This window comes from Xenia sp. Carnegie-2017, unplaced genomic scaffold, assembly GCF_021976095.1.
Source record: "Xenia sp. Carnegie-2017 unplaced genomic scaffold, XeniaSp_v1 HiC_scaffold_13, whole genome shotgun sequence".
Classification (NCBI taxonomy): domain Eukaryota; kingdom Metazoa; phylum Cnidaria; class Anthozoa; order Malacalcyonacea; family Xeniidae; genus Xenia; species Xenia sp. Carnegie-2017.
The window spans coordinates 2,536,424-2,680,602 of NW_025813436.1; the positions used below are offsets into that span (position 1 = coordinate 2,536,424).

The 144,179-nt window shown below is 34.7% G+C and overlaps 6 protein-coding genes, 6 long non-coding RNA genes and 1 pseudogene across 14 annotated transcripts; 5 read left to right on the top strand and 8 right to left on the bottom strand.

The window, feature by feature from the left end:
* Window positions 1-3,863: 3,863 nt before the first annotated feature.
* On the bottom strand, window positions 3,864-4,444 carry LOC124456531. The gene is made up of 2 exons (XR_006952329.1): window positions 4,228-4,444; window positions 3,864-4,115 (listed from the first exon to the last, which is right to left on the bottom strand). It is a non-coding gene; the product is annotated as an uncharacterized LOC124456531 (long non-coding RNA).
* A 1,355-nt stretch (window positions 4,445-5,799) lies between these two features.
* Window positions 5,800-7,881, bottom strand: LOC124456032 (protein ANTAGONIST OF LIKE HETEROCHROMATIN PROTEIN 1-like). Its single transcript, XM_047006580.1, is given in 4 exon segments — window positions 5,800-6,026; window positions 6,029-6,273; window positions 6,374-6,478; window positions 6,719-7,881. Coding segments are annotated over 4 exon segments (1,368 nt in total). The 5' UTR covers window positions 7,561-7,881; the 3' UTR covers window positions 5,800-5,850.
* Window positions 7,882-13,128: 5,247 nt separating this feature from the next.
* Window positions 13,129-27,300, bottom strand: LOC124456524. The gene is made up of 4 exons (XR_006952328.1): window positions 27,172-27,300; window positions 26,438-26,518; window positions 24,476-24,583; window positions 13,129-13,316 (listed from the first exon to the last, which is right to left on the bottom strand). It is a non-coding gene; the product is annotated as an uncharacterized LOC124456524 (long non-coding RNA).
* Window positions 18,227-20,488, bottom strand: LOC124456540. The gene is made up of 3 exons (XR_006952331.1): window positions 19,055-20,488; window positions 18,632-18,696; window positions 18,227-18,385 (listed from the first exon to the last, which is right to left on the bottom strand). It is a non-coding gene; the product is annotated as an uncharacterized LOC124456540 (long non-coding RNA).
* Window positions 27,301-27,902: 602 nt separating the features above from the next.
* On the bottom strand, window positions 27,903-30,472 carry LOC124456042. Its single transcript, XM_047006588.1, has 4 exons — window positions 29,435-30,472; window positions 28,806-29,389; window positions 28,443-28,735; window positions 27,903-28,360 (listed from the first exon to the last, which is right to left on the bottom strand). Exons 1-4 carry the CDS (start codon window positions 30,470-30,472, stop codon window positions 27,903-27,905), a joined length of 2,373 nt encoding a protein of 790 aa, XP_046862544.1.
* A 5,503-nt stretch (window positions 30,473-35,975) lies between these two features.
* LOC124456051 lies at window positions 35,976-38,016 on the bottom strand (annotated as a pseudogene).
* A 911-nt stretch (window positions 38,017-38,927) lies between these two features.
* On the top strand, window positions 38,928-40,547 carry LOC124456062 (zinc finger MYM-type protein 1-like). The gene has a single exon (XM_047006605.1). The coding sequence runs from the start codon at window positions 38,928-38,930 to the stop codon at window positions 40,545-40,547; it is 1,620 nt and encodes a 539-aa protein (XP_046862561.1).
* Window positions 40,548-48,132: 7,585 nt separating this feature from the next.
* Window positions 48,133-48,756, top strand: LOC124456077. The gene is made up of 3 exons (XM_047006616.1): window positions 48,133-48,353; window positions 48,446-48,701; window positions 48,751-48,756. The coding sequence occupies exons 1-3, from the start codon at window positions 48,133-48,135 to the stop codon at window positions 48,754-48,756; spliced, it is 483 nt and encodes a 160-aa protein (XP_046862572.1).
* Window positions 48,757-50,443: 1,687 nt separating this feature from the next.
* Window positions 50,444-51,354, top strand: LOC124459455. The gene is made up of 2 exons (XR_006953670.1): window positions 50,444-50,511; window positions 50,662-51,354. It is a non-coding gene; the product is annotated as an uncharacterized LOC124459455 (long non-coding RNA).
* An 8,161-nt stretch (window positions 51,355-59,515) lies between these two features.
* Window positions 59,516-60,557, top strand: LOC124456087. The gene is made up of 2 exons (XM_047006625.1): window positions 59,516-59,822; window positions 59,890-60,557. Exons 1-2 carry the CDS (start codon window positions 59,516-59,518, stop codon window positions 60,555-60,557), a joined length of 975 nt encoding a protein of 324 aa, XP_046862581.1.
* A 1,653-nt stretch (window positions 60,558-62,210) lies between these two features.
* Window positions 62,211-82,560, top strand: LOC124457897 (methyltransferase-like protein 7A). 2 transcript variants are annotated; one of them, XM_047008064.1, is made up of 4 exons: window positions 62,211-62,318; window positions 73,150-73,689; window positions 78,990-79,023; window positions 82,174-82,560. In XM_047008064.1, the coding sequence occupies exons 2-4, from the start codon at window positions 73,180-73,182 to the stop codon at window positions 82,368-82,370; spliced, it is 741 nt and encodes a 246-aa protein (XP_046864020.1). In that variant the 5' UTR covers window positions 62,211-62,318; window positions 73,150-73,179; the 3' UTR covers window positions 82,371-82,560. The 2 variants fall into 2 exon arrangements, with proteins under 2 accessions (XP_046864020.1, XP_046864022.1); XM_047008066.1 differs by lacking the exon at window positions 82,174-82,560 and adding an exon at window positions 79,672-79,974.
* A 21,133-nt stretch (window positions 82,561-103,693) lies between these two features.
* LOC124453918 lies at window positions 103,694-104,169 on the bottom strand. Its single transcript, XR_006951259.1, has 2 exons — window positions 104,132-104,169; window positions 103,694-104,045 (listed from the first exon to the last, which is right to left on the bottom strand). It is a non-coding gene; the product is annotated as an uncharacterized LOC124453918 (long non-coding RNA).
* Window positions 104,170-104,490: 321 nt separating this feature from the next.
* LOC124452787 lies at window positions 104,491-121,268 on the bottom strand. Of its 2 annotated transcripts, XR_006950875.1 has the most exons (5): window positions 121,067-121,268; window positions 120,387-120,465; window positions 118,894-118,959; window positions 117,157-117,257; window positions 104,491-104,554 (listed from the first exon to the last, which is right to left on the bottom strand). It is a non-coding gene; the product is annotated as an uncharacterized LOC124452787 (long non-coding RNA). The 2 variants fall into 2 exon arrangements; XR_006950876.1 differs by lacking the exon at window positions 118,894-118,959.
* Window positions 121,269-144,179: the final 22,911 nt, after the last annotated feature.

Below are 144,179 nucleotides of genomic sequence, written 5' to 3' on the forward strand. Positions count from 1 at the left end.
ACTAGTCCAATACCTGTTCGAATTTTTGAAGGTCTCTAAGAAATGCTCTTAGCATAGGTTCTACACCATATATCTTGAGATGCTTACCAGAAACTAGTCCAAGTAGTTGAATGGAATTGATGTGAGACCAGTGTTCCGGGCGTATATTGCCCAATGTATAATAAAAAGCGGCTATATGAAATGCAAAAGGCAACCGGAAAATTTAATGAATTAGACATTTTTAAACCTACAGTATGGGAATTACTAGCACATTAAATTAAATTATGGCACTAAAATAAATTTATGTTTGTTAGCTCTTGATCCTAATGGGTTACAAACATCTACTTCATCAAAATAAGTAAGAAGTTGCAATGCCAATGGATCTTTACTGAATAGTGGGTGCTCTTTAAAGCCTTCACCATCACAATAATCAGACAAAAAATCACTGTTGCAAAAATGAGGATTTTCCACCTACACAAAATTGGATCGGATACTGTCATGTGCAGAACAAAGCTAAGGCAATGGTAATATTAAAATTTTCTATATTCAGCATTGTGTTCAATGGACAATTATATACATACATCACATGCACATGTAATCAACACAAACCTCGTTAAGAATTGACTCATCATTAAGAAGCTGTTGCAGACTTTCCAACAAGGGAATATAGTATGCATCATCTGTTTTTTTCGACATCTCTCAATCTATTTCCTCTTCTTTTCTTAGTGTGGTATTTTCCAAGAACAATCTTTAGTGGTTCCTAAAAAGTGAAAGAATTGATTATAAAATTTTGATTACTTTTTTTATAAATTTCTAAACCAATTTTACAACTTACCACAAGATTAAACTCCTTCTTGTAGTATTCATATTGGAGATACTCTTGGTCAATACCAGCAAAAGGATTTGAGATTGAGTTGTCTTCATCAAATAACTCATTCACCTCTGGTAGGCTGTTTAAGTCAATCCCAGCGTTTTTAAGGCAGCTAGTTATACCAGACTTTAAAAGGTTAATGCTTGTTTGAGTAACATTCGTAGCATTCTCAACGAAGGAATCAAAAACAGTTTGAGGTATACGTCCTCTTTCTTCGAAATTTAACAAACATAAAGCATTCGCTCTAGATAAATTGTCCTGGTCAGCCATAATGTCAAACTCTTCTTCCTGTTCAGGGTCTGTATTATCAATCTCATGATTTTGATTAGCATCGTCGTTTCCCCTATCAGCATTCAACTCTGCGCTGTTCCTCGTATTGCGCAAGATGTTATGTTGTCGAATAAGGTGATTTCTCAATGATAAAAATTTCTTAAACGTCCTGGCACAGCCATCGATGCCACAAACAACATGAAAATTTGGTTCATCACGATGAACACGGCCAATATGTGCTATTAGTAATTAAAGAGAATCTGAAACGAATTCTAGGCAAATATTACATCGATATAGACGCTCCATGACATAATTCACTTCAAGAATACAATAGACCTTCTCAAGGTTATCGCAGCCGTATTAGAGACCTTAAGATTTCACGACGCGCGTTACAACGACGCGAGCTTGGCGCGCATGGCCTGGTGCGAATGCGTCCGCGTGTCATTGTAAAGGCGGTTTTCCATTACGGTCGCTTTTCCCGCGCGGGCGGTTTTTTAAGTAAGCGCATGCGTATTAAAGTTCTCTCTCCATATTTGCATCGTTCGCCCAGCGTTAGCCTGAACGCTGACGGACAAGCTGACGAGTCGAAGTCACATCGACTTTCATCGCGAACCATGCGGCGAACAGCAAAAACAACATGGCGGCTATGGAGGAAGGGATTATGCAGCAAGTGAATCAAGACGAAAACTTGAGTCACTTTCATGTTGTATTACCAGAAAACGTTGAAGATGACGATAGTATAGATGAAATTTTGATTGAAGAGGTCAGAAACAACGGAATTCGCTGGAATACATCGTTACGTGATTACAAAGATATTGCGAAAAATCGCAGGCTTGGGGTGAAATTGCTTGTCGTTTGAACCGAAATAGTAAGTTTTGTTGGTTAAGTTAAGTCATTAAGATTGGATTTCCTTAACGACGCGAACTTGTGAGTTCACTACCTATACTTTCAAAAAATGGCCTCCTTCAAAGAAACAAGAAATGCTCTAGCTGTTGCGTATGACGCCGATTTGATAAACGAAGAAGAATTTGCGCTTTTGTATGATATTTCGCGTTCAAAGAACTCAGAATTAAAACATGGCGACTATTCATCTTTTGATTTGGAGGAAATTGATGAAGTTACATGTGCTGTAGACTTTCGTCACAGCACATGTAACTTTCGAAACACGAAATTCCTTTGCTGGCTAAAGCGTTAGATTTTCCTCATCGTTTCAAATGTAAACAAGGAACAGTTTGTGATGGGCTGGAAGCTCTCTGCCTTGTCCTTCGTCGGTTTGCTTATCCATGTCGATACAGTGATCTTGTACCGCAGTTTGGCAGGTCTGTTCCAGAACCCAGCATGATCATGAATACCGTTGTTGACTACATTTTTGAGAGGTATGGGGACAAAATAACCAGTTGGAATCACCAGTTGCTCAGCCCAGAAAATCTGATGGTTTATGCTGAAACCATCCATCAAAAAGGAGCAGCTCTTGATAATTGCTTTGGTTTCATTGATGGGACAGTAAGGCAGATTTGTAGACCAGGTGAAATGCAACGAGTAGTGTACAAAGGTCACAAGAGGGTCCATGCTCTTAAGTTCCAATCAGTTACACTTCCCAATGGAATAATTGCAAACATGTTAGGACCAATAGGTAAATGCTACATTTGTCAAGGGTAAATTCTGTTGAAAAACAAACTGAGTTATTTTTCTTTTAGAGGAAGAAGGCATGATTCTGCCATGCTGGCTGAGTCAGGACTTCTGAATGACCTTGAAGAGTTTGCTCATTGGAATGGAAAACCCATGTGCCTATATGGAGATCCCGCTTATCCTTTGCGCATTCATTTTCAAGCACCATACCGAAACTTACCACTAACCATGCCAATGGAAGAATTCAATAAGTCAAAGAGTGCTGTGAGAATATCAGTGGAGTGGATTTTTGGTGACATTATAAACTACTTTAAATTCCTTGATTTTAAGAAGAATCTAAAAATTAGCTTAAGTTCTGTGGGAAAAATATATATATTTGCATCACTGCTTAGAAATGCTCTAACTTGTCTTCAATAAAATATGACAAGTGATTTTTTTCAGTTGGAGCCACCCTCTCTTCAAACATATTTCTCATAATTTTTTTTTTAATATTTCTTGTTTCTCATACATTGTAATTACAAATTATTTTCTTTGTCTGCAATTTTTGTTAAAAAAAAAACATGATTAGTTTATTTGTCAGCAATTTTTGATAAAAGAGCTACTAGGGCTTGTGATAGTTGTTGCTGTTGTTGAACCAGTAACATTTGATTTGCTTGAATTTGCTGGTTTTGTTGCCTTTGCAATTCAATCATGTTTTGCAGCAACTGATTTTGTTTCTCCATGAATTGCTGTTGACTTTCTTTCTCATTCTGTATTTGCAGCCTTTGCATTTCTATTTTCTCTCTTTCCAATTTTAAGCTTTCCTCTCTTAATTTTCTTTCTTTCTACCCCTTTTCTCTTAAAAACTCTACAGTAGAATCTCCTCCTTTCCTAACTTTTTTTCTAGCACCACCTTGCTCGCTTTCCTTTCGCTTCCTGGTTTCGGATAGGTTTTCCATAGCCCTTCTCCTTATCTCCTCTGCTGCTTTTTTATCTGCATTATTTTTTCTTCTTTCTGCAGCTGTAGCCTCAGCAGCAACAACATCACTAGCTTTTTCTCTAGCATGAATTTCTTAAAGTAAATCAACCTGCTCAGTTGCTTCTAGAGAAATGCCACTTGCATTTCTTTCTTCTCTTTCTTTCTTGCAATAGTTTGCAAGCAATTTTCGCACTCTGTCTCTTACTGCACGCTGGTCAACACGAAAGCAAATGTGGTCATGTTGCTCTAACTTCCTAGCAACGGCTTCCCACACCTTCCCTCTTTCAAGGGATTTTTTTCTTGTTTCAAAAAGTCTTGACACAACAACTTCTTTGCACAGTTCGACATCATGATTGATGAGCAATCACTTGATGCTGATGAAAACTGTTCTGCCATTTTCTTGCCTTGCTAAAAGGAAAAATGTAAACATATTTTACTCACAGATAAATATCAACACATCAATCACACACCAGACTCTACAGACAATTATAACAGGTGAATTAAAAGCTGAAATACTTACTTTAAAACTTTTTTTGTGAAAAATTCCACCTTCGATATAGGACGACGTGGGATTAAGCAAAGACGCCGCGTTGTAGAAGCACGACAAAACTCAACGACTCACGCACATGCGCATTGGTTTAAAATTCATTTCCGCTCGCGTTGTAGATGAACGCGTCGTTAAATCTTAAGGTCACTATTGCAGGGGGTGCAAAAACATTGGGCCGAGCGCGCGGTCACGCACGGCGTCCATATAAATTACTAATAAATGCGCAAAAATTACCTTATACATATTGGTGCACAAGGTACTTTAATTTGCTCAAATTATTTTCCCTTGGGAAGAACCCCAAAGATCGATCTCAGATCGATCTCAGTCAGCTCGCTTCGAAAGGTGGTCTGAGATCGATCTGAGATCGATTCGGTTTATATGTGAACGTAAGTGAGCTTATTTCGATGGAACAGTTTCGCTCCCATGCCGTTTCCGCAAAAACGCAGATATTTTTCTCAAAATTTAAAGTCAAAACAGAGAAAAAAGCTTGGAAAATGGCGCAAAAACGAGAGGTTTGGTCAGAAAAAGACTGTTTAGCCCTCCTCTCAGCGTACGGTACAGAAGAAATTCAACAAAAGTTGAAAGGTACCCAATAAAACGCTGATATTTATAAAAAAATCAGCATTATAATGAAAAAAAAAGGGATAGATCGTGATTGGACGCAATGTAGAACTAAATTTAAGCATATGAAATCTGAATACAAAAAGTTTAAAGACACATTATCACGATCATGAGCTGGGAGAGGTAAGGAACCTAAATTCTTTAACTTCTTTAACGTTATGGACAGTTTCTTTGGTGACAGACCAGAAGCAAGGGGTCTAAAAAACGTCATCGATACATCTGATGAATCAACGTGTTCATCAGCTGAAGCTGAAATAAAAAGCATTAACGTGCATGATGATGATGGTAAGTTATCGTGGATGAGTTGATATCGAGTGGGTTTTTTTCAAAAGAAAATACGGACATGGGAGAATCATTGAAAAAAATGTCCTCAGTGCAATGAGTTTGTGGAGCTTAGGACAGCAGGAGCCCATGTTGGAAACAGCACTGCAGTATACGCTGATGATGACAGATTTATTTGCCCATATTGCGATTACATTTAAGCCGGTGAACAGTAGAGCATTGCATGTGTGTACTATATTTTGTTTTATTACGTCGTAACATTTATGAGATATAATATGTAGAAGTCAGTAACGCAGATGAGAAGTTACCTATTGAAGAAAATGAGGAATCCCTACCATCTCAATATGAAAACAAATCAGTGCCAAGCAAAAGAATACCAAGGGGAAAGGCAAAGCCCTCCAGCATGCAAGTGGCATTCGAGAATGCAATGAAAGAGCACAACAAATATCTCACGGAGTCCAATGAAATGTTTTTGTAAGAAATGAAAAAAGAAGCAGAAAAAGAGCGAGAGTTGCGAAAGGAAGAGCTTAATGTTTATAAGGAGTCAATGTCACTTCTTGCAAATGCAATAGCAATGAGGTCTCAGCCTGTGCAACAACCATTCTACAATGTTCATCATGATGCTGAAAGTCAACAAACATATTACAAACTTTGATTTAATTTAAGAACATGAGTAATTTAGCTATCATCAGCTTATTGTGTTATCAAAAACTCAGTTAAAGAATTTCTAATTTGCTCTGCACTTGTGTCTGTATTCTGTAAAACAAATTCTGAAATTTCATCATCAGGAATAAGTTCAACATAATCTGCAAAAAGTTTGTCAGCTCTACTCTCACAAATATTGTGTACAACACAACATGCTGCAATTTTATACGCAAATGATCTAAATTTGTATAATTCTTGTTAAGTAGGCATCTGAATCTGTTTTTTAAACGGCCAAATGCACAATCCACGACTTGCCTTGCTCGACTTATGTAGTAATTAAATTTCTTTTGAGCAGGACTGAGATTGCCATCGTTAGGATGCCTCTTCATCAACCATGGAAACAGTGGATATGCTGGATCACCAACAAGCATGAATGGTACATTGCAACCACATATCTCTTTTCCTCCCAAAGTATATCAAGACCATGAATTTTCTAGTGGCTATTATCAAAATGCAGTAAAATTTGCCTCTGACCTAAGATAAGCTTTTATTATAAGAACAGAAAACTTACATTTGGGAAAAGTTTTCCTGCTTCAGCTTTGCAAACACTCCCGAGTTTGACAAAACTCTTGCATCATGGACTCGACCTGGCCACTTTATGCAAATGTCAGTGAATCTTCAAAATTTTTAAATATATATTTTTACTTTTAAGTGTGTGTAATTTAATTCACTTTGTGTAACTTACTTACTCAACTAGTTGAAACACATGTCTAAATTAATAAGAAACCTATTTTACATCAGTCACTGTTAAACTCCCCATGGGATCTAAAATTGTTAGAAGGTGAAAATGTCAGTTGCATAACAGGGAGGCAAAAATTATTAAGTCAACCTTGACAAAAGCCGTACGTTTTGGTACCTGTATTGATGATCAACAACAGCTTGGAGAACAATAGAGTAGAATCCTTTTCGATTGTAGTAATCTTGTGCAGAATTTGAAGGTGCTACAATTTGAATATGAGTGCCATCAATGGCTCCAGCGCATTGAGGGAAGCCCCATGTTGTTAGAAAGGCATCAACGATACTCTGCAGTCTATCGCCCGTTGGCCATTTGATAACAAGACGCAGTAACACGTCAACAATAGCTTGGCAAACCTCGTTCACGATTTCACAGGCTGTACTTTTTCCTATACCAAAACGCCAAGCTAAAGAACGCAAATCTTCATTGGTAGCCGAATGCCAAAGACAAATTCCTACTCTTTTTGGCACAGGGATAGCCTTTCTGAAATTTGTATCTTCTCGCAAAAGAGTGTCATTGATCTTGTCGCAAATGAAATCGAATGTTCCCTTAAACATACGACAATTTTCTAGCCACAACCCATCATCTTTCCACAAATCGATAGTTTTTTCCCAGAACAAACCGGTGCCTTTACTTGCATCCACCCAGAAACGTCTTTCACTCATTAATTTATTTCCTAGAGCGCCAATAAACCAAAAATAAAACTGGCCGTCCCTTCTTTTACTTCGCTGCTTTCTCAGTTTCAAAAAATATTTCTTTCTTCTTTCACGACGCATTCGCATTTTTTTGTGGTATTCAGATGTAATATTGAAAATGGTTGCGATCACTTCGTCCGCCATATTTGGATTGCAATAATATAAAGGCTGAAACACACTGGGCAGTCGCTTCAGTCGCGCGTCCAAAGCGAATTGATGCGCACGCGTCAGTCGCTTGAACGCTAGAAACACACATGCAGCGACCATCGCGACATTTATCGTGGCGTCTATTGAACATGGCGGTGATTTTAGTTTGTTACAGACACAGATATCACTTAAACTTTTTATTTTGGCCTTTATTATAGCTACTAATATATGAATATTTACTCAGTACAAACTACTATGTGGAGAAAAGAGAACAAGCCAGTTAAAACACGCCAATATGATCATAGCACATTACGCGTATATCGTGGATAATCCTATTCTGTGCATTTACGTTGTGCATTAGGGTTCCAGTTTGTAGCTCCTATTGTCCCTATTTGATAAGTCATATAAAAACTGAAAGATTCCAGTGGGAATTCACTATATATTGCCTTCGTTTTCCAAGGTATAATCTAAAAATTTCGTATGATGCTTATGACAGGAAATATGATATGCATTTAGGAAGTTAAAATGTATCTATTGGCCAATCAGTGTAAAGAGACTGAAGCGACCAAAGTCAAAAGTTCAACATGTTGAACTTTCAAAGCGACTAGCTGACGCGACTACGCTACTAGCTTAGTAACCACGCAAAGCGGTAGTTTTAGACGCGCGACTAAAGCGACTGCCTAGTGTGTTTCAGCCTTAAATATTGCACATTGTTGTCAAGGAAACTAGCTCGGCTTACGTTTTGGCGTGAACGCTCACAAAATTGAGCTTGGTCATTCACAAGATCGATCTCAGATCGATCTTCTCGGATCGATCTTAAAGCGAGCTAAGTGTGAACAGGCCCTATGAAGTAAAAATACCAAATCATTATTATTGCAGCATGCTAAGTTGATGTTCGAATAAATGACTTCATTTTTTTTACTCCGGTCCGCGGAATCCTGGCAATAAATTAAGCTGTTTTAGTAATTTAAAAAAATTCACTCGGAAATCGTGTTTTGCTATGCCGACGAGCTTGGAAATATCGTGGAAAATGTTAGCGAAAATATAGCAGAAAACGTAAACATGGATGAAAGGAACGAAAGTTTTACGCATGAAATTCAAGATTACATTATGGCACAACGGCCATAACCGCTTTACAAAAAATAAATACGTTATTTACCGTTTATATTTCGGTCCGAATAGAAGAATAGTTCCTCTCGACATCAAAAACGGCCTTTGGCCTCGGGCCGTTTGGGACCTCTGGAAAGTATTTTTACATTTATTTCACGCGCGTTCTGATTGGTCAAAGCCAATCCAAACATCAAATGGCTGTTCTTTTTTCGCTTGAATGGACCTCCCCAAAGTCTCGGTCCGCACAAGCGAAAAAACAACTCGACCAGTATCCTCCTGTACGAACCTCTCGCTCAGTCATTAACATATATATAAATCTTTTTAATTTAATTTTGATTTTTTGTACTTGAATAGTTTGATTCAGCTGGTATTTTAAACAATACATCTGATGAGCTGTTGAAGGCATGTGGCATAAAAGGATGGCAAGTTATACGAATCAAAAATGTATTGGCAACGATTAACAACTTGGACAAGTTTCTACCAGTAAGAAATGTTCCATCCACCATTGAACCATCCACCCAGAAGATCGCTTTATCCACTAGTCATTCCTTTGCCATAAATGACAATGTCAGCAATTCTTCAGCGTCAATTGAAGAAGCTCATTTGTCAACAGGCACACCCTCACCTACAACATCCAGTACACCTCGACATACCATAGCATCTGAAAAGAGTGATCAACCTTCACCATGTTTTGTACTTGTGGAAGAAAGGAAACCGAACAAGAACTGGATAAAAGATTTTAAACTTCCTATTTCTGTATGTTAAATAATATACCTCACATTCTAATGTTAAAATTTATCTTTTGTATTTTACAGTTTTCTCCAAGAGTGAATCATGGCCTACTCAAATTTACACGGCCTGATATCTTGCCATAGCAAGGCCACAAATGCAAGGTCATTGAATTTTCAATCAGTCATTCAACGCGCTCTCGAGAAAATCGAAAAATTAACGTGTTAAAAGCAAATTAACGTGTTAAAAGCAAATTAACTGCGTCAATTGATGTAAAATCAAACGACTAAGTAAGCCAGGATCATTTTGGTACCTTTTTCATTGGATTTGAGCGAGGAAAAGCGAAGATATCGGCAAAAATATAATTGCCACGTGGTAACGCGTCGTTTTGCTTAGACGAGAAAATCCGCTTCGGCGGTTATTTTCTTAACTTTTGGCAAGACCGGGATCGTTGCAAGCAATTTTGGAACTACCAGAAGAATCTACGGTAGGTGGACCAACGCTTGTTCGTATACAGCTTTTTGAAAGCTTAGTAAATTGCTGGATTAGCCGCGACGAAATTGAAGTGCTAGAATGGTTTGTTGTATTTTATAATCGAGGAACGCGACAGAAATATGTGAATAAAGACTTTGAGTTATATGGCAAGACCTACAAATTATTAAGCAATGACATTTATGGTCGACCTAAGAACACATATGTGAAGATTTTTGGTTATCCGATCGATACAAACATTAATATATTGAAACAATCACTTGAAGTTCACGGTCAACTGATCGCCATACGCGAGGACTTTGACCGGACAAGCGGCATCAAGACGGGAGTAAAAACTGCCATTTTTTCGAGGATAACACGGCCCATTCCGTCATTTATTTATGCTGGACGCTACCACGTACGTACCTCATACACAGGACAAGTCAAAACCTGTAGAAATTGTGGTCAAACGGGACACGAAGCGAAAGATTGTAAGGCAGGTCGCGTTTGCCGTATTTGCGGTAGCCCCGATCATACAAAGGGGCAATGTCCCGAGCGAAGATGCTTTATATGTCACGAGAAAGGACATGAGCAATCCGAATGCCCGCACTATGAGAAATCATTTCCTAGTTTAAACGACACGAACAACGAGATGGCCAACGAGAAACACGACAATCATGTTGAACCACAGGATCAAGACGAAACGATGAGTGAAACGGAGAATACCACAAGAGAAAACGTATGGAAACGCCTTTAATAAGGAATATGAGGAAGACGAAGCCTCCAACTGGGGAGAAACCAACCCAGATGAGGTACAACCAAACGAAACACAAGACAATAATAACAAAGAACAAGAGAACAAAGATCCTACGGAAAACGAACAAACCATGATGAACGAAACATCAACTGACAACGAGCAAAATACGGATGAAGAACAAACCAAGACCAAAGAAACGAAAGAACCAGACGATTGCCCACAAAAGAAACTGAAAACCGGTGAAACCCCTGATGGAGGTACAGCATACATGAAACCCAGAGTTGACCAATCGCCCTCCTCTAAAAGACGGAAGAAAAAGAAACCTAAACACTCCATAGTAACGGCGGGAGGACGTAATCGATTAGTTTACAACAAACTTCACAATAGCGGACATAAAGATAATGACCCTAAACGTTAATGGAATATCAGGAAAACACAAAAGAACAAAAAAATTTGACTTTTTGGAAAATAGAAGAGCAGACATTTACCTACTACAAGAAACGCATTTGAACAAGGAAGAAGAACGGGATATATGGACAAGACAATGGAAAGAGAAAACAGCTTTGAACCCAGGGACAAATTTTAGCAGAGGGGTGGGAATTCTACTTCACCCTCTTTTTCACGGGGAAATAGCAGAAACTAAACAGGACAATGAAGGACGGGTCATATGCACAAAAATACAGTGGGAGAATCTGGAGATAAACATTATGAATGTATATGCAACGAATCTAATTGGGGAAAGAAGAGATTTCATATAACGGTGTTTCGCCATATGTGCAGTTACTTTCTCGTGGCGGATTGAAGGAACCATCTGCTGCGTTGGGTAATTTTGTTGCTCATGGATTTGCTGTACTGAATGCAGCAGCAAATATTATTCAAGACTCTAGCTTGCCATCGCGATTTGTTGCGGAGGATCTTTTGAAAACCGTTTTGTGTAACGAAGGGTTCGTCTGCGAACAGCACGAAGATATCGGCAATAAGAGGAAAAGGCGAACAGAGACTATTGTCAAAGACCGAGTTGTTGCACTAAAGCAAAGCAACTAATGGCAATTGATGTAATTGATGTAAGCAAAGGCAATTGATGTAATTTTATTTATATTAACCGAGACTGCGTTTTTTAAAAGGCATCTACTTTCAACTCGAGTTTTTGTTTCAATTTCAGCATGCAAATGTCTTGTTTGTCTCTGAGACACTTGATCTCTAGTATATACTCCAATCCGATTTCGCATATAAGTGTTAGAAGTCGAAATCATTTAGAAATCGTGAATGCCTTAATGGCCTTGCATTTTTGGCCTTGCTATGGCAAGATATCAGGCCGTGTAAATTTGAGTAGGCCATGAGTGAATGAAGCACTGCAAGGAGGAAAACTTAATGGAAACCTTAGGGATGAGTTTACTAGGGACATTTGTTCTTCTATTAAAGCTCATACAATGTTTCCATCCAGAGAAGAAAAACAAAGAGTGGCGTCCATGATTGTAGAAAAATATACTTTTCTTGTCGATTCACTTGGAGCTGGTACAGTAAGTCATATTCATATTATTTAATGCATAAGATAATCTTTAGAAGAAATCCTATAGCTTTGCTCGCTATCTCTTATAATGTGTAGCATGAACTTTCTTCGTTACAGAGGTCATGGTTGAAAGCAATCACTAATCTATTCAAAAACATGCGTAGAAAGAAGACAAATTCAACAACAAGATCTGTTTGTGTGTCTCAAACTACACAAAAGCAGCCAGAAACAAAAATGACAAGACGTAAGATGTATGATGTTTATGATATGGATAATGGCGAGACTGCAGAAACGTGTGAAGAACATAAAAAAGCCATGGTAACCGAGATGACGAAAACAAACAAAAGATATAGACTAATTAAAGAGCTCATGGAGTTGATCTACCCATACCGGAGCCAAAAATTTATAAATGAACCAAAAGTGTTGAATGAACTACTGACTGAGTATCCAGCTCTTCAGCTTCTTTCAGAGGTAAGAATAAATATTTTTTGAACAGAACTATTGCATAGAACTATCCTCAAAATCATGGGGGCAGCTAATTTTACCAGCTGTAGTTGACATCTTTTGCAGTAAACTTGCTGTTTTTTGTAACTTGTATTTTTGCAACTGGAATAGGTAAAAGCAGAATTTGGTCGAATTTTGGCAGACCAAAATGCAGTCAGCAACATGGTTATCCATTACAATAATATGGTTCAAAATGTAATGAAATGGGCAGGCAATAGTGACAACAAACACATAAAAATATTGATGTCAGAGATGGAGGCCATGCTGTTGCAAAAACCTAATAAGGAAGTTGGTATGTGTATTCAATTAAGTCTGACCATTTACAGAGTTCCAGCGGTGGATTTATGGGAGGGGTGCACAGGGGTGCTCACTTCTCTAAGCTCTCGTCAACAGCGTGGTGCATAGAGGGATAAAAAAATGGCATTTTTCATGACTTATACATCATCTTGTACGGCTAACCAAAAGTTTTTCGAAAATTTATTCAGGTTGAAATAGACTTTGCAACATTGTATCCAGATGTCGCGAATAATCTTCTTCTGCGATGTACACCAGAAATAGTGGAGAAAATTTGTTACGCAGATACACAAACAGAAAAATGGACAAATACTTGAATATACAAGAAACCTGAATTCCGGTGAAAATTGCAAAAACAGTTACATGTGCATGAAACATATGTAATACATGAAATACTTTCTTCATCTAAAGTCCAAAAACACTGACTTTTATTTATAAACTATTTTATAGATGAAGAGAAAAGAAATGCTGCGATTGGTCTCCTTCCATGCGTTTCTCCTACTGGAAGAAAGAATAAAGATGTGTACAACTGATGTAATTAAAGGGGACCATATTCACATATTCTGCATGCCAGGCTGATTTGTTTTGAAAGGGAAATTGTTTTGAAAAGAAATTAGACTGGCATATGAGTATGATTGCCACCCCCACCCACCCCCCCCTCCCCCCCACAAGCTGTCCTAGAGAACAAGAAAGTAGCAAAATCACTAAAAATTTGGCTTAGTATTTGGATTTTATTTTTTCTGAGCATTTCTTCCAAAAGTAGCTATAAATTGTCACTTATACAAGTAGTCGCATAATCAAACTCGTGTATTTGATGTAAAGTCTCAGGTCAGCTGTTTAATTATTTTTAGGTCGGTACAAAAATACCTAAATATTTAGAAACAGCTTCAAGATGGCCGTTTGTTTAGCTATTAATAGTCGAACGCAATTAGGGATTTTACTACAGTGAGCAATATATGTGACATCATAATTTTCTTAAAATTTGAGGTAGAGAATTGAACTTTGACAAGGAGATAGAAAATCCGTTAATCTAGTCCCTGACGTTTTTATTCTTTTTATGAGTGATATTTATAATACATTTGCATACTAATTAGTGTGGAAGTTGTGGTAAAATTTAGATTTTCGTCAATACTTTTTTTAAGAGGATCTAACAAAAAGCGTCAGGCACTAGATTATGTTCTGAACTTTCCAAAAAGGTATCATTTATGATATTAAACATATTAAACGATATCATGTTAAACATGATATCGTTTCTGAGCTTGTACGAAGGATTGTCAGTTCACGTAACGCTATAGAGTAGAAAATATTGTTTATAGCCACGGCCAACTCCTACGCTCACACTGAAAACGAGATATAAAGGGTTCCAACAATCTTCGTGTGAAAAGAAAGATAGGTTGTGCGCTACTGTGGAGAAAAAGCTGTTATTTTATTCCCTTTATTTACTACTTTGTCTAAAGTCCAGTACATTGAACCAAATTGATTATGTCAACATGCATCATTTACTGGGCGATTGCCAAAAGCATGAAATATCAAATTCGCACAATGAAGCTAACATAACAGGTGGCACAGACGACTTATGTTACCATCAAATGTACTAGAACTTCATGTTTGTTCTCGCTATAGCCCAACCAGTTGTTTTTGTCAAGCTACTCCACTGCTAAAGTGGTACAGTAAAATTCAAAAGTTCAAACAATATGATATGCCTAGTAGTGTTAGTCATTTAAAATTTTATTTTGCAGTAAATTGGTCTATAATGATAACGAGTGATAGCAGACAATTCCAATCACGACCTAGTGTTGTATTTTGCGAACAGAAGAATATAGCAAAATTGCAATAGTTGAAAAAAAATGTGGAAGTTTTGAAGTGGTAAACTGTCACCGAATATTATATAGACTAGACATGGAAAGAGTGTAGACAATGCAAACGCAAACAAGTTGTCAATGGTTGCAATGAACATTTTTCAATATGTTTTGAAGTCTTTTTTCCCTTAACAAAATTTTAGTATGATTGTCTTATTTTTAGTTCAACCTTTAGTTCTACATTTGAAGAAACTGAATAAACACACCTTCCTAATGAATAGCAAGGTTGCCCAGTGTTTGTCTAATAAATGTCCCTTGATCTACTAAGACATGTATAAAACAAAGATAGACATAAACGTGTATTCAAAATTAGACACAAAACTAGACACAAAGTTAGACAAAAAGGTAGACAAAAAGATACACATGAAGGTAGATACAAAAGTAAACGCAAAGGTAGATACACACTTAGACACTAAGGTAGACAAAAAGATGGATAAAAAGGTACAAACAAAGAAATAATAATGTAAACATAAAGAAAGTATGGTTGCTTTAACCTAAAACAAGTCGATGGGCAGTGGAAATAAACATTTTCTTCCTAATGAAAGACTTCTCCTTATAAACGTCACGATCTTTTCATATTAGATACAATAACGAGATCGTTGGGTGGACTGCCAACAAAACTGCCTTGTTCGTGATAGCTTTGGCACCAAAAACACGAGGGTGTAATTGAAAGACAATTTTCCAAAAGGTTTTTCGCGATTGTGTCAGAGGCTTGAAGATATGTAATTCGAAGGTTGAGATAAAAAAAGTAGATCGAAAAGAGGTCCAATATTATAACCAGTATTTGAGGTCCAATATTATCAACCGTTGCTTATTGTGCAAATGGATAAAATGGTTGATTGGAAGCAAAAAGTAGGTCACCTTGTGCATACTTAATGGACGACGCATATTTAGTGTTTGTTAGGGAGCTTGCATTGTTCATTCGAGGAACCACTGCATTGTTCTTCTATCGATGAGTTTCTTGCTCGACAAGTAAATAAGTGGTACAATTCAAATTGTTGCCAAATGCATTTTCTAATGCTTTCTCATCATCTGTTCCAAACGCCATTACGTATGTACGCGTGGTTTTTGCCTCGCTTTGTTTGATTTTTTTTTCATTTCAGAAAAGATACCAAGTATCGTCTACTCTACGTTTTCCTGACGCATTCTTCCAGTGATACGTTATGCTTATTTCACTGTTTCCTTAACGCTATAGACCACACGCCTGTTGTCGATTTCGGGGTATTTGACCAATGGCAATACAAAAACGTATGCCCTCTAAATTTTCATTGAGGACGTCACAAACAGCGTAACAATAAAGTTCTTCATTGGAGGCAATCTTTAGAAACGTTCTTGGTGCTTTCTCATGTGTGGATGAGCTCGTCGGTCGGGCATTATCTTAGCATTCGAATGTGGATTTAAATCAATTGCGAGTTCGTTTCCCATTTGAAATAATGTTTCACATTGAAATAGCAATCATTAGAAACTAAAACACAACAGAAAAACAACATTAGAAAAAGGAATCATTAGGAACTAAATCACCACACAAAAATAACATATAAGTTAGTCGTGTTTGTGTTTCGTTCAACAATGTTTTGTATACGTCGTCTGCTGGTGGATAATTATCCACCATTGTTCAACAATGTTTTTTATAATTATCAATTACCTCTGAATTAACAAATTACTAACAGTTACCGTTTTTGGATGGCCCGATCCAAACACACGAGAATTAAGCGAGACTTGAGCAAAGCGCGCGATACACGAGCCTAAGGTGAGTGATCTGCACCGATTTTCTTAACGCGAGGAACATTCCCAAGTGTTTGGAATAGGTCATCTTAACACTTGAAACCGTTTGTAGATGTTTTATAAAATAACAACAAGAGGGTAGGGTCGTGAGCTTTATTTAAGATAGCAAGATCCTTTTCAGTCAAATTTTTTAACCAGCCAATCCTGGCAACTAAACTTAAATATTATTAATAAAATATATACAGCCAAATTTTTTCCTGGAATTCTGGTAATTGGGTGACAAAAATGGCCGACATATTGAAAAAATAGGGGTAGTCCTTAAACATAATTTCGCAGGGAGATTTACAGTTAAGGTTCTGAAATTTTTTGAGTTTGTACCTGGGATGTTTAGGTAAGGTTTGGTGGTAGAAATTTTAAAAATAATTGCTCAGACATTTTCTAGCCTGTTTTTTGTAATTTTTTAGTTCTTGGCTACATATGTTATAAAATCATTTTAGATGGTAATATTTCTAATTTAGACCTATAAGGCCCCTGTAACTAAAGGAAAAACTCGTTGCTAAGGAGGGTAAAAGCTGAACATAGTTTTTTTATGTGGAAAAAAACCTACTATAGACTTACAAAAAGTAAATTTTGCTTGTGATTTTAGATTTAGTAGGGTTTAAAGAATAGAAATACAGTTTTTTACAAATACGTCAAAATTAAAAAAATTCTGTATTATTTGGGATCTTGCTAGCTTAAGCAAAAAGAAATATGAGAGCTAAATTCTCCTAAACGAAAGAGTGTAAATTTAGTAATCAACGAAGTCAGAACCACGAATACGTAGACATACAACGAGGTTTTTGACTTTAAAGTTTAGAAAAATGAACAATCTTGATTAAAGTTCGCATTAACGTTGCCAGAAATGTACTCCAAAAAGCCAATTTGAGCAAAAAATCGTCTTTTCTCTTAGGCATGTTAAAAATTCTCACGACAGCATACTGACGACAGCAATATAAATTTTAAATTTAAATTAAAACAGAGGCATCGACCAATCAGAGCACGTACTTTGCTTATGTTATTTTATAATTATTTGTTCTCCACAAAGAAGGTTTTTATCAAACATTAAGCCCCTTAGTCACTGCTGAAATTTCGCAAAGCTACTAAAAAAGCAATCTTAACTTCACATATTCATGATTCATGCATAAGAGAGCATATGCATCATCAATACGACAAGCATAGGAAGATTGATGGTTGAAGAGACTCATATTCATATATTTGCATAATATGCATTTTTCACTTCGTTTAAAATCCATTGTTTTCAACGGAATGTAACATGCATTTATGAACATGAGCTGAAACAGGAATTCCCAATTCGAGAGAGAACCTAAATTTAAGTGGCCCTTTCAGCAAAAACTTTTATTTGCAATATTAAAACTATGCCTTATGTTTAACGTATAGGTGAAAATATTATTCAATTTGATGAAACAGACAAGAATTGAATGGCAGTTCATGTTACCTTTCAATGGACCCTGCACGTCGCGGTAATAAGTCTGTGTCTTGCCAAACTTTGACGTCATAAAAGGTGATTGGTATATATAATTTGTGTTGCGTAGTCCCTTGCATGACGTTACAAAAGTCATTTCAGATTTTCCATACGACCGACAACATCCATGAAAACGAGCATTTTTGACAACTTTAAACATCCATAAAATGGAACGATGTGGTCAACTTAAAATTTTTTTTCACTAATACATTAGAAATCACACCCAAAATTGACTCTCGCAAATAAAATTTTAGGCGAAAGGCGCACTTTAAAGCAATAACTTGGCACAAAGTTTATGATACTAGAAACAATTACTATTTCGTTATTCTGCGCTGCACACGATTTTGGGATGTTTAAAACACCAGATGGCCATTTTTCGGAATTCGAACGTATAGTGGTACAGCCTTTAACGTTGTTATCTGGAAAACTTTCATTTTAAGCAGTGGAAGCGTCTGGATTTGGATCTAAAAGGAGAAAAAAATTAGCATACTAAGGGCATACATCGCAAAAAATCTTGTGGGAGTGTACGTTTGAAAATGACTTTTGTGTGTTTGATAGAAAAACTCATAATTTTGCTGGCACGCATTTTTTTTGTCCTCTATCATTTTTTGAACTGACTATTTTCACATCCTTCACAAAAGCTGGGGGGAGAGGATTGGTATAAGTACATATTAATAAATTTATTTTATGAACTTTTCGGACATTAATACCTGCAAATGCCTCATGCATATTGGCTTCAAGTAAATCAGGCGAAGCTACAGCCTTTGGTGCTGATCTAAAAATGGCAAGAAATACGAAACATGGAAAAAATACTGCAATTGATATAAATAGGTCATTCATTTCTGCGCGTAAATGAAGAAAATTCAAAATTATAGTTGTACAATTCAATAGCCGACTTACAATAATACGATAAAAATTTATAGTGTGTTGGCATAGATGTTCAAAAAATCATGCATTTGTAACAAATCATATGAATTAGATCTAGAAAAAATAACTTGTAGCTAATAATTGCATGCGTTTAATTATTCAATCAATTTAAATGCCATCTAAAACCAGTTTCACCCAAACATACTAAATAAGGTTTGTGTGTTTTGCAATACATTACTCTATATACGTAATTCTATTTCACTTACATCATAATTACAATAGACTGACGGCTTCCATCTGAAAATCCACACCTTTTGAATCTTGAACACAACCAATTATATAAAAATGAACATTAACTTTTACGTGCACCAGAAAAAAAATGCAAAACCAGGTGAGGAAAGTCTGTGATAACTAGTTCTGCAGCCATGACAACTTCAGTTTAAGCACGCTCAGAATTATCAGCGTAAAAGAACACGATCCAGAATTACACAAGAAAAAGAACATGAATTGATGGCATTTTTCTACCATTCATTCCTCATATTCATTTTTTTTCCACAGGCATGTATTCCGGCAGCACTCTCGATGGCAGCGTTTTTGACTTACAGTCAAAGGTACAAACTGAAAACGTAATCCATGACATTCATGGCAGAAAACGATAATGGACAAAAAGAAATGCACACATACAAAATTATCAGCAACATGTTCCATTCTTGAGAACTGTGCAAATGATGTTATTTCACTGAATTATGGGGGCCTTTCACTGTTTTTGAAGTAGTTTGTCAGCAAATTTGAGTTCAACTGTACTCTTAGATCATACCCATTTTCTGCGCATCTTTCACATCGAAGTAGAAGGGAAACTCTTCGTCAAGATTAATTATTAAGCGTTGCGAATTATCTGTCCAGCTTCAGTCAAAATCTTGATTTCTCGTACCGAAAACGTTGGAGTACCCCGATCAATGTCTCGCATTCGTGTATTGGCAATCAGTTCTACTTTTATTTTATTGAGATCAGGGTGACGTATTCTTGACATAAGTGTTAGTTTTATTTGAAGTAACATTCTAGTTAATTACTGATAATAATATTCCATAAACCACATACGGCATACGGTAATGTGAACTAAAACATTTTGAGTACGTATATCATTTTTTCAGCAGTAAAGTTGTAATTTGTGTCTCGTATGTCTTCGTTAAAGCATTCAATATAATATTTTTCATTCACGCTGTACTGAATTTATCAATATATTCAACAATATGCAATTGTTGTAACTCACAGATAACATCTTTTGCAATCTTAAGCTGCAACTTTGATGAAAACTCGTCAACGGTGTATGTGGAATCCAAATGACTTCCTCGAGGGAATTAATTTCCGTTAGGAAAATGGTAAAAAATCAAAACAGACACATTCCAGCATTATTGCAGTTGTTTCGACACAAACCATTTTTCATTGACCAACGTTTTTAACGTAATTTCAATAGCACGAGTATTTGATATCATGTTCACACCAATTTGCTCTTGGCTTGAACCATAGCTCGCATTTAGAATTAGAATCAAAAGATGCTGGTCCATTTTCATCTTGTTCAGGTAGATCTTTTCATTTGAATTAAGGCAAACCCGCATTTAAAGTTTTAAACGATCATTTTAAACAAGGCACAGTTGGCAGGGATAATGACATTTTGTAATAGAAGAGTTCTAGCAACGAGTGATTACAACAAAATAGCACTTGTATACGTATGTAGACACTTGTGCAAGAGAAATATGATGTGAGATGACAATATTAAGTTCTGTAAGAAATTTATAAAAAACAGACATTCGTTTACCTAACAAAAGCATATGGACATCAAACAAAGGGACTCTCTTGGAAAATTCGACCTCAAAATCGGTTGAAAATTGCGTAAAATTGATCATTTGCATTGGGTGTGGAAATTTTTTAGCCATGTCTTGTCGATATAATATGTGATGACAATTGTAGCACAATCATTGCAATTTTTGTTATTGCCTTCTCTTTGCATGATCAAACATTGGTTCATAATTAAAATTTTCTATTATCACTTTGTATCATCATAGACCCGTAAAATAAAAAGAAAACTGCGTGCAAAAAGTATCGCGTATTATACGTACATCGTATAGTAAAATAATTTTCCCTTCGTTCCATAGAATAATTCGTCATTTGACGAATGATGATTGCGCATGCATACATAATCAGTATATATGTTACATGTATCATACGCGAATCAAATTATTATGGCATGATACGCGTAGCGTGTGTATGTTAAGAAATACGCAAGCGGTACTGTAGCAATAACAATTGATAGAACATGGGTGAAAAGAGGGCATAGTTCCCTTTATGTGGTATTGTCTCGGCTTTGTCATGGAAAACTGGAAAATTGCTTGATCACAGCATTATGTCAAAGTTTTGTCACGAATACAATTGCTGGGAAAATAAAGAAGACAGGTCTTTACAAGATTATTTTCAGTGGAAAGCCAATCATTTTTGCAATCAAATACACAAGAGTTCATCCATCAGCATGGAAGTTCAAGAAACATCAGAGATTTTCTCACGTTTGATTTCTATGTCACAATGATTGCTGATGGTGATTAAAAAAATCATGCAAGTGTGGTAGCAAGCAAACCTTGTGAAGAAGTTGCGATTGACAAAGAAAAATGTGTTAGACATGTTGAAAAAAAATGGGTAGACGGGTAAGAGATCTAAAGCACAGTTATCTAGGGAAAAAGCTGAGTGATAGAAAGAGTATTGGAGGTAGACAAAGACTTACAGTCCATCTTATTGACTTGTTCCAAAAGCACGTACTATGGCAAGAGAATAAGAACAACAAAGGAAACAAGGAGGGATAAAAAAAGACAGATTTGGTCAATTTTATATCAGACTGTTTCGTCTCCCGAAAATTCATAACATGAGTTTTGGCCTGAAGGAGAGGATTCTTGGTGTGGCTGGCAGAGAGACAAAGAAACAGGGAACAGACTTATGAACATAAAACACTTTTGCCTAAGTTTATTGTGTATCATTGACAAGAGACGAGTTGTAAAAGAGATGTCTCGCTAGAGCAACTCGGAACAAAAATGAATCTTTGAGCTCAGTGACTGCAGCCTTCTTCCAAAGAAAAATTTGCTGGTTTGGCATCTGTAGAAACAGCATGTGCCGTTGCTGTTGCTTGTTTTAATGATAGTGCACACGGTATAACAAGCATCGTGAGAAAGCGCGGTTTGAACCCAGGAAAATATTGTTTGCTATCGGTTCAAAGGGAAGATAAAAACAGGAGTTGGCACTTCAGAAAAAAATCAAGAGAAGGTGCATTGCTGGCAAGACAAGAGACAAGAAACAAAAGAAAAACCCAGAAAAAGATATTTATTGAGAATGAGGGGGAAACATATGGTTATGGACTGTGTTCATGATTATTGTTGGACAACAATCTTTATTTTCATTTTCATGAAACTGTGTTTTTAAGATACGTAAGTGCGTTTTGGCAGCCATAACAGCTTGACTTTTTAGAAAATCACCTGTAAACTATACATTTTTAATTTTCGGTGCAATTAATTTGACTGTAAAATGAACTTAGCCTGTTGAACATCATCTTTGGTATGTTGATTTTTGGAATGAAAGTTCATGGTAATATTATTTATGTTGTCATGAAATAGCAATGAAACGTTAAGATTTATTGCAATAACCTTTCTTCCTACTTATTGTGTGGTGAAACTTAAATGTCTCAGTGCAAAGGTTTTTTTCAACGTCACTACACATATTTAAACTCTGCTCTCGGGCGTCGAGCACTGTTTTATACGGAGAATCATAACATATAAACTTCCTATATCATATATATATATATATATATATATATATATATATATATATATATATATATATATATATATATATATATATATATATATATAAGTTTTTTTAATCCAGGCATTGAATATAAAGATAAAGTTTCTCCGGATTTTCAAAATCCGGAGAAACTTTTATCTTTTATATATATATATATATATTTGAAAATTGGTAACCCAGGCATATTATGATAATGATAAGGATTCTCTGGATTTCACGCACGAGAATTCAAAGAGGCATGGTACCGCACGAGAATTCAAAGAGGCATGGTACAGCAAAGACAACAACACAATTAACAGACATATTGACATCCCCATCATCTATTCACAACTAAAGACAAAACCAAAACAACAAACTAATAACACAACGACTAAAATAAAACACTCGAATGTCATTAACGTAATCGATACACCCGAAACCATGACAACGCATCTTAGACCATCCAATAATATCAACTCAACTACTAACCAACCAATCAGACGCTCCAAACGCCTACAAAATCTTTGTAAATAATATATTGTCACATTCTGACGAAGGCTCGAAGCACCGAGTTGAAAGCTTAATAAAAATTTAAAACAAATCCAGAGAATCCTTATCATTATCATATATATATATTCATGTTTCCAAACGTTTAATGTTTGTTGAGGGATGTTTTTCTAGCTCATGAGTACCTTCGTGTGAATAGATTACAACATGCGTACTTGTGAAACGTGTTGTTTTGCAGATTTGTATATTTTAACATGAGATTTTAATATGACAATGTTTCCTGAAGATTCTAAGCCAATTGCATTCAACTAGCTAATGTCTAACCTTTTTAAACACAGACGGACGCGCAACTTCTAAAATTGGCTGCGCATCTTTAAAACAGGGAACAGGGAAAAGGGGAAGGGAACGGGAATGAGCAGGGAATGGACGGGGGATGAGCGGAGAATGTACTGGAAATGAACGGAGACTACAAATGACAAAACTAGATTATTAGTTGTACTTATATAAGATATATGAATCCAAAATGACATAAGTGATTTGGTTATTATTATAAATACGGTCGAACTGACTCTTTTATTGGCTAGTAAACAGTATCTACGACTTTTCCAACACAAACTGTAGATGTTTCGCCTTATAACGATGTTTGTTGCGATTTTTAACGATTCTCTACAGCCTTATTTTCATGAATTTTAATAGGCAGAAGAAGATTGGTGAACATTATAAAATGGCTTTGTAAAGTTGCTAAGGATTGAGCATTTTATGCTCGAAAAAATGTTGACCTACTTCACTAAAAGAGAGCCTATTGTATGCTCTATAAGATTTACAGACACTGATCTAACACACTCAATCAACCATTCAAGCCTTTCTTTTCACACAACTTTCATTGTAAATATCAAACTTCACAACTTTCGTTGTTAAATATCACACTAGATTACTCTGTTTGCTTTAATTAGGTTAGCCTAATTCGAAAAACTTTTTTTAATCCGGATAGCTGAATGTACAATTCATTAAGTTGTGACTGACAGGTTTGAGAGGATTTGGTTATTTATGGTTTCAGCTTTGATATCAACAATAGTATTGCCTTGAAATATTTCATTAAAATGTTATACGACGAAAGTTCTCAAAAACTTTGAAATAATTTGATTTATTCCCCGCTCATTATCGTTCATTCCCCATCTATTTCCCGTTCCCTTCCTTTCCCTTCCCCATTCCCCTCCCCTATTCCCCCTTCCCTGATAGCCTTCGAAAAATTCGCTGTAGCTGCGTAGAATAGATTAAAATGGCGTAAATTCCCATTAAAAACACAGCTCGAATACTTTACACAAAATATCTATTAGTGAGAAAATTGTTTGACTTACGATTACATATACCCATGGCGTTGGAATGGAAGCTCTCAACAAAGGAACTCGACGAAGCAAGTACAATGAAATGGCCATTTACTATCAACTTCAATTTGCTGGTCATTCCTAAAAAAAACAGTGATAGCACGGTGTTACTGATTTATATAAACATGTAACGTTTTCCATTCTTTCATGTGTTTCACGAAAGAAAAATAATTAATGTTCGCTATAATCTGATGATGGCTTTTCTCTTGTATTTTTGAATTAGGTATTTGCAGATGACTTTGAAGATAAACTCATAGTACTTGCACTTCCGCGGCTAGGGAAATGCAAGTACCAGGAACTAAGTGCAAATTACTAAGAGAATAAGAGAATCGTTTAAGCTTAAAACATTACATTTTCTTAACATTTTTCTTTCACAAGTACGTACTTTCATACTTGCTAAGAAAAGTGCTATTCCAACATAGATTGCTCTTACAAATTTCTCAAAAGCCATATGGCTTAAACATTGGAAAGATGACTACATGGGACATTTCATGAATGTGAAACAAGGCATTACTTCAGTAGCTTCTAGCGATTTACTTCAACCCTAGAGAAAATTTAGGGGGGGGGGAAAGGGTGACAATATAAAACATTTCATGCGTGTCAAATTGCTCAGATTTCGGAATATATCAGTTGATTCTAACCATTTACACTACTCCTTTCCCCACATACAGTAGAAAAAAGTTCACCCACTAACAAAAAATCACTTAAATAATTCGGCCTTTCAAAATAATTGCTCTTTTATCTCTTTTTTTAAAAACGTACGCGTGCATGCTTATGAGTAAAAGTATACCATTAGCACTACCTGAGGTATAAATAAAGATACGATGATGTGATACACTGAGCCCAAACAAAACTATTTTACGTAAATAAACCGTGATGCACCAAATACCCAGGTTATGGTAAACATTTACATAATTGTAAATTGTTACATTGGTTGCACAGGATGTAGGGTGACAGCAAGTGTATTATTATTTTATTGCTTTGTAAATTACTTTAAGAGCTTAATTTGTATTGCTGTATAAAATTACTTCAAGTGCTCAATTTTAACTTTAAATTAGCTGCATGACTATCCGTAAATCTGCCACTGATCAAAATTACAGCACACTATCAAAAACTTTCATAATCTTAATAATAATTTCCAAAGCAAACAATTCCCAAACATTTGTTTAACACGAGGTAGAAAATGAATATGGTAAACTTCCCTTTCTCAATGTCAAAATTGTTCATTGTATTGATGCTTCCACATACTTCAACAATCTTCAGTGCAGAAAGAATAGAATATATTTATTCACATACAAGTGCATGATACTTAAGATGGTCATTCCCTTTCACAATGTGAATTTTGGTTGAAATACTTAAAAAAAAGTTTTTCAGTTTTTAGATAGACATAGAACTTATTTCTTAAAAGTATTGATGAACCTCAAATAATAGTTGCTTGGCTGTTGACTTCCATGTGAATATTCCATATTTCAGCAATGAAAATGATATAAGTAATGCCACAAAGTGTTCTCCCTCCCCAAACCCTGGAGCATATTTCTTCATCAGAATAAGGGAAACACTGTAGACAGAAATACATGGTACTTGAATGCTAATTACTTCAAATTACCAGTGAAACAATTCCAAAGAGTAATGTGCCAGTACAGAAGAGTCTAATTATCCCGGCATTTTGTAATATTGCCCATTGAGAACATGAAAGACTTTATTTTTAATTTTTATGATACTACAGCTTAAGAAACAGCCGGTAACATGTTGAGCATACACAAACCAATGTAAAAAATTATTACTTTAATATGATGATCACCTTTGAAGTTTTATAACAATGTGCAAAACTCCCCCCCTGGTTTCGACATCATCACCACCACCACCCACTTAAATACACAAAGATTTTTCATATGATACCACAATACATTGACAAAATTATTTCAACATCCTCACTTGCACAGAAGAACAAATGGCTGCTTTTTCTACTGGTTTACAGTATCAAACCAAACATCACAAACATTACGCTTGTTCTCTCTGGAAAAACAAGTACATTTAAATGTCAGTAGGGGAAAAAGAATACTAAAGAATCTTCAAGCAAATAGCACCATGACAAAAGTGGCATGGGCATCATGTAAATCAGATATGGTGAAGGGGATGTTTATATATTGATTCTGAACTAAAATTTTGGCAAACAAAACAAACTTTATTCAGCAATAAAAAATACAACCACATATGAAGTACAATTTACTACAAAACAGATAATTTCATCCAACATAAAACTCATTGAAGATCCCTACACTTAAACAAAGTTCTACTCATTAACAAGTCATGTGTTGGCAAGATGCTTAGTATGCCACAATCTAGCAAAAATTCAATGAGAAGTTAAATTGTTAGGAAGCAAATCAATATCCATCATCCAATTGTTTCAATTGAAAATTTTACCCACAAATAATCTTGTTTATTTAAAAAAATTAATCCCAATCCTCCTTAGAGTAGCGGCTGATTTGTTGAACCAATCAATATAATTGAATATATGTAGTGAAATATCAGCGAACACCTAAGAACAGTCGTAAAAACGAGAGAAAGACGAATTAAGCATACAAAATTACAAATGGCAAGAAGGTTCACCAAAAGTTTTAACAACACAAAGAGCCATCTAAATCTTGTCCAAACTCTAGTAAACAAACCTTGAAATTCGCCACCCGCCACCATTCGGTAATGAAGTCTTCTAACTTACTCCAAGTTTTAGTGTTTTACTTTCGAATCAGAAAGATAAATTTAGCGGTATTACACTTCCAAATTCTTGGTTACCACATTTTTTTCTTTTGAAAGTCATTGTTACCATGACGATTTCAATTTTATCCATGATTCATCAATGAACTCTAATATAACTGGAAGGCTAACTCAATATACAAATGCCTAGACTTGGCTGAAGCCACTTAGAAGCTGATTTGCCGCTTCGCGTGTATCTCGCGTGGACTGTTTTATTTTGCGTGACGGATTGTTTTGCAAAAACTTGGTCACCTTGGTCACCTTTCTCCGCTGTGTCCTGCTCGGGTAGCGGGTCTTTGCCGGAGACCCAGTTCTATCAGACTTCTCCAGGCTGCTCTGTCCTGGGTATCCTCTTCTTTGACACCACATAGCTTCAAGTCTCTCCTGATGGTATCCTTCCACCGATGCTTTGGGCGTCCTCGTTTCCGTCTCCCCTCCACTTGCATCTCATAAACTCTCCGAATGTCTACATCTTCTTCACGCCGGCACACATGTCCGAACCACTGCAGTCTTTTTCTTCTCATCAATTCCAGTATACTCATGACATTCGCTTCTTCTCTTAAGCTTTCATTTGTTCTGTGCTCCTCCAGGCTGACTCCAAGACAATAGCGTAGCATTCTCATCTCGCATACACTGATCTTCTCTGCTAGTTGTCTGTAACAGGCCATGTTTCATTTCCATACAGAAGCACTGGGCGTATCACCGTTTTGTAAATGAGGATCTTCAGTTTCTTCGGCATCTTCTTATCACAGAGCACTCCTGTTAACTCCCTCCATTTATTCCATGCCTGGCTAATCCGTAGTTCAACCTCAGTCTTGCAACCGCCATGGATGGTGGTCCCGAGATACTTAAATGTCTCGCACTTTGGTAGATCTGTATTTCCGGGTCCAGTATATTCTCTTAGCTTGATGTTTCCTATGCAGCCAATCGGTGGGAGGTACTCCGTCTTGGCTCTACTAACTTTCAAGCCAACATCTTCTAATATTCTTCTCCAATCTTCTAGTCTTCCTTCCAGATGCTCTCTCTTCTCATCACACAAGACCAAATCATCTGCAAACAGCATACTCCAAGGTGTGTCCTCTGTCGTGTCATCCGAGATTACATCTATAATGATAATAAACAATAGGGGGGCTTAGTGCCGAGCCTTGATTTAACCCGACCTCTACTTGAATTTTCTCAGTCTCACCAACGTTCGTTGCGACACTAGTGGTAGAGCGCTTATACATATCTTTGATGGTTTCAATATAGGCCTCCAGGACTTGACGCTTCCTTAGACAGTACCATATTAGCTCCCTCGGGATTGTATCATATGCCTTTTCAAGGTCCACGAAAACCATATGCAGCTCTTTGTTGAATTCTCTATACTTCTCTTGCAGCATCCGCAGACAGAACATTGGCTCAGTGGTTGATTTTCCGCGTTGGAATCCATATTGGTTGTTCTTTATCTTCACTATTTCTCTCAGTCTCGCCTCTATCACTCTCTCAAATAATTTCAGTGAGTGGCAGAGGAGTTTAATGCCTCGATAGTTTCCACAGATTAGGGGATCACCTTTCTGTTTGTAAAGGGGCACTATTCTGTTTTATTCTCCATTCTTCTGGTATTCCTGTCTTCATTATTTCTCTGCAGCATGATGTCATCCACTCTGTTCCTGTGTTTCCCAATTTCTTCACTAGTTCGATGAGGAGCTCATCCGGTCCTCTTGCTTTATTGTTCTTCATCTTCTTGAGTTGTCTTCTCACTTCATCTTCCGTAATCTCTGGTACTGGCCCATGGACTGGTTCAAGATGGTCCAGTTCTTTCCTGTTGTTCTTCGTGTTCAAAAGTCTATCAAAATATTCCATCCATCGCTCTTTGATTTTCTCATCTTCGCTCACGATCTTTCCCTGCTCTTTGACAAAGTGATCTTTTGCTCTTCTCTGTCGAGTTTTAGCTAACTTGTAGATTCTTTTCGGTCCGTTTTGCTCCAGATCTTTGTATAGTTGCTCCTGACCTTTCTCTCTAACAATCGCACACTTTTCTTTACTGATCTTGTTCATTTCTCTCAGAGTCTCCCTGTCTTCCTCCAAACCAGATCTCTTCCATCTCTTAAAAGCTTCTTTCTTCTTCTTCACAGCCTCTTGTACTTCTTCATTCTACCACCAGGATTCTTTTTCTATGTATTTCCCGCCTCTACTAACTCCCAGTGTCTCCTTTGCTGCTTTTAGTATATTGGGGTATGTTTCATTCCATTTCCAATCTCCCACCATGCTTTGTTCCATTAGCATTTCTGTGATCTTACTTTCCAGCTCATCTCCTTCCTCATTATGTAGTTTCCACCAGTTGATCTTCTTCGGTCTCTCTCTTCTTATTCTTCTCCTCTTCTTGATCTTACAATCCATCACAACGAGTATATGCTGCAGTGCAATTTCCTCACCAGGGATAACCTTACAATTTTTAACATCGCCTAGGTCATCTCTCCTTATCATGATGAAATCTATCACGGTCTGGCTAAGGCCACTTTTGTACGTGTAGGTGTTTCCATCCCTCTGTGTGAAGAATGTGTTTACCACTGCGAGGTCCTTGCTCCTTGCATAGTCCAAGATCTTATCTCCTTCTTCATTTCTTCTTCCGATTGACTTTCCTCCATGACATCTCTCAAATCCCTCTACTCTCTCTCTTCCGATGTGCCCATTGAGATCTCCTACCACAATCAGCTGTTCTGTTTCCTTCACATTGGTGGTTACTTCTTCAAGTTGGTTCCAAAATCTCTGCTTCTCGTCTTCTTCACAGAATTGCTGAGGTGCATAGGCAGTCACGATGTTGAACGTCTTTTCAGGTGTTACAAGTTTCATAGTTATGATTCTATCGGACTTTCTCTGGGTCTCTATCACTTTATCTTGCCATTCCTCACTCAGGCATATAGCCAGTCCATTCTTTGGCTTTCCTCCTCCGCTGTAGTACAGCTTGTAGCTCTCTCCGATGTTTCTTGCCTTCCCTCCTGATTTCCCACCAGTCCATCTTGTCTCTTGTATGCATAGTATGTCGATCCTCCTCCTCTTCATCATGTCTGCTATTTCTCTGCTCTTTCCAGTCAGCGTCCTGATGTTTAGGGTCACAACTCTCAAGTTCTTCTGTCTCGCTTGCATTCTTTTCACAGCGTCAAGACAGTAGTGCCGCTGCGCATCGCTTACGGGGTATGCCCTAGCATTGTCTTCTCTTCTGATTGTCTCCGGCATATTATCATGTGGCATATTCTTTTAAGGACCGGATGCTCTTCCTGACGTCCACCTTCTGTGTTTATCCGGGCTTGGGACCGGCTGTCTGCTGCACTGGCTTGTCCAGCATCCAGGCCACATTATTGTTTTGCAAAAACTGCTAACTTGGAAATAGAATACTAGCCTAAATGATTTATTTTTTCAAAACCGTTTGCAAAATTTGGTTATTAATGTGTTAAGATGCATTGTGGACGTTCCTAGACATGTTTGTATACGTAACGCTGTATTACATAAAACATAAAGTGAGAACTTGCGTCGAAATATGAATTTCTCATTTGTCGTCGAAAGACCAAAAATTTAAGATAAAACTGATAACAGGTAGTCTGTAGCTTTGAATGCTGTGCAAAATACACACAATCCGCTTAATATAACATGTTTCATAACAATTTTATTGCTTTTAAAGTTAGACCTGCTTTGTAAAAATTTCACATGCTCTTTTTGTAATGTGTAAAAGTGATGATTTGAAATTTTGAACTGTGGGTGATTGTTGGTTCTTGTCATTTACTTCTCCCACTTCTTAAAAACTGGTGGAATATTTGACATGCATCCATATTTGTGTATTGAGCATTTTATCAGCAAGCCCATGCTTATAAATAAATAGCCAAGTGTACAACATCACAAGTATTGCTAATATAACCAGCTCTACATAAATGCCAAAAAGCAACCCTTATCATCAGTGGTTTGAACCAGGGTTTTAAAATGACTATAAAGCAAGTAAAGCTATATCATTTATCAAAATTTTATAGTATATCATATTGATTGTAAAATCAGTTTTTTCTTGTAATACAGATTATGATGAATGTATATACAATGTATTATATTTTAGGATATGTGTTTAAAATGTTTGGTCATGTTTGTGAAAATATATGATGATCTATAATATTAGACTAATAATCTTTTTCATACTTCTATTACATTACAATTTTTGCTTAAGCGTTTCAAAAGTTATGAATATGGAGTGTAATTTGTGTTTTTGTCTTTTTTTAAGTGGGTATTGACCCTTTTTTAATATTGTCTCTTTAATGGTGCATCTAATAATAACACAATAGTATGGCATAACAGTCTTTTTTAAACGAACTCAAAATATTTTTTGCTAACTTTTTGAAATATTTTGCAAAGTGTTTTTTTTTGTTTACGCTCTGAACTATCACAAAGGACTGGGGCGAGCTAATTTTGCTTGGAAACACAAAAATTACCGAAAAACAGCGTTTTTTGCCCCAACAGCTTCATTTTCAAAGATTCAAACAATATTATAAGGATAGACAAGTGTATTCTACATCCATATAATGAAAAAGAAAGAGGGGTGTCAGTTTTGTATTCAATTTATAAGGCATGTTTTCACGTGCCAAAACAAAGTTCGCTTTTCATCCTTCTAAAAAGAAGCTTAAACATGTACAAATGTCGTTCAAACTTGTTTTATATTAAAGTTCAAACATTGTTTAAGGTTTTTAGACATTAAGCTGGCTTGAATTGCACTGTTTTGTGCAAAAAATCCGGCAATATCGAAGTGATGTATTTTGCCTCCGTACCCTCAATGGCGGCGATCATGCAGGCCTCAAAGATGGCGTCCAAGTTAGCTTTCCAGTTGTTGTAAAGTTCACTGTGATGCATTTAGATCTTTCCACCAGATATGCCATTGAACTAAAATACGTTTCCGTGCCTCAAGCATATAATTGAAGCCATGTCTTACGCCAAACACGCGAGGTTTTACCCCAGAAAACACAAAGAACAAAAATGGGGATTTAACCCCCCTGAAATAAATTTTATCAGATTTTCATTATTTTCCCCAAAAGACTATATGTCATGCATTTGAACACATTTTTCACAAGAAAAAAAACTTTTACAAAAAAATCGATTCCACCCTCCTGAAATAAATTTTATCAGATTTTCATTATTTTCCCCAAAAGACTATATGTCATGCATTTGAACACATTTTTCACAAGAAAAAAAACTTTTACAAAAAAATCGATTCCACCCCCCTGAAAATGAATTTTATCTTACTTTCATATTTTCATCAAAAGACTATAATTCATGCGTTTGAACACATTTTCCACAACAAAAAGAACTTTTACAAAAATAGGGATTCTATCCCCCCTGAAATAAATTTTTTCACATTTTTATGTTTTCACAAAAAGACCATAATTCATCAATTTAAACACATTTTCCACAAGAAGAAGAACTTTTACAAAAATAGGGATTTCCCACCCCACCCTGAAATAAATTTTATCATATTTTCATTATTTTCACCAAAAGACTATAATTCATGCATTTGAACACATTTTCCACAACAAAAAGAACTTTACAAAAATTGGGATTCTACCCCCCTGAAATAAATTTTATCATATTTTCATTATTTTCACCAAAGACTATAATTCATGCATTTAAACACATTTTCCACAACAAAAAGAACTTTACAAAAATTGGGATTCTACCCCCCTGAAATAAATTTTATCATATTTTCATTATTTTCACGAATAGAATATAATTCATTCATTTGAACACATTTTCCACAACAGAAAGAACTTTACAAAAATTGGGATTCGACCCCCCTGAAATAAATTTTATCATATTTTCATACTTTAACAAAAAGACCATAATTTCCAGAATTTGAACACATTTTCCACAACAACAAGAATTTTAACAAAAATTAGGATTCTACCCCCCTGAAATAAATTTTATCATGTTTTCATTATTTTCACCAAAAGACTATAATTCATGCATTTAAACACATTTTCCACAACAAAAAGAACTTTACAAAAATTGGGATTCTACCCCCCTGAAATAAATTTTATCATATTTTCATTATTTTCACGAATAGAATATAATTCATTCATTTGAACACATTTTCCACAATAAAAATAACTTTACAAATATTGGGATTCTACCCCCCTGAAATAAATTTTATCATATTTTCATTATTATCACCAAAAGACTATAATTCATGCATTTAAACACATTTTCCACAACAAAAAGAACTTTACAAAAATTGGGATTCTACCCCCCTGAAATAAATTTTATCATATTTTCATTATTTTCACCAAAAGACTATAATTCATGCATTTAAACACATTTTCCACAACAAAAGAACTTTACAAAAATTGGGATTCTACCCCTGAAATAAATTTTATCATATTTTCATTATTTTCACGAATAGAATATAATTCATTCATTTGAACACATTTTCCACAACAGAAAGAACTTTACAAAAATTGGGATTCAACCCCTGAAATAAATTTTATCATATTTTCATACTTTAACAAAAAGACCATAATTTCCAGAATTTGAACACATTTTCCACAACAACAAGAATTTTAACAAAAATTAGGATTCTACCCCCCTGAAATAAATTTTATCATGTTTTCATTATTTTCACCAAAAGACTATAATTCATGCATTTAAACACATTTTCCACAACAAAAAGAACTTTACAAAAATTGGGATTCTACCCCCCTGAAATAAATTTTATCATATTTTCATTATTTTCACGAATAGAATATAATCCATTCATTTGAACACATTTTCCACAACAAAAAGAACTTTACAAAAATTGGGATTCTGCCCCCCTGAAATAAATTTTATCATATTTTCATTATTTTCACCAAAAGACTATAATTCATGCATTTAAACACAATTTCCACAACAAAAAGAACTTTACAAAAATTGGGATTCTACCACCCTGAAATAAATTTTATCATATTTTAATTATTTTCACGAATAGAATATAATTCATTCATTTGAACACATTTTCCACAACAAAAAGAACTTTACAAAAATTGGGATTCAACCCCCCTGAAATAAATTTTATCACATTTTCATATTTTAACAAAAAGACCATAATTTCCAGAATTTGAACACATTTTCCACAACAACAAGAATTTTAACAAAAATTGGGATTCTACCCCCCTGAAATAAATTTTATCATGTTTTCATTATTTTCACCAAAAGACTATAATTCATGCATTTGAACACATTTTCCACAACAACAAGAACTTTTACAATAATAGGGATTCCCCACCACCCTGAAATAAATTTATCATGTTTTCATTATTTTCACCAAAAGACTATAATTCATGCATTTGAACACATTTTCCACAACAAAAAGAACTTTACAAAAATTGGGATTCAACCCCCCTGAAATAAATTTTATCATGTTTTCATTATTTTCACCAAAAGACTATAATTCATGCATTTGAACACATTTTCCACAACAACAAGAACTTTTACAATAATAGGGATTCCCCACCCCACCCTGAAATAAATTTATCATGTTTTCATTATTTTCACCAAAAGACTATAATTCATGCATTTGAACACATTTTCCACAACAAAAAGAACTTTACAAAAATTGGGATTCTACCACCCTGAAATAAATTTTATCATATTTTGGAAGGATGATTACTACCATCGAGGTAGTCTGGTAGATGTAGGGAGAGCGATAAGCTGGGGATAGGTCATATTTACATATATATGCTATAATGCGTAGCAAGAAATGGATTTCAGGGAGACTTTATACTATGTATCGTGCATATGCATATATATATAACGTGTATAACAATGTGCCCCCCCGGTTATCACCATAGTGCAATGGTGGCATGACCTTCCCCCTCCCAATTATTGATTTTGGTACACCCGAGGCTAGTAGTATGGTTGCAAACTAGATTCGTTCTATTAACGATTATTGATCTAACTGTAAATGACAGCAGAAAAATGTTTTTGCCACTGACATAGTAAATTCTCAATACTTAAGATTTTCATTTTTCAAGAGCGGGAAGGAGGGGTTTTATGTTTACATTGCCTATTTTTAAAGCGTATTTTAGCCAATCATCGTTCTGTATTAACGAATTTTACATAGTAACGACATGAGTGATGAGTACCGTTACATTTATTTAAAGGTAGATAGTCCTGGCTTTTGCAATCACAAAAAGGACTGTTTGTGTTTGTACTGACTGACGCCAGAATCACGTGACTTCGATAATGACTACGGTTCAGGATGTTGAATCGTCAATCAACATTAACAGTTCTTCTCATGTCAGAACTCCTCTAAACTTGAACGGCTGACTTCTACAAACATTTAACATGACTGACATGAATCAGCCAAATTTATACATTTAAAAAAGTATCTTGATTTCGTCGAAAAGTGCAACTAATCTCAACTTTTTTTACTCTCAATACATTCAGATTACTTGACTCGTCAACTGATAGCTAAACGTGAGAACGAAACGCATCTTGAAGAGAAGTTAGCCGAAGCGAATAGAGATCGTGAATTGGTGGAACAGAAGGTAAAAGATCTACAACTTCGTTTGAAAAGATTTGCGAAGGATGACAAGGCGAAAGACCACAAAATGCGACAAATAGAACGCGAGTATAAAGAGCTTGAGAATCAGATGCAGAGGATCGAAGAATCTCTTGATTCTAAAGGTAAGAACAACAATGAAGGCGAAAGTATAGAATCGGTTAACGGGCGTCAAAAGAAGAATTCAACAAAAGTATGTATTTTGCTTTAAGTTGTACATATTATGCGTACGATCGTTCTTCCGAGTTTTTCTTGTTAAAATTAGCGTTATAACAAAAAAGGCCAATGTGTTTGTGTACTTGTCTTACTTAGAAGATTTTTTATTAAAAAAACACGACTCGATGTCTATAAATACTAAATTTATGATGACAGCGATTGCTGTTGGTTTACTCCAAGAACTTTCGCTTCTTTGACGTGTTCATATAAGGCTTTAGCCTCCATTCCACGTCGGCCTCTGATTGGTCCACTGTTCCCAAGCGAATTTCGTAAACTGTAACATCAAAACATACACAATGCTTAAAACGTTCCAGCAATGCAACTTTGAACTGCGCGAAAAAGAATGCGACAATCACGAATTCTATTTAGTAGCCTTTCATTTCAAATCTTGGTCCAATCTCGGAGAGTTCGATGTTTCACCAACTCTTTTATAACTATGATGTCTGAAAAAAGAACTTACTTATTCGCATAAAGCTTGAAATTTTGTTTGCCGGCCTATTATGAAAGTTGCGTTTGCCAACCTGAAAGAAATGTAGTCGTCTTGATTGGCGAAGGTTACAACTCTCTTGCTTTCGTCCTTTGGAACAGGAAATAAATATTTCAAAATGTTTTTGACCTGAAAGTAGAATTCATAAAAAACTTAAAGTTTTTAATCATAACTTGGATCTGTAAATTGTATATCCACAGAAAACCTTAGATATCCCTTAAACAGTAAACACATAAAACCATATGGATAACTAAAGATGCCCTTAGATATAGCCATAACGACAGAAAATCAGAAATAACCACATTTATCCTAAGATAACTACAGTTATCCATGGATAACCACAGATAACCATATCCACAGTTATTTATGGGTAACCACAGATAACCATATCCATAGTTTCCATGGATAACCAGAATTAACCACGGATAACCAAAGATAAATAGCAATAGATAACAACAGATAAATTGATTACCCTTTCTCCAAATTTTGATGAGCACTTGTGAAAGATTAAGTGCGGATAAACCTCTGACATGATTCCAATATTTGGGATGTCATGTCCCATAACTGTGTTTGACAACGTAAGTAGGCAGTTGGTCCATAGGGAAGACGACACACAACAAGACCATCTTGAAAAGTAATTGTTTTAAGGTTTAATAGCTTATAGTTAGGGTATTGCACTTGGAAATGCTGATCTTCAATGCTAGGAGGTAGGCAATACGTGTGTAATATGAAGTTGGCAATAGGTGTGTGATATGAAGTTGGCAATAGGTGTGTATTATGAAGTCGGCAATAGGTGTTTGATATAGGGTTGGCAATAGGTGTGTAATATGAAGTTGACAATAGGTGTGTAATATGAAGTTGGCAATAGGTGTGTAATATAAAGTTGGCAATAGGTGGACTTAACGGAAGATAGACTTAACGAAAGTATTTTAGAGCAAGATCACCGATCGTCCTTAATCAATCTCACTTCAGAAAGATATTTTACCTTAAAACTGTTTACTTACAGTAAACGCTACAATGAAAGTGTAGTTACAGGGGGACAACCCAGCATTCGCCTTCAGCTCACAAAGCTTTTTTTGTTTCAAACCAGTGAATGAATTTGGATAAAGTTGCATAAGAAGAGTTAAATAAAACATAGATGTTTCGGCTGTTTGTTATCAATAACTTGAGATTCATCTTGATTATGAAGTTGTGATCGCCCCAGAAACGGAAAACCATCCATACACTTATCCACCGAAGTTTCATTGTAACTTTAATTTTCTTTCGGAGAATCTACACGCTATTATACTGAAAAAGAGCTATATTTTTCAAGAAAAGAAACATCCTAGAAAACATTTAGGTCAGCCATGCCGCTTTGATCGAAACGAAATTCGGAACCCGGAAAGCTTTTCAAATGCACGCGTGACTCTTGCAAAGAGCCAAATTAGCTTCAAACTGGCTTCACCCAATCATTAGGCTTTTATATAGAGTTATCGTTCCAGTCTACTTACAGTTCACTGTTGCACTCATAGATATAATAGAACCTAGATTGCTAACGCATATCGCGCGGCCGTAGCAAATTGAACATTCCAAAATGAAGTTTTTTGCAATTTTCATGGTCGTACCCTTTCCATGCTAGTTCTAGCCACTTTTTTGAGAAATGGGATGACATTGCGGAGTTTTTGTGTGTAAATTTGGATGCATTTAAGTAATAACGAGACAAATATCGCTCCGTCAAATTTTTACCAAGTGAGAGAAATACCAAGTTTGGTTTATTGCGAACTTTTGAAAGGTGATTGGTCCTACAAAACTGTTGATAATTCATAATCATAATAATTGAAAACTTTGCGGTTTAAATCACTTCTAATCAAAATCATCATGCCTAGAGCTGCTAAGCAAAAACGAGAAAAGGAAAAAGAGCTTGTAGAAACAGCTAAAAAGATGCGAAAACTGACAAGTTTTTTTAGTAGTGCTCCAGCAGAGAACGTTGTTGACCAAAACATCGACTCTGCCGTCAGCTACAGAAACTCCATCAACGTGTTTATCTCCTCATTCTCATTCCAAACCAAAATTCAGTTATTCTGACTCTACACCGTCTTCAAAGATACTAGCCGCGCCGCCGACCGAGCCAGTTCACACGCCTTCTCAAAACCTAACGTATGCGTCTTTGCCAAGTTCCACGACTTCCGCCCTATTGGTAGGACCTATGCAAATTGAGTCAACGGAATGTTTGCTAGGAGTTGATTGTAAGCGTTTGTGCTGTACAGGCCGACAGCCTTACCATCCTACCCTAGAAGAAATAAAGCACACGTCTAGAAAGCAAACCAGTACAGGAGGATCGTCGAATGTACGAACTTGTCCGTCTTCTATATTTTTGATATACATGGGTGACATACTGCATGACAAAAAGCACCATTGCCTGATACTTCTGTAAAAGAGCGATGCGTCAAGACCTTATTACTTTCAGTCATAATGGTGAAAAAGCTTTTCTCCTAGGAGAATTCAGCGACTGGAAGAAGTGCCGAGAAAAACTTAAAAAACACTCCCAGTCTAAATTTCACGCAGAGGCGACTGAGAAAGTTTTATTATCTGATGATTCGAGAAGAGATATTGGAGCGATATTGGTCAGTGAATGGAAGAAAACCCAGGAAACTCGAAGAAGAATGTTGCTAAAACAACTAAGTAGTATAAGGTATTTGGTACGCCAAGCCCAAAGTTTGCAAGGTAAAACTGAACTTGAGAGTAACTTGCAACAGTTGCTAAAATTAAGAGCAAAGGATGTACCTGATTTGTTGGATTGGATTGACAACGGAAGATATCTCAGTCACGACATCATAAACGAGTTGATTAATATGATGAGCAATGCAGTCCTGAGATCTATAGTGGCAGACATCCGTAAGGAATCACAATTATTTAGCCAAACTGCAGACGAGTCTAGAGACATAAGCAACAAGGAACAACTAACATGTGTTTTGCGCTGGATACCTAGAACCGACTTGTCCGTCCACGAAAATTTCCTCGGAATGTACGAGCTAGAGAAAACCGATGCTAAAACAATCACCACTTCGCTGAAGGACATTTTGTTGCGATGCAGTTTGACGATAGACGACTGTCGATGGCAAACATATGATGGAGCAGCAAATATGGCTGGAGGCAGAAGTGGGGTTGCTGCCCGAATATCTTCAGAGAATCCTCACGCCCTGTACATTCATTGCGGTAACCACAGTCTTGACTTGGCTTTGCGTGATTGTGTAAAGGAGAGCTGGATTATCAGCGATACGTTGAAGGCGCAATACCAGCATATTGCCAAAGAGATTGAAGACAGCGGCACGCAATATGAGAATCTGCATTTGCTGTGTCCAACTCGATGGACAGTAAGAACCAAAGCCATCTCGGCTGTCTTGCACAATTACGAGGCCCTCTACTCTGCATTACTTAGCATTGCCAAAGAATCTTGCAAGTCCACCGTTCGTGACACAGCATCCGGTATGGCTAGCCGATTGAAGAAGTTTTCCTCGTACTTTGGTTTAAGTTTTGCGCAGTATATCTTCAGCGTGTGTGAACAAGTAGCAACTACCTTACAGAAGCCTTCAATAGCGGCACAAACAACTGTTACTTGCATAAATGCCTTAAATACAACCTTGCAGCGTCAACGAGACAACTTCTCTTTGTTTTACGACCAAGTAGTTGCTTCAAGCAAGGCTATCAACTTTGTAGGCGATCCAACACAACCAAGACCGAAGAAAGTCCCGTGGCGACTTCAACACGGAGATGGCGAGCAACATCATTTCCAAACTGCGAAAGACGCCTACCATGGCCAGTATGTTGAGGCAATTGATGCGTGCTTGGCTTCACTACAGGAGCACTTCGATCAAAAAACATATTCTGTATTGATGAATATCGATACCGTGCTCATTAATGCAGCAAACGGGCGTAAGTTTGAGTTGAATGATGAAGTTGAACACCTTTACGAAAATGATCTCGACTTTGACCAGCTGAACGCGGACTTAAAGCTTCTTGAAGAATTATCTCGCAGCGACTTCCAGAAGAAAAGAAGGTGACATCAATTGACACCATAACATCAATATTCTCAACCGAAGAAAATAACTCATCGCAGATTGTCATGGCAATGTCTAATGTTGCCCGACTCTTGCAGATTTACCTTCTTGCTCCAATGATCGCAACCTCTGGAGAACAATCTTTTTCATGCCAGCGGCTTGTCAAGACACATCCCAGGAGCACAATGACGGCAGCACGCTACAATAATCTTATTGTTATGCATGTAAACAAGGCCAGAACTGACGAACGCGACTTACGTTTAATAGCTAAGGATTTTGTTCTGAAAAACGAACGTAGGGTTAGATTTATTGGGAAATTTTAATGAGATCGCATTACTTAACAAAATTGTTCATGTAGTCATCTTAGTTCAATTTGTTAGCACGCACGCCGAGCAGTAGAGAATACGCATAGCATTCTAGAATGTCTACCAATATTTTGTAGACTCTGAAACTTAATCATGATTCATGAAACAATGCATATCTGTAATATACCTAAACAGTAAGCTGCAAACTCACATGCCCTTTTCGGTCAGTGCCCCGCCATTTTTGAGATACTTCCGCCGACCCTGGGTACAAGGACGGAAAATACGAAAAACCTCGTTTTCGTAATACAAATTATAGTTTTTTTGCCCGCTTGAGCCGCCATCTTGGAATGTTCAATTTGCTACGGTTGCTACGTTTAGCTTGTATATACGTCAGCAATCTATTTTTATTATATCTATGGTTGCACACTGATCCCATATATTGAATTTGTTACTTCCGGCAATGTTTTGTAAAAACTAATATGATTTGATGAATTCGGTAGAAGCTCGCTCAGTCGATCGGTTACTGATGAGGAATGCAATGCGGGGCTTCCACGTTCGGTTCGTGTGCAGGGAATATTTGATAGTTTAAATTTTTTTATTAAATTTTCAGTTTAATAACACAAAAATATCGGGTAAGGGTTAGGATAAGGGTTAGGGTTAGGGTTAGGGTTAGGTTTAGGGTTAGGGTTAGGGTCAGGCAATAGTTTCTCTTCAAATAGCTGCAAATTCAATATGGCGGACTGGGTGCAAGCAGTGACTTAGAACCCAGTCTTCTAAATGTCAAATTACCGTGTCAAGGTGAGGCCATTGAACAAAATAGATGGAAGGCTACCTTAGTCCTTATTTTTAAGCTATTAGAGCCGAGTCTTTCTACGCATTTGTAAACACACGGCCACAAGACGGAACCGTAAATTAACTTGTACAAACTATGAATCTCTAGAACAAAATTTGGAAAAATTTAACTTTAAAATTTTAAACTTAACACCAAGTATACACAACTTTTTGTCAATTACATTTTTGAATATTAATCCATAGCCAAGCATAACTAAAAGGAATTTTGCTGTTGTTGTTGATTTTATTATGTCTGCTAATGTGCGAAAAACTGAAGCGTGTTTGTTTTGAAGTAGCATAAAAACGCTCAAAAGAATTCTAAGCAAACATTAGTTTTGTAAATGTATTTTTACCCAAAACAATTATTTTTAATGTTTTTCCGTGGACGTACAAATTTACAAAAAACAAAATTTTTAGTTAAACATACACGAGATTTGGGAGGTCACATCCTCCCAAACTATTAAGGCTTCTAAAGATTTGTGTACATACAAGTAATTCATGGGAAGCGTGTATATTATTGAATACTTCTAGTTGAATCCTTTTAAAATAAACAAGTACTTGCTGAAATGTTTCCGATTTGTATAAATTGAGCGATCAACGATGTCATTGTTTTTCACAATTTCCACACTTTGATATTTTCCATTTCGAAATAGGTTTTTAATAGGAAGCATCTTAATTGACTGAATAAAGGTTAAGCCCCATAACTTTTATGCCACAATACTTTTAGGCATTTATTTTTTCAATAAAATCAGAAAAAGGTTTCGGTAAAAACATGTTTCTTTAACAAATCTCGCGTAACGTGTTGCTTTGCGCCTGCAATACACGTAAATTGACTTCCAGACACGCATGTCTGTAGGTCAAATTTGGCTTCGAATATTTATTGGGCTTTTTTATTACAGGTAGCCTTCCATCTCTTATAGTTCAATGGGTGAGGCAAAGGATTTAAAGGTGGCAAAATGTAAAACTCAAAATGAAAAGTAAGTTAAAACAAAGCTTAATAAAACCAATTCTATCAGACATTTAACGAATTAAACCTAGACCATTAACTTTGTAACTCTATATCAATTCATCAAAAGCAGATATTAGTCGTAAATATCGTCAGTTTTGCCACCTTACAAGATGGCGGCTTGCCTTACTCATTACTATACAATATTATTGGAGTGAGATATCTAGTACATTGGGTTCTAAGTTATTAGGTGCAAAGCATAGAACTAAATTGATGGAAGGCTACCTCAGTCAATATTTTGAAGCCAGTAGAGCCTAGTCTTTCCACGCATTTGTAAACACACGGCCGATAGACAGAAGCGTGAAATAACTTGAACAAACTACGAAGCTTCAAAAATAAAACACAAATTCTTTTTTGTCTTGATTTGGCAAACAAAACTTTCACAAATGAGACTTAACACCAAGTATGCACAAGTCTTTGACAATTACATATTTGTAAAGGAGGCCATAGCCAACCATAACTATAAGGCATTTTGCTGTTGTTGTTTGTTTCGGTATGTCTGCCAATGTTCTAAAAACTAAAGCATTTTTTTTCAATGTAGCACACAAATGCACATAAAATTTGAAAAAAAACATCAGTTTTGTAAATGTATTTTTATCCAAAACAATTGTTATTAATGTTTTTCTGTAGAAGTATAAATATACAGAAAAACACAATTTTTAGATCAAACTTACACGAGGTTTGGCTTTAAAAGAATAATTAGATAATATATAATACTCGTCACCTACTCCCAAACTAAAGGCTTCTGTAAATAAGTGTACGTACAAATATTTCATAGAGAAGCATGTTTATTATTAGCTACATCCAGTTTAATCTTTTCAAAATAAACAAGTACTTTCTGCGATGTTTCCGATTTGTATAAATTGAACGATCAACGATGTCATTGTTTTTCACAGTTTCCACACTTTGATATTTTCCATTTTAAAATAGGTATTCAATAGGAAGCATCATACTTGACTAAATAAAGATTAAGGTCAATCACCTTCAATGCCACAGTACTTTTCTGCGTTTATTTTTTGAGTAACATTAGAAAAAGGCTTCGGTAAAAACATGTTTTTTAACAAATCTCGCATAACGTGTAGCTCGCGCGCGCAATACTCGTAAATTGACCTCAGACAAGCGTGGCTGGAGGTTAAATTTGTCTTAAAAAATTATTAAGCTTTTCCATTACAGGAAGGCTTCCATCTTTAATAGTTCAATGGTTTAAGTCTGGATTAAACTACATGTCTTACGTTTTCTGTCCGCCATATTTAATTTATGATATAAAGGTTGCTCAGTGAACTTTATAACAACTGGAAGGCTAACTTGGCCGCCATCTTTGAAGCCTGCATGATCGCCGACATTGAGGGTACGGAGGTGGAATACATCGCTTCAAAATTGCTGGATTTTTTGCAGTAGTCTTCGAGCCAGCTTAATGTCTAAAAACCTTAAACAATGTTTAGACTTTAATATAAAACAACTTTGAACGACATTTGTACATGTATAAGCTTCTTTATAGAAGGATGAAAAGCGAACTTTGCATTGACACGTGAAAACATGTCTTATAATTTCAATAAAAAACTGACACCCCTCGTTTTTTTCATTAAAAGGATGTAAAACACACTAGTCTATCGTTAAAATATTGTTTGAATTTTTGAAAATGAAGCTGTCTGGGAAAAAACGCTGTTTTTCGGTAATTTTTGTGTTTCCGAGGAAAATTAGCTCGCCCTAGTCCTTTTTGAAAGTTCAGAGCATAAACAAAAAAAAACACTTTGCAAAATATTTCAAAAAGTTAGTAAAAAAATATTTTGAGTTCGTTATAAAAAAAACTGTTATGCCATATTATTGTGTTATTATTAATTGCGCCATTAAACAGTCAAAAGGGTCAATACTCACTTAAAAAAGGAGACAAAAACACAAATGACACTCCATAGTCATAACTTTTGAAACACTTAAGTAAAAATTGTAATGTAATGCAAGTATGGAAAAGATTTTTAGTCTAATATAGAATCATCATATATTTTCACAAATATGACCAAACATTTTAAACACACCTAAAATTTAATGTATTACATATACATTTATCATCACCTGTATTACAAGAAAAGACTAATTTTACAATCAATATAATATACAATAGAATTTTGATACATGATATAGCTTTGCTTGCTTTATAATAATTTTAAAACCTAGTTCAAACCACTGAGGATGAAGGTTGCTTTTTGGCATTTATGTATAGCAGGTTACATTAGCAATACTTGTCATGCTGTACACTTGGCTATTTATTTATAAGCATGAACTTGCTTAAAAATTGCTCAATACACAAGTATGGATGCATGTCAAATCTTCCACCAGCTCTTAAGAAGTGGGAGAAGTAAATAACAACAACCAACAATCATCCAAAGTTCAAAACTTCAAATCATTACTTTCACACGTTACAAAACGAGCTGGTGAAATTCTTACAAAGCAAGTCTAACTTTAAAAGTAATAAAATTGTTTTGAAATATTTTATATTAAGTGGATTGTGTGTATTTTGCACAGCATTGAAAGATACAGACTACCTGATATCAGTTTTATCTTAAATTTTTGGTCTTTCGACGACAAATGAGAAATTCATATTTCGAAGCAAGTTCTCACTTTTATGTTTTATATAATACAGCGTTACTTATAAAAACATGTCTTGGAACGTCTACAATGCATCTTAACACATTAATAACCAAATTTTGCTAACGGTTTTGAAAAAATAAAGCATTTAGGCTAGCATTCTATTTCCAAGTTAGCAGTTTTTGCAAAACAATCCGTCACGCAAATAAAACAGTCCACGCGAGATACATGCGAAGCGGCAAATCAGCTTCTAAGTAGCCTCAGACAAGTCTAGGCATGTGTATAGTGATGTTTTGTACTGGAAGTAAGTCATTTCCTGTACACACAATGCAATGACGTAAGAACCAGATAACAAATACGGCTAACCTGAAGTTTACTCCTCATTTGACTCTGAAGATGAATACCGCTAAGGTTGTCGAAACGTCAGTCAACAACAACAAAAACAGTCCTTCTCAGGACTATACCAACCTGGACGATCTACATTTACAAACATGAAACGATACTCCCGGGTTCAAACCATTTACTTTATTATGATGTTTGTATTGTTGGTGACTGATTGTGTTTTGAGGTGTTGCTTGACAGCTTCTGCGAAGAAAGTGGATAGTAGTGATCCCATTGGTGCGCCTGAAATTTGTCTGTACTATGAGGTTCGGAAGGAGAATTCATTTGAGAGACAAAGGTTAAATAAGGCTAGGGTGTCATTTTTGACTAGCTATGTTGTAGCTTGCCAAGTTTTGTCGTTTGTTAGTAGTTCGTTTGTATTTTGTTTGGCTATGTCATAACACGAATTTTAAAAATTAAACAAAGCTTACACGCAAGGTGTAGTTTGATTTGAATTTTACGAGTCATTGGTCTGGAACAATAAAGTCACGTGAGATAGAGCGTGGGAAATTAAAGCATTCCGTTTTTAAAGGACTTTTGTTGTGAGTGAACACAACTCATACAATAATAATGGGGAGGGATGCATAGCTTCAATACATGTCCCATGGTTGGGAATGTGACTTCTTTGTTCCTGACCAATGACTCGTAGAATTCAAATCAAACTTCACCTTACAGGTAAGCCTTGTTTAATTTTTAAATTCTACTTTATCATTGGTCAGTTCATAAAGAAGTCACGTGAGACTTTAAAGCAATGTGACCAGAGATATACCGGGCGAAAAGCGAAGTTTAAATATAGATATCAAAGCCCAGCAAAGTGCTTTTAAAAGAGCCATTTAATGCATAGAAAGAAATATTCATTTAAAAGTGTAACGTTTCGTCTTGACTCTCAAGACATCATCAAACAATATTGAATTACAAGTATAGAGGGATATATATATATATATATATATACAAAGTGTATAACAATGTGCCCTCCCGGCTATCACCATAGTAAAATGGTGACTCCTGCACTTGGGACACAGGACGTACGGTTACACATTGTATGGATTGTATTGTAGAGTCACCAGAGCGCTCAAACCTATATAGGTGAGCAATGCATAAAGCGAATGCGGTGAACGTCTCTTTATGAGACTCTCTACGCAATCCGAGTGTATATATATAAATATATATATAATAGCTATTTACATAATATTAAATTACATGGTGGGATGAAAACGTGTTAGTAAATATTGGATAAGATGGTATAACGAGGGATAAGTAGAAACACGAAAGAAACAAAAAAATAAACAAGACGGACGAAATTAGATTAAAGCCACTGAAGGACAATGGAGTTTCCTTGGACGTTAAGAGATGGTTTCATTTTGTTGATTAAAAGGCTTTCGTGAATAAGAATTTCTTGTGAGTTTGAGCATGAAGAGAGTATTTTAAAATCCTCGTAGGTGGCTGTGTGTCCTGTGGATTTATATTGTGATAGTATGGAGGAATGACAGGGATGTTTAGAATGTTTACCAGCCAAAGGTGTTATGCCCAAATGCTCTGAAATTCGAGTGTGTAGGTGGCAGGTGGTTTGACCCGCGTACGATGCGGAGCATCATCAACACTTAAAAGAATAGACAACATTCGATTTCAGAGTTTTGGGCACTTAATCCTTGAAAGGAAACAGGCTGGAGAGAAGAACGGTGGGTCGAAAGAAGAATCATATGGTGGATCGAAAGAAGAATCGTATTTCACAGTGTGGGAAAGCGGCACGACAAAAGCGATTGATTTTTGTGCGGAGTTGGGATGAGTGTAGACCAGTAAATGGAAGGCCGAAATACAGTATTTTCTTGGGTACGGTATGAACAGGTGGTTTTGGGTTTAAAGACTTTCTCAAGAAGCATTTTTACACAGTGATGAAATATGTGACAGGGAAATAAATTGGAAATAAATAATTATCGTGATTTTTCGATTTCAGTATGGAAGTTTTCATAACTAGAGCACACATTAAAGAAGCGATGAACTAAACATAATATTAAACTGCGTTTATATGTTAGTGGGACGAAGCTGTGGAAATTAGTAAAATGACCAGTGAACGTAGGTTTTCTGTATATGGACGTGAAGAGCTTTCCATTAGATTGATGAATAGTGATGTCAAGACATAGAAGTTTTCCATTGTGTTCGATTTCACTCGTAAACTTAAAGGGGAAGTCAGACCCCAAAAAAACTTTTTATCAAATGAAAGATTTTATTTTTACAAACCATATTCCAAAGTTTGAAAGCTCCAATCAAAATTATACCGGAGATATGAAACCACAAAATCATGAAATTTTGCTGTAAAAGCTGCAGCCATTGTATACATGCGAGCGAAGCCGCAATCGAGCAGCGGCTTCCGTTCTTGACGTCACTGCGCGGTAAGGAACTTTCAATCAACATCACATAACACATAATCATTTGTGAAAGCTCTCTGTATTTATCATTTTGAGCTTGCTTAATAAATAACGTGATGGATACGAATGATTCATACGAATTTTCAAGTGATCACTCTGCTGTGAATGATACATTTCCGGAAAATGAGCAAATAATGACGTACGAAAACATGATTCAGCCTTACTCATATGAACCGGTTGAAACCGACTTGGGTAGCGACGCCGAAGACGATTCGCAAGGAACGAGTGCTGAGTCTTCAATTGAATCTGGCTCAAATAGACTTCAAGATAAGTACTGGTAATAGTTATCTACAAATATTTGATTTTTTTTCATTAAGTGTACGAAATATACGCCAAAGTCAAATCCGTAAATGACTTTCTTCTTTCAAGGTGTACATGCGGTCATTGTCAAATAATGGACAGACATGAAGAATGTATATGTTGCAAAGAGATTGCTGCTTGCAGGGATATTAATGAAGAGTCAGCTGAATTCGAGGGTATTGATGTTCCAGAACGTATCACTGACAACCCTGTATTCCAAAATTTATGTTTAAATTACTGGGTATTGAGATTGGCGTGGAGTCAATACAAGCAGCAGTATGGGAAAAGTGCTTTTGAAGGACCAGAGTATAAGAGGCAAAGGCATGTTGCTTACAGACAATTTGTAAGATGGTGTTGGGGAATTTTGGGAAAAGAAATAAGGAATCCTTTGCCATCTTGTGCTGTTTGTTGTATTCGGGCATATTTCCCTCCACCTGGTCTAGAAGAAGATTTTGTATTTAAAGGTTTTGAATTTGCTGATGAGTGATGCAGGTATAGTTTCATTATTTTTTCTTGCCCATCCTTGACCTATGAGCATATATCACTTCCTCTTTACTTGGCTTGGGTACATTTACAATGTTTTTGGGAATGTTACTTAACCTTGCTGTTGGAATTTGATGGTCATATGAGGCAACATTTTCCATTAGGCTTTGCACAAAGGAAAATGATTTGTTCTCTGTTATTGGTTTGGCTATCCATTTATTACGGCCTTTTGGAAAAACTATTTTGTATCTGGAATTGCCATTTTTCAACTGAGCTTGCTTTCTTTCAGTGTTTGAATTATGATCAATCACAGCCAATTGGGTTCTTGCAACCATGCCATTGTATGAAAAATGAAGCGTTTTGGAACATATTTCAATAGTAATGAATGGTACACTTCCAGGTTGCCAGTGTGATGGAATTCTGTAAGTTTTGTTATGTCTTTCAACAATTTCTTGTTCAAAACGACATCTTCTAAGGCAATGTAGTCTGCAGACCCTGGTGTTAACCATTTTGTCTTTCTTTCTCTCCTCCTAGAAAGCTTCTCGTGTGAACACTTCCTAAAATACTTACCACTTTTCCATTGGTGTATGTCTATAACATGATTCAAAATAGACACCCACTTTTCACATAGAATATCAGCGTTTCCTTCACATGTTTGCACACACCACAGATGGTTCGACACTGACTGAATCCACTTTTGAAGGGAAGCATGTTTTTTTGCTTTTTTGGTAAGCTTTTTTGTTATCCATTTAGATAAGTGCCATACATCATATTGGTGAATAATATGAGGATATTTTTTCCGCAGCTCTGATGTTATTTGGATGTGGCGATCTGTGGTCAATGATCTAATTTGGATTTTTTCACCCATGACATTATTCAAAGATCTCTGGCAACCTTCATTCTCCATTGCATTGGAAGAAGACACTTCAGATACCTGTATCAAAGAAAAATCAACAATTTTCCCACTGTTTTCTTCCATCAGCGTGTATGTGCCATACTTTGCATTGTGACCTGGACTATCACATCTTCCATCACCACATAAATCTATTGGTATGTCTGCCTTGGTATATTTTTCTATTATAGTTTTTTGCTGTTTTCTATAGGTGCTATTAATCACTGGAAAGACAATTTCATCCTGCATATTATAGAACTGGTCCTTGTTCACAAAACCTAAGTTCAAAGCATTTGCAAATTGCTTCAATGGCTCATATGTTGAACCAGTAAAGATTGTTGCTGCTGGTATCAAAACATTTCCAGCTGGTTTATTGTGCAACATAGGCTGTGACTTCCACTTGAAGATATGATTTTTGTGGCAAATTGCCTTGTACATCACCATGCTACCCACTGTAGATTTTTCAATCTCACATATGGAAGAACAAAATTTGCATGATATGAACAACTCATCTAGCTTTCTTTCAAAAACAATGAATTTTCTCTCTGTGTTTTGCTTATCATCATCCGATTCATTGCTGGAACTTGGTGAAGAACACACATAATCTTCATCACTACCATCTGACAGATCACTTTCAGTTGAGCTTTTATCTATGGTATTCACAGTCTCCTCATGCTCTGAACAATTATCTTCCCACATGATGCATTCTCAATCTGGGTGATGTCATGCATGATTGGTGGTATAACAACAGAAGCTAATGGTAGGTTTGACATTGAATGTGCACTATTGTTCATGGGACTAGAGGTTTTTGAAAAGTTACTGTATTTTATTTTCCTTCTTGGCTTTTTCCTCTGTGCCAGTGTCTGAACTGCAATACTGCGTGTTGAAATCTTTTCACACTGTGTTTCAGCATCAACACTACTTGGAGTATCACTATCACATAGTATTGCCACACTTCTTCCAGCTGAAGTATCTATTTCTGGCTCTATCTCAGTCATGGTCATGGACAATGTGAGTGAAGAGTCTTCAGCATCACTGGGTTGTTCAAGCATACTGGCTAATTCCTGCACATTGTGGAATTTAGATTCATTTAATTAAAAAATGTTTCAAGTGTAATGTTCAAAAGAAAATTTTAATATAATGATCTCACTTATATATATCAATACATACTTATTCATGCTCAAGATAAATAATATCAAAAATTATTCTGTAAAAATAACATTAATGGGCTACCTCTTGCATCGCTTTTCTTTTCTGCCTCTTACTTGAGGATTCCCGCTCTGGTTTACGCTTTAGAAAGGGGAATATTGAAGGGACACTACCGGGTTTTAATGCTTTTTTTGCTTTCATTCCAAATAAATCTTTCAGGGAACCTTCAAAACAATCTGGCGTGAAATGCGCGCTGCACACATAGCATGAATTAGGTTTAGGCAAATTATCACGTCGAATTCGCCCTAGCCACATTTTACGAATATATTGATCATTTGGCAAGCGATGGTAAGATATTTCACTTCCTTTGGTTTTTTTTGAACAATTAGTGCAACCGGGTACCATACAGTAAGGCATATTTATAAAGAAAAGAAAAAAAATATCGAGAAAGAAATACGCATCGAAGACTTTGTGTTTGTTTTGTATATGAAATTTTGAGCGCTATCGCGCTCACCGCGCAGTGACGTCAAGAACGGAAGCCGCTGCTCGATCGCGGCTTCGCTCGCATGTATACAATGGCTGCAGCTTTTACAGCAAAATTTCATGATTTTGTGGTTTCATATCTCCGGTATAATTTTGATTGGAGCTTTCAAACTTTGGAATATGGTTTGTAAAAATAAAATCTTTCATTTGATAAAAAGTTTTTTTGGGGTCTGACTTCCCCTTTAATATTGGGGTGTTTGTGGTTTAAAAAGGTAAGAAAGGGTTTCACATGGTCAGCAGTACGAAAAAAGAGAAAACAATCATCAACGTATCTTCTATAAAGCAAGGGCTTAAAGTGAGAAGGACAATTTTTGAGCCATATTTCCTCATGGAATGACAGGAATATGTTAGCGAACAAACGTCCTAAGGGACCTGAAGAGATGTCAAAACTTGCCATTATAACATTATCAGTGTTGATGTTCAGGGATAAAATTTCCTTGGTGAAAGAAAAGGAATCTTTAATCATGAAAGAATTGGAAGAGATTGGGGTGAGAATGGGGATGAAAAATTTAGCTATCTTATACGAGTAATGATTTATACATGATAGGATAGGCCTTAGTGGTATGTCGGTTTTATGACTTTGGATAGTCCATATAGAATACCTATTCGTGAACCTGTTGGGTAGAGTTCGTCATATGTTATTTGATCAATCGATTTAGATGCTTTCAAGTTTTTCAGGAGAGTCTTTACCTGGTTTTTACTTTGTAGGGTAGGGTCAATTTGACGGGGTCTTGATTTAAGCGCACGAACTTTGAGTTGTCGGATAAGATTTCATCCATTTTTTTGTTTTTAGTCCTCTTTGTTTAAAATGACAACGCCATTTCCTTTATCGGGTTTCATTATGACGATGTGGCGGTCGTTTCGTAAATTATTCAACGTGTTGATGTCTTTCCTTGAATACAAAATGCTTGGCGGATTATAACTGCAAAAACCGGATTGTGCGAATTCTTTTATCCGAGTCCTTATGAATTCCGGGTAGAATCCAGAGGGCTCATAAATGGGTTCTTGCTTAATCTGGGAGTATAACCTTTCAAAAGGCGTGAGAAAATGGCAGAAATTGAGTTTCGATGGTGGTAAGGCAAAGTTTAGACCTTTTTAAAGAATTTCTTTCTCCTTGTCTGTGATTAGTCGGTGTGAGAAATTTAAGACTACCGTATTAGGATCTATCATGTTTGAGAACTTATTGTCAGCATTGAGGTGGAAAAGCTTTTTGTCTTGTATACGTTGGTGATTGTTCAGTTTCTTTGTAATTTCACCGTCAAAGTGTTCTTTAGGTGAATGAAATAAATTTTGGAGATAAGCGAAGCAAGGTTGGCATGTGCTGTTGTTAGCTGTGCGGATAGGGTTACGTTCGTATTCTAGCGTGTTTGGCGTTGATTTCGTTTTGTAATAATTTGTTCTGGCATTGGCGATAGGCGCTGGAGTTTCGTAAACGACGATTGGCAACCTTGAACCACGGAAATCGTGGTACTACTGAGCTGTTCTTACAAGCTTTCAAAAATTGAAGGTCCAGTTTGGCTTTACCAAGTTTCAACTCCAGACGTTGGAATTTTCGAAAAGCTAAAGAAAATCTATCAGAAGTGTTCACCTAAAGAACACTTCTGACGGCGAAAATTCAAAGAAACTGAACAATCACCAACGTATACAAGACAAAAAGCTTTCCTATCTCAATGCTGACAATAAGAACTCAAACATGATATATCCTAATACGGTAGTCTTAAATTTCTCACACCGACTAATCACAGACAAGGAGAAAGAAATTCTTTCAAAAGGTCTAAACTTTGCCTTACCACCATCAAAACTCAATTTCTGCCATATTCTCACGCCTTTTGAAAGGTTATACTCCCAGATTAAGCAAGAACCCATTTATGAGCCCTCTGGATTCTACCCGGAATTCATAAGGACTCGGATAAAAGACATCGCACAATCCGGTTTTTGCAGTTATAATCCGCCAAACTTTTTGTATTCAAGGAAAGACATCAACACGTTGAATAACTTATGAAACGACCGCCACATTGTTATAATGAAACCCGATAAAGGAAATGGCGTTGTCATCTTAAACAAAGAGGACTAAAAACAAAAAAATGGATGAAATCTTATCCGACAACTCAAAGTTCGTGCGCTTAAATCAAGACCCCGCCAAATTGACCCTACAACGTAAAAACCAGGTAAAGACTCTCCTGAAAAACTTGAAAGCATCTAAATCGATTGATCAAATAACATATGACGAACTCTACCCAACAGGTTCACGAATAGGTATTCTCTATGGACTATCCAAAGACATAAAACCGACATACCACTAAGGCCTATCCTATCATGTATAAATCATTACTCGTATAAGATAGCTAAATTTTTCGTCCCAATTCTCACCCCAATCTCTTCCAATTCTTTCATGATTAAAGATTCCTTTTCTTAGACAAAGATCCCTTAGGACCTTTGTTCGCTAACATATTCCTGTCATTCCATGAGGAAATATGGCTCAAAAATTGTCCTTCTCACTTTAAGCCCTTGCTTTATAGAAGATACGTTGATGATTGTTTTCTCTTTTTTCGTACTGCTGACCATGTGAAACCCTTTCTTACCTTTTTAAACCACAAACACCCCAATATTAAGTTTACGAGTGAAATCGAACACAATGGAAAACTTCTATTTCTTGACATCACTATTCATCGATCTAAAGGAAAGTTCTTCACGTCCATATACAGAAAACCTACGTTCACTGGTCTTTTTACTAATTTCCACAGCTTCGTCCCACTAACATATAAACGCAGTTTAATATTATGTTTATTTCATCGCTTCTTTAATATTTGCTCTACTTATGAAAACTTCCATACTGAAATCGAAAAATCACGCAGATTATTTATTTCCAATTTATTTCCCTGTCACAAATTTGATCACTGTGTAAAAATGCTTCTTGACAAAGTCTTTCAACCCAAACCACCTGTTCATACCGTACCCAAGAAAATACTGTATTTCGGCCTTCCATTTACTGGTCTACACTCATCCCAACTCCGTACACAAATCAATCGCCTTTGTCGTTCCGCTTTCGGCACGACACCTTCGCCAACTTCGAGTATTTTAAAATACTTTCTTCATGCTCAAACTCACAAGAACTTCTTATTCACGAAAGCCTCTTAATCAACAAAATGAAACCATCTCTTAACGTCCAAGGAAACTCCATTGTCCTTCAGTTGCTTTAATCTAATTTCGTCCGTCCTCATGTCTGTATACTTTGTGATTGTTTGTGTTTTGTTTGTTTTTTTGTTTCTTTCGTGTTTCAACTTATCCCACGTCATACTATCTTATCCAATATTTACTTTCACATTTTCATCCCACCATGTAATTTATATTATGTAAATAGCTATACTATATATATCCCTCTATACTTGTAATTCAATATTGTCTGATAATGTCTTGAGAGTCATGACGAAACCTGACACTTTTAAATAAATATTTCTTTCTATGCAATAAATGGCTCTTTTAAAAGCACTTTGCTGGGCTTTGATATTTATATTTAAACTTCGCTTTTCGCCCGGTATATCCCTGGTTACATTATATAAGATTATATTTCGCGCTTTCGTGTCATTTAAATTTGTCGATGATTTTCTACATATTATTTTTGGTGTACTCTCCAGATTTTGGATATATTTTAGAAAATATAAATATGCGTAATATAGGCAAGTTTAAAAAATTCTACATTGTAGTTTTCTACTTATATGCCTTTGTTTTTTAAAGAACCGGAATTCTTAACTTAATTATGCAAGATTAAATTACGCGCATACGAAATATCAAAATTTGTCGATGTTTTTCTATCATTTCTTTTCTTGCGCACTCTCCAAATTTTGGATATATTTTATAAAATAGAAATATGTGTAATATGCCAAAGTTTTAAAAAATTCTAACCTGTAGTTTTTTAGCTATAGAGCTGTTTGTCAAATGTGTTGCCAACCTTACAGTTTATTCCAGAGTACATTCTCAAGAAATTTTAGTCCTTTTATATTTTTTTAAACTCTCCAGATTGTGGATATATTATAGAATATAAAAATATCTACAATGTGGCCAAGTTTGAAGAAATTCTACTATGTAGTTTTTTATTTATAGGCCTTTGTTTAGTAAAGAACCGGAATTCTTAACTAATTTATACATGATTATATTACGCGCATTCGTAAAATCTAACTTTTTCGATGATTTTCTACAAGTTATTTTTTTGTGCCCTCTCTTGATTTTGGATATAGTTTAGACAATTTAAATATGTGTAAGATGCAAAAGTTTATAAAAATTCTACGGTGTAGTTTTGAAATCATAAGTACAAGATTATATTACGCGCATTCGTAACATCTAGCTTTCTTGATGATTTTCTACAATTTATTTTTTTGCGCACTCTCCACATTTTGGATCTATTTTAGACAATATAAATGTGTGTAATGTGCAAAAGTTTTTTGAAAGTTCTACCGTGTAGTATTGAAATTATACGCTAAATACCTGAAATGAAAAGTACACGGTAAATTGAATCTTACTGGTTTCTTCAATTTCTTGACTTTTATACATTTTTGTGATGTTTAAGGACAGTAAATTAGTAATAAACAGTTAAGAATTGTTTTTTACTTTTGAATTTGATGGAAAACGTACAATAGAAGTTAAACATTAAATGTGATCCTATAGTTACATGTGATATCTCTATTTGTTGGTGTAAGTCAGTGTATACTAAGGGAGGTAGATGCTACATCACAAAATTTAACAAGTAATACGGAAAAAACCGGCCGTGTAACGCATTTGCTGTCATTTGATATTGAAGATAAACAGGTTAAAACGCAGTATGGGTTAGTTTGCTCAAATTGAAATCTATTTGGCGAAATTTAAAATTATGTAGAAAATTCATAAAGGCAAAGCGCTTTGCAATCAAGATTGTTAACTTTCACTCCCACCGATTCAGCAGTAATATAAAAAGGTTTACTCCCCCGGTTTACAACAAACCATTTTACAGTCAACAGTCAATAAGAACAGTCCACTGTCAAAAGTCCAGGTTTTAGCACTTGCCGGGTATCGGTCCTACTTTACTATACTTTTGTATTACAAAATCACAATTTTCGTGTTTTTATCCTTTTACAAACTTCTGAATAAGGTAAAATTTTCATGAGATAAAGAGGGAAACCGGTAAAGAGTTTTAACCTTAAAGCTCTGTATTCTTAGCTTTTTAACGACTGAAAAATAAGATGGCAAGTTGTATTGAATTTGAAAGTTGAAGGTGACGAAGACAATGTCAATTGTGCGAGCCATTTTAGAAGATGGGTACTTAAATTACAAAAAAGTACGAACAAAGGTATTTATATCTTCAATATATTCATCGATATTGAAGTTGTTCACAAAGGAACTGGTTGAAAGCTTTGCTTTGCTTAATGCAACACAGAGAGGTACTTTCGCATATTTTATGATGAACATCCTGTAGAGTTTTTGATCTATTTTCAACTTACTATTGTTCATCAAAATGTCTTTCTGATTATTTGCCTATGTCTATTTGTTTTGTTTTTTCACCGATGTAATAAAGACGTAATTTGAAATTATTATGATCTTTGCGAGGTGAATAACAACCCAAAACAAAGTGTTGTTAAATGTGTAAATTTGTAGCAATCTTCCATAAACGTCATTCCAGATGAAATTTTGGTGGCAGTGGCAGGATTCTGTATTTGTTTCTACATTATTTGCCTATGTCTATTTGTTTTGTTTTTTCACCGATGTAATAAAGACGTAATTTGAAATTATTATGATCTTTGCGAGGTGAATAACAACCCAAAACAAAGTGTTGTTAAATGTGTAAATTTGTAGCAATCTTCCATAAACGTCATTCCAGATGAAATTTTGGTGGCAGTATTAGCATTCTGTAGTATTTCCACATTTTTTAAGAAGCAGTAGTATCATATAATCTTCGGTTTGTTTCTGAACAATGCAGATCGAATTTGTACCATCTCAATTTTCTGCCATTATAATCCCAGCAAGACAAACTTTTTAAGACTAAATATTTTTGCCGGTCGTTTTGTCCCTTTCACGAAAATTTGCTCCAATCAAAAGTGGTAGAACGAATAAAAACGCAAAAACTTTGATTTTGTAATGCACAAGTATAGTACCGATACCGCCCACGAAGGTCATGAGCAAATGACCAAGTTTTGCCACAGAATACAAATGTGCAGAAGAGTCACTTTTGTCGGAACCCTTGACATTTTTTGTCCTCGCGCATGTCATGCCGCGAATGGTAGCCGCCATCATTCCAGCCTGACAATAGGGGTTTTTGACTTTTTCCAAACCTTTAAAATGATCCGAAGTCATTTCTTAACTCAAAATATAGTTGAATCATTATTAAATATTGACGTCAGTTAATTTTATTGGTTGGAAACAAGTGAGAAATCCTCAACATCTGGCTGGAATAATGGCCGACATGTATTGGTTCGACATCTGATCTTCCTGAGCAAGTACTGTTTTCTTTAAATAAATTTGTATTTCTTCTTTATGGTGATAAGAGTTCAGATAAGAGTTAATGCTTCAAGATAAATATAAATATATATTTGCTACTACTGTCTTTTTTGCATTTGCTTTGAATTTCTTTCGGTACTAGGTACACTCCCTTTGCATCTGGCAAGTGATCTGACGAATGCCTTCCCCGAATGCCGATAGCCTGCTTTTGCACATTAAGAGAGCCCACTTCCAAGCAGGCATCTGGAAGAATTGTTTGCAATCGCCCATTAATGTTCAACCTCCTGTGTGGCATGGAGGGCACATGAAAAATGGTCAGTTAGAGATTTTTTGGATGACTAGACCTTCTGCTCCAGATACACTTATTGAGTGCGTAACATGCAAGTGTAAAGGTAGTTGAAAGAATATTCGATGCTCGTGCGTGAAGTCTGATTTGCAATGTACTGACATTTACGGCTGTTCTGACTGCAGTAACTAAGTCTCTGAAGATGACGGCCCAATAAAAGAGCCGGATGAGTGTGATGATAGCGAATACGATACAAATGAAAACTTTATAAATGATTTCAACTAAATTTTCTATTAAGAATGCACTGCTCAGCAGTGTGTACAGCAGGAGCTAGATGGCGACCAAGCGTTTCTGCGTACGCAATCTCATGTGCCAAATTATTTTCGTTATATTATATACACACAAAGATGAAGGACTCCTTCGCAATTCAATTTCAAGAATAGTTTTCCATTTTTTAGTCCATTTGTCCATCAAGCAGCTATGGAAGATTAATAGCTAAACATATCATTTCAAATTAATAATCATTATGTAGCACCGATTTTTAAATATGAGCCAGCAAATTTAGCAAATTTCACACAAAACAATATAAAGGACTATACCAACCTGGACGATCGACATTTACAAACATGTAACAAAACAATATGGCGGATATAGAAAATAAATGTCGAATTTTTGATAGCTCTAACTCTCTTGATTGCAAGTTTTCGGGGTGTAAACAGGCAGATTCATAGTAAGTGAGTACATATCAGTACATCTATATTGTTTTTACTCAGTCATGAATTTCTGCATCTCAACCTGAACAATAATCCACCATAGAATACGGTCTAATGAGGGCGCGTTGTACACCTGAGTGACCCTTCTGTATAATCATTATTCTGTGGCTTTGGCTTCAATTATCGTACTATATTTTATACATAGATGCGTTAAGGTGGATCTCCACTAGACGATTTTTTTGACGATCGTCTTAAAAATTCGCTGCGCCACATGCGCAGTAGGAAATAAAATCGTCAACAAAATCGTCAAAGACGATTGCAAATTGCAATGTGAAATTGAGAAAATGGCGGATGTGAATCAAACTTTAATGCATTATTTACTTCTTCGAAGGCATTTGATTTTACTGCATGCATGTAGAGTAAGATCCATGAAAACAAAGCGAAAACGACCAAGATTTTGGATGCGTAAACTGTACGAGGAAAGAAATGAGAAAGGAGAGTACAATTTGCTGGTTAAAGACTTGCGATTATACGATCATGAAATGTTTTTCAGATATTTCAGGATGTTACCTGACACTTTTGAGACCTTGTTGGGGTATATTGCCCCGATGATAAGAAAGAAAGAAACGAAAATGCGAGAACCGATAAGTGTAGATCAAAGACTTTTAGTCACTCTGCGATATTTGGCAACTGGGGATGCTCATACAACTATCGCTGCCAATTATAGAATGAGCTCAACGACTGTTGGTCGAATTATCTACGAAACATGCAACGCACTTTGGGACAAACTAAAGGAAATGGGTTTCATGAAAACACCTTGCACTGAAAGTGACTGGAAAAAGTATCTAAAGATTTTGAAGATCGATGGAACTTTCCTAATATGCTGGGAGCAATTGATGGAAAGCATGTGCAGATGTTTGCTCCTGCTGGAAAGGCATGAGTTTTTAATTACAAAAGACTCATAGCATTGTTTTGTTGGGAGTTAGTGATGCAAATTATAAATTCACACTGGTTGATATTGGTGATAGTGGGCGGCAAAGTGATGGCAGCGTGTATGCCAACAGCAATCTTGGCTATGCTATTGAAAACAAGCTTCTCAACATGCCCACAGATGGCAAGATTACCCATTCAACGAAAGTACTACCCCACGTATTTGTAGGGGATGATGCATTTGGCCTAAAACGCCACATGATGAAGCCCTATCCTTTTCAAACCTGTCTGAGGAAACTAATTTTCAATTACAGGCTAAGCAGAGCCAGACGTGTCATTGAAAATGCTTTTGGTATATGTGCTAGTCGGTTTCGTGTGTTTCATAGGCCTATAGTTGCCAAAGTTGATAATGTGATTGCCATAACTAAAGCTGTTGTGGCATTGCATAACTTCCTTATGAGCATAAATGAAGATGACGATTCAAATCTATACTGCCCACCATCATTTGCTGATCAAGATGGGCAAATGGGTAATGAGTTTAACCCTGGTGAGTGGCGACAAGATGCAAATTGTATGAATGGATTGGGTGACATTACAGATGTTGGTGCATCAAATAACTATGGTGCAGAAGCTAAGTGGGTTCGTGAACAATTTGCCAATTATTTTAATAATGAAGGAGCAGTTGACTGGCAGTGGCAAATAGTAAGGTGTTCAAAATAAAAACAAATTTAAAGCTATTTATATTCAATATGAGCATTAGTGATGTGATGGGTTTTCATACGAAAGGGGTTTTTCACTTATGTAGTTAGCAATACATGTTTAAGCTATAATTTTAAAAATAAATGATTTCACTTGCTATATATCTGTATTCATTGGAAGGCATGTATCTTGTATAAGTGAGAGTATGTTATTAATTTTTAATGAGATCTGTGAAGTTCTACAACAATTTTTTTTAGCTATCTGAATATTGTAAATCATACAAAAGCTGTTGAATTTTTAATTTAACTTGTCTGAGTTGCTTTTTTTCCATATCTCTTAAAACTGGAACAAGACTCATACAAAATAACTCTGCTTCATCCTTATCTTCATTTTCTCTTCTACCTGACAATCCTTCTAAATAATTTACCATTTTCTGGTCCATGCTCTTCACATGGTCAAGAAATGGGTCTAGTTGATCGTTAGAATTAGGACATTTTCTTTTAACATATTTTGCCTCATCTGATACGCTTGAACAGCTTGAAGAAGGCTGACAAGGTCCTGGAGATTGTGATGAGGATATGTCCAATATGTTCTCTGGTATTGTTTGGATTTCAAGATCCACATTGCTGTGAGTTTCCAAATTGCTTGTTTTCTCATGAAGAAATCTCATAACCTCAAAATATTTGCATGTTGGAAGTGTCGAAGCAACTGCCCCAGATTTAGACAATGCTCGTCTCCTATCAAGGCATTTTTTTAGAGAATCTTTAAGGTTCTTAAAAATTTTCTTAAAAAAGGGCAAGAAACAAATTTTGTTAGAGTTGACATAAAATACGAAATAACATAAATAGTCAAGGAGCACAGTCAAACGAAATGGTGAGACGAACACCCTTACGCAGAAACGTCGAGAAGTTTTCCTGTCCACTTTAGCATGTTTAACATGTTACATCACAATAACCAAACAACACAAGTGAAATTCTCAAGTTTCTTGAAGTCCTCCATTAATTTAGAACACTTACCTTCTCGCTGGAACATTCGAGACAAAGATTTCCATGCATTAAGTTTCATGGTCCTATTTTTGTAGTTTATATTGCTTGTATCCCACAAGCAACTATAGTCTCGGAGAGCTTGCAAAAACATTTCCTTATGGAGCTCTCCAACATCTTGCACCACATTTTGATCAACAAAATGTTGCACCACTGAGATATTCCTCGGAGATGCAAGTATTTGAATCTCTGACGGAATATTTTCTACAGGATTTGGACCGTTCAGTTGGAATTCGTTTTCTCCACTGGTGGCAGCCATTTTGACTTTAGAGAAATGGTAATTAGTTTCACGGAATGAAATTTCATTGGTTCAATTTACGACGATCGTCTAGCGCTCGACGAAAAGTAGAAACCGTTTCTACTTTTCGTCGAGCGCTTGACGATTTAGTTGACGATTTTTATTTCCTACTGCGCATGTGGCGCAGCGAATTTTTAAGACGATCGTCATAAAAATCGTCTAGTGGAGATCCGCCTTTATGCAGTGTAATATAAATATCAGGGATTATTACTGCCAATACTATTCTTCACACTTATTCAAGCGTAACAAAATGTATTAGTATGTAAATCATCAACACAGCTATTTATTTGTACAACGGGCTTTGGATATTATTAAAAGATTTTGACTCAATAACATGCAAAGAAAATTTAAGTAGTTAAGTCGAATATATGTGCAGATTTACGTTTATGCCTTTAAATTGGAGAAAGCTGTTGATACTTGAACAAGAGAAAGTTCACTTTGGTAAGTCTAATGTCCATCTAAACATAAACGTAGGTATCTTAATGTAGGACAAAGTTTTTAACGTTTATATACAGAACAAAGTAATTGATTTTTATGCCTATAAACAGACATGACATATTCTATTTATTCAGTGGAATAGATGTACAGACTAAATTTTGTATGCAAAGTCCAATTCTTGTCACAATACTTTAACCCTTACGAAATGTATTGATTTTCTGCCAGCATGTATAATAATGAATCGTGGAAAGTCGTTGCGGCCAATTTAACTGTATTATAACGTGAATGCTAACACAAGTGTGAAAATAGTTTAACTGGCAAGTATGAAATAGAATAACTAGTCTTTGCAATTTCGAATCACATGAATGTTTAGTATGTGGAAATTGTGTAAAGTATTTGTGTTGTGTAGCAAGGCAGCACATGTAATGCAGCACATGTTTACCAGCGTGGTATAGAAAGTCGGTTATTTGCTTGGAGTTACTTTGGATGTGTTTAAGCTCTTTTTCTCAAAGATTACATTATTAATAGTATTTTTAATGGTATGGATTTAAAAGCTCATTGTCATTCAAATTATTCTACGAGTCATGGAGCTAAGTCCTTTTGATATAGAAATATTACCGTACAACTTGCGTTGCAGATTGTTGTCGGCCTATCCTACTTAAGACATGACTGACATGCTTGAAAAACCTGAAAAAATGTTAAAAAATCATTTAATTTAATCAAAAACTATTTTTCTTTTTACAAAGAATTTCAATATATTAAAGTAATTAAAGTTTTGCTGTTAAAAAACCATACTAGAAAACATTTTTATTTACGACTTCATTGATAATCATCTCAAATCACGGCGGTCAGAGTAAATCTTCTCAAAGATTTAAACATCGTCACGCATTAATTAGCAGCACACTGCAATAAATTAAACAAATTTGACTCCAACCACCCCAATCTTGCTAAATTAACAATGATCTCGTAAAATATGCCACTCGTCGTGCAATCGGAGGAAAGCCATAGAGTAGGCACGTTTAATTGAACAAATGATGATACGTCATTAGTTTGCATTGAGAATAGGATAAATAACTTGAACACTCTCAAAAACATAAACATTGAAATATACGTGCCGTGAAATTTGATAAAAGTTCTCTTAAGCAAAAAGGCATCGTTTTTTTAGTTTTTCAAAATACACTGGTTTAAAAGCATCAAATTTTTTAAAACGTAAGGCTGTTGCTAAATATCATTAAATACAGAACTTGCTCACACAAATTAGTAATAAGGAAAATAATTTTACCAACCTGAAAGGCTGATTACATTGAGCAATTTTAGCCCCGGCTGAGTTTCATCCAGATTCATCGGGGTGAAATAAGTTCACAATGACATGGTTATGAATATTCCAGCCGGGCTGAAATCAATCATGGCTGGAAATAGAGGACTGTCCGCAACATATTTCGCGGGCGCAAAAATTTAAGAGAATCTTCAGCGTCAGCATAATACCGCTCTAATCTTATATACAATAATTTATAAAAAGGCTCGTAAAAAGCAGTATATTTAAAGGTAGTTGGCGGAGCAAGTATTAGCTGCAATGGGTTGAACTCAACGTAAAAGTGTATATCAACAATTGAAGGAGAAAGGTAGACGTAAACAATTGTTTTTCAAACTCCTGGAGCAAACAACACCACGCAGCATTAATTAAAAGGCAATGAGAATTTGCTCCATTAATTAAAAGTTTACATTGTGAGGAATTACTGTAAGTCCAAGTTTTTCGAGCAGAATTTTGGCAATTTCTCAATGATCAAGAAACGAAGGAAGCTTTCATAAAGGTACTTTGTAAATTGTTAGACGTAAGCATTTTGGAAATTCATTTATGTTTAGGTATGCGCTCGTTTTGGTTTTCATAGTATGAATTTGTTATCATTCTGCCATCTTAAATAAGCAATTTGGTTGATTGTAGACATAGTAGCAAGTGTCTTTCATTTCTGGCCATGTTGTCGATAGAAAATCTTGGCGAAGTAAACAAATTCAGCTTTAATGTTCTTGAGCTTTGCTTTGCTTTATTTACTGGCATTAACGCTTCACAGTATTAAATATTCAGGTTTTAAATCGTCTAACTAAAGGTGGAAATGGATAAAGTTTTTCAAGTTCTTGCTAATTTAACAAAAATGCATTTACTTCAAATGCCAGGGTGTCAGGTTGGTATGACCAATACTTATCAACCTGGCTTTTAAATCGTGATGCAAATAAATCAACGGCAGGGATTATGTTAAATAGCTTGTTTTTTTTTAATTAATGAGTCAAGCATCCATTCTGTCTCATCACGCAATTTCCGTAATTCTAGGATTGCAATAATATTGTCTTTGCCATGATTATAAGGTTGCTGACAACCAGATGTTATTTTGGTTACTCCATTGCCAAATTTGTCTGGTGATGTCATTGAATGAATTCGAATGACTTCTATGAAGCTGTTTATGTATCATAATTAACATTGGGTGTACAAAAATAATTTGCAATCTTTCATGCCAATTACCAAATTCAATGTTTGGTTGCACATTCAAAGTGTCAATATACCCATTCCAAGTTTCAGTTTGCAAATTCAACGTTTCGGTCAATTGCACACTCAATGTTTTTGTGTAGACTCTTGCGCATAAAGTTAAAAACATTACCGCAGACAAATTTGCACTTTCTGAATTTAAAATGGCGAAAAACCGAGAACACAACGTTACGGACGGTACATTTATTAAAGAACAAGTATGTGAAATGTGGGAAGAACTAAACCGTCAGTTAGCCTGCAAAAATTTAAGGCAGAATATGCTGGATTACTTTTGAACTAAACTTGAAAGAGTCTTTAATCTTTTGATGCTGAGTTCTCAAATACTTAATATTGCAGACAGGTATTTGCATGTATTTCAGAAGCGCAGCATGCGAGGAAAGGTTCCTTGAAGGCAAACACTGAAAATTACAGACAACATGAAAAAACTTTTAATGGAGACTGTGGTCAACCTCAGGACAATATAACTAAAGGACAGCTACAATATTTCATTGAGTACGGTTTAAAGGCTAGGGAAATGTCTGCTCTAATTGGAGTAAGTCATGCAACAGTTCAAAGACGGCTACAATATTTCGAACTTTCTACATCTCTCAGTTACATTACACTCTCCGATGAGCAACTTGACATTGTTGTCAGGGATATCAAGCAATGCTTCTTGCTAAGTGGATATGTAGAGTCTCTTGGAGTATAACACCTAGAAAGGCGGATACTAAAAGACTAATAACATGAGCTTCCTCACAAATTGAGATTGAATTAGAATTAGACGAAAGTAATCTACAGGCATGAATACTTGTTTTTATTTGGGTAAGGGTAATTTGCATAAGCGCAGAATTAAGTAAAACCCTTATGAACTCTAGCGATTGAGTAGGTTCCATCACCGATTTTTCTAGATGGATAATAAATCCCAAGCTGGAGAAAATTTTTACAGTGATTTGCTCATTACAGGTACAGTCATCAATATATCCTAATGAAATATGGCCTAATTTATGCATCACAGGGTATGCAGGTTTTATGAACTTAGTAAATTTCTTAGGAGAACTAAATAATCCATTTGGAAGGCATGTATACTGATATAAAATTATTTTCCAGGAAAATTTGAGAAATTTTTGAGTAGATAAGGCAACTGGGACCGAATAATAATATATCTTTTAGGTCTGCAGACGCCATAAAACAATTTGGTGTCACGAGCTTAGTCACAGACCACAGTGTGTCCATCTTAAAGTGATGTTATTCCACAAAATAATTCAAAATCAAAGGGTGACTGCCGTATTTCTTGGGGCAGACGAAAAGTGGGAAACAAATTCATCATGCTCATAGGATGATGGAATTATGAACTTTTTGGCCAACAGTTTAATTATTTCATAATCAATAATTTGTTGTTTAGCTTCACTGAATGTATGATTAATTTGCTTCCAACAAGGAGGGGGTCCCTTAAAGAATTCTACTCTGTAACTTTGCACTGTTTCAAGAATTTCCTGTCGGATGTTAGTTTTTTCCATTAATGAAGAAATTGAGTTATCTTTCCAGCAAAAAAGTGTTCACCTTTTTTTAGTATTCAAATTAATTTCTGATGAAAACACACCCTTTGACGTGAATTGATATCTGAATAGGGTGTCACTGTTGTTGTTTCTGTGAAGATCTGGGGTACTATGACTTATGATTTGGCCATGGTTTCTTCTTCAATAAAAAATGCCTTCTTGGTCTTTCTTGGAAAGGCCAACATACTCTCTTTTGCTTGTTAAGTAAGTGAAGCTACCTGGCTAAGCTTGTGAAATATTTTGATATTCTTACACTCAGACTTCAGACCATCACCAAAGAGATTTGTTTTAGATGACACTTTCTCAGAGCAGAGGCTCATAGATTTGAGCAATATTTTACTTATTGATTTTTTTATTCTGGTGGGGAAATTCTTTTTCAATTTGGGCTAAGTCTTGTTCTGATCAAGAAATAATTCTAAAATATCAGAATATTTCGTCTAGCATGTTTCCAAGTGAACATTCTCCGCAGTTCTTGTCGTTTTATACCTGAGAGCAACGATTAAAAGCAGTTCCAATTCATCGTCCATCCGTACAAAGTTTTCCGTTTTGCTCTTCTTCGATTTTGACAAATTTTCTAATGCGTTTGACATACTTTTTAAATTATATAAACAAGCAATCCAAACAAGAGTTTCCCTTACTATGAACACGGAAGAATTACTTTCAAAGACATCAAAAATTTTTACCTTATCAAAGTGATATCAGGCAGTTCATTTGTAATATCATATGGGACAAAATGATTGTGTGCAAAAAAGCCAAGCAACAAGCTTTAGAAACAAAAAACATTATATACCTTTAACCCCACCACTCTAGATATGGGGTGCTCAGACGATGGCAGAAGGAATTAAACCTCAGCCTATATACCCTAAACCTATATATACTTTCTGATAACTCTAACTCATATACTTAATCCTAGGAATAACCTTAATCGTAATCCTGTTTTTAACACTAGCTCTATTAATAGTCTCATTAATAACCCTAATAAAAATAAAACTCGTAATAATAACCTTAGTTGAGGTTAGAGTTCAGGTTAGAATTGAGTTTAGGGTTGAGGTTAGGATTGAGGTTAGGGTTGAGGTTAGGGTTGCGGTTAGGGTTAGGATTAGGTTTAGGATTGAGGTTAGGCTTAGGGTTAGGGCATTATCTGCGTTATCAAATTTATCCGGATACGTGTGGACCGGCAAAATCTTTGCTAAAACGACTACGTTTGGATGCAGAAGTTTTGAAAACCGTAAAAATATGTTTGCGTTTTTTAATTTATCCAGAAACGTGTAGAGAGTTTCTAATGCTCAGGTCGAGTACTATTTATCGAGGTTGACTACATGCTTAAATCTGCATGTTTGAGCATGCACAGGTGTCATTAGCCAATTTATACGGAACATATTTTCTCTGAACAAGACGCCAGCTCTGGGGTTTACTCTTGATACAAAGTTGTGTGAGAAATTCCTGTACAGTACATATTCCTTAGTATCAATTTCGTGCGAAAATTCCTATCCTTCTCTAAGAAACTTAATTTGCAAAGATGAACTATTTAAAATTTAAATGATTATCCAGCTTTTCACATGCCGTGTCATCAAGCAAAGTCAAGTGTTTTTAATCTGGACAACGTCAAAATTTTATGATTGTTTACCAATGGTTATATGATAACAAGTAGTAATGATTGTAGGAATGACAATGCCTAAGACAGTATGAATATCATTGCCAATGAATACATTAATGTGCATTTAATGTAGACCACATATTTTTTGAAATTAGACATATTTCAACATTTCATGATGCCATCTTCATGAGTGAATAATTACATAAATAATAACATAATAGTATAAATATGGATAAATTTGACAACATCATATTCCTTTCATAAAAAATAAAAATTCATCATATTCATCATATTCCTTGCGTTAAATATAAAATTTTGAACATTGAGGTCATGGTTAGTTTTGTTACTGTGGAGTGCTTTTTTAATTCAAATGGACAATGAGGTGCCTGCAGTGTCGATCATTTTAAAGCAGGAAGGTGATTAATAAGTTTTACAAGAGTGAGATTTAAGGTGTTTGTAGATATAAAAGTTTGTGTCTGCTGTGGTATCTTCCCTGTTTCTTGTGGATTAATGGCATGCTTTTGCTTTTATGTGTAATGCTTGAGTGAATGTTAATATATGTATTCAACTGCGCGGGATGTAAATCCCGATATATTGGCGAAACTTCGTGCCATTTTTCTTAAATCTCATTCTTGTAAAACCAACTATTCATCCTATTGCTTCAAACTTATCGGAACGCTGACACCTAATTCTTTTTAAAATCAAAGAAGCACACAACATTAACAAAACTAACCCTGACCGTATGTTCAAATTTTTAGTTTCAACAATCGAGTTCTATAAATCACTGAATCGTACCAACCTCTTTTTCATCCATGTAGCACAAAGGAAAGTTTTTCACAACTCATTAAAAGCAAGAAATTAGAAGTTGAAAAAAACATTTATATTTCAAATATCCTCAAAAATGCAAATTACAAATTTGTAACATAGAATCACTTGTTTGATTTTATATAAGAGATGATTGCAATAATAACATTCATGTAAATTTAGCGTGCATTACACATTTTTTGTAAGTTACAGTATCAATAACATTGAAGCAGGGGTGTTAATATTGGAGAGGAGCGGAGGTAATTGGGTGGCTCAGCCTCCCCCTCCACTGCATACACGCAAATTAAAAGTCAGAAGTTTTTTTGAGCAATGAAATTCAATTTTTTGAAATTAAAACGGCAAAGAGAGTTACTAAAGAAATACTCGCAAAATAAAACATACAATTACTCTATGTCGTTTTGATGGGCAAATCATATTCTGCAACGTCCCACTCTCCATTTATGAGACCCAAGTTACGCCCTTGCATTCGAGTAACATTCTATTAAAAATTTTATTTAAGATATTCAAATGTTTCAACCTTTGGGCTTTTTACAACTTAACGAGCTGCACAGTTTAAACTCAATGAACTACAGAGCTTGAAAGTAAAATGTAAAAGGTAAAATGTTACGAATCATGAACGTTGTTCAAGTACTTTCACATTTAAATTGTTCTGACAAAATTCATAAAATCACCAGCAAGTTAAACACGTACGTTAATTATTGAGTGGCGTTTATTTTTAAAAAACGTTATTGATGCATTCATCGAGTAAATGGCAAGTTCAATTTCGAAAAAATGTACTAACTTCAACGCTTTGATCTGATTCAAAAGGCTTCAATAATAGCACCACAAATTATTTTTGTTTATTGCTTGAATGTTGTCCAAATGCGGTGTTTTGCTCCAGTCCAAGTATTTTTTCCAACATTCAAAGCAAAGTTTAAATTGTATTTCTATTTTCTAACATTCTTTTGTCCTATTACTTATGAAATATTTTCATTTTCTGTACTAAATAGTTTTAAAATAAAATTTTGTCTTAAAATAGCTCTTATATATATTTGTTTGAAGAATACTCGCATCGAAGGCTTGCATTTTAAATTACTTGTCATTCTTGTTGGTTGTTTACTATGTGTTGAACACATACTAGATCATAGTAAAATATTAATCCTCGAACGCAAATATTCAGACACCATTACATTTCTCCTTGAAACACATATTACTATGTGCCAGGACGCCTACAGCCTCAAAAAATGGAATATTCTAATGAAAACTTCCATTCCTAAGCACAGGAAAAGCCTCGTAAACACAATAGTGTCCAGGCAATATTCAATCTACTGATTGTTGAACGACACAAGCCTATACAGCGTTTTACGAATATTCTGACCATGCAACTTGTCGTTTTGCGTTTTGTCCAAGTGATGCATTCAAATTTTCACAAATGCCTCGTTCAGCGCAACATTTAATCAGTTCATAAGCATGATTGATATTAATTATTGACTCTAGCACATCCTCATCTAACATGCTGAAGACTTTTTCTCTATACACACACACAACACCGTCACAGCAATTGCACTGGATATGTTTGCTGTATGTGGCAAGTCATTATGACAGAAATTCACCATTCTCATCACGCATTTCTCTGTTTTCTGACGCAATATTAAAAGATCGTCAGTTGGTATTTGTAAACCACCATTGCTCTTCCACTTCACAAATATTTCTAGTGCTCTCTCTTTAGATGACGTCAGGGCATCAATTCGATCATCACAATGGATCTTCCTTTTCAGCATTTTTGCGAAATATCCTGCGATATACAATATTGCTGCCTCCTTGTATTCTTAAAGCTGAATGTAGTTTGAGGCATCGCAGTGATCGTATTTGGTTTGTTCTGGTACAGGCAGTTCCAAATCATATCTTCTTGCAGTAGTCACATTGGAAATATCTGCCAACATTTGTTCACTGTTCTACTCTACTTAGAATTTCGGTGACACCTGGGCAACACAATTTCCACAACCTCCTTTAATGTTATGTCGCATCAACAGCTGCTTGTACGCTACTTTGAACTGTCGAGATTTTGGGTTGTTGTTCCTCCCTCCTGACGCTCGCATAGCTGAAAAAACAATTCCAAATAATCTTGACTTGTCTTATATGTAAGCAAATACTTAAGGGTAGGATTTTCGTTTATAACAAGATCATCAGCAAGTCCCTGCACCACCCTCAGTGCTCAAATGAAACCCAAGAAATCCTGTTTTCCACTTGTGGGAAAAGATAGACTTTCCATTGGCAACCTTCAGATTTTTGATGTACTGCCTTGCTTCATCCAGGAAGGTTTTTATCAACATGTAATTCGCTTTCCTTATTGGTGCTTTGTAATTTTTAGCAATTGGTTTCCTGGAATTTAAAACGTCAAAGAAGTAATCAAATACTCGAATGAATTTGACGGTTTGTTCTCATCCTTTAAACTGTGGAAGTTTGAACTTATCTTCACAGTGTTCCAAAGCATGTGCAACACTTGCACTGAGTGCTTGTACTGCTAAATTTATCTTCACAGTGCGCTGCTATTTAAATTTCAGGACATTTGGGTTTCATTAGTATTCCTTAAAATTGTATTATTTTTATAGTTAGTAAAAGGCTAGCTGCACATCTGAACATAAAAGAAAACTAGAAAAACAAATATTTTGCTTTTTACTCGTAACTGATTCGGAAAAGATCTTATTTCTTGAGCAATTGTACATAGCATTGACACAAAAGCGCTAATTATTGGCCACACCAGTTAGGGGAAATGTTGTAAGAAGGCTAAATATGTGCCGAGAGCAAGATTCCAAATGACCAATATCTTAAGTAGTCAATCAATATTTGCAAAAACCTTCGTTAAGATATGCTGAATTAATGCTCTGGGTATGATGAATGGTTAGGAATCGAGAAAGACTGAGACTGCAATTACAGTTTTATGTGGATTTCATATTAGGTAATAACTGAACTTCTAAAATTTCACCCTATTTGAACTTTGTAATACATACGGCTTGCTGTCTTGGCTGCTGTGTCACCATTCTTATAGTTTTACTGTTCTACTTTTTGGTGTTGTTGTAATAAATTTTCAGTGCATGTAGAATTCAACAGTTCATAATGTAACAATTTCACAGCTACATAGTTATACATTTTTACTAGTAATCTTACTCTAGTGATCTATGAAATAAACCAAATGCAACATAACATGACAGTTGCTATGTGTGCTTTGTTTTAGTTGTTGTTAGAAGTGCAGAATGATTATACTGAACAATCAAAGAATAAATTAAAGCAGTTAATGGGTTGAAAAATTATTCGTAAATTTCTACATTCATTATAGTAAATATAGCAGGATTACACCCTTTGTTATAAGATCTAGTGTTAGTAAATCAAAAATAAACAATTCAAATCACTTATTTGAAATATTTAAATTTGACAATTATCTATAAATTTTTCCTAGAAAATCTCAGGCATGATCAAAAATTTCACAAATGGGGGATTTCTTTTTCAATATGTGTTAAAATTCAACAATATTTATTGTGACTAAGGTCGTGACTTCCGATTTTCTAATAACTATAAATAATCACTTTTCCCCATGAACACAATCGTGTATAGGATACCCAACTCCTTCCATTCGGTTTTTATAATAAAAATTGTTAATTAGCCTACAATGTATCTTAATGCATTTTTCACAGATGGGATGATCATAGTCTTTTTAAGCTTGCCCAAATACGCCGCCGTTTTTTTCTTGCGTTAACTAATTCAATAAAAATAGTTTAAACAGGAAACGTGGTTACACAACAAACAGAAATTGCAATTAAGAATCAACTAGGAATTATAAACAGATACACAAATAAACAACATATCAACAAAATACTGTTTTTTTAAACCAACTAAAATTCTTAACCACGGTGTTTTAGAGTGTACTCTCATCCTATCACATCATGAATTTTACTATAAAATATATTACTCAATCTTATATGATTTCTGAGAGTATGTCCTAATATAGTACCATAGGGCACAATACCCATTACAGTACGTAATTGCTACTTGTCCAAAATATTCATATTCAATAATGCGAAAAAATAAATCTGTTGAAAATTCTTAATAATGGTAATTCACAATGACTCTACTAATGATTTATTAAATTTTGGAATATTTTTAGCCGTGCTGTGCATGACTAGCATGACCCTCAACTACACGACTGGGTTTCTTGAAAAGTTTTGATACCATTGATTGAAAATTATTGAGGGCACTAGATCCCATTCAAAAAATATAACTCTTATTATCCTTCTATCTAAAGTATTTATTAGAGACCACTGTTAATAATATTTGTATTCACTGTTAATTCTCCCTCTTTAGGAAAACCGACAACATACTTTAGCCTGTGAAATGACGTTAGAAAACATCACTTTAAGTAACGTTTGGATATTTATGATCATGCCAGTCTTCATTTTTGGATTAGCCAGAAACTATTTAGCAAAACTAGTAAAAAAATTGGCAAAAGCTCTCTTTGCTTTTACAATGTACTTTTTTACAATATTTTATAACTACCAGATGAGTACTAAAAAGAAAGAGCTTTTTGCATCTATGAAAAATCATCTAAAAAACGTCGAAGGAAACGTCTTAGAAATTGGTGTAGGCACAGGAGCAAACTTTCAATTTTATCCTCGTGGTACGTTTATAACTGCCTTGGATCCAAACCCTCACATGAATTATTATCTACGCCACTCCAAGAGTTACTATCCACACATTGTTCTGAAGGATTATATCGTTGGATCAGCTGAAGACATGAGATGCATTCCTGATAAATCTATGTCAGCAGTTGTCTCGACATTAGTGCTGTGCTCAGTAGAATCGGTAGAGAAAGTTTTGAAAGAGATTATTCGTGTCCTAAAACCAGTAAGTATGTGAGACCTAAAATTTCGCAAAGAATGTCTAAAAATTAGTATAAATATGATTCAAAATAAATGAGAATATTTCGAGCAGTTATGCTTTGGTAGAATAATGAATAAGGTTGTCGCTTTTGAATGTGTTGCTATAAGACTCTAAACATTTGCATATTTTTTATTAAACATTTCAAACATCGTAATTTTCGAAGACAAAGCATATGTTTGTGCTTTTTATATTTATTTTTATTTTGTATATGTTCCTCCAAAAATTGATTTAACATGAAAACAGTAGTTTTACGAGCCTTATAAACGAGCCCCAACGCTTATCGAATATTAGTTAAAAGAGCAACCGCTGAGTGCGAGCGAAGTCGCAAAATGTCTCTGATTTCTGGTGATGTCAACTGAGCCATAGTGTATTAGTACTTTATTGCGGCAACACTGTATTTACCTGCCAAGCTTAATTTTTTCAAGCATGCTTTCATTTATTTTCCTAATTCTAGATATAAACTCATTCTAAGGGCCTCCTCGTATGAGCCGGGCTAGCCAGGCAATAGCAAGATCTCAACACTTTTAGTATTTACATATAATCTCAAATTTGCTTCCTATTACAAGCGGGCTGGCCCGTCTTGCCGGGATTTTGCTTGAGCAAAACGGGATGGCGGCAAAACGGGGTCATGTTAATACACCAGGCGAGCTAGCCCGGCTTGCCTGGCAAAACATCGTGAATTTCATATCAATGCAAAATAGAGGGCAAGCAAAAAAACAACTTTTGGCGGACCATAGACTAATCTTAGAATAACATAATGGTTATGTAATTATCACATGACTTATGTACTTCTGAAATACTATTCACTATTATCACATGTGTTCCGTTAACATTGGTGTGAATCCCTTTGTCTAACGTTATAGATACTTTATCAGGTTATGGGCCCAGTAGCGCCGAATAAGCTAATTTTTTGAAAGTCAGGAAAGTCAGTGAAGTATTTACGCTAAGACTAATATTTATTTGATTTTATTTGCCTCTAACAAAAAGGTGTGCAATAGCAACGGTTATTAAGCATGGCGGAAACCGTAGCGAAAATCAAGCATTTAATTGGAAAAACTACCAATCATGGAAATATAATATGAAACTGGTATGGATGGAGCGCAGTTTATGGCGATTAGTTGAAGAAACCGAGGATGTCCCAGGGGGAATCGGCCAGTAATGCTGTACGAAGTGCTTATCGTTTGAAATCTGATAAGGCTTATTCGTTAATCGCGCTAAATGTAGAAAAGAATCTCCAAATTCATATTTCAGCTGCCACGAATCCTAAAGAAGCCTGGGAGACATTGAAAAAAACAATTTGAATGCGTTTCCATAGTTCAAATTGTACAAAATAATTAAAGATTTTATGCGGCGACAACGCAGGAAGAAACTGATTTCATGGAGCTTTTGACATACATGAATTAACTAGCACAGAAGCTACGAGACCTAAACAAAATAATCTCACCACAAAAGTTGGCAACAGTTGTACTTGGTAGCCTCCTTGACTCATACGACAACTTTATCTTGAGTCCAAACGAAACGAAGACGAATGAGTTGACTTGGGAAAATATAAAGGGTCTACTCATAGAACAATACAAAAAACGGGAAGGCAAAGAGCAGAAATACGAAAAACATGGTGGAAATGAAGCCCTGTTCTCAAGAAAAGGCAATTGTTCATTTCGAGAAAGAAATCGACATTGTCATGGTGATCATAAAAGGGGAAAGTTCAGAGAGAATTTATGTCAAGAATCTGGATTCTGGATCAAGTCAAAGACCAAGTTGGTCGAAAAGTTGGACACATAGCAAAGAATTGTCTACTCAATCGTAAAACCGATCAATCAAATCTTGTTGATGCAAATAAAAAAACAGGAAATAAAATAGCCGTTAATTCCTGCTCAATTTCTTCAAATGATGTAAACTGGTTCATTGATAGTGGAGCAACGAAACATATCACATTTTAGCAAGATTTGATGTATGACTATACTGAGTAAAAGAAGCCATGAAAAGTATACCTTGGTGGCAATAAAACCATTGATGCATATTGTAAAGGAAAAGTCAAAGTTCCGTGTTATGATGGATCTAATGTTGTCCAACTTCCATTAAGTAATGTACTGTATGTTCAAGAGATTTCAAAAAATTTAATAACACTACCTGAAATGACTCATCTTGGAGCTAAAGTATCATTCGACCAAGGACGATGTGCTATAGGATAGAAGAAGCATAACCATAGGACATAATCTAGATGACAAACACAGGAATATGCACAAGTAGCTGAAACTAATGCACCGTCTTTACAAAAATAGCACTGTAGACTTGGTCATGTAAATTACTCATATTTGAATAAGATGGTTAAAGAAAAAGTAGTCTATGGCCTGAAGTAAATAAATTGAACAAGGAATGCGAAGCTTGCGCTCAAAGAAAAATGCACCGTTTACCATTCCCCAAGAAGAGTGTCAATAAAATAAATCAACCACTTTAATTGAAGGCAGTAATCTTTGTGCTCCAATGAGTGTTGCCTCAACGGGTGAAAGTAAGTATGTGTTAACCATTACGGATGATTTTACCACGTATGTGAAAGTGCATTTCCTCAAACGTAAAGCAGAAGTATCTTCAAAGTGTAAAAAATTTGTGTGCATGGTAAAGAATGAATTTGTCACAAAAGTTAGAACAATAAGAACTGAAAATGGTGGGGATTATGTTTCTGAATCATTTCCAAAATTCTGCATTCACAAGAGAATCAAACATCAATCATCCAACTTGTATACCCCTGAACAGAATAGAGTACCAGAAAGGCTAAATTGAGCATTGTTTGAAATGGGTCGCTCAATAATTTTTCATGCCAAACTACCACCTCAATTTTGGCAGAAGTTATTAATACTGCCGTCTATCTACATAACTGTAGTGCAAAAAAGGCCCTGAAGAATCAAACACCACTCGAAAGATGGTTGAGAAATCAACCAGACGTATCGAATTTAAAAGTCTTTGGATGTGTATTTTTCTTGCATACTCCAAACAGCCTTCGAACCAAGCTAGAAGCAAAAGATAGAAAAGCAATATTCTTAGGTTACAATGAGGACACAAAGGGATACAAGTTGTATGAATTGGAAACAAAACAGTTCATAAAAAGTAGAGATATCCTATTTCATGAAGATGAGTTTCATTCATTTTAAGATATAAGTTGCATTGATATTATTCTGTTCTCTCCAACATGAAAGATAATGAAATGCCACCATGAAATGTAATTGGTCATGAAATTTTTCCGCTCCAGAAAGTCCTGTCGAGAATGTCCCTTCAGTTGGAGCAACCTTCGAAGAAAATTTTATGCGCCAAGTAGAAAATATTGGTCCAGTCAGGCAAGGAAGGGTACCTATAAGATATCCTACAGATAAAGGTATGGTAAGTAAATCATCAACACACGAAAATAAGGAGATCAGTATGCTCAAAAAAGCAATAATAAGCGCTAACAAAGGAAACTGGAAAGACGCATTGGAAGAGGAATATAATTCCTTATTAATCAACGAAACATGGGAATTGGTGCCAACACCAAAAAAATGGAAATATAATTTGTTCAAAATGGGTGATGAAAGTAAAGCGTGACGCTAATCGAAATATTAATCGATACAAAGCGAGACTGGTTGCACAAGGCTATTCTCAAACAGGCGGTGTCGATTTTGAAGAAGTGTTTCGCCTGTCGTTGAGTATTAGAGCATTAGAACATTACTTGCCTTGGTGAATTTGCATAGCATGGAAATACATAAAATGGATGTCAAGACCACCTTTTGAGCAGAGTGATTGCACATGAGATATTTATGACTCAACCGGAAGGTTTTGTGGATGCCAACCATCCTGACTATGTCTGTAAGCTAAAGAAGAGCTTATACGGACTAAAGCAGTCCGCAAGATGTTAGAATAAAACACTGAACAATTTCTTAATCTCAAAAGAATATCGAAAAGTGGTGCCGACAATTGCATATATGTGAAGACTAAGAAAAAGCCTTTGCGATCCTGACAATTTATGTTGATGACACAATTCCTGTGTTGAACGATGTCGACATGCTTAATGTCGAAAAGAAACTGCTTTGCGAATGACTTAAAATTTTAGACCAGGGAGAAATTCAATTTTTCCTTAGAATGGCGATCAAAAGAGATCAAGCTACAAAGATATTATTGATAAATCAAGAAAAATACTTAGAAAATATTCTTATTCCGTTGGGAATGGAAAACAGCAAACCAATATTTACACCATTAGAAGCTAGCAAAAGGTTCCAAAAGGGAATCGAAGGTAAAGAGAAAGCGACCAAACCACTTATCAGTAAATAATCGGATGTTTGACATTCGTCTCAACTGCCACAAAGCTAGATATTTCAGCATTAATTGGAATTTTGTCAAAGTTTATGTCATATCCAAGAAAAAATTCGTCTTCAAGGAGTAAAGCGAATCTATAGACATATACAAGGAACAGTGAAATATGGTCTGAAGTTCAGCAACGACGCAGATTGCAGTTTACAAGATATTTCAGATGCTGATCATGATGGAGACCTAGATAATCGATGTTTAACGTCTGAATATGTTTTTAAAGTAGCCAACTAAACCATCAGTTGGAACAGCAAGAAACAATCTACCACCGCAAGGTCAAGTACCGAAGCCGAATACATATTGTTAAGTCAAGCTTCTCATGAAGTAATCTGGATACGACGATTACCTATTAACTTGGGGTGGAAACCAGAATCACCAACAATTATCTACAAGGATAATCAAGGAGCGATTGAAATCGCACGGAGCACTAGATTCCATAATAGAACCAAACATATTGATGTGGCATACCATTTTGTCCATGAACGAAAAAATGCGAAAGAAATTGAATTAAATATTGTGCATTAAAATACAAGATAGCAGATATCATGACCAAAGGATAATGTAAAGATCAATTTGGAAAATTTAGAAACTTATTGAACGTTCAAATATGTTGAAAACTGTTACCACATTACATAGCCATTAAGTGGGAGTGTTATAATAACACAATGATTATGTACTTCCAATATATAATTTATTAATATTACATGTGTTCCGTGAACATTGGTGTGAGTCTCTTTGTTTAATGTTATAGCTATTTTATTGACTAATAAACAAAATCAATGAGTTTCTTTCAGCTTATGAAAGTAACATGAAATGTTGGGATTTGGATTTTATTCTACGTGCGTAATTAACTATTGCCCGCCTCATATGAACTGGCCCTAAGATTTTAAATTTTCATAATAACTCAATACATGCTTATCTTTTTTCAGGGAGGTCGCTTTTACTTTCTTGAACACGTCAAAGGTATTCATTTATGATTTTCATAGCTAACTGGTGTAGTAGCTAAATGTCTTTTCATATTAGTAACGAATCAGTGCTTCTTTACGTTAAGTTTCTTTACGCCATTATGCTAAGGCTATTCTTTGCATTCATGTCATTTATATGTTATTTATGAGAGAGATTAATGACACTAAATTTATCAAAAACGTCATACTCAACTTCTCACTATTCTTTATAAAGTATATTAGGCATCTATATGTTTGGGTAAACGTTTGTAAAAAGGTATTTTTTCAATACGGGAAATGGGAAATATTCGTATCATTTTTCAAGTTCAATCGTCTTTAAAGAAAACATTAGTTCTTTGTTATTAAGAAAATTGAATTGAAGCTGGAAATTCAGAGAAGAAGCTAGATCTGTTGTCTTAACAATACATTGTTTAGAAGTTTTAAAAGCTGTTAAAAAAACCCTTGTATAAAGTGTTACTTCTATTGGTCACATTTTTTCATTTATTCGGACAGAGATTTTCAAATCACAACAATGTGATATTAGCATATAATTTTTAATATTGCAATTTTTGTTATAAAAGTACATTTTAAATGATTTTTTGTGAAAGTTTTGTTTTGAGCGTAAGATGTCTTCACCATAAATAATATGTTGAGCTTTTTGTTTAAGTACGATGATTTACAACCGAATCAAATGTAGATGTTTGGCATGTCTAATGAGTCAAGAACGCCATCGCGAAAGGTGGCAAAAAGCAAAACTCTTCATTCTTAATTGAAAAGTAAATAAATAAGCGCTTAAATAATCACCGTTATCAAGTATTTTAAATACGAAATCTAGACTGTCATAATTGAATCTGCATATCTCCAAACTATAAATCTCTTCAGTTCAGCCCCTTTTCAGGGTCTGGCTTGCCTTACGTAAGGCCATCAAGTTTTGGCGGAGTCAAGTATCTAGCAGATTAAGTATAAACTTGTGTAAGACAGAATGAATCTTACTCTATTCCATTTGAAAATTAGAATTACACATTTATTAAATGCACCAGAAAAAATATGACGAAGATTTTAACTGATACAATTGGTACAAGTGAAATCCAACGTTGAAAACAGATCTTACTCTGCAAAAACTGACGGTTAGATATAATCAAAAAATAGGTTGTTTAGATGACTCTGAGTTTACCAATATATTATCTTTGTACTATCAACCCTAGTATTAATCCTTAGGATTAGTATTATGATTATTCTCTGATGAAGGCTTTGTACAATTAAATATAAGATAAAAAAAACTTTTACTTTGGTTACATCATATGAAATAGGTGAATATAACAATGAAGTATAGGTTGTACTAGTACAAATAAGTAAGTTTAACCTATCAGTTTTTACAGTATAAGTGTCCTGTTTTATGTAAGTGATTGTAAAAAAGCAGCTTTTCGTGCTGATTAAAAGTTTAAGCCTAAAAACAAGCTTAACTCAATTTTATAACCTTTAACTAAAGAAACTCTTTCTTATAAGATTTTGTAAAAATAGACTTTTTAGTTGCATCAAACTAATAATATAATCACATAGAGTGACGCTTTATCACGATTTTTAGCAACATTTTTGTGTACTTTATTTTAGGCCTATGACGTAAAAAACAAGTACAGCCCTTGACTATTCTTTTTTAGAGTGTATAAAAATCATAGTATAGCTTGAACAATATTAAATGCATTTAGAAAATTGTTTGCTTTTGCAGATGTCCGCAAAAAACCTTTCGACTCCCATGCATTTTTTGCAGTTAGCATAAAAACAATATAACAAAGCTCCATAAAATTTTTTTAACCTACTTTCATAGTTTCACCGTTAAGACTTAAACGATAAGCGATAAAAAATAAATCCAGAAAGAGCTATCCTAAAGCTAATTACAATTGAACAGCTCATGGTTTAAATGTTATTGCCAATTGTATAAAGGCGATCAAAGGAAAAATGAGTAAACATACAATTTTCCTATAATTATATAAATATTAAAACAAAACGACAGAACTGGAGCTAACCTTGTCAAAGTCATTACCTATACTTAATTATAGCCTATACTTATGTAAATAATGTATTTACTTGTTATTTTTTTTTGAAAAGTTATATGTACTCGTATAAACAAATGTTGAATTTTCTTATATCGGTATTTGAATTTTATGCACAACGAAGTTGTGAAAGAAAAACATTTTTGCCTAAACTTCAGAAGGTCTGATTTGATAAACGGTTTTCTTTACTAATGATATTAGTGCATTTGAGACATTTGCATATTGACTAGCACCGCCGATGTTGGATAGCATTCAATAGCATTAAAGGAAGCAGAAAAACTGTTAGATCCACCCGTGTTCACTTCGTTTGAAAAAATTGTCCAACATCTTGTACACAATTCAGATCCAAATTTTTCTTTTAAAAGTTATTTTACAAAATGCTTGGGCAATAATAAGATAAATAGGTTCAGTTTACATTATATGTATCATTCCCAATTTTGTGCATTGTGCTAATTTATAAAGGCCGTGTAGACGTTTGCAGCTCGAAATCTTTAGCAACTTAAGTATAAAAAATATGTCAAAGGCATTTTTCTGGAATGTATGTTTTATTAGCTTTCTAATGAATGATATAGATTTTTAGCGTTATATAAGTCTTTCGTATGAGCTCCGAACGTGAGTTCAATGTACTAGAACGCTATTAAATTTTGTGATTATTTTATTCACTAGCGAAGAAGTTATTTACAACAGTCGTGAGTATTCTATATCTTACAATTTATTTACAGACTTTATATATTTGGCTAAACAAGGTACATTTATTACAAGGCGGATAATGTACTTGGAATTTGAGTAGTTTTACGTAATTACAAAGTTAAGTGCGTAAGTTTAAGTAGTACGTTTGAGTAAGTGTAGGATTGGCTATTTCCTCTATTGCTAATACATAAATCTAGATGAATAATATACGCACGTTATGTACGTCACTAGAGATTTACTTGGAATTATCATGTGTTCAAGTACAGCCAATCAACATTTGAGTAGATAAAACCCCCCACCTTCAATTCAGTGTGCTGTTAGCTCAAAAAGTAAAACTTAAACATGAACAAAAGCGCACAAAGCATTGTCATGTAAAAGCACTTAAAATGCTCAAATGGCTATGATTCATTTACCTTTTTTATCTTTAGGAAATGGCTATACTTTGATTTTACAAAAATTTAACCAACCCTGGTGGTTTTATCTTTCTGATGGGTGTTCTTTAATGCGGGAAATCGAAGTATCCATAAGAAGAGCCGGATTTAAACACGTCCACTGTCAGTGTTTTGAAGCAAAACGTGTAGGAGCTCTTATAAAGCCGCATATCATGGGTTGCGCTGATTTGTAAACAACAATCATGCACGTATTTTGCTAGGTCTTCAAAATAGAATTCTCTGATATAATTTAGAATGGATAGAAGTAGTATTGGGTAGTCATTTCACCTGTAATTAATGTTTTACTTAGTTTGAGGATAAATTGAATAATTGGCTTCATTTTAATTTGAAAATAAAATATCAAGCAAGCTTTCTGCAAGGTTATATATTTCAAGGTTATTCTCAAGCTCAATCATCCGACTTCACTGTTATATAAACTAAAGATTTTTTGATTTTGACTACTGTTAGTGCGCTACCATGTATGAGTCAGAGATCTGGATTCCAAAATCATATAAGTTTTTGGACAGCTAAAACAAAAAACAACATGTTTACAGCATATTTGAACATACTTACAACACATTTGAAATAGAATAATTTAAACAAACCTTCTGTCAAATGTGACAACCGGCAACATTTTTATGTCATTCTCACACCGAAACGGACTAATTACTCGAATTCTGTAGCTAAATTGAGAAGTCTCTTTGTACAGCCGCAAGCTGTGAGGCGATTTTAGCTTATTTGACAATCGTATTCTCCACAATGGTGATGACCCTGTGGTTTACAGGCTTGAATTGGAAAATCTTCTTAATAAACTGATCCAGACCTCCCACAAAATGCCAAGACTTCGTTGGTGGAACGACAATATATGAAGGGTTGCCCTCGATATTGAAATATAATTTGCTCAAACACAGCCCAATACCAAACGTGGATCAGATGGTTGATTTTGTGCAACGGTATCGTGCTATTAAAAGTCATTCTTCTCCCTCTTCTACAATCAATGTAAACTGCACTGGTAAACGCCCCGCAGCAAATGATGACTCACAGCTTTTGCAACTAATGTCTATGATTGCTGGTATTGAGAAAAAACTAAACTCCTTGGAGGAATGGCTTAAGCAGAACACTTCAACGCAGAGCGAGGCAAGTGGTCAGCGTTCAGTAAAATGTTTTACTTGTAGGCAAATTGGTCCTATTTCGCGCAATTTATCGCCAGAAGCGTACGCTCAGGATTTTTGAAACCGTCATTCATCTACGCTCACCTGTTTTTCTTGTGATTAGCCAGTATATATTGCCCCTGCACGAATTTCCCTGTTCGTGCTCTCATTGACGGTAAATAAAGTCTTTCTCAATTGTTAAAATTGAGCACAAGATTAAACTTGATAGCTGGCTAGGCAATTGATAGTAAAAGTTTGGGATGAATATTTTCTATTCTTTCTCAAGAATTAACATATTATTTGTGGTTTGAAAAGTATTTCCTAGTTGAACAGCATTTGCCTCTCTCTTAATGATGTGACGATCTTCTCAATTTCTCTTCAAATTGCCAATACGCTTCTTGTTGCCAACATTATATCAATTACTTGTTGTTAATCAAAAATATATATCCTTAAACTTCCACAAATATTATTTTTTCAACATTTCAAGATAATAGAACAATTTTAGAGGCAGACTTGGTGCAAGTCTTCGTTAACTTTTGCAAACAAGTAGCCTTGTCAAAGAGTCTTTGTTGATTTTTAGTTTCTTCAAACCAATTACTTTGTCTAAATTTGATACATAACACATTTTTATATATAATGTACAATATTTTTAAAACTTGCTAAATAAATATTTTCATTGACACTATTATTCACATAGTTTTGCTTAAATGCAGCAAAAACAATGATATATGTCAGAGAAACCATCACACTTCAAATACAAAAGTCAAAGTTTTCAAATGAAATAATGTAGTTCTGTTCTGCAAATCAGCAGTTCATCCAAGATCGTCTAATATAGTATTCAATGCTTTAGCAACATCTTGGCTAAAATTATCATAGATTTATAATCAGCAATAGCATTATATCATAATATTTTAAGTTCTGTTCTTATATCTTAGCAAGTTCAAATTGTTGTCTTACCATGTACTCAATACAACATCCAAAATGAATATATGATATCTGCTAATGTCTAAACAATGTTTACTCAAAATTTAATGACAACAAATTTAGCCTAGATTCAACTAGCAGCTGACGTACCCTAGGACACTTTCTCATGCTTTTAAAACAAATTAATCAATAAAGATATTGTAATAAGCTTGAACACAATACATTTACGGTTCAACTGACGAATGCCGTCTTGTGCCGTGTTATTTTGATTAAAATTGTCGTGGAACAAGAGAAAGGTTTCTTTAATGTAAAATTTTCTACTTATCAATATATATGCATTCCATAAAATGCTAAAGCATACCATTCAATAAAGAACGTTAAGGATTTATTTTATTATCGGGATTGTTTTTACTTATTGTAGGTATTTTGTACTGAATCGAAATCAGGAGGGAGTGAATGATAAAATAAATTTTTCAAGTAAAAATTTTCACCCAAAATTTCCTTTTGGCATCCATGTTTTTGACAACAGTTCCCAGGCCCCGTTGTATATCCAGTTAGTTTAATCGAAATCAATTAGCGTTTTTCGATAATTTTCTCATACCACCTAGGACTGAAATGATTTTAACGGGGAAACTGGCCAGACGTGCAAAAATTCAAGTAGGTATGATATTGTCACGCTCTATTGCCTCCTATGACACCAGACAGGGGCTTAGTTAATTCGTGCAGTCCTTAACCCGTACAAAAAACACGTTGCACCTTTACGCGCTATTAGTATGTGTTTACACTAGATTGAATTGGTTGGGGGTAAAAAACTCGCTGAATTTTATCCTCTGGTCAAATCGTGCTGTCACTCCTTGCTTTGCGCATCTGTAAGGCTTAATATGTCGAAAAATTTGTTTTGAAAAACTGAAACCTGTTACTGACCATTCCCCATCGCCTGAAGAAAAAAAGAGTACATGTAACCCGACAGTGAAAAAATTATGCAGATTTTTTTAATAAAATTCTGTGACATACGACTGCTGCCACGAATAAGATTAATACAGTGCGTTTCTTACCCATAAAGAAAACACGTCGCCGTTTGCCATACAGTTATAGGGAGGAGGCTAATTATTAAATGAACGAAATGCTAGAATATGACGTAGAGTATCGTAGAATTTTTGGGTATCGTCCCCCTGCCCCTCCTAGTGGATATTCAGTTGTGTATTAGCGTAGTGTTTTAGAACATTCCTAAGGATATTTGCGACCTATCCCGTGGAGCATTACGTTGGAAGAGTTTGGGAGTGTTTCCCAGATAACTGAATTTTATTATTAAATATGTCTTTTACATGCTCAGGTTAATGAGATTTTTACACCAGACTTTCTGAACTAAATTGCCATGTCCCAAAAATATTTTTATCTCTCCATGAAGTGATAAGTCTGTTTTGTAAGCAATTCTATAAAATTTGTAAGAAGGAATTTCAACAGGTGATCTATAATAGAATTGATATTTAGCAAAGTAGTGAACAAATCATGATTTTGATGTTGTTTCTTTAGTTTTTCATATATGACTATTTTTAAAATAAGCCTTTTTTTATAAAGTTTATTTTTAAGTTGTTTTTATCATTTTTATTGTATTTTTTCTAAATACGACTAATGTTCAATAAAAGTTTGTAGTACTTTTTTAGCAAATTAGTGCAAAAATTTTGATCTCAATATTTTTCGATTACTTTATAATTATATTTTATTTTTTAAATATTTAATTTTTTTTAAGAAAGTGTATTATTTTTACGTTTTCGAATAAAATTTATTGTAATTTTATTAAATACAACTAATTTTTAAAAAAAATTTGCTACCTTGATATCTAGAAAACTAATGTAAAAGTTATGATTTTAATGTTTTTTGATTACTTTATAAATTTATGTTTATATTTTTAAAAGAAAGAAGTTTTTTAAGAAAGTGTTTTATTTTTATGTTTTCTTCTAAATTTTATTATAATTTTACTAAATGCAACTTATTTTGAATAAAAAAGAATAGTCATTTTCTAGCAAAATAGTGCACAAGTCATGATTTTAATGTTGTTTGATTATTTTTTAAATCAATCCCTTTTTTAAAATAATTATTCTTTTATAAAAATATTTTATTTTTAAGTTTTTTTATTATTTTCATTATAATTTTATTAACTGCAACTAATTTTAATAAAAATTTGTAGTCTTTCTCACTTAGCAAACTAGTCTAAAAATTATGATTTTAATACTGTTGATTACTTATATATTAAATATATATTTATGTTTTTAGAAGTAATAATTTTTATAAAAAAAGTGTTTTATTTTTACATTTCTCAATAGACTTTATTTTGGTTTTAATAAATGCAACTAATTTTGAATGAAATAGAGTAGTCCATTTTTTGCAAAATAGTGCACAAAACAAACTTTTTAATATTGTTTGATTATATTTTGTATAAATAACTTTTTTTAATATGATTATATTTATAAGAAAATGTTTATTTTTAAGTTTTTTTGTCATTCTTATTGTAATTTTTTAAATGCAACTTATTTTGAATAAAAATGAGTAGTCCTTTCTTTAGCAAACTATTGCAAAAACGATGATTTTAATGGTGTTTGATTAGTTTTTATGTATGACTATTTTTTAAAATAAGCTTTTTTAAAAAGTTTTATTTTTAAATTTTTTTTATCATTTTTATTAAATTTTTGTTAAATACGACTAATTTTTTCAACAGTCAGTTTTTTTGAGAAAGTGTTTATTTTTATGTTTTTCAATAAATTTTTTCTAATTTTATTAAATGCAACTAATGTTGAATAAAAATGAGTAGTCCTTTTTTAGAAAAATAGTTCAAAAATCATGATTTTATTGTTGTTTGATTACTTTTTATTAAAATCACTATTTTCTAAACAAAATTTATTTTTAAGAAAATGTTTTATTGTATTGTTTTCAATCATTTTTATTATATTATTCTTAAATACAAACACGTTTTAATAAATATTTGTAGTCCTTCTGTTTTAGCAAACTGATGCAAAAATAATGATTTTTTTTGTTGTTTGCTTACTTTATAGTTATATCTTTATTCTTTTAAAATACTTAATTTTTTAAGAAATTGCTTTGTGATTTCAATGTTGCTTGATTATTTTTTTATATAAATCTTTCTATATGAAGAGCATAAAGGATGTGTGATTCACGACTTTGAGTTTGACAGAGATTGGGTGGAATGGCAAATGCGATCTGCTATAGAAGACGAAATGCCAATATTGCTCAACGTTGAGTACGAATTCGTAAAGGTAAGAAAAAAATTGTAGTTTTTGTATCACGTAGATATATTATTTAAAGTTGATAACATTCATGTATCAAGTACGCCATTGACCTGTTTTCTGTATTATTTACAGTTTACATTAAATACGTAAAACAACCAATGTGTATTATCAATATTGCACCATCAAAACTTTCTAGAGGTTTCATAAAACTGTCAAGAAGCATGTTATCACAAGAAATTGAACGTTCGTCTCATCATACACAAATACAGATGAGCATGCAAGGTTAGTATATGGAGTATCTAGTAGATAATTATTGAATACATACAGCTAAGATGTTTGTTTTTGAGCATCATATGTGCACGTCATGTCGTTGAAATATATTGTTTTTTGCAAAATATGATATTAAGATTTGAATATTGCAATAGTTACACATTTTATTACATTTCATAAAACTAATAAGAAATAAATAGAACATTGAATCTTTAATGCTTCAACCATGCATTGTTTTATAATATGTAAGAGATGATACTAAAGATAATATATACGTAAATGCGTGCATTACACTTTGTTCGAAAATTGTAGTATCAATAAAATTCATGCCGGTGCGTAAGTTGTCGGGTGAGGTAGGTTGGAGATAGGTGTGCCTTCAAAACTAAAAGTTTGCAATTTTTTCAGGCAAAAGTTGATTTTCAAAAATTCAAGCGTTACTACTAAAACTTTAACATTACTAAACATTATTGCTCAAAGAAATTTTCCACAAATCAAATAAAAAAAGGAATTGCACAGTTGATAGCATACAAAATTACACCATGCCCTAATTTTGTGCAACTTAAAATATGCAACCTCACCCCTCCTCATTGTTGAGACCCAAGTTACGTTCCCGCATTCAAGTAGCACTGTACTAAAACAATTTATTGAATATATTGAATGATTTTACTATTGATTTATATAGAAATTAATAAGGTATATAGATTAAAATAAATATTTGGAAACAAAATGTTACATAACCACAATATCTTTCGAGTACTTTCACTTTTAGACTGTTCAATATTCATATAGTCTGTAAGTGAAGCAAGTGGGTTTGACACTGAGTGTCGTTTATTAAAAAAACGTTAACAATGCATTTATTGTGTAATGACGGGTTTATTTTGAAAAATGTACATACTAACTACAACGCTTCGATCTGATTCCAAAGGTTTGCAGTAGTACGACCACCATTTTCTATGTTGCTCGACTATAGTCCAAATGTTCTTTTTTGGTCCATCCCGAGGTTGTTGTTCTACATCAAAACGAGAGTTATTTTATTGCATAGTTCTGCTATTTACTATTTATTATATCTTTAAGAAATTTGTTTAAAGAATACAACATAGAAGACTTGCATTAATGTTAAATTATTTGTCGTTTTTTAAGTTGGTTCTATGAATTGCGCTAGATAGATTATAAATTCATGTTAAGCCATGAACACAAATGCATGTGCATAAAGGCACCATTCATTTCTACTCAAAACACATATTACTATATTTAGGACGCCTACAGCCTCAAAAAATATAATATTGTAATGAAAAATTCCATTCCTATGCACAGGAAAATCCTCGAATACACAATAGTGTCCAAGCAATATTTAATCTACTGATGATTAAATAACACAAGCTTGCAGAGCTTTTTAAGAATTTTCTGACCATGCAGCTTTTCATTTTGTGTCTTAGTCAAGTGATGCATTCGAATTTTCACAAATGCCTCAGCGAAACACTTGATGAGTTTATAGGCATGATTATCTGTTACTGTTGACTCTAACACATGCTCATCTAACACGCTAAAACGTTTTTCTCTACACACACACACACACATAATACCATCGCAGCAATTGTTCTCGATATGTTTGCTGCATTTGCCAAACCACCATGACAGGAATTCCCCATTGTCATCAGGCATTTCTCTGTTTCGTGACACACTTTCAGAAGATCGTCATTGGTATTTTTAAACCACTGGTGCTCTTCCATGCCACAAATAGTTCTGGTGCTCTCTCTTTGGATGACGTCAGAGCATTAAGGCAATCATCACAATGGATCTTCCTTGCCACCATTTTTGCAACATATCCAGCGATATACGATATTGCTGCTTCCTTGTACTCTGAAAGCTGAATGAAGTTTAAGGTTGTAGCAATTTTCACTTTTGCGCGTTAGCTAAAAGCTGTTATGCATCTGCTGATTCGTTTTTGGGACTGTATGCTCTCCAATTCGTATGCACAGTCGACACACAACTTTCAATTTTACTTATTGCTATTTCAATATGACTATTTTACATCACAAATATCAAGCATATCAAGCTCTTACATTCACAGCCAGCGACGGAAGAAGACCGACTTTTAACATGAGTCAACTAATAAAGGTTTTTCATAAATTCCTATCTCCGTTCTTCCATAAGTTCATAGTGTCGCATTAATCTATTATTTATTTACATAAATTCCAACACAATTTCCACGATTTCGTTTAATGTTATGTCGCATCAACAGTTGCTTTTACGCTGCTTTAAAATGTGGAGATGTTCCAACCACCTGACGCTCGTACAGCTGAAAAAACAATTCCAAATGATCTTGGCTTGTTTTATAAGTAAGCAAATATTTAAGGTGAGAATTTTCATTTACAACAAGATCCTCAGCAAGCTCCTGCACTGCTTCAATTCACTACAGAAACTCCAGGAATCCTGTTTTCCTCTTGTGGGAAAAGATCGAATTTCCGACAGCACCCTTTACATTTAAGATGTACTTCTTTGCTTTATCCAAGTAGGTTTTTATCAACTTGTAATTCGCTTACCTTATTGGTGCTTTGTAATTTTTAGCAAATGGATTCTTGGAATTCAAAACGTCAAACAAGCGATCAAATACTCGAATTAACTTGAGTAAAAGAGTTCACACCATTTAAACTTTGGAAGTTTGAGTTTACCTTCACAGAATTCTAAAGCATCTGCAACACTCGAGCTGAGTGCCTGCGCTGCCAAATTTACCTTCATTTTCTGTGGATTCCAGTTTATATGAGCTTTCTTTAGTTTGTTGGGAAGTCACAAGCCTTTTGAAGACCGCAGTTTCTCAAGCTCAACTAATTATTCCCACCTTACCAAACCACCCTTGTCATCCTTTAGAGTTCCTAATACAGCAAATACTCCTCTGACAAGCTTAGTCATATGACAAGGATTTAAAAATGCATGAATTTTTAACTTTGAATCAGATGGATGCAAAAATTATGCTTTTAAACCCCATTAAGTGAAAGTTTCACTTCAAACAACTTCATCATGGTAAGGTGAGTGGATGGACCATCACACGTAAAACGTGCACTTTTAAAACCAACATCATGCCACTGCATCAAACACTCCTTGGTTATGTTGGCTTTTACTTTTGCAGTGAGCCATCAACAAAGAAGTAGCCAACTGGTACTTTCCAATATCAATGCCAAGCACAAAAACTTTTAGAAACTTTATTTTTAAAAGATGCTGTACACTTGTTTGGTATACGGATGCTGAAGTAATGCCAGAAAAGGAAACATTTCACGACACCGGTAAGCAACGTAAGATTGTTTACCATTTAAAGTGTTCAGTGTTTTGTTTTAAGTCAATACTTGAAGTGTGATGGTATATATTTTGTAAATGTTTTTACTCTTAAGTTATAAAATAAGTTATGTTTATCCAGTCTTACTTGTTCTTTACTTAATCACTTCCTTGACGAGGCAAAGCAACCAATTCTTATCGAGATATGCATGTCTTAAAACTCCTTGTTTCAACTGAGTTTACCTTCAAGAAATGGAGGACTTTTTCATGATATTTTTCTAAAAATATGAAGCAAATATTAAGATCAAAGCTGTATTGAAATCAAATGCAGTGCGGGATTAATTAATGAACTCTTTGGTACATGTCGTAAAATAAAAAATACCTGTCTTAAACACCTAGCCTGAACAATTTGACAGATTATAGACAATCATAATGATGGTGTGTAAAGGTTTGCTTTATGCTAACTGTTTTATATGCCATCTGGTGTTTCTGTAAATGAATTTTTTATTATAGTAAACAGGTTAGTACATCAAAACAAAGATAAAAACTACTTTGTTCAATAATGTGCCAAATTATGCTCCTATCTTGAGATTTTTGCTCAAGAAAAGCTTATAATGACATGCATGAAACATTAAGTATAGTACTGCATCATCTGACAAAATCCATGCGTTTTTCAATTCCAGGTGATTAAAAATTCACATAAAATGCATTGGTTGCAATGAAGTTGAATGTGGAAGAAGCAAAAATTGATGGCAAAGAACGTTTTATGTCTTTTGAAGAATTAGGATATCATTTAAAAGAATAAGAGTAGCAATCTAGTAAAAGAAGCGACATCTGTCTTCAACATGAGACTTTTCCAATTAATTTTCAATGGGAAATTAATGTAGTTCTGTTCAGTAGTAGATCCATGGTTGTCAATAACAATCCAGTTTCTAAGATCTTGGCTCAAAACATAACAAGCAACATGATTATAGAATTTCTGAATTTCGTTGTTTTGCTCTTCTAGTTCAAGATATTTTCTTTAAAATATCTTAGATTTATCAGAATATCATAATACTTTATGAGACACCTAGAATCAATCCTACCAAAAAAAAACTCAAAAAAATTACATACCTACTTATAATATGTTTCCAGTGAACTTAAGTCGTAGGGGTAAGCTAACTTTTTTCTAACTCCTTTTTGGACATTTTAACTATGATTTACCCATCTATTCAAGAAAGACAGTTGCACCAAGCTGTTCACAAACAGTCCAAAACACAAGTATTGCGCATGGGATTATGCATTAAAGCTTAACAACACCTTGACAGTGTAATGAATGCCGTTTGATATTTATTTCTAATATAGCTAAGCATTGTTACATGTTTTGCCTGCATTGCTGCTGTGGGCCACAGTCGATGAATATAGTAGGAAACTCCAAAATTGGTAAGTGTTTTAAGATGAGTTCTTGCTAACTGTATACTCACTGAAACATCATGTCAACGAGATATTCGCAGCTTCATTTCTTTAGCATGAACTACCTTCTGTGCTTAGTGCTATCGGCGAAAAAAATCTGGTAACGTAAAACTACCTGCAGCAGGTTATTTCATTCAAAACATAAACAAGTGGACTATATTATACATAAATATGAGTATCCTTTTAAGAAAAATATATACTTATGCAAGATTTCTATTTGTTACAAATAGGATATGGAAAGGAACTTAAAAAACATACTTTGTCGCAACAGCATTGAGTTCTATTGATGAGAGTCCTGAGCGTTTCCTTTCAATTTTGAATTTCATATCTATTAGTGGTAATGATACAATTTTTAGGATTTTTTTTCTTTTGAACAACGTATATGTTTTGCGAAATTGCCTTTGCCATAGAGTATAATAAAATCAATATGATTTAAAATGTTATAGTCCTTTTCTTTGCTACAAAGAAATTACCGAATATCATTTTTTTACACTGCGGCACAGGATACTACACGTTTGAGTTCGTTTTTCTTTGTATAGTAATTGTCCGTATTTTGTTTTAAAAAGCTTACTGATTTTGCTGTTTTGAAAGAAGTAGACGAAAAGTTTTGATAATATGTAGCATAAAAGCTGGAGATGCTTTGAAAATAAAATCGACTATTACAAGCGTTGTACCCATTGAGTTTTATAAGACCTGGAGGAAACACGTCAACAAAATTACTATAAACCATTAGCGCGCAGCCCGTGGTCAAAAACATGGCGGAGTTTGGTGGTCAAAGTCAGCGGAAAGACGCGGGCTCAGGAAATAAAAATTTGTCGCCCACCCTGATTTGACCACCACGATTGCGAGTATAGAATATATCAAAATTATTTATTTTCCTAACAAAAAAACTTTTTTAAAATTTTATTTATTAAGCAATCTGCAAACTTCCGTGGTTTGCGGATGCTGAAACAGCGACAGAAAAGGAAACATTTTATGACTCCGGTAATTAGCACTGTAGTAGTTTTACTATTTTGTTTTTTAAAAGATATTTGAGGAGTGTTTCTACTACTAAGTTTTAATTTAAAATTATTTTGGTCCAGTCTTGCTTGTTCTTCATTTTATCGCTCGCCAGACGTGGCGAAGCTGCTAATTTTTATCGAGTTTTGCATCCATCTTGTATCATGATCAAGCTAAACTCTCCTGATTTGAATTGAGTTTAACTCCCAAAAATGGGGCATAATTTGTTCTTATTTTTTTTTTAAATATTAAGGGAAAGTTAACAAAAGAGTTGTGTTCAAATTTAATGCAGTGCCATGAAAAATTAATGAAAACCATGGTATATGCCGTATAACAAAAATAACTATTACACTGCTTGTCTGCTCAATTTGACTGACTGTATAGTGTAGACAATTGTAATGGGTTTGGAGAATTTGGATTCACGCAAACAGTTCTAAAGTACTACTTAGTGTTTCTGTAAATGAAGTATTTATTGTTATAGTAAACGGGTTAATACTTCAAAACCAAGATAAAAGAAGTGTGTTGAACAATGTGCTAAGATTTGCTCAACAATAGCTTATGATTATATCATTAATATGCATGAAAATTAAACATATTATTGTCTCATCTCACCAAATCCATACTTGGTATGTTCGGTAATTTTTGACCAAAGAGCCGAGCTCTTTTGTCTTTTCCCATAGCATTATTAAAAATACTCTGTACTGATTACAATTTTCGATTTTTATTTCGATTCCAATAGGAAATATATTAAGAAAACGGCGGGAATTTTAAAGCCTAAAGGAATATTTGAATTCCTGTAGGAAATTCTATAGGAAGGCATAGTCAATTCATTTTTATTCCGATTCCGTTAGAAAATACATTAAGAAAATGGCAGGAATTTTAAAGCCTATAGGAATATTTAAATTCCTGCAGGAAATCCTATAGGAATCCATAATGGATTCATTTTTTTGGCAATTCCGACAGGAAATCATTTAAGAAAATAGTGAGGATTAAAAACCTATATGAATATTAAAATTCCTATAGGAAATCTTCCAGGAATTTTATTGGAAAAACCTATAGAGCAATTGAAATATATAGGAAATGTTATTCATTTTTTCCCAAAATTCACAAACTATGGTAGATTCTTTAGATATCTGATGCATGAATTAAAGGAAGCATTGTGATATGGAGTTGGTGGTCGTAAAAAAGACAATGATAATGTCATCTCTTGAATCAAAGGCTGCTGATGTTTGAATTCTTTACCAGAATTTATACAACAGCTTTACGAGCTGACATTGATTAAACTCCTCAAAGCAGAGCAATAAAACATGTCGAAATTTAGTCATTAGATAATGAGTTTTTGGAGCCATTACGAACAGCAACAGCATGCGATTGAAGAGGAATTGATTTTTGATTTTGCCACCATTGAATTAAGTTGTTTGCTTTGTCATAGTTGGTATGCGATTCCTTCAGGAATTCTTATTACAATGTGATGTCTCATAGAAATAGAAAATTCTTATAAGAAGTGCTTTAGAAAAATTTTTACAGAAAAATATATTTTCAGATTCTTTTACAAAAGCTATGGGGAAAAATTGAAAAAAAACTCAAATCATCCTCAAATTAGCTAAAAAAACTATTGTAAGATGAAGTTGGATTTTTTCATTTGTAACAAAAAACCTTTTTGAGAATGTCTTGTTGACTGTTACGACAGTGAAATGCAATTTACATATTTTTCTGTATGATAAGAATAAAAAAACACATTCCAAAAGAGTTATATTAAAATTTAATGATTATTAACAATTTAAAACATATATAGTGGCAAGCATTATAAGCAAAGCTTTGTACGATATACAAGAAGTTATCTGTTACACGAATTTTAAGTTATGCGCCATATATACAACGTGCAACCAATGCTGTGTAAAATATCTGTCCAGTCTAGTATTCTCAAACTTGCAAAAAATGAAAGACAGCAGCAATCCTTTCTATTTTGAGCTAATCGCCTTAAAACTTACATAGCAATTCAAAAAAAGAGTCTCGGCTTCGTAGTCTTAAGTGTACGCCCTTGTCTTTAATTTGTTCAGGTTTGACAGCCACAATTTGGTCTCTGTTTGTATACTCTTTACGAAATGTGAAGTAGCACCACATTCTTTGTTGGAAAATAGCGGTCTTCCTCCACACAAATCAAGTTTTTCACAATAACAACATAATATGCTTCGCACTGGCATGCCTGTAATTCAGCAGTGTTGCATTGACCGTCTGACTGTACACGGTAAAGCCCAACAACGATACCATACTTGGTAGTTGAGCTGTCAATTTGCACATAATAATCATGGTGTCTTTGGGATCTTGTATAACTTTCGGAAGCGTATAGCATATGATTAACAATAAATCTGTTATAAAAAGTAGCTGATCGATTGGCAACGTCCCTGTTAATCATCGTGGCCACGGAGATGGTCTCAGATGGTGTGAGACGAACAGTTTGTCCATTTCCAAGTCCAGTAACAGCACAAGTAAGAGCCCGTTCACTATTTGTAGGAATTTTGTCTTTGGAAATTTCATTGAACAAGTGCCTTACTCTTGGACATGTGTTATCACGAATACACTCTTTCCCAAGACGTGATAGTTTCTGCGACAGTATAAAAGTATCGCAAATCTGTTGTGGAACATATTGGGTACCAGTAAACATTTTCAGCAAAAAGTGGTTGTTGGCTTCGAATGCAAAGGCAGAAGTAGCCCAAAGTGGCCCGCAGTTCCTTGCGCCTTCCGCTAAATGCGTCATAATGTGTACATTGAATGTATAGTTAGTCAAACCGTACAACTTTTCCATATCAGTTGTAAATTTAACAAGGCATGCGTTGACTCGCGATAGCATTTCATCACTAATTCTATCACCAAGCAAAAACTAATGTTCTAAATATTCACGAGGAAGCAAGCCATTTAGAACCACGAGGCCATAAAAAAGAAATGCTCGCCACTCAAATGCTTTACAAAATTTTCGCTCTTTCATTGATCTAGGGGCTCTTGTTATTTCAGAAGGCGGGCATATTACAGCCAAACGTTCATCTAATAGCTCGACGTTTCTTCCGAAATAAAAGTTCTTTTCGTGTTTTCTCGATTCAAGCCAAAGATTGCACAGTTGACGGACTACTCCTTGGCACACAGAATGCATATACTCCGGTGTGAAGCCTCTTACTGTATCAAATGTGGGAAGGATGTCGATGCGCACAAGCCCTTTTACCCCATTAACTGCTTCTTTTCTCATTTCAGCTTAGAAAGCATATTCTACTTGATTCTGTGACGTTCTTGAGCTTTGATGACCACGCTGTGGATAGTATCGAGTTCGAGGACCTCAGATACGGAGAACAGACACACCTTCATGTTCACACCAATCTCTCTCGTTTTTACCATTAAACTGCTTGCAGTTTCTCAACATTGTACGAGCTGAGCTACCGCTGAAACAAACTAATGCGAAAACTTTGCGAGGTATGATTTCTTCACATAAAAGAAATCCCTTTTTTTCCAAATAATGGCATTTGCTCACAAATGCTTCATGAAAAGTGTTCATCTTTGGTTTCTTCGCAACAAACTACAAACCTGTAAGTAGAATATTCTTGGAATGAAGGTGAGGAGGTAACTCGTTTATCATACATTGGATAGGCCAAATAGAGTATTGTAATGACTTAAAAACAGGTATGCCATCTGCATTCCAAGTTAAACAAATGTCATTTTTCGCCATACCTTTATCTCTTATCATGCTCTTATAGATTTTACACGTAGTTACGTCTGATATAACAGTTGATTCAGTCAAAACATCCAAATTCCTGTTGGTTAGATGTTCATAAAGAATGGGATAAGATAGGAGATGCTTAAGTTGTTCTTTCAAAGGAATATGAAGCAAAAAGGTGCCGTTCTTGATGCTGTTTTCGCGATTGAAAGTGTATTACATTCATCACACTTTGTGCTTTCTGCGCTTGTTCCAATGTACGACAAACATGACTCGCAATAAAAATGAGCTTGCAAAATATAACAATATTTTTTTAGGGAGGAAAATGTTCTCTTCGAGGAAACACCAAGTAAAATTACTGATTTAATCTAAGCTGGATTATTGCAATTGCTAATTTGGATCACAAATACTGATTTTTTCACATACAAATGCTCGTATCGACTTTGAACGCTTTGTTTTTTCAAGTAAATCGTCTCGACATCAAAAGCAGAATATTTGAGAAATCTGTCAATCTGTCATATGTTAGAATCATTTACTGCAATAAATTAAGACTCCCTTCCCAGTGGCAGATTTGGAGTTAGTCAAAATAAATTACTGCTGCACATTTTGGAATATATTTTCATTTCTAAGCACCTCTGAAACAAATCCATTGGTGAAATTGTATTCTTTAGAAATTCTAAACCAATAGTGCTTTTCTGAAAGTTCTTTGAACTAAAAATTAAGCAGCTTTAACTTATTTTGCACACTGCCGCTAGCTGTGACTACCCCTAGATCCGCTACTGCTTCCTCTCTCCCCCAGTACCAACAATTTATCCGTAGCTAAGCCAGTGCACATGCGGCGAGAATACGTACAGTACATGGGATATAAACTGTAAATTCGTATTGTCATTTGACGCTAGTTCTAATCCAGTTCGATCGTGTTCATCAAGAATACAAGCCCTAAATATGCAGAATTCGAATAGTTCCACCATTTTAAGAGGTCAATGAAATGCAGTTTGCAAGGCTTTATAAACACTTTGATCATAGTATGTAATGTTATGTGACCTAATTGTGTATTTATCAGATATAATGTATATAATGAAAGGTATGATGTATGAGTATGAACACATGCACTTATTGGTTTATACACCATTGATAGACAGACTTTGACAAAAACAATAATAAAAATCTTTTTATTTACATGAATTGAGCACACTGTCATACATACAAGTCAACTTGAAGCACCAAGTCGAAAGCTCGACAAAATGAGAAGGGTCAATATAAAGAAATGTCTAATCTAATATCGAAATCTATGTATATTTATTCTAAATCTATTTGCATCCAAATTCAATGCAACAATCTGTACAACAAATAAAAGCGCATGACTCGCCATTACATACAATGAGTAACAAAAAATTTAAATCAAAATTTTATAGACAATCATGCATTTGACACGTTGTGTTTTGAGGTTATATTTGAATACAGCAAGCTTAGCAAAGCTCTTTACGTTTCCAGATATTGAACTCCTCAAATAACAACTTCATTTTAAAATTGAATTTTTCACCACTGGGAATTAAATAGAATACAATCATTCTCAAGCATATAATACAACACATGGCAAACCCCTCTGTTTAGTTTTGGCTTGATTGAATTTAGTTTAGGTTAATTGGCAGGGAAACTTCATTTTAAATGCACTCAATTGCTAAAAGCGTAAAAATGCAATTTCAATATGCAAATTTTATTTGACTAGTACTTTCGTATCATTTTTGATTGTATGAATTAATTAATAGACATAATTATAACTGGAAATTTAAGGAGCTCCTGTTTCTTGCAACAAGTTTACACAAAAATAAAATTACAAAGCACAATGTCTTCTGCACAATTACCGACAAAAGTTACATTTTTATTTTTGTAAGCACAGGTATAAGTGTATCATGTAATACAATCAAAATTTATACTTCAATTACAATGTATTATTGCCACTTACGTTAGGAAAAGTAAAAGAGGTATGTTACAAAAATGTCTGAACATATGCGAATGGAGACACATTTAATTGTATAGTGTGGATAAAGTATGGCATAAAATTATCAATACTACCAGCAATAATATTTACATGAAATTTTCCATTCCATATCAGATGTAGTTGTTTGATCTATCTCCATCGTAGGACGCAACTGCTTTCGTCGTCTATATCTTGGTATTCTTGGAAGATCAACAGTGGAATCAACTGCACATCGTTTGTATTGTCCTCTTGAACCCATAAGAAAAGCTTAAATTGCAAAACCGCAAATACAAGAATTTATTTTCATCAAAACGCTAAATTTTGACAAATTTTGAACAATATTCATTACAGACTGCTCTCGACGAAAGCAGCGTTTTTTCAAATCAGCGGTGAAATTGCTACAATTAATACTTACCGCCCTTACCACAGTAGCATCAATGCTGAGCTGACATCACCAAGGTGACAAAGCAAAATTCGTTGCCACTCAAGTAATCAAGTTCAAGATGTCCTCAGTGTTTTGCATCTTGCTGTTGTGAAAAGGTGACCAATTGTGAAAGTTAAGAACATTTGACAACGAATCCTGGTTCTTTACCCACGAAATAATTGTCAAGTGGCCCATAAACTTCAATGCAGCGAAACGAAAAATGCGAAAAAAATTGATGTAGATACAACCAAAAAAGAAAGCGAAAGATATCCAGCAAGAATTGTAAAATTTGGAGGTTGGCGTTTGATTTTTATTTTTGAAATGCCACTGCAAAAATATAAATTTAAAACGTATAAATATTTCGAATAATCGTTTCTGTATAAACTAAATTTATAAAAAATGGAAGTGACAATATGGCGGACACTTACTTTTTTAAAAAAACGTTGCTGGATTTATACCATTATTTGTCAAGAGAATGCGTATCTATACTTTCTCTCAAAGTTTCTGATTATAAAAACTATAAAAATCGAAGTATTCTACATTTTATTAGTAGATGACTATGCCTCCATGGATTCATGCTTAGAGATGTATCTGAAAAGTGGGAAAGCTTCAACTCCTAAAAGAGGAAAACGTCAAAGAATCTTACAAAAGAAATATAAATACCATTCCAACTCCGATAAGCAGGATCATGAAGTCCAGTTTGGTTCACATATAAATATAAAAGTATGTTTTCTAATCGTGATTGGAGATTACAATCATTTTGGTATCACTTTTGTATTGGATTCTAGCTTTTGTAGAAACTGCTAAATATTGTACTAAAAGGGCGTTACTGTCTATATGATGGTTTTTATTTAGCCTTCTTTCAAGAAAAGAAAAGTCCAGAAAGATAGTTCAAAGAAAAACTCCTTATATTCCATGGTTAAAGAAAAATATAAACAAACAGAGGTATTTATATCGTATTAATTACTTGAGGCTTTATTATTATTAATATGTCCCGAGGAGTAAAAGATTATGGACCGGTTGTTTTTTAAAGGGAAATAGCTTAAAGTTAAAAATTAACTTAGGGTTTGTTTTGTTAACATAAAGTTAGCTAATCCTGGGTTACAATTGTGTTTTTTAAAGTAGGGTTCAAGCACTGGTTTAACTAACTCTGAGTTAAGACATTTAACCTTGGGTTAAAAAGCCGCAACTCCAAAAAGGTCAATTAACAATGTGTTCAATCAAATCAACCAATCGCAGACGAGAAGCCAGCTGGCAAAAAAGTTGTTTTTCCTTACTTTTATCCATTAAGTAATGAGGTATTTGCCGGTTGCCAGTCTCCCTTAAATTTGCGCGGTTTTTGCAATGCATTCTAGAATCGTTAGGGGGCAAACATTTCTTCAGAAATTTATCGGTATTAGTGATATTTTTGAGAATTCTCAATTCAAGGCACCTATTTCCATTATAATAGCTATTCGTTGTAATGGGTATTCGTTACTAGTTGGGAGAAAAGAAGTAAAAGTATGTGGAGACGGCAATTGCTTTAATCGAGCAGTTGCGTTGGCTAAAACGGTAAAGCGACGAAAACTTTGCTCACATTCGAGAAATGTGTAACGATGTTTTGATACAAAATCCAGCTACTTTTCGACCGTATTTATTTCGATACGAATCGATGGAAAAGCATCTGGAGCGAAGCATTATGTCCGGTACGTGGGGAGAAACAGTGGATATGTACGCTTGTGCCACGGCCTTGGAGCATGAAATTTTTGTTTATGCTATGCTTGAGTAGAAATGGTTTTATTTCACTCCTCCACTAGTGCTACATCCATTCTTAAAATATGATCGAATCTGTGATTGTCCAATCACTTTGGTCTTGTATAACTTTCACAGAGCTGCTTGCCATTTCAATCTTTTGCAACCTATCAATAGTTGTTGTCTCGCCCCAATACCCGCCAATGAATCCCAACCACCTGTGTTGGTTGATCTTGAACTTAAGGAAGAACCATCTCTTTCTAATGACCAATCATCTCCACTCAAAACTAGAACTGTACCTTGTCCATCAAAACCTAAAACATTATCCCGCAAATCCAAACCAAAAAACACATCTTGTCTATCTAAACATAAAACCATATTTTGTAAAACCAAACAAGAAAAGCTTGAAAATGAAAACATTGCAAAGAATGTTGACATTAGTACAGTTGTCATGGATGGGAACTTCACCAGAGAAATAATTTCAAAGACTGGAAAGTTAAAGATTTGAAACAGTATATCAGTGATCGTGGTGTAATAACTACAAACTATTTAAAATCCGAACTCATAAAGTTAGCAGAAGCCACCAAGCAAAACTATCAATTGATTCTGATTTGAAATATAATTTGTTTTGAGACTGCCATTTTGTTTTGAGACTGCAGTTATTGCCGCCTGCTGTTTGTGAGAGACAGTGTGAGAGATCCTTTGCACCTTTTCTCGGTGTCTTATTCTCGATAGGTTATCTTTGTTGAAATATTCTCGATAGGTTATTTTTTTGTTGAAATATTCTCGATAGGTTATTTTTTTGTTGAAATATTCTCGATAATAGGTTATTTTTTTGTTGAAATATTCTCGATAGGTTATTTTTTTGTTGAAATATTCTCGATAGGTTATTTATTTGTTGAAATATTCTCGATAGCTTATTTTTTGTTGAAACATTCTGGGTAGTAAAATTTCTCGAAACAGAGTTTTCAATCTTTCAAAACTCGACCATGTTGCAGGTGATTCTCGGTGGCACATTTGCGACTGGTTACCCTCTTTTAAATCTATACCCTTTTGGCCGGAACGGCTTTCCATAAGTATGGGTATGTTTAAAAACGAATTGAGTTCATAATTGAAAGTGTATGTTTATGTATGTAATACGCTTGCAGCCGTGGATGACATGAATGCCGAAGAAATTGGTATGTGATCAATCATTTCATTGGATTTTTGTTTACTTTTTCTTTTCATCATTAAAGTGCTTATATTACGAATTTTAGCCCCCCTTTTTTATTAGCTAAATTGAAAGACCTTGTTTCAGTGATTTCAAATCTGCAATTATAATTGAAATTGGATTGGTGAAAGTGATTTTACGGACGTTCAAAGTCATGATTTTCAGCATTTTTTTTGCGAATATTTTGATCGGTATGCTAATGACTTGTGACGTAGAAAGTTGAACACATATATCAACATGGCGTATTCTACTAGTAATCTTAATAAGAAACGCGGAGAAAAACGCTGTGTTGCCGGCGGACCTAATCAAATTAGTTGCGCCAATGATTCAAAAACCGAAGGAATGTCGATGCCTCTGTTTCCTAAAAAAGAAACAGAGCCGCAAAGACATAGAAAATGGGTAAATTTTGTGCGTAAACATAGACCGGATTTTGAGGCTTCCTCTACCTCGTGTCTGTGTTCTGCGCGTTTTGAAGATTCTTGTTTTGACCTTAATTTGAGCGTGCAAGTCAAGCTCAAAAGAAGGTTGAAGAAAGATGCTATCCCAACCATTGACGTGGCTGGGATTCTTGAACCATTACAGGACGAAATAACCGATCGAAAGCGAAGACAAGTAAGTTTACGCTTGTTTATGTAAATTTTTTTTTTGTCATATGTAAATTCGATATAAGTTTTGTAGATTATTCGACATACTCTCCATAAGCCATCGCTGAAGGAAACATGTTTTCTCGATGAGGAGGTACCATTTACTAGTGATGGAGCTGAGCATGTTGAAGTATGCACTGGGGAAGCAAACGATTCGCCATTTGAAGAAGAACTACATGCAGTTGGTGAAGATATTTGTGAATCCCAGTCTCCATGTAAATCGTGCCATCGTCTTAAGAAAAAACTTACATCTTTACAAAAGACTTTAAGCTGGTATAAAAAGACAAAAGCATCTTTGAAGAAAAAGGCCCAGAAGTTGCAAAATGAATATCGAAGCGAAATCAGGGAAAATCGTAATACATCCGTGGTGACCAGCATTAATATAGACGATGGAGTGCAGGGGAGTGCTGAAGAGCTTTTCGAAGGAGAATCATACATGGACTACTCCTCTTTTGAAGAGTCTAGTCAGAGTGAAGATTTAGATGAAGCTACCACAAGTAATACAGTCAGGTATTTTATCTTATAAAGAATTAGATCTCTGTTGTATTTCATAATAAGGAATTTTCTTAATCGTGTTACAGAATTGATGAAGGAGTAAGCTCGCATGAACAACCTATGTTCATGGTATTTTACATCTCATTGGTTGAGTTATTTGAAAAATTTTGCTTTAACTGCAAGGCTGAAAATCCAAAAGTACACATTAAAAACATTGGTTCGATGGCCATTGTAGAGCAAAATTGTGGTAAATGTGTTGAAAAGAACTTTATGTGGTAAACACAAGCAGGTAAAGGCCAAGTATTCTCCCATCTCATAGACCCACTAAAACAATCGCATCAACCATCTGTATGCAACAGCTCTCAAGTACCTGAAGTAAATAAAAAGTTGGACTAATTATTGTTGATGAAACAATGTTGATGATAACATTGTTTCTCATACAATTTACAATCTTACATATTTAATGATTGTGATGCTTGGCGGCGATAAGCACGTCCATTCCTATCTCTCAATAGTGGCCCAACGTTTTCAAGGACAGCCTCATGAACTAAAGGCCCAAATTTGGCATGCTGTGTTATGCATGATATTTTCTCAATGCTGCCATCGAATGTCATTTTCTGCAAAGCTGGTCCTATTTCCTTACAGCATCTGTACTCTAATGCGCCTTCTAACAAATCGGTATGACAGCATTGACAATTACACCTGAAACGTGGGAGCATTGTGGTTTATAAAGTAACATTATGTATATTACAAACAGGAGAAAAGAACAACTTCCCATTCACCGAGTGGAATTACGTCATCACTTCGTTGTTCTAATGTCGCAGGGAGAATTCCATCGGGATCATCTGGAGTATGCACTTCATGTTTTGTAATACTTTTCTAAAAGAATTAAATAGATTATATTTCTTTTGTCACTTGCCAAACAAATTACATTTTGTTAAAATGCACATAGTAAAACTGCTTTAGCAACATCCTGTTATGATAATGACACCAGACAAAATGAACTCAACATTTAAGTACTAAATATTCATTTTTACTATTTTATTTTGAGAAAGATATTCATTTTCATATTTCATTTTCATCGATGTAAAGATAATCAAAGTTTCTTTATTGAGGTTTTTCTTCGTATAACAGCGTTTTTATCCAATTCAATTCCACACACGGAAACAATTATTTGAGTATATAACTTCATTCTCTTTTCCCATAATAATGTGTTTGATTGTGTGCATATTTATAGCATTTCGCAATTTGCATTGATTGAGTGATTGCGGGGAAATCAGGAGGGAGTGAATAATAAAAATATTTTTTCAAGTGCAAGTTTTTCATCCAAAATTTCCTATTCGCCGCCATGATTTTGATAACCAGTTCTAAACCTCTTTTCCCCTCCAGGGAAAACCAAGGACTTTCTCCAAAGCAGACATATCGGGAAAGATGGCCTTGGTACTTCCAGCTCAGCAGTTGAAGGAAAGCAATATCCAAGCAATAAATCCTGGTTAGAAGGACATCCGTTGTATATAACTTTCATTCGGAGGATATCGATGTGAATCTTCAAATGATCAACAGAGGACTTGGAACTACTTCAGCACGCGAAGATGATAGAGCTGGGCTTGGATAAAGATGATCCTTCCTGTTGTTAAGTATACCACCGAAAAAAATGGCGCTTCATTGCCGACGAAAACTCATGGGACAGAAAAGACCTGCACGTTGTTGATCCAGCTTTTGGAAAAATTTTGCGGTGAACTTTTGTTGTGCCACTCTTGGACACAGAGAAGACTTGGAAGATGTGGGGGTCATAATAACACCACGTGAAGTTTATTCAGGATCCAGGGATTGACCAGTTGTACACACAAACTGGAACTTTCGACAGAGGTGGAAATGCAAGATGAAAACTATCTCATTAAATTGATTCATAGTTTTGTATTCGTAATTCTCTTTTAACTTTAGGTGCTATTGGTTCAATTGATACTGAATCGTTTTGTTTTCAGGTTCAACTAATGTGACGATCTGATCCTGACGATACGAAATTTGCTGCGTTGGAAAACTATGCGTTGTCTAGTCTGTCAATGCATACTAGTAATGCCGTCGCTGAGCGTTTGTATAGTACAGCGACATTTATCGAAAATAGGCTGCAACCAAATGTCTTTCAAGACGTTTAATCCGGACAACTTTGTACTTTCTGTTAAAGTTCTGAAAAGATTTTTCTGTCACCGAAAGAATGTTTCAGCTGTTCAGAACAGAAAATATGCATCAGTTTGATAAAGAACGAAACCGAAACACAAACCCGTGCTCTAAAGGACAGGAAAATGACTGCAAACTGCTACCGTTGTTTGATGATGTGTAGATGGCACCAGTGTTACGTAACCTAAGCTTGTAAGTGATATCGTTATCATTAATGTTAATAAACCTATTTGGTTAAGATTGTGGGTTTTTTGAATTGGTCCTTTCAAGTCGTGTTGTTAAAAATATGAATTAAAAAATGTGATAAAAAAACAAATAATAAAAGCTATAAGATTATATTTTCGCAGTTTTCTCATGAAATACCAGTGCTCAAGCAAATTGGGCATCATTTTCCACCATGTTTGGCTTTACAATAGATTATAGATCAGACGATTTTTAGTAAGCAAGCCTTCCATGTATGATGTATGTAATTAGAAGGAAATTGCCAGTAAATACCTTCACTCGCAGACAGGAACATTCCTCCAAGAATTCGACGTTAAATATGATAAGGATACAGATGAGGACATGAATGAAAAAGGATTCCTACAGCTTCTTTGGTGACAAACATTGGCAATTTGAAAAGCAGCATGAAAAATCTTGGCTTGGAAATTGAGCACATAATTTGTCAGATTGTCAGGCATTTACAAATCACAATCCCAAAGCTCGCTGACAATAGGAGTGATTTTCATAAGCGAATAATAATTTTATTGCTTCCGCGCGTTATTTTGTACTTTCAGTCATAAATAGGAGATATGTTAATCAGGGAGGAAGGGAGAGAAGGTAAGAAACACTCTGTTAACATATACAAAAGTATTGGGGAAGTTTGTTACTATTTAGTTTATTTACTTAAAACAGTCCGCGTGGTAAGGTCATAAAGTTCAAAGTTAATTGCAGACGCTGCAAGAGCAAACAATTAGTTGTATTCTGTCCACATACACAGGGGATAGCATCATGGGTAATCCACAAACAAATCCCATGTCATTCAGCAAGTATCACAAAAAATCCACCCTTCCGTCCCTCCCTTTCTCTCTGTCGATTTTGAATGTACTAATTTAGGCTTGTGGCGGCGTTTTTATTACCCCACCTTTTCTGTGCTATACAGAAAAACTTTCTCCTTAAAGATAAACTGTGTAAAGTAATTACTGTAAACTATTTTTTAATTTTATTAAACCGGCATGTGCTTTAACACAATGCGAATTTTTATTCCAAAGAGAGTACTTATTCATATTCTTTAATGCGCACAGAAAACAGAGCTCATCAGCCTCAGAACCTCCTTTAGATCCTGATTTTACTACAGCGGAAGCAATAAACAATGAATTTTCGGCATTTTGGATGACGAATGTTCGAGTTGATTTCGGCCAAATATTGATTAGTGTCCAAATTGCATGTAAAGGAAGTGGCCACTGGGAAATATCAACAGAACTTGTTGATAGCTAAAAGGGTGGTGTACCTCCTCCTGATATTCTCTACACAGATCGTGACTGCTGTGGTGCTCAGGGCATCAGGGCTTTCTGCCCACATCGGGATGCTATATGTGTTAGACTACACGGATGGCATTTCATGAGATAAGCTAAAGGTGTTACCACGGAGGGACATCCGTTGTATGAAACTCTCATGGGGAGGATATCCAAGTGCATCTTTGAATGGTCAATGCAGCCAGGCTTGGGTAAAGATTTTTTTGTCATTAAGTCAATCACCAAAAAAAAAATGGTGCTTCAATGCTGAAGAATGAGATGGAAAAGACCTGCATGTTGTTGTTTCAGCTTTTGGAAACGTTCTGCAGTGAACTTTAGTTGCGGCACTCTTGGACATAGAAGACTAGGAAGATGTGGAAGTCATAATGACACAATGTGAAGTGCATTCGTGATCCAGGGATTGTCTCGTTGTGCACACGAACTGGGACTTTGGTCGAAGGTGGTAATGCAAGATAGAAATTGTCTCATAAAATTGATTCATGTTTTTGTATTTAAAATTTTCTTTCAACATTAGGTGGTGTTATTGTCTGCTGCTAATAGCTCAACATATCTCGAGCCTTTTCACAACACTTGAATGTAAGTTTGTGCCAGGTAAGATAGGAGTAACGCGTCTCTTAATTTTGAAACAACACATCGAACGCTATGATAATAATAAGTATATAATTTTGTGTGTATTTAAAGATTTTACCGCAAATGACGTTTAAATCCAGGTCAACGATTTGGAGGGATTGCTCAAAGATCGAGGGATTGGAACAAAGATCGAGGCACATGAGTTGTTGAAAAAGGAAGTACTAAGATAACCTGTTTTCACGTTAAGTTCTGATTAAATTTTATGGTCACTAAATACAGGTGTTCTTATAATGTATTAATGTATAAAGGGTTTTACATTTCAAGCCTACCTATTGGAGGGTTTAGCAAGGTGAAATAAGGATAGGTTAGCAAGAGCTGCAACTGATGTTCTGAACATAATCTGGTTCGTTGTTATTATCTCCCAACGATTTAAGCGTAAGATTGTATGTGATCATAATAAAGCGCGTGCGAGAATCATAAGTTTATATTGGTGAACTGACTGGTGTCGTCCATCACATGCGGAAATTACTTGAGAAGTGTAAACACAGGCAGTATTTTGGCAATTGGTTTTGTAAGGAAACTGATAAACAAAGCTTCGAATCCTGGGTAGAAAATTTGAGGAAGAAAAGAAAATACAAGAGCAAAATTTGACTTTACTTCAATGTTTGTTTTATTTTCAAATTATTTTATTTCATTTCATTTAAATTTATTTTCATTTTAACTTATTTTATTTTTAAACTTATTTTAATTTCATATTAATTTTAATTTCAATTGCGCCCGCTTATGTCCGATTACACCTGCATGTGTAATGATAGGAAAAGCATGCTCTTTATCATTTCTTTTCTCGTATCTTTCTACCGAAATGCACTTGACTTTTTTCTTTTTCTGTTAGACCTTGTTTGCGCAGGTGCAGAAAAAAGGAATGCTCTCCGACATGTAGCCCATATGCCCACGGTAGTTCTCTGTATAAGTCTTCCGAACATTGACCAAAGAAATTGCTCTATTTACCCAAAGCATTCCATTAGTTTCCGAAAACAAACTAGAAGCTGGTCAACTGTGTCATGTATTGAGTAAACAAGCGAGTAAGTTTGGAAAAGACTCCTACTTCCATGATTTTCTGTTGATTGCAACAATGTTTAATATAAAAAAGTAAAGGCTTCGCACATTGCAAGTGATTGTAAGTAATTCTTCTTCCTGCTCATATGATAAATTTGACAAGTCTTGTGTTTCATGGTCATTTGATGTAAATCCACACAAATAATACTTGTACTTCGTACGTGACGAAGTACGTCATCGCATAGAAAGCTTGCATTTGTCTAATAGATCGACTTATTACTATTGCGTGTGTGAAACGCGTTATTTTGTAGTTAATATTTTTAAGCAACATCTTCCGGAGAGCATGTCTTCAGACGATTGTACGCCGGTTGTAAATAGTTTATGTTTGATCAACGAATGTAGATTAATGCTTTACACATTTGCAGACATATGCAAACGTGTCGACATATATACGTCCGTTTCTGCATTTCTTATTCAAACATACTGCTGTGACTATTCTTCTATAGTCCCCATACTTTGATATAAACTAGAATATATATTTTGATTTTGTAAATTGTAGTGTGAAGTAAGATAAGCGCGTCTTTGTACGGTAAACCAATGTCTGTTTTTTAGTAAATGTATAAACTGCTTGTAATTTGTCAAGTGCTCGAGGATAAGATATATTAAAGCAGATTATAAAGAGAATAAAAAATTTACCCACACATCTAAAATGGCATAGGAAAATTCAAAAGCTCAAACAATATGTTATGTCTGGTGATGTTGGTCATTTAAAAGTTGGTTTTTTTAGTAAACGGGTCTATGATGATAACGAGTGGTAACAGACAAATCCAATCATGAACCAATGTTGGATCTTGCGAACAGAAGAGTATAGCAAAAATTGCAATAGTTCAAAAACATGGAAATGTGCAACTTTTGCACCTAAGTGCTAAAATTAACAACAAATATTACATACACTAAAAATTGCAAGAGTGTTCCACTCACGATAAAGATGCAAATATGTTTTCAAGTGTCGCAAAAAGCATTTTCAATCTGTTAAGTAAAATTTTCCCTTCGTCAGCCAAATTTTAGTATGATCGACTTATTTCTATTTCTACTTTTTCAGGAAACAGAATGAAATAAAAAGATAGACAGAAAGGTAGATACAAAGGTAAACACAAAGGTACACATAGACATAAAGTTAGACACAATGGAAGAAAAAAAATGGACAAAAACACAGAAACAAAGATATAAATGTAAACATAAAGAAAGTATGGTTGCTTCAACCTAAAACATGTCGGTAGGCAGTGGAAATAAACATTTCCTTGCCTATGAACGACCTGTGCTTAAAAACGCCACGATCGTTTCAAATTAGATAAAATAAAGAGATCGTTTGGTGGACTGCCAACAAAACCAGCCGGTTTAAGAGAACTTTGGCACCCAAAACGCATGGATGTATAAGAATGACAATTTTCCAAAAGGTTTTTCGCGAATGAGTCAGGTGCTAAGGATATGTAATTCAAAGGTTGAGATCAAAAAAGTAGTTCGTCAAGAAGACGACTCAATCTTTGAGGTCCAAAATTGTCAACCAACGTTTGCTGTGCAATTGCATAAAATGGTCGATTGGAAGAGACAAGTTGGTCACGTTGAACAGACGCAATGGACGACGTTTGTTTGGTGGTTGTTAAGAAACTTGCATTATTCATTCGTTAGAGGAGCCATTGCAATGTTTTATTATCGATGGGTTTCTTGCTCGACCAAGTAAATGAGTGGTACAATTCAAATCGTGGCTAAAGGCATTTTCTAATGCTTCCTTATCATCTTTTACAAACGCCATTACAGAAGAGAGCTCAGGTTCTAATATCTTGAGAGTGGAGACAAAATTGAAACACATTTTTTCAGTTTTAAGTTCGTAAATCCGCACTAGATCTATCAAAGTTGGGTGGTGTACGTTTCTACAAGTGCGCGAAATTAAATGCTCATAGGAAATAGGTGTTACATTGAATTTTCCTTTGTCAAAAGTGGGGTCGAAACTCCGTTTCATCGCAACAAAATTATTTCAGATCATTATGTTGTCGTTTTGAGGCCAACACGCACAACGGTTCACCACCTACTACGACATCACATATGTACACGCGGTTTTTTTCCTAGCTTTGTTTCTTTTTACATTAAAGAGAAGATACCAAAGATCGTCTACTCTATGTTTTCCTGATATATTCTTGCAGTGATACGTTACGCTTATTTCACTGTCTCGTCTACGCTATAGATCAACTCGCCCATTTTCGATTTTGAGGTATTTGACCAATGGGAATGCAAAAACGTCTTCCATCCAAATTTTCACTTAGGACGTCACAAACAGCCTTACAAGCCGTTTTTCAATGGAGGCTTTCTCCAGAAAAGTTCTTGCCACTTTCCCATGTGCTAATGAACTTGTCAGGATGTGTATTTAAATCAATTGAGAATTTGTTTCATCCATTTCATCATTAGGAACTAAATCACCAAAGAAAAACAACAGATAAATTAGTCGTGTTTGTGTTTCGTTCAATATTTCGTGCAATTGTCAATTATCCAAGAATTAACATTTACTAAACAGTTACTATATTTGGATGGCCTGATCCAAACACTCGGGAATCAAACGAGAGATATAAAAGCGCGCTAAACACGAGCCAAAGGCGAGTGTTTGCAAGGTTTTCTAAAGTCGAAAAACGTTGGATAATGCCATCTAAATACTTGAAACCGGTTAGTAAACGTTATATAAAATAACAACTAAGATAGGGTAGTGTTGTAAGCTTCATTTAAGCGAGCGCAGATATGAAAGCTAAATTTTCCCAAGGAAACGAAGCCGTAAAATTTAGTAAACAACGATGTGAAAAAAAAAAGAATACGTAGATTTACAGCGAGGTTTTTGACTGTAAAAGTTTAGAAAAATGAGCAATTTTCAGAAAGCAAAAATTCGTCTTTGTTTTCAGGCATGTTGAAAATTCTCACGACAGCATACTGACGACAGCAATTTCTATTTCGTGTTTTAGATGATCTGCTCCAAACACAAGCATCGACACATCAGAGCACGCTCTTTGCTTATGTGATCACATGGTTGCCTCGGGATCTTTTGTTATCACAGGGACGTTTACCGACGTATTTCCCTCAATTACAGGGATGAGGGTATTTAGTTCCCATGAATATAATCGTTAGGGACGTTTAGACTAAGTATCCCTCATCTAATAATAAAAGAATACGCCTTGTTTTCACATTTTATTTTTGTCATGTAGATATTGCTCAAGCTTGCATCTTCATGCACTTTTTCACGACTGAATCATTTTCATTTCAGCTAAATGAAAAAGGTTAATAGCATGACGGAAAGCCCTTTGAAACTACATTACTTCGAGGGCAAGTATACTAAGGCGAAAGTCCTTTTGCTCAACTGTTGTTTCATCGTTAAATCCTCAGATTCAAAAACGAGTAAATCTTTCGCCCTATAATTCAAAATCGCCAACTTGCGTTATTACAAGCCTTAGTGCCTCACAATTTATGCCGTTGAGTTGTAATAGAAATAGTCTTTCCCTTGCTTCAGAAACTTTCTTGTCAATAACTTGGGAAAACCAGTGATGAACCATAAATAACTTCGACAGTAATTAAAATACAATATGTATTTGAAAAGAAAATTCAAACACAGGTTTATAGCAGATCTTTATTAATAAAGTAAGGCCTTTCGTCACTTCTGACGTCACAGTGGACGTATTTAAGCAAGAAGAAAAGAAAAAACCCGGTTTTCAAACATTGATTTGTACTTCGATAACAAAATTTCAACAAAATTCATCAGGCACTCACATTTTATCACGTGATTAAGCTTGCCAATAGCACTTCTTTAATCCTATAGATCACGTAGGCGTGATATTTGCAAAATCAAGACTTTTCAATGTTCCACGTGTTGGGGGACAAAGAATACAAACTGTTTGACCGTTTGATTTGGGAATTTTTTTGATTTTGTAATAAAATCTCCAGGCAGCTCGTGGCCAGTTTTTTGGTTTTTATCACAATTGACGTCATACCCGTGTATCTATAACTGTATAGACAACAGTTAAATGTTATCTATTTGTTAAATATAGCATATGAATCATTACTGCTATGAGCATGGGAAGATTGATGATTGGAAGAAGTCATATTCATAAATATGCATGATATGCAGTTTTATCTTCCTTTGAAATTTTTTTTTCAGCGGGCATGCAAATAAGAATATGAGTCGAGAAGGGGATCCCAAATGCGGGAGAGAACCTAAATTTAAGTGTCCCTATCAGTAAAAACTTTTATTTGCAATATTACAATTACGTATGCCTTGTATCTAACGTATCGGTGAAAAAAGTATTCAATTTGATGAAACAGAGAAGAGTCTTACGGCATGTAAAGTTACCGTTCAATGCGACTCTGTCAGTGGTGGAATGAAGTCTGGGTCTAGCCAAACTCTGACGTCATTAAAAGTAGTTGGTATATATTCGCGATTTCGCCAACTTGAAATTTTTTTTCACTGATACATCAAAAAAACACTTTGTTAACGAAAACCATGTCCGTCAATTTAGCATACTGACGGCACAAATCCCAAATAAACTTGGGGGAGTCTACGACTTTTGTTGTGTGTTTCATAGAAAAAATCATCAATTTAGCTGGACCGCCTTTGTTCGTCCTTTATTGGTTTTCCAACCGACTATTTCTGCATCATTCACAAAAGGTGGGGAGGAGGAGGAGAATGGTATACCACATGAATATAAATTTATTGTATGAATTTTTCAGATATAAATACCTGCATATGCCTGATATTTGCTTCAAATACATCAGACGAGGCTACAGCCTTGTGCTGGTCTAAAAATGGCATGAAATACGAAACATAGAAAAAATACTGAAGTTGATATTATAACGTAATTAATACTCTGCGTACGTAGGTGCAGAAAATGCACAAACTCTAGTTGCACAATGCAACAGCCCACTCACAATAATACGATAAAAATTCATAGTGTGTTGGCATAATTGTTTAAAATATCATGCATTCCTAACTATTCAGATCAATTAGATCTAGAAAAGTATGACTTGTAGCTAATAATTGCATGCATTTAAATATTCAATCAATTTAAAAGCAGTCTAAAACCAGTTCAACCTAAACATACTAAATTAGGTTTGTGTTTTTGGAATTAATTATTCTATATACGTAATTTAATTTCACTTACATAATAATTACAATAGACTGACGGCTTCCATCTGAAAATCCACATCTTTTGAATCTTGAACACAACCAATTATACAGAAATGAACATTTATGTCCACCAAACAAAATATGCAAAACCAGTCTGTGGTCCTTTGTTGGTTTCAAAATTAGGGTTAGTCTCGACAAGGACAAATTTGCTGTTCACAAAAAGACAGTCAACATAATGTATTATCGAAGTTTGACTTTCTAACTTTCTTATGGCATCTAAGAACTCCTTTTTACCATTGGAAAAGAAAATGCAAGAAGATTCAATTTCTTCAGTTAAATCATACGTAGAAGAAAACAAAATGCTATCTTGAAGAATATGGTAGGCTTCTTGCGTGTGTCATACATTTTTTTATGTTTCTGTATTCATTGAAATTTCAAGGGAAGTCTGTGATAACTAGTTATGCCGCCATGAAATTTTCAACTAGAGCACGTTTTCCATTCTTGACAACTGTGCAAATGATGGTATTTCATAAAATTAATGGGCTTTCGCTGTTTGTTACAAAATTCGTCAACGAATTTGAGCTCAACTCCACTTTTAGATTATACCCATTTCACGTCAAAGTAGAAGCGAAATTTTGCATCAGGATTAATGATTAAGCGTTGAAAATAATCTGGTCCAGCTCCACTGAAAATCTTGATTTCTGGTACCAAAAACATTGCAGTACCCTGATAAATGTATCGCATTCGTGTATTGGCAATCAGTTTTGCTTGTATTCAGTTTACTTGCAAATGACGAGCTAGCGCTTAAATACTTAAAAAATACCTTGTTTGTGAAGCAATTATGCTTATAAGAGACCAGGACGTTGGATGTTATGAAGTTAGGGTGACAAGTTGGTGTTATTTAAAGTAACAATCTTGTTAATTAGTGATAATAGTATTCCGCTGACCACATACCGGATATAGTGACGTGACTATAATATTTTGAGTATGTGCATCATTTTTTCAGCAGTAAAACTTGTAACTCGTATATCTTCGTTAAAACATTAAATATAACATTTTTAATTCGCGCTGTACTGGATTAATCAATATAATCAACAATATGCAAATGTAACTCACAAGCAACATCTTCTGGGATCTTTAGCCGCAAATTTGATGAAAACTCGCCAACAGTATATGTGGCGTCCAAATGACTTCCTCAAAGGAATTGACCCAATGAGATTCTTGGGAAAATGGCAAAAAATCACAAGACATATTCCAGCATTATGCAGGTGGTTCGACACAAACCATTTTGAATTCAACAACGTTTTTAATGTCTTCATTTTTGAATGACTTTGCTTTTTTAAAAAACCTCTGCATTGCATTGGCGCGGGTTCTTGATATGATCTTCAAGCCAATTTGCTGTTTCTTTGAGCCATGTTTTGCAATTAAAACAGAATCAAAAGAACTTCTCCGAGTTTCATCTTTTTAAGATACATCTTCCATTTGAACAATGGAAAGCCCGCAATTAAAGTTTGCAACGATCATTTTAAATTAGGCATAGTTGGCAGGGAGAAAGATATCTTTTAATAGAAGAGTTCTCGCAACTAGTGTTTGCGACAAAGTGACCAACACTTGCATACATAGGTAGACACTTGTGGAAGAAAAAAATAATGTTACACGACACTGAGCAAGTGCTGTCCCAACTTTACACAAAACAAACATTGGTTTACAAAACAAAAACACATGGACATCAAACAAAAGGACTGTTTTGGAAAATTCGACGTCAAAATTGGTTGAAAATTGCAGAATATTGATCATTTGCATTGGGTGTGGAAATATTTTAGTCTTCTCGTTATGATATGTGATGAGAGTTGTAGCACCTCGTTACAAACTTACACATTTCCACATTATTCAATCATTGCAATCCTTACTGTACTATTTTCTTCTCTTCGCAAGACTAAACATTAGTTTGTAATTGGAATTACCTGATACAACTTTAAATCATCATAGAACCGTATACTGCAAAGAAAAATGTTTAATGATCTACACCAGTAATCATAACATAACATTGAACTTGTCTTATTTATTGATTGTTATTTTATGACATTAAATGTTCTACTATTGGCATTTAAAAACACTTTGAGTTATTTTGTGATATGTAACTCATTGAAAGTGTCTTATTTGAGTTCGCAGTATGTATGTTCCTACTAGAGAATCAGCGATTAAAGCACAGTCACGTAGCATGCAATTCAAGTAAGGGCGAATGCATAATGGTTTGACAATTACTCACCCCTTTTACTAAATCTAAAACAAGTTTGGTGTAAATAATATAAATAACATTACTGGAACTAGTTTCATCACTCCATTTCATTTTATGGCGATAAATGTCAGAGGCTACCGACGTGTACGCAAGCCTATCATTTTTTTACTTTATTACTTCAGATGTAAGGTTGGACTTTTGCTCTGCGTCTACACTTGAAATTTAGTACATCTGCTTGAGCACTCGACAAAGGTCAAGCATTTTATATATCAACATAAAACACACATACGTTTACCCAACACAGACATTTATCTTACCTCACACAACAATATAAGAAATCCAAATGTTTATTCTCGTTTTCATCAAAGTATGAGGAATATACAACCAAAGTCAAAGCATTATGTTTGGACGAAAAATGCGAAAACACAGACACGTTTGCAAACTTTGAACGTTTTTTGTGAAATCTCTTTCTAGCTCATGAGTGTAGCTACTTCCGAATCAATAGATCACTACAAGCGCATTTATGAAACATGTTGTTTTGTAGTTTTGTATATTTCTAAATAACATTTTAATAAGATAATTTTTCCCGACGATTCTACGCCGTTGCAACTAACTTATGTTTGATCTCTTAAAACGCAGACGAACGCGCAGCTTCCGAAATTTCGCCGTAACTACATTAGATTAGAATGGCGTCAAAATCCCATTTAAAACATAGGTCGAATGCATTACAGAAACTATCCATTATTGAATAAATTGTACGACTTACGATTGCCATGGCTTTGGAATGAAAACTATCGACCAAGAAATTCCACGAAACAGGTACAATGAAATTGCAATCTACTTAGGGCTTCAATTTACTGATCATTCCTAAAAAAAACATGTATAGCGTGGTTACAGAGAGTGGATCAAAGGTCATACAACTTTCATTGTGGTGACATACATGTTAGGCAGAGTTCATTATTTTAACATTTTCGAATACAAATCTCTATTAATCATAACGACAACTTGACTTTGGGATTATGATGATGATTTAGTACCACAATAAGATATTATGATGATGATTTAGATACCACAATAATCTTTGGCTGTCCAGAACATAAAATCAGGGGAATATCAAATAACACTTGGACGAAAGTTTGAACAAAGTAAAGGGTTCTTTCTCGAAAAACCCCCACATAATTAAGGCATATGGGAGCTTATAGATGGCACTAACAACATTAATACTAACCACATTAACATATATATTCACAAAATGCGTATTTGCTAATTGCAATACAAGTTCTGAGTTATCTGTAGTGAATCGTTCAAAAAAGTTTTGGCGATTCAAATGTACTTAAAGTCTTTTTCAGACGATACTTGATAAATTACTTTCCGGCTAAACCTCAATCATACAATAAAATTACAATTGGCATCCCTTTTAGCCATCACTGATGAATAAAATAAAAGTTCAAAGTCACGTGACACACTAAGATACACTGATGGCACTTTTTGATATCTCTGCTAGATGGGTTTAATCTTGGCATAACAAGATTAAACCCATCTGGCAGAGATATCAAAAAGTGATATTTTCGCTCAAAGTGGTAATGAAGATGGATCGGCTTATGAACTACTGCTGCTGTTCTTTAAATTATACCCACAGAATATTAATATTCACTAAAACTAAAAGACTATACTTGTCAAAAATACTGCAGGGATGAGTTGTTGAGCATATGTGGCACAATTTTCAATATTTAATTATTCACTTTCATCAAACTAGAAAAAACCGTTTATAAGACTTCATGTAGTTTAACATGTAACATATCAACATGTAACTTGATTTACATTTTTTCATGAGTTTAACGTAGGAAAAATAATTAATGTTTGCAAAAATCTGTTACAGGCTTTTCTTTTGTTGTTTTTGAATTAGCTTATTGAAGATGACGTTTGCTTGTTCCATCATTTTCATTTGTCTAAAAATGTGATGACCTACAGCATATGATCGTTAACTTGTATAAATACAAGGGAGCATTTATCAGCAACACATTATTTCAAAAAAAATGTTAGTTAGCAAAGCTTTAGCGCTTTTCTAAGCATTTGATAATGTGTGTTTGATTTAGTTTGTGTGTCTTTCCGTGTTTTCCCAAAGCTAAATGCACAAGTACAGTGTTTTCAGAATGATTAATTAAAACGTCAGTCAAATTTTCAAGCATTACTCAAATTTTGATTTCCAGGGTTAGGGAAATGCAAGTATCCGGATTTTAGAGCAATGCAAAACGTAATTTATCGGCATCGTTTATGCGTAACACATTACATTTTCCTAATATTTTTCAAAAAACTATCAACACAAGTAGTCAACCATACTTGTTACAAAAGTGTCATTCCAAAAAGGATAGCCCTAACAAACTTCTGCCAAGCCATATGGCTTCAACTTAGAAGATAGACTATATGGGACATTTCATGGTCTTGAAACAACACACCATTTTAGTCAATTCTAGCCATTTACTCCAACCCTGCTCCTACCTACCTGATATGGGCAACCTGGTTGAAAGTTGTCAATGACTTGTCTTCGAACCTCTATAAGAGGAGTTTCCTTAAAAAAAGGGTGACAATATAAAACATTTCATGGTTATCAAATTGGTCGGGTTTCAAAACACCTTTCGAGCCCCCTCAAAAATGACGCAAAACTAACGCTCCAATTAAAATAGCGTATTTTCTTCTTTTAATCTAATTAACAACCTTATCGATTAACCTTATCATTAAAATACACCGCTAACTTGACAATAATTAACGTAGACTAAAATACCTAGGTTATGCTAAACATTTACATAATTGTTGTATTGATGTAGTGAGACAGCTAGTGTATTATTACTTTATTGCTGCATAAATTATTTCAAGTGCTCCATTCATACTTTAGTCGCATGATCAACCCTAAATCTTCCCTTCATCAAAATTATATCACACTTTTAAAATACATGTAAAGTTTCGAAAACTTTCATGCTTATAATATAAATTTCCCCAGCAAACAACACCCACACATTCGTTTACCACGAGAAATAGAAAAATATAGTAAACTTCCCTTTCTCGATGTCAAAATAACTGGCTTTAAATAGCGCATTCTTCATTTCCGTTCACCGTAAATTCACTTTAACGGGTTTATTTACTAACTTCCATAGCTTCGTACTACTTACATCGAAACGTTCTTTAGTTTTGTGCCTTATTCCTCAAACGTTTAACAATAACTCAAACTACAAAAACCTTGATATTTGATAACAAACCCCCTTTGTAAAAGATGCACCCAATTTTCCAAAGGGGTGCATCATTATCCTAGCTAAAGTTGCACGGGTCTCAGGCTATTGTCGATTTTTAGACTTACAGATAAGTGAGCCTTGTGTTATAAAAGTGTTATTAGCTTTTAAACTTAATTTTATATTTTTTCTTGTCAATGAATGGGAGTTTAGTAAATTATTGAAATTTTCATGTTTCAATGAAAACGCGCATGATAATACTCAACTGCTGCAAATGGAAGTGGTATAAAATGTGTAACTGCGGTAGTCATCTTCAGCAGACTCAAAAAAATGAAATGAAAAAAAAATTTTTTTAGACTCTGAAGATGACTACCGCTAAGGTTGTCGAAACGTCAGTCAACAACAACAAAAACAGTCCTTCTCAGGACTATACCAACCTGGAAGATCTACATCAAACACTTGATAATGTTTTTAAGTATTTTCAATGCATTAATGCTTTGACTTATTTCTGAAATCTTCAGTGCAGAAAGAATTGAATATTCACACACAAGTAAATTCATAATGGCATGTACATGACAATGTGAAATTTGGAAAAGTACTTGAAAAAAAGATTTGCAATTTTTAAATACTTTAAACATTAAACTTTAGGTGCAGAACTTCCGCATGGTTTGAACGTCCCAAATAGTATATCACCACCACCACCCAATTTAATGCACAAAGATTTTTCACATGATACCACAATAAATTAACAAAATTATTTCAACATCCTCACCTGTACCAAAGAACAAATGGCTCCATTCTCTGCTGGTTCACAGTCTTCAAATCAAACATCAAAGCATTTCGCTTGTTTTCTGTGGAGAAACGAGTACATTTAAATGTCAGTGGGGGAAAGAATACGGAAGAATCTTCAAGCAAATAGCACCATGACAACTGTGGCATGGGCATCTTGTAAATCAGATATGGTGAATGTCTCTATATTGATTTTGAACTGAAATTAGCAAGCAAAACAAACTTTATCAACAATAAAAAATTACAACCACAAATGTAGTACAGTTTACTACAAAACAGATAATTTCATCAAACATAAAACTCATTCCAGATCCCTACACTTAAACAAAGTTTTACTCATTAACAAGTCATGTGTAGGCAAGATGCTTAGTATGCCACAATCTAGCAAAAATTCAGTGAGATGCAAAATTGCTAGGAAGCAAATAATATCTATAATCTAACTGTTTCGATTGAAAATTTTACTAATACTCTTACTTATTGAAGAATATTAAATATATACCATTAAACAGACATTTAAGCCCCAAACTCTCTTGGAGTGGCGGCATATTTGTTAAACCAATCAATATATGTATTAAAATGTCATCGAACACCTAAAACTAGTCGTAAAAACGAGAATAAGACGTATTATAAGGATACCAAATTACAAATGGCAAGAAGGATTACCTAAAATTTTAACAACACAAAGAGCCATCTAAATCTTATCGAATCTCTAGTAAACAAACTTGAATTTCACCACCACACGCTAGTGAAGTCATATACACAGCAAGTTTTATAAGTTGTTCCAAGTTTTAGTGTTTTACTTTTGAATCAGAAAGATAAATTTTTAGAAGGATAAATCTTCCAAACGTCTCGTCACCACGTGTTCTTTTACGTCGTTGTTACCATGACGATTTCAATTTCATCCAGAATGCATATCGATTTATCAATATTGTTGCCAATGAAGTGCCAGGCGGTAAGCGGATTCTCAATATAAATATTAGAGCCCAGCAAATAATTTTTAACATAGTCATAAACAATTTGGTTTTATGAAATTTATTAAAATAGTGACGTTTCGTCTTCACTCAAGACATCTTCAGACTAATTAGGAGGTTAACAAGAATTATAGATATTTTTGTAAGAGCACAATGGTTATAAGACATTTAAAGTAAACGACAAATTTTTTTAAAGCAAACATGTTTCGGCATACTTTATGCCATCTTCAGTGCGAAGTGAATAAATGAAGTTTACATGATAATAAGTTATAGTGATAAAGCGGAAAGATCGACTAGTTATCACGTCCAAAGTCTTTTCACTAACTTTCCCTTATCCGTAACCATAGACATTGCATTAGATCTTATTTATTCACACCATCCGAGCCTTATCATTAAAAAACAAGATTTAAAACAACTTTCTTTCATTGCCACCTCACAAACTCACCTCCTATTCAACGGACAATTTTTTGACCAAATCGACGGAGTCGCGATGGGCTCACCATTAGCACCACTTCTTGCTAATCTTTTCATGGGATATCATGTAAAGAATTGGATCAAGAACTATGACGGACCTAAAGTATTGTCTTACAGACGCTACGTAGATAACATATTTTGTATTTTTAACAACGAGGATGACGCTCACTCTTTTTTTAATTATTTCAGTTTACAACACAAGAACATTGACTTTACCATAGAAAAAGAACATGACAACAAGTTACCTTTTTCAGACATACTCATTACTAAAAACACAGCCACGAACACATACACGACCTCTACTTTTCATAAGAAAACTAACACTGGCCTATTACTTAACTTTTTTAGCTTCACCTCACTAAAGTATAAGACAGGACTGATTAAACTCTTATAGACCGCATAAGGAAAATTAACAACACGTCAAGTGGCTACTTTCACGATTTAAACGCTCTCATTGACAATCTCAAACGAAACTCCTTTCCCTCGCCTTTCATAGAAAAACTCATTAAATCATATGACCATGACAAAAACACAAACAAAATAAACACCACAAACGAACCCACACCTACCCAATTCGAGACTCACTTCTTCAAACTACCCTACATAGGCTACATTTTACAAATCACGAAACGGAACTTACACAACTTAATAAAACGCTACTTCACAGACTTAGACATTAAACTAGTTTTTTCATCTTTTAAAATCAAAAATCACTTTAGCTTCAAAGATCTTATTCCCACTCTTTTAAAATCCAACGTGGTTTATGAATTTTCTTGTGCTGGATGTAATTCCAGTTACATTGGGGAGACCACCCGCCACCTTTCCACACGGATTAAAAACCACACATCCACGGACAAAAACTGACACATATTCAGACACTTACTCTCGCCACCACATTGCAAAAGCAATTACACACAATCCTGTTTCCGTATCTTAGACACCGCTCACACTCCTTTCGCCCTTAAACTCAAAGAAGCCCTTTATATCAAGAAGCGTAAACCTAACCTCAACAAACAAATACAACATCTCAACACTAACTTTGACCTGTAAATAGCTATTCCTATCTTATCATATATTTTTCATTTTTTTTGTAATTTTTTTTTTTGTGATAAAACCTTTTGAAAAACACAAACATTTTATGACACCTCATTCAGCTGTAAATAATTGTTCATAACTAGTCGATATTTCCGCTTTATCACTATAACTTATTATCATGTAAACTCCTGTATTTATTCACTTCGCACTGAAGATAGCATAAAGTATGCCGAAACATGTTTACTTTAAAAAAAATTGTCGTTTATTTTAAACGAATTATAGATATATATAGAACTTCCTAATTAGTCTGAAGATGTCTTGAGTCAAGACGAAACCTCACTATTTTAATAAATTTCATAAAACCAAATTGTTTATGACTATGTTCAAAATCATTTGTTGGGCTCTAATATTTATATTGAGAATGCATTTAGATCATTGAGTTCTCTTCATTGAGTTCTATAAGACCTGGAGGGGGAAAGGGGCATGGACCCCGTGGTCAAAACGGTCAACTCGACAGTTAAATACCTGGAATGATAACCGAAGCCAAAAATTGAAGCCAAAAAAATATTTGTCGTCATCATTCGTCATCACACGTCAGGCTCAGTCTCTCGCGTGTTCATTTTGATTTTTTTAAATCATTTGTCCTTTTGTAATGGTAGAGTTCTTGATCAGAACGTAAAAAATAACGAAATTTTTGGAATGAAAAGGTTCACGAAAAATGAATCAAAGTGATAAATCGAGAAGCAAGGTGAGGTGAACTTAGCGAATCATATATAAATATAAATATCTATCGCTCAAATGAAATCCATACGTTATTTTTTTAACAAAAGGATGCATTATATAATGCATGTTTTAACTATAGACTATAAATACAAAACAAACAGATTAACTATATTTTCATTGAAAACGTAATTAAATTTATAAGAATTTTGCTATAGCGGCAATCGATAACATTGATTTGCATTTTAAATTATAATAATAACCTGTGACCCAAAGAGGGATGCTGGAGGGTGCTATCAATTGCCGGAGGTGAACCCCCAGACTAGTGGAGGGATAGAGCTGTCTTATTTCTCCCATTTAGACTCGAAGAAAAGTCTAACCACTGCCCATCTAATGTATATATGTAACATAAAAGTGTGGCAAAGCCAGCTCACACTCACAAGTTTGGTTGTGCTATGTAATTATTGATCTGTGTTCAATCACAACAAAACAATAGATTTATATTACAAATGAATAATGCTAATAATCTTAACGTTAGCATTACCAAACTTGCAGGTTGGTTACATTATTTGTATCACATTCACAATGATATTTTTATCGGTTATTGAATAAAATAAGTTTTGTTAGTTGATGTCTTTGGCTAGTTTCCCCAGAATTAACGACCATTTCAGTGTAACATTTTTCATATGTATGAAGTCGTATTGTCAAATATTCATCAGCCACACATTTTAACAGCCATAATCGATGATCTTCTTCATTTAAGGGAAAAAATGTTGAGTCTTCGTGTTGAGGAGGAAGCAAATTTGTAGCAATCTGATTAAAGTGATTACGCAATTCTACCAGTATCTTTGTTTTGACATTTCTCTTGTTACTGAGTTTGGGCTTGCTATATATAATTTGAATATGTGCTCGCCATATTTAACCACATCAACCTCAAATTTTGAGGGTGTTTTTAAGTTTTTGTTATTTAGAAAATGAAGAAGTGATGGTTTGAATTCATTCATTTGTTTTAGAGAATAATCATGTTCTGATGGAACTAAAGGATTTGCTGTTCCAGTTAAGTTGGAAATACAGAAGGGACACTTGAATTTATTTGTTAACTTTGCAACAATAAAACCACTAATGTATTCCAAAATATTTTGGATGAACTCAGAATGTGGGTTGGATTTCAGAATATTGCAAAGCATTTCACTTTCTTTATTTCTTTCTTGGATATTGTTGTGTTCTTGGCAGTGTGAATCTTGGTTTAATGGAGTTCTTGATCAAAAGACGGGAATGATAACAGTATCATCAAAAACCTGACAATTTTCATTAGTTGATGCTGTTACTGAATTTCCAAGAAGCATTCTTTGAAGTGCATACCTGAGCTGGAGACTGTCCGGGTTATTGTTCCAACCACCTCTTGCCCTAATGCATGAGAACAGAAGCTCTATGTGATCTTGAGAGTATTTGTACGTCAGCATATACTTAATTGGATTTTCGGGCAATGTTACCATCTGCTTCACCATTTCCAAGGTGGACTTTATACTTATTACAAATCCTGAGACAAATGTTCTGCAAGGATGCTTGATAATACGTACTCCTTCATGTGATGTAATACCAAGCAAATACCTTGCTGATGATTCGAGAATTGATTGCCATTCACTCATATTTGACAATGCTAGTGGTTTCTTAAAACCTTTACCATTAGGACTCCTTAATTTTAGTAAGTCAAAAAGTCTATCAATGTTTCTGATAAATGTAACAGTAGCTTAACTATTTTGGAAATCTGACTGTTTTTGAAGTATATTCAGGAAATCAATGGCATCTGCAACTGAGGCACTGAGTGTTTGAGCTGCCAAACTCACATTCATTTTGTGTTTCTCAAACTGAATGTGGTTATTTGATAACTTGTTGGCAAGTTTTAGACCCTCTTGCTCTTGCAGTAAATTAAAAGCGTGGAAGAATTTCCATTGTATTTGATCTCCATCACTTGAACAGATCGTACCAAGAAATGCTAATGCATTTCTTGCAAGTTTCAGCATATTGCATGCATCTATAATACAGCAAAGACATCTTCGCCAGTTATAGGATGTTGAAACTTTGGTGAAATTAAGTCATAGGTATTGCCAAACTACATCCAATTTCCTTGAAAGTGCTGATGTTGGTTGTCGTCCCATCTGATGTTACACACCATATTTTCAGACCAGCATCACTTGCTTTCACCAGTGCAATGTGGATAAGCTGTCTTTGCACACTTGCAGAGGCTTTGTCCGTTAGAAAGTATACAATTGGCTGTTTCCAATGACCTTGTAATCCAAAAAGTAAGAAAACAAGGGCTTCGGATGCAACAATTTGGGGTGCATTTTATGGTCCATAATCAATGAAACACTATATTTGTTTTTGGCTGATTCCCACTGGACCTGTTTACGGATGGCCATTGCATCCAAAACCAGGCAAAAATCTTTCTTGTTTTTGTCCAATTTTGCTTGCTCTTCCAAAATATGAATTGACTCACTTATAGAACCTGGTTCACAATTGACGTTGCTCGCCCACTTACGGATTAATGATGGTTGATGAAGGGGCATAATTTATTGGACATATGTGTTTGCTTTCGGAGAATAATAGCTTAATGTAAATGCAATTTCCTTTGTTACATTGATATATCGTCTCTTGGTTGGTTTCAGTTTTGAATTTCGGACCATGTTCCTGAATACTGATCTTTTGAAAACATATTTTTTTGTAATTGAGACATTTCAAATTGAATTATTGGTGACTTTTTTTTCAAGGTGCAAGCTATTTTTTTTGTGTTCTTCATGACAGATTCTTTTCTTCGTAATTTTTGTTGCAACAATTTTATTTTTTTTTTCTTTTTTTGAATTGCATTTGAAATTGTGGCAACAGCTAACGTTTGATTTTGGGAATGCTGCAACTCCATGGATTTGTGAAGAATATTTACTTGGGCTGGTAGACTTTGCTCATGTAATGTGGTTGTGCTTGTAGTGAAAGTCAAGGCAATAGAATGTGGTAAATACTCCTCGATGTTATTTTGTACTGAATGAAAACTTTGGAACTGCTGAAAGTCCATTGACTCATGAGGAAGAGTACTGACGAACTTAGTTAGATTTTGCTCATGTTTTGTGGTTACTTTTGTAGTGGAAGTCACTTAAATAGACTGTGGTAAGAATTCGTGGTTGACATGAAATGAATTTGCTAAAAATGGTGTCGCATGTATATCTGATAATGTGTCTTGAGAACATAGGAAATTATTTGTACCAGTTTGGAATTTTGGAAAACAGAAGGAATGGCATTAAATCTAAATCTTGAGCTTGTTAGATGAGTAAAATCATGTTTTAAAAATGTTTGCTGCAAATGAAGCTGGACTGGCTTACTTTCCATTTGTTTCTGTGTTAATCATATTTTATAAAAGAATTCTCCCATTTAGCAAGCAATTGAGTATTCGTTAAAGGAAACCTAAAGTGAATGTATACACGAAAACTGTTATAATAGATATATTAATGTAAATAAGGGTAGTTTTGACATGACCAAACTGAAAACAATTGCAGTTTGTTGTTATTTTATATTCTCCTTTTTGTTATATCATTTTGGTGTAATCTTTGATGCAAATGATTGTTGTGTTATAGTTTAGTGACAAAAGAATATCAGAATTATTGTACAAAGTTTGATGCTTCATACACATTTTCAGTAGCCAGTCTGTGTAAGTACTGTCTTACGTTAACAATGTAAAAGTTTCCTTCAAAGATTTAGCTAACTTGACTGGTCTCCATCAAATATAAACATGTAGTCACTACTAGCATCACTTTCTTAATATCAAAAGTCAACAAAGATGTATCTTCGTTAGGAAAAATTAGTCAAGTTTACTGGTAGTCAAGTTTCATTACGTTTATACTGATAAGACATCATCAGCGAATAAACAATTCAAAATTTTCGGAATAACGTGAATATTTGACAAAATTTTGAGGATACTATATATTTTTTACTGTACACACAAATGTTTACAAAGTGAAAAACAGTTGTTTTCCTTTAATTTTTTACAAACCATGTTTTACAGTTATCTTCTATCTCGCTTGAAATACAGTTCTTATAGAACATATATAAAAGTACTGACACAAGTCAACTAGTAGCATTTCCATAAACGTTGTCTTTCATTCCACTAACACTTTGATTGCACTTTCATATACTCGCCACTTTTGTTTATTTTGAAAAATTGATTTAAGAGCGCGAGTTTGAAAAATGCATCTGCTTAGAATTCTTAATGGGGCGTGTCAGTGGATAACATTAAATATTCATGAACAAACAAATTGAGACCAGTTCCTTTGTTAATTTTTATCAGGACAAAAAAATGACAGCCCAGGAAATTGTGTGTAATGGTATTGACAAATGACTTTAGAAATTTACCTACCAATGAAAAGAAATTTTCTCACCAGTTTGCTTGCTTGTGCACCTAGGCACAACGCAATAAATTGGCATAAGTGAAAAACCTATCACTGTCTTCTCAGCAAGTTTTATTAAAACATATCCTTTCTCTCAACAAGCTCAATAAAAAATTATTTTCGCAGTGAGTTGTCCGTTAGCGTGGCGTTGCTTTTCACGATAGCGCTAGTGTGAAAAAATTCAAACTTATAGTGGCCGTGTAGGGTTTTGAAGTTAGGGGATTGAAACTGACCTACAAACCGCGTGACTATTCGACTTTGAAAGACCAAAAATGACGTACAAACTGCGCAAGAGATTAGGACTTTGGCTTCAATTTTATATCTATAAAATGTATTGTCGTTATCATTCCAGATATATATATACATGGAGTTCACTGGGTCCAAAACATGGCAGTAATGGCGAATTTTGGTGGTCAAAACTTCCACCTTAAAAACTTTTTTTCAATAGTCACTCCCTCCTGATTTCTTATACGAACAATAGCAAGTGAGAAAAAAACAATTACGATACCGACAGCATATCATGTGAAATAATGCTTCAGCATTGCGTGAAAAACACAATACACACATCAAAATAAAGAAAATCGACGGTAGAGAAACGCATGTTTTGGCTGTAACATTTCAGTTATTTTGTGACATTTTAACCTTTTAAAAGTAAAAATCAAACGGCATTCTTTAGTAGACCTGTCAATCTCGTCAAACTTATACATTATTTCATGCTTTTGTGTGTTTGACTGTTTGTAAGCAGTTTGGTGCAATTATTTTTCTTGCTCAAAGGAATAAATCTGTGTTAAAATGCTCCTAAGGAAGCGAGAAAATGTTTGCTTCAGTTCTACGATATAAGCCAACTGAAAATTTACCATGGATAAGTAACATTAGTGTATTGTCATTACCTGATAAATCTACTGAAAACTCATAAAGAAAGTATGTTGAACTAGAAGAGCTACGAAAAAGAAAAAATTCAAAACACCATGATGATGCTGTTGGTTGGAAATTTGTATTTTGTAAACTTCTTGGTAGAACCTTGGATCTATTACTGAACAGAACTACATTCATTTTCCATTGAAATTACAAACTTGGAAACTAAACTGCATTGGTTTCTTTGAGAAAAACACTCTGTCTATAGCTGCATGAAGGCAAAATAGTTAATTGACAGTGTAGGTGAAGAAATTTATCAAGTTCTATAGATATTAATGTGCATTACTTACAATCTTTTGGTATTGTGTAATGTATGTCAAGAGCAAGATACAATTTTTCAAAAATGCTAACCCCTTCGAGCACTACTACTCTTCTGTTTCGCATGAACAAATTACAGCTACCAATATTAATTATTTATATGTACAAACTAACAATTGCGAATTAAATGATAAACAGCTTGATAAATCTTTGTATTTTCCATCAAGCCTTTGAATTTGTTCCTTTTATCTCTTGGTAAAAAAATATTATTGAAAGACTTACAAATCAAGTTTCTCGAAAATAGTATTTTGTACAAAGAAACTATACATAATTGGAAAGGTCACATGTTGAAGACAGACTTTGCTCTATAGACCCATTTTCCATTTAGTACATTTTTGCTTTTAGGTTTATTAACAAATGTCCAAGTATTGTTGTTCTCCAGAGAGTCAACTTCTGCTGGCATTGCTTCTTTCCAATGCATAGATTTTTTTACTTTATGGCTTCTTTGTACGTTTTCGGTTCTGCAACAATTTCTTCATTTCTTACAAATGTGTTAAATAGGTACAAGGATTTCCATATCTTTCAGATGGTCCTCTATTTCTATTTTCCCTCGCAAGTGGTTGTACTGCGTGATTTTCTTTAATTTGGGACTATTACAATATGTTTGAAGCTTCCTCTTGAATTTCCCCCACTTCGTCCACGACTGGTTTCTCTTCATGTTGTTTGTTTAAAAGCTCATTTTCGAGGTCAAGGTTTGGGCATTCCAAGAGGAACTCGTCTTCTTTATGTGTATTTTCCTGTTAGGAAAGTGGTTGAATTTCTTTCTCCTTAAAGATTACATTCCAAGCTTTGACGATTTTTTTGTTATAAACTTTTGCAATATAGCTAGCTACATACCGTACTGTTGCTGTTACAACAGATAAACTTCGCTTTCTCTGATTTGGAATCAAGTTTTCTCATGTTTATTTTTCTTTTCTTCACATAAGCAGTTCATCCAAGTACTCTAAGATGATTTCTTCTCGCTGTGTAATAAGTAAATCGGTATCTATAGCTCGTACACAGTATCTTTTAGGAAGCCTAGCTTAAATGAGTAAAAACCGTCCCAATTTTATTAATATGTAGTTGAAGCGCTCAGCGACTTCGTTTTGTTGAGGTATTTCGGGGACTATGAATTCTTACTTGGTTTTCTAATCTCTGCAGATTTACTGAAGTCATTTGACGCGTATTCTGCGCTGCTATCTGTTCGTAAGCACCTGGGTGTTCCTGTCTCAGCTACATATTCTTTGAATTTGTCGAGAACTTGCGATTTCTTACTCATTTACTTCACAACTACGTACTTAGTGTATTCATCTATGAATGTTACTGCATATTTGGACCCACTTAGACTAGCTACTTCAAATGTTCCAAGGATGTCGGAATTGACAAGTTCAAGAGCTTTAGTCGTTTTCTTTTCCGATTTATTAGGTACTGGTTGGCTTTCTTGTTTTCCCATTGCACACATTTCGCACGTTCCCTTCATATTGCTCATGCAAACAATAGTACGTTTTACTTCGGTTGTGTTGAGATGCCCAAGACGCTTGAGCCACAAACGTATATCTCCTTTGTTTGCTTTGTTTGGTTTCGTTTCAGGTGGGTTGATTGATAGGATTAGGATAGGAGACTTTCAGGAAGAAGAGGCCAGTATCCATTCTTAGGTGTATTTGGCGACAATCATTCAATACCATTCTTGCGTTCTTCTCGTTGAAATTGAACTTGTGCCCGAAATTGACTATTTATTTACAGAGAGAAGATTTACTTTATTATTGGGTACGTAGAAAACATTTTTGAGAGTCTGTTCTTCCATTTTTGTATTGTTTAGCTGAACCATTATTGGTACATCGCCAATTCCTTTGCGGGGTGTAAGATTTCCTTTGGGATCACGTTCTCTCTTTTCATTTCCTGTATGAAGATTTCTGAAAAGGTTCTTCTTTTCGACAATGTCTGAGCAGTCGGTGTCAACGATCATATAACTTTCCATGTTTGTGTTAATATTTTCTTCCTTTAAAGGACTGATAAAGCATTCTGGATATGATGACACTGCAATTTCATCCTCTTTCTATAATTTCTCTCTACATGCTTTTACTAAATGCCCTCTCTTATGACATGTTAGAGCACACTGTTGTGCTTTGTTTGTTGCATTGTCTTGCAAAATGTCCTGTGTTTCCAACAAACATAGCAAGTTTTGGAGTGTGCGATGTTTTCTTGTTTCCTTGTCGTTTGTTCACCGAGTGCATTGCCATCGACCTATCACCTTCTGTCTGCATTCTTTGAGTACGACTGTCTTCGTAATTTTGCAAGCGTTTTTTCAATTTAGTAAATGTCGACGTTGCATTGAAACTTTCGTGGACAACAAAATGCTCATAACTCTCTGGAAGACGATTGATCACTAACGCGTTGAAGAGTGTGTCTGACATTTTTACACCCGCTTCCGCAAGTCTAGACGTCAGTTCCTGAGATCGTATAAAATATTCGTATAATTTCTCGTCTTCTCCGAGCTACAAGCGCGACAGTTGTCTTACTAAACTCACCACGGTAGGCTTTTCAACATTTGAGTACCGTTGCTGTAATAAACGCCATGCTTTCACGCCATCTCCAGTTCCGTTAGGAGATAATTAAAAAACAATAATGTCGAATATACATCAAACTTGTTACTCCGGGTACCCGTAGGGTATACGGAGCTCTAAATTCGCCTGTGTTTTTTCTTCGGTGTTGTTAATTGGCAAATCCACAGATAGCCCACTCCTCGCGCACAACAAATATCAACATTCAGTATTACTAAATTGCTATGAGTTATCGAAATTTTGGCAGTTTGATATAATTAAGACAAAAGTCGACATTTGAGTAAGAAGATCAAAGACAGTAAATTATTTAGATTTCATGTAAGCAGGACTCGTGTGTTTGGGCATATATTTTATACATAGAAAGTTTACAATCGTAAACTTCAAGTTAACTAATTGTCGTTTGTTCAAAAAGTGCACTGTGTCAACGACACTCAAGAAAACGCGATCAAAAAATTTACGTTGCACAGGCATTTTGAACAGTTTGTTTGATAGCTAGTTTATTAAATGCGCTTTATTTCATATACATTAATCAGGATCCCGACACGTTTGCATATTTTGTATTTAAAGGTATACGTGTGCTACAAGATTACACAAATTTAAAAAGAGGTCAACAAATCGAATGAAGACATGGGGTGGATATCAATGAATAAAGAAAAGTATTTTTCACTTCCACATAACATTTTATCTTCTATATTACGACATAACATTCACCAGATTCTTCTAAGAAATTATTTTAGCACAGCAGGGTTCTAAAATATGTTCAACAAAAAATATAAATAGTAATCCTAAGAACGTAATCTACAATTGGTAAAAGATTAAGAATTTGCCATTATATATTGCTTGACGGTTTCATAAAATAAGACTTAAATTTCTTACTTCTGAGTTCTTTCTGAAAATTCTAATTTAAGAGTTTTGCATCATTATCAAACATAACTGATTCAGCGATTTGACTACTTTAATATGAACTTTTGTACAGTGGTGTCGCCAGCTCGTTAAATGAAAGGGACAAAATTCATACATTTATGTTTTGATACCAAAGAAATAATTGATTTCAAAGAAGCTGCATATATGAATTAAATTCCCATCACTTATCGAGCTGGCAACGCCTTTGCTTTTGTATTACGCTCGTGCAAGTGTTTTGAGGGAAAGCTTTCAAATCTCAATACTTAAAAGCAATCTCTATTTTGAATGGTTATAGTAAGCCAGAAAAATGGTTGTGTTTGAGTCAAAGCACAGAAAAATTAAAAAACTTAAAATTTCTCTCATTTCAAAGTGGCAAAATGAGCGTTCTATTTTCACACATGGTTTTATTTAGAATTTTCTTTGTACAAACTTATATTTCCAGAATTCTAGTTAAAAGCTTGCTCTTGTGCAAAGCCATTTTCCAGAAAAACTTGCAACAAATTAGCGTGGCAAAAATCTTAATTAAAAAAATGTAGGCAAATACACCGTAATTTTATTTTGAAGGTTGACAATCTAGACTTGTTTTATTTCACAATTCATCTGACAAATGGACAGAGAACTAGGTTTTTGCCTTTTATTGTTTAGTGGAATAGCTGCAAAACTTCCTTTACAATTTACACCTTTTGACTTTTTTGTGAGGTTATCCTAAAGGTTTGTAAAATACAGTGAGAAAGTCTTAAAGAAGTCAAACTGCAAGTAAATTGCGAGGTGAATGATCTTAGGCAAATTGCAGTAATGATAATTAACTCGTGCCGCATTTTAAAGAAGATTTGTTTGAAAGGTCTGATAAAAAGAAGTGGAGCATGTGTTTGATAAAGAAGCATATTTTGCGGTGAAAACGTCGTGAATTTGTTAAAAAAATGTATATCGTAATTCATTTGCGAAGATAAATTTGAATAATTGGGTTTGATGAATGTAATATGCAGATCATTATGAAATTGTACAAATAGAACGTGAGGATCGTGATTACAATAAAAAAAATGAAAGTGTCCTAGAAAGCTTAACATACAACGTTAAATAGTAGTAAAAATTTTGTGATAAAGAACAAAATATTGCAAAGTTTGTATGGGGGAAGAAAATGTGTTGTGCAATTGTGAATTGCGTGCGAAAGATCTTTTTATGTCATTACAAAAATAATGTCGTCTGAAAAATTTGTTTTTGTAATTAAAACTTAATCATCCATACCACTTATCTACATCAAAAATTCCACCTCTTAAATGTTTCCACTTATACTTCAGCCGTTTGGATGAAGTTGTCTATAATTTTTGAGGACTCTGTAGGTTAAGCTTTTAGATGTTAATTTATTTCCTTCCCATGGAGGTGAGCTGTCTTTTATGGTTCTTTCAATTACATGTGAGATTGCTTTGCCACTTTATAGTTGCTTTGCCACTTTATAGTTAGTTTCTTTAAACAGAATACAGAAGACACTCAGGATGATGAGGATAATCTGACTTTAGTCGAAATTGTAAATGATCTGAGGAAAGAAAATACAAATTTGAAAATAAGTTGGAAGAGCTTGAAAAGGAAACAACTCGGAGGGAAGATTCATATCAGAAAAGAGAAGCTCTTAAAAGAAATAAGTGACCTCAGGAAACAGAATGAAAAATTGAATGTAAATTGAATCAAGATGTTGAAAAACTAAAGAAAGTTGCAGAATCAACAAAAGAACTCGGAGAAAAGGAAGGACTTGATGAGCTAAATATTGAGGAAGAGAATCATTTATACAGATTAGTAAGAAATAGACAAGAGGAGGATGCATAAAACACTACGATAGTTGAGAAAAAGTTCAATAAATGCTAAGTTTGTTGATTTGAAACACAAGGAATAGTAAAGGTGGCTTTCATTGGATTGTGTCTCGATTTATATAACGGTCTCGACGGGAAAACTGATATTGTATGTGTGTAGCTTTGTTATGCTGACTCATAGTAATTACACGCTTATATTCTATTTTTCATTACATCAGTTACGTAATTACGTTAAGAGGAATGTAACAGATACTAAGGCTTTTTATATGTAACTTTGTTCTGGTAAATACGTAGTGTTACATAATCTATTGTTTGTTATTACTCACATGACCATATTAAGCGCCAAAAGGACGCACATTAACGAAAGGAAAGTACATCGTTTAAAAGTTGTAGGATGATAGGCCAAAGAAGTAAGGTTTCGTGTTAATATATGATTAAATCTGTTGTGTTTCTTTAATATACCCATTGTAATTTTAGTTCAAATAAATAAATATTATCTCGATATTTGGAAATTTTTGGGCGTACTACAATTTCTTTATAATACGCATACATGTCTGATGCTGATAAAATGAACTTAAAAATGTCAGTGTAATCAAACAGGCGTAACATATGAAAATAACATGCATTCGGGATGACTTGCAATTGTCCCACCAAAATATAATTCAGCCAGCGTCACTGCTTAAAATACAAATACCTAAGGTATTTCCTTGAAGTCTCCTGACATTTTCAAGTCGTTTCAAAAGCTTTTGTACGTTAAAAGCAATATAAAATAAAGTACTTTTCGAGGAGCTCAATGACATGGATAAACCCTCTCGATTATTTTTTCATTTAAATTCGGCATAAAAACAATATCTGAAAGACACACATATCACAAAGCATAAACCATATTACTACCATTGTATATAACGGATGAACATGAAAATATACCCTATCAACCGATTACAATATTCAACAAAAAAAGTTAGGACTAATTGTTATACAGGTGATATTTAAAAAATGGTAGACAATTTACAGACGGTTAATTTTATATGTACATAAGGTTAAAACATGAGTTGAAACGAGGATTGTAAATTACCACAGGTAAACGTACGAAAAAAATTATAGACACAAAAATAGAAAAACAGCATATTCAAAAATATTTTGAAGACTTCTGACTGACAAAAGTTGCAACTTGTAACCCATAAGTCTTAGCAACGGACTTTGTACCTATAATCATCATGCTGTTTTAAGGCAAACAATGATGTCAGAAACATTAAGTAAGCTAACATCAAATCAAATAAACAAAGAAACAAATCTCGTAGAGAAAAAAGAAATCTTGCAAAAAGCAAGTAGCTCATGAGAATGATGAACAACATTTAAAAAGTAAAAAACAGCATAACGAAGAGCAGGGTCGGATCTAGGATTTTTCAAACATCAGTCATGGAAAATTTTGAATTTCAAGGCCTCGAAAATGCAATTTAAGCGTCTTAGAGTTATAAAAAATGTTTTTTGTTTCCATCGTTTTTGCGAAAAAACGACTCATTTTGCTAACGTTTTTTACCAAAAAACTGGGAAGTGAACAATACTTGAATGTTTTGCTAAATGTCAAGGCTCATTAGCATGCCTGAACATAAAATTTACTATACAAAAATGCTATTACAAAACAGAGATAGTCTTTAAAATTTTCTTTCAAGTTGTTAGAGGCCCCCCATACACACCTCTATGTAATGAGTTAAGTTAGAAATGAGGTAATTGACTGTGATATTATGTGAAAATCACAATGGTAGCAGTGTAATTGTAAAAAAGGATTCTATGCCGTATAATTATTTTGCATAGTATCAATTAAAGCTATCACCGATCATTCCTCTTTGAGAAACTAAAAATATTGCAATTTCATACACTTAAAAATTAATAAAAAATTTAGAAAATAAAATTAAACATCAACTACCTTATTGGACCACTTATGGATTTGGAACTTCCATCGCTCTTGTTGAATCAGAGTTACAAATATATCAACATTAGTTTGACGGGCAATTGAATACAGAGTACATTTAAAGCTACCACTGCAAATCTTTGCATGCTAGCAGGTCTTAAGGGTCATGCAATATTATTTTACTCACTTCAATCTTGACCCAAATGTATTATACGGAATGTTTCTAACTATAATGCAAATTGAATTTTTGTAATGTATCGACCACTATTTATTTTGAACATGGAAATATACAAAAAATTATCGTTACACTATAGATGAGACTATATGCATCATTACTTTTTGTGAACACTTTAAAAGAGAATCTACTGTGGGATACTGCATGCAAAAAACGTGTATTTTATCTGTACCAGATCATACCGCAATTATGATCAACAGGTTGCAGTTAATACAGAATTCAAAAGACAACCTGTGCTGCACCCAACACGTTTATCTATTGTTGCTATACATTTCAGGGAAAATGTCAGTTTGAAAGTTTGATTTACACATGAAACCTGACCCATTTAACTCGCTTAGTCTTGAGTGCGCTAGTAAAGTGTGAAAATTAGTCTGCCTTAAAACTTTGGACATGCAGTGTAAAGCAGTGGTGGAGCTAGCAGGTAACGTTTAGTCATGCTTTATTCTAACCTCGCTAGACTCCACTCTTTGCACAATCAGTTGATGTTCAAATTTCCCATATTTTGTGAACACGGCCATTGCCAAAAAAATTTTAGATTGATTATCACCATTGCTTCTCAAAGAAACTGGATGTCCATATATGACATTATCGATAAACAAATACCAAGGACGTTCTTTATGTTAATGTTTTGTTAGCGTGCTCTCACATTACAGGAAAACCAACAAAGGAAGACTGACGTAAATAATTAATACGACTTGCCATACATTTTAAGAGCTCTTGAAAAAGCGTTATCAATTGAAGTACTTTTCTAGAAGTTCAAACACGCGAACAAGCCACTCACAACTTTCCGTCGTTTCGTAGTTGAAACACATGCTTTCGTGATCGTGACTAAAACACCACACGAGTACATACGAGTACATACGAGTATATACGAGTAACATACGAGTACTTACGAGTAACATACGAGTACATACGAGTAACATACAAGTACATACGAGTAACATACGAGTACATACGAGTGACATACGACTATTTTCTGGTCAACAAATGAGAAAAAACACAATATCTTGATGGATTTAAATGCTGAAAAGGTATTTTAATTTCATACTACATTCATTTGTATGTTTTAGTTGAATTTGTTATAGATATTTTGTCGATGCGATTTGCCAGTATTTGAGCGCTTTTTGACACACTTTCACTTAGGAAATACATATTTATGAAAGCGATTAAATAAACAACGTATCAATAATGCTTTCAAAACGTTCTATATGAAATAAATGTACATTATATATATTTGAATTAATTGAGAGTTGCACTGTGTTACATATATATATCATATTATGCGTATAATTTCAGCTTACTTTTAATGTTTTTAAAGTTCTAGCTGATATAATTCAGTCTTTTAACTGCAAAATCAGTATCTTAAAGACTTAAATATATTATTGATCATGATAAAAAGGTTTCCTTGATTTGCAATTTAGTGCTCATTATGCTACATGGACTCAAATTATATGCAATGAGTGAAACTGGATAGTGGATAAGAATAAATTATATAACTCTTAGTGTAAAAATGGGTTCATTTTAATGGATTTTATAACCAATCGCCCAAGAAACATTTTAGACAACAGAATTTTTTTTATGCTATTTAAGTTTCTGAATAAGTTTCTTAATATTGGAGAGCAACTTTAATTCAAAAAAGATTGGTTTTGTCTTGTATTTTTTTCTGTCCCATTTATTAATATCATTTGCCCCTCTGTGTATATTTATATTTCTACATTAACATCTTGTTATGTGCTATGCCCAGCTTTAAAAATTACAAATGATTAAAAAATGGGTTAGCACAACCAAAAACCCTGAAAGATCTATGGTTCTCTGTTCTTTCAACTTGTAATAAAAAATAAGAAATTTTTCTAAATTTTATAAATAAGGATTATAAATAGAAAATTTAAGGTATTACATTTTAAGTTTTTTTGTTCGGGTCATTTAGCAATAATGATTTCTTTATGAAGGAAGCATCAAAAAGGAAAAGGCAGAGCATAGAATTCGTTGACTTGACAAAAGACGTTGGTACTAGCTTTTCTCCAGTGAAAAAAAACTTTTCACTGATGTAAAATCAGAATATGTGGATGTTGAATGTCTCAGCCCAGGCGAAGACCATATAAAGTATTACCGTAACAATAGCAATCTACCAAAGTTCAGTGAGAGCAGTCCTAATGTTGAAGAAATATTTAAAATATGTTTTCTTTAAAACGTGGCAGAAGAGAAAGTTTTTAGAATAAAGCCAACTAGGATCAAAGAAACTGCCACGTTTGTAGTACAATAAGACTTAATCAATCTTAAGCATCCATACGACGTCGAAGCAGATGACATACCAGGATCTTTTATCAAGCGAGATCAGGTGCGTTTTTATCAAGCAACAATATGCGGTGATGGGGAGCTAAGTTTATCAACTGAAGTCCGCGTGATCAAGAACAAGAAAGGAATAATCATTGGAGGGACGTATAACCGTCGTGAGGATGGGAAATGGAAAAGTACAACAGCCGATCTTAGCAAATTGTATGCTGTAATACGAAAACGAGCGGTACATAAAGAGACTCTGAGGCAGTTTGACACTTCATTTACACGATATGTTATTTTTGTTATGCCCGTACAAGAGTATAACATCGTTCATGGAAATCTTACAGCTATGAAAGAATACAACCTGAGATTGAAGATGATTATTATTCATTACGGTTTCAGCTCTGGAAATCCAGCCCCTATTGCTCCGTCAAAACATGGAAATGCAGCCAGAGAAGACACGCCGTTCTATAGACCAACAGAACATTCTGTCAAACAGGAATGCAACGAAGCTGTTATGTCATCTTCCAAGGCTCCCCGACTACTAGCAGAATCAATAGGTGACGCTGACGTGACTGCTTTGGAAAGTACAACAGACTCTGCACGGGTCCGTAACCCAAAGCAAGTTTCCAATTACAAATTCAATTATGCTAGTAACTTGAAGTCCAATGATGAGATTAATGACGTAATTCTTATGTTGCTCGAGCAAAACCAAGAAAAAGATTTTTTAATTTTAGAAGAAAACCAGCCGTTTGTCCGAGAAGTGCTGTTTCGTCGAGCTTGCCAGCCACTCGTGGTTGCATTTACAAACCAAGCGCTAACGGACATTTTTCGTTTTTGCACAAGAGCGGGAGGTGGAAATTTATTTTCTCCATTGCTTGCTGACACAACTTTCAATATTGCTGAGTACTATTTCACCCAGACAGCTTACCAGAACTTAAGCTTGCGCAAGCGGGACTGTTTCAAACATCCATGGTTTCCAGGACCCCTTTTGATTCACAGAAACAAAACTACGGAAGACTTTCGCTACTTTTGGCAAGCAGTTAAACGTGGTAAACCCCAGTTGGAAGGCTTACATGTTCTGTGCACAGATGAAGGTGAGGCATTAAGTGGTGGAATTCTGAAAGAGATGAGTGACACAATTCACCTTTTGAGGTTAGAGCATGTTCAAGATAGCATCGAGAGAAAGCTCACAGAGTTAAATATCCCTCTTCGACAAAGAAAAGTAATCCAAGGCGATATATTTGGTGGTCCAATGATGGGAGAAGATGGCTGTTTATACGATTGTGAAAGCAAAGAAGAATTCGATGAGAAATCTAAACTATTTCAAAGCAAGTGGGAAAAAATTGAAAGATCTAGCACACAGAATGATCCAACTAAGTTTTGCAAGTATTTTAGGCGGTACAAGGAGATTCAAATCCGAGAGAAAATGGCAAAGTACATTCGTGATCGTGCTGGTGTTCCACGAGGCTTCGGACAGAATCCGGTGGAATGTCTACATTACATGTCAAAACTTGAAATTGATGCTGAAGGAAATGGGGTTAAACACAGAGATGCCAGTCTTACAGCTGCAATTTCCAGCCTTAAGAATAGGGTTCTGCGTTTGTATCAAGATGCTGCAAAAGCTTTATATGGGCAAGGTCCGTACAGATTAGATAAGGAATACAAGAAATTTTCTTGGGACTATGACAGTTGGAAAGACATGCCTCCAGAAGAACGAAAGCAAGCGTTGAAACGTTTTTTCACGAGTATCTCTTGCGCACTTCTTCCTTTACCTAGAAACGAGGTTGTCTTGATAGCCAACAACAATGATTCCCAATCAATTAAAGTTTCTGACAGCAACACTGCAGCATTATATCCTCTAAAGATACATGAACGGCGTCTTTCCTTAACAGCTGATCAATTTGGCATTCCAGAAGAAATTGTTCCTAACAGCACGCTCAGAGATATGATTAAGAATGCAGAAAGTCTATTAAATGAGCAGGGTGCGATTCTGCAAGCAGCATCAGATGATCATCGAATTAGAACTGTGAAAAGCCAACTTGGAAAAGTTCCTCTTATTGTTCAGCCGTCAAAAACTGGAAATATTCTGGAGTGCCAATGTAGCGTTTACAAGGCCATTGGTGTCTGTCAAGATACAATTGCGGTCGCTGAACACCTTAACTGCTTGGCAGAATATGTGAAAGATATTCAGAAAAAATTTCAAAAGAAAAAGAAGGCTGGTGTAAACCTGACAAAGGTTTATAACTCTAGAAAAACGTCAAAAGAGCAAGGGATGAAACCAGATGAAATTAGCAAAGCTTTTAAACGAAAGAAAAAGCAAACGAAAGAATCCTGGCAACCTCCGCAAAGATCTATCGCTGAGTTGGACTTAGCTGATCCTACAGCGTCGTTGACTTCTTTTGGTCCAGTATCTTCAACGTTTATCAAACAGATCAGTTCATCTACCTTATCACATCGAGGACTATATTGTGAATCACAGACATCTCCAAATCCTATTATCTCTTTCCTTGATATGATGTCAAAACCACACCATCGGGAGCAGTCGTACCAGAATGCACTACCAAAACTCCCCCTGGATACACAGCAACACCTGCAACGACAACTTTATAATCTTAGTATTCAGCATACACCACAACAACAACATCAGCTACGAGAGCAACAACAACTTCAACAGCTACTGCAGCAATAATATCAGCTACCGTACCAATCATTAGATTCGATTACGGTTTGGCATTCAGGGCTTTCTCCTCATCATTATCAAATTTGCCTGATGCCAAACAACGTAAAGAAATGCTATGGGTGTAACCAAGATTTTACGAACAAATACAGTTGCCCACCGCACAATATCGTTGTTCGTCATAGTGATAGGAGAATTCGGGGGCTGGATACCAACGGAACAGTTCAGTATGGTACAGACTTCACTAATACGTACTATCATTGTGATTTCAGTCACATTGCTAAGAAAAATCTCTATTTTTATGGGACAGTGTATGCAAGTTCGCAACTACACTTAACAGCTGATCAGCAATCAGTTTTAACGGCTGAAAAGCTTAAAGTAAAGTTTTGTTGAAATTTTCTGCCAAAATTGAAGTTTTGTTGAAGTTTTGTTGTCATTTAGACGCATCATGGACTTTTGTGTTCTGTTTTAAATACTATAAACTGATAACCAAAAGACAAATGTAAACGTTTTACGTAAATGTTGATATTCAAGAAATAGCGTAAGATTTATTGTTTATAGCTATAGTTTTAATTCACTTTAAAGTTATAGTTTATTCAGTTTATAGTTATTCATTTTAGTTGCTGCAAGCTATTTTACATAGCTTGCAGCAACACCAATTTCAAGTCAACAATTAAAATTATATCCCCAACCTCTCAAGACACGCACTGTAACCTCATTTGCCCATTAAATATGGTAATATTTTTTAGAAAACAAAGTTGATTTTCATCGTTGATTTTATTTTAAAAAGTGTACGAAGTAAAAATTGCAAAACAGATCGGAGTGAGTATTTACAATGGCAAAACAGTTAACTATACTTAGCCATTCGGTGAAATTCGTGCATTTTGGATCCTTATCTATAAAAAAAATGGTTTGAACCCGGGAGTATCGTTACATGTTTGTAAATGTAGATCGTCCAGGTTGGTATAGTCCTGAGAAGGACTGTTTTTGTTGTTGTTGACTGACGTTTCGACAACCTTAGCGGTAATCATCTTCAGAGACAAAGACTATACCAACCTGGACGATCTACATTTACAAACAAATATTTTTGTGTTTACTGACTGTAAGAACAATAGATTTCTAAACAATGTCTTTATGATTAAATGATTTGTTACATTTATTTCTTCTTAGTACATTAAGTCATAGCCGGTTCATGATGTTTCAAGGTTTTTGGTTGTGCTAACCCATTTTTTAATCATTTGTAATTTTTAAAGCTGGGCATAGCACATAACAAGATGTTAATGTAGAAATATAAATATACACACAGGGGCAAATGATATTAATAAATGGGACAGAAAAAAATACAAGACAAAGCCAATCTTTTTTGAATTAAAGTTGCTCTCCAATATTAAGAAACTTATTTAGAAACTTAAATAACATAAAATTCTGTTATCTAAAATGTTTCTTGGGCGATTGGTTATAAAGTCCATTAAAATGAACCCATTTTTACACTAAAAGTTATATAATATATTCTTATCCACTATCCAGTTTCACTCATTGCATATAATTTGAGTCCATGTAGCATAATGAGCACTAAATTGCAAATCAAGGAAACCTTTTTATCATGATCAATAATTTATTTAAGTCTTTAAGATACTGATTTTGCAGTTAAAAGACTGAATTATATCAGCTAGAACTTTAAAAACATTAAAAGTAAGCTGAAATTGTACGCATAATATGATATATATACGTAACACAGTGCAACTCTCAATCAATTCAAATATATATAATGTACATTTATTTCATATAGCACGTTTTGAAAGCACTATTGATACGTTGTTTATTTAATCGCTTTCATAAATATGTATTTCCTAAGTGAAAGTGTGTCAAAAAGCGCTCAAATACTGGCAAATCGCATCGACAAAATATCTATAACAAATTCAACTAAAACATACAAATGAATGTAGTATGAAATTAAAATACCTTTTCAGCATTTAAATCCATCAAATGGTTGCCCCAAAGTCCACACAAATACAAGGAAAAGTAAACGCAAATATCAATGTATTGAAGAAATTGTGTTTTTTCTCATTTGTTGACCAGAAAATAGTCGTATGTCACTCGTATGTACTCGTATGTTACTCGTATGTACTCGTATGTTACTCGTATGTACTCGTATGTTATTCGTATGTACTCGTATGTTACTCGTATATACTCGTATGTACTCGTATGTACTCGTGTGGTGTTTTAGTCACGATCATGCTTTCGTACCTTCTTTTGCCTATCAAAGCTAAAACCAATATTGAAAGTGTGTCACAGGCATTCATTATAATGTTATTACATACATAAATAATCTACCAAACTTTAACACAATAGACTACAGCATACAAAAACTAAGTTTTGTTGAAATCTGCAATATATCATACCCAGGAAAAAACTGAAGTAAATAGGGATTCAACTCTCATTAAAAGACCATATAAAAACTATGAATTGTATATAATAAGTTTCAACGGAGTGTATCTAACTGTCGCGGGTCGCGGGTAAAGTCACAGGTCTCAAAAACATATTTTTTGCATGGAAAA

Coding starts and splice junctions, on each gene's coding strand:
- LOC124456042 (XM_047006588.1), bottom strand. CDS start 30,472: ATGCCGGAGACAATCAGAAGAGAAGACAATGCTAGGGCATACCCCGTA. Junction 28,736..28,805: donor GCCCCTTTACAAACAGAAAG/GTGATCCCCTAA, acceptor ATTATTTGAGAG/AGTGATAGAGGCGAGACTGA. Junction 28,361..28,442: donor TAGTGTCGCAACGAACGTTG/GTGAGACTGAGA, acceptor TTATCATTATAG/ATGTAATCTCGGATGACACG.
- LOC124456062 (XM_047006605.1), top strand. CDS start 38,928: ATGCGTCAAGACCTTATTACTTTCAGTCATAATGGTGAAAAAGCTTTT.
- LOC124456077 (XM_047006616.1), top strand. CDS start 48,133: ATGGATACGAATGATTCATACGAATTTTCAAGTGATCACTCTGCTGTG. Junction 48,354..48,445: donor AGACTTCAAGATAAGTACTG/GTAATAGTTATC, acceptor TCTTCTTTCAAG/GTGTACATGCGGTCATTGTC.
- LOC124456087 (XM_047006625.1), top strand. CDS start 59,516: ATGATAAGAAAGAAAGAAACGAAAATGCGAGAACCGATAAGTGTAGAT. Junction 59,823..59,889: donor GATGGAAAGCATGTGCAGAT/GTTTGCTCCTGC, acceptor TTTTGTTGGGAG/TTAGTGATGCAAATTATAAA.
- LOC124457897 (XM_047008064.1), top strand. CDS start 73,180: ATGACGTTAGAAAACATCACTTTAAGTAACGTTTGGATATTTATGATC. Junction 73,690..78,989: donor TTATTCGTGTCCTAAAACCA/GTAAGTATGTGA, acceptor ATCTTTTTTCAG/GGAGGTCGCTTTTACTTTCT. Junction 79,024..82,173: donor CTTTCTTGAACACGTCAAAG/GTATTCATTTAT, acceptor TTTTATCTTTAG/GAAATGGCTATACTTTGATT.